The sequence below is a fragment of the Rutidosis leptorrhynchoides genome, chromosome 6, assembly GCF_046630445.1.
Source record: "Rutidosis leptorrhynchoides isolate AG116_Rl617_1_P2 chromosome 6, CSIRO_AGI_Rlap_v1, whole genome shotgun sequence".
NCBI lineage: Eukaryota > Viridiplantae > Streptophyta > Magnoliopsida > Asterales > Asteraceae > Rutidosis > Rutidosis leptorrhynchoides.
In genome coordinates this window covers 374948087-375092265 of record NC_092338.1, presented here as the reverse complement: position 1 = coordinate 375092265, position 144179 = coordinate 374948087, and positions in this window count along the sequence as shown.

Genomic DNA, 144179 nt, shown 5'->3' with positions numbered 1-144179 from the left:
TTATTTCTTAATTATTGTTTCTAGTTTGTTGTTAAAATGGGTGATGTTATAACTAACATTACTCAGATTAACAAATTGGATTTTGGTGATCCCTTGTATCTTCATGCAAGTGACACAGTAACAGGAACACCTTTAATTCCTATTAAACTCTAAGGGAAAGAAAATTATAACATATGGAGCAGAGCTATGCTTCTTGCTTTGGGTACTAAAAATAAACTAGGTTTTATAAATGGAACCTGTAAAAAAGATAATAGTAATGATGTTTTTGCTAATCAATGGGACAGGTGTAATTCTGTTGTATTGTCATGGTTGCTGGGATCTATTTCTGATGAATTATATTCTGGTCAAATTTTCTCAAATGATGCAACAACTGTTTGGAATGAATGAAAAGAAACTTATGATAAATTGGATGGTTATGTTATTTTTAATATTTTTCACAAAATTAATTCTACAAAACAAAATGGAAGTTCATTGTTAGATTATTATCATAACATGAATTGTTTATGGAAACAATATGATTTCTTTAACGACCCGTCAAAGTACACTTGACAACCATCGTCCCGTCAAAGTACACTTGACGACCATCGTTATCTTGGTCCCACAGCTTGATCATAACTCTAAATGAATTTAATAAATAACCTTGCATTCTTTATTTAAAAATGATTTCCTATAAAGGAAACCCACCAAAATATGTAAGTTTAGAAAAATCATACATAAATACTTAATCAAAAGTTGACCAAAACAAAGTCAACAAATACCCACAATTTAATGTATCAAAATAGAATGCAAGTTAATGTTTAACAAAAGCTGCCATCATAAATATGCAGACTCTCGAAGCACAGCGGAAGCAATCAATCATGAACCTGAGAATAAAACATGCGAGTAAATGTCAACAAAAATGTTGAGTGAATTATAGGTTTAATATCACAAACAATAATTTAATTTAAACCTTAAAAATTTATGTTTGAAAACATAAAGCCTTATTTTGGGCCACAAAAATTATATGCTCTAAAACATATACAACATTATTCCATTAACCCGTGAGCCACCTGGTAACCACTTAACTAATTCCACTCTTACCAAACACAATATACACTGAACAAGTGTATCTTCAAATAATTACGAAGTACTAATACATTCCGTCTTCAAAAATTGCTAGTGCGACTAGCACGAAATGGGGTTGTCAAACCCGATAGATCTATCCATAGGATTCGCATTCACCGGTAGAAACCAGTGATTACAGTTACCAGACTAGGAAATATTTTCGTTCAACTCACAATGAATAACTTAAACCAACTTCCACTTGTGTCCAATATAAAAAATAAAATGCATGTATTCTCTTCCCAAAAGATATAAAATAGAAAAATAGGACTATAACTCACATTAATGTAATCCAAGTAACAACACAGAAATCTGAACCGCAGATAATAAAGTGATCAAGAATGATCACAACGCCGACCTATAAATAAGCAGGTCGATATAAATAACTAACTTAGGTCAAGTCTTATTATGATAGCTATAGTACTTGTTGCAAGTAGGCATAAAACAACACTCAACATGCTTCAGTTTGATCAGAACAAGGTAAGGGCACGCACTTTCTATTTTTAGAAAGTTTCTATTTTTAACAGGTTTCCATTTTTGGAAAGTTCTATTTTAGGAAAGTTTCTATTTTAGAAAAGTTTCTATTTTAGGAAAGTTACTATTTTTAGAAAGTTACTATTTTTGGAAAGTTTCCATATTTAGAAAGTCAACAAAAGTCAACTGAAAGTCAAAGTCAACCGAAAGTCAACTTAAAAGTCAACCTTGGTCAAACATAGTCAACATTGAATTTTAAAGTATAAGTTATATTAATAATATAAGTTATAATGTTAATTAAAGTCAAATATGTATAATTATGTCATAACATAAGTTTAATTAAATTAAATTGAATTATTAAAGTTAACATAAGTTTAAATGATATAATTATTATAACATAAGTATTTAATTAATTAATTAAATATTGATCATAATATTGGTATTATTAATTAATAATAAATTTTAATCTTATCATAAGTATTATTAATTAATAATGAATTATTAATCATATCATAAGTTTCTAATTAAAATCATTAAATCATAAGTATTTAATAATTAAATTATAATTAAATAATAACTAAGCCTTATAATAATTAAATAATTAATTAATATTTATTATAAGTCTTATTATAATTATCTCATAACATATGTTTAATACTTACCATAAGTATTTCTTATTAACAATAAAAGTATTATTAATCATAAGTTTAATTAAAAGTTTCATTAATCAAAATGTAATTAATAAATGATAAAATAAATATGTATATCATAAGTCTTAAATTAATTAATTACTTTTTATATCCTAAGTAATTTAATAATAATAATGAAAATCATTATTTATATCATAAGTTCCATTTTATAACCATAAATTTTAATTAAAAGTTTATCGGGTCATAACTTGAGCCCCGAGTATCGGTATTCGGCCAGTCTTATATATATCTCTGCCTAACCAAACCACCTGACACATTAGTGCACTCAAGAACACCCCAAGAACAGCCACCAAGTCATGACCATCAGCCATATATCAAATTGGAGCTTTAATCCGTTCAAAAACAAGTTTTAGTCATAACGGGTGATCCGTGGCTCAGATTTCGATGACCCGAACATGAATGTTCATCCAATAATCAATCCTAACATACTAGTACACCCTAGAGACTCCAAAAATGGTCACAAAGTCAGACCAAACCTGAAAAAATTCGTTTTTATTTCAAGAAAACACCATTTTAATCATATCTTAAGCTCCGGGAATCGAAATAACATGAATCCGGAGTTTAAAATTAATGTCTTGATCAGAGGAACACATCTAAACACTTTAATTTAACATTTACATCATTTAAGTTTGCAGAAATGATCAAACAAGCTGCTGTCCCAAATCAATCAAACCGAAAACATGAATTAACGAGTGATTTTACGCATACAATCAGCAATACAACAACATACAAGCATCATACCATCATAATAACATATAAATACAGAAAAATAAAAGACAAATCAAAAAGTTAGGGTTAGGGTTTATACCCTAATCGATAATCCAAGAGTATGAACGCGTAGAGATCGTTGTGTAGAATCCGATTATGTAAACAATTGGATGATCCAAGCAAGTTTTGATGATAAAATGGTGATGATGGTGGTGGTAGTAGGTGACGGCCCAAGGAAAGGGAAGAGGGAGAAGAGAGAAAATATTAGGATTAGGTTTTGGTGAAATGGGAATGAAAATGCAAAAATGAAAAGCAAAGGAGCCTAATACCCCCTCCCCTTGGGGTGTTCGGTCAAAATTGGTGAGGGGTGGGACCCGTAGTGGGCCACTTTGATGTTTTGATAATTTGCTTCTAGCCCGAACGCCCGATCGAAACCCGAAATGCCAAAACGCTATTACGCAATTAAATAATCGGAGAGATAACAAATACGCGACGAATAAAATATATAAACACTATATATAAACATATGACATAAAAATATCATATTTAAAATAATTTGGATTTAAAAATCCCAAAAGTTTGACCGTTGGTTTGGAAACCGAAAAGATTCGCCGGATAGAAATCTACGACACGTAGAAACATACAATTTAAAATATGAATACAAATATTCATTTAACACATAATAAATAATATTATTACTAAAATAATAATATAGGTCATAGAAATGACGTGGCACGAATAACAATTAATGGACGTTAAATAATAAACGGTAAAAGATAACGGAAAAAGTAGGGTCGTGACAGTACCTTCCCGTTACAAAAATTTCGTCCCGAAATTTAAGCAGGTGCAGGGGTTGACTCAGCATCTGAGAACAAATGCGGGTACTTCTGCCTCATCTAATCTTCACGCTCCCAAGTGAACTCTGGACCGCGTCTGGCATTCCATCTAACTCGGGCGACAGGAATTCTACTCTGCTTGAGCGTCTTAACCTCTCGATCCATAATCTCAACAGGTTCCCCAACAAAATGGAGTTGTTTATCAACATGAAGCTCCTCAAGAGGAATGGTTTCATCGGCCTCGGCCAAACACTTCTTCAAATTCGACACATGAAAAATGTCATGAACATCGCTGAGTTCTTGTGGCAATTTCAAACGATAAGCCACGGGTCTAACTCTTTCTGTAATCTCAAAAGGTCCAACAAAACGAGGATTCAACTTCCCCTCTTACCAAAACGTACCACACCTTTCCAAGGTGATACCTTCAACATAACACGGTCACCGACCTAAAATTCTAAATCTTTTCTTCTCTTATCGGCATAACTCTTTTGCCGACTTCTGGCAGTTCTCAATCTTTCCTTAATCTGTACAATCTTCTCGGTAGTCTCATGAATAACTTCTGGGCCTGTGAGTTGAGCATCCCCAACCTCACTCCAACAGATAGGAGACCTACACTTTCTACCATACAAAGCTTCAAACGGTACGGCTTTAATACTTGCATGATAACTGTTATTATAAGAAAATTCAGCTAGCGGCAAGTATCTATCCCACCCATTACTAAAATCAATGACACACGCTCGTAACATGTCTTCTAACGTTTGAACGGTCCTTTCACTCTGACCATCCGTCTGCGGATGATAAGCGGTGCTCATATCCAACTTAGTTCCCAAAGATTCCTGTAAGGATTGCCAAACTTCGATATAAATCGACTGTCTCGGTCTGAAATAATAGATACAGGAACACCATGTCTTGAAACAATCTCCTTCAAATACAAACGAGTAAGCTTCTCCATCGAATCGGTTTCCTTAATTGGCAGGAATTTAGCTGACTTTGTGAGTCGGTCAACAATCAATCAAATGGTATCATAACCACCCACAGTTCTCGGTAACTTCGTAATAAAATCCATCGTAATACCTTCCCACTTCCACTCGGGAATCTCAGGTTGCACCAAAAGTCCAGACGGTTTCTGATGCTCAGCTTTAACCTTAGCACATGTCAAACACTTAGCCACATAAGTAGCCACATCAGTTTTTAAATTAGGCCAACAATACACCTCCTTAAGGTCATGATATGTGATGGCCCCGTAAAAACACTTAACGGCTCCGTCACTTGGTCCCACAGCTTGATCGAACTTAAATGAATTTAACAAACGACATTGCATTCTTTTATTTCAAAAGTTTTCCAAAAAGGAAAGCATACCAAAATATGTAGTTTAAAAGAACCCAACATATTAATTAACCAAAGTTGACACAAAACATTGCCAACAAACCCACAAATTTAAATTATCCAAAAACAGAATGCAAGATTAAGTTCATAATTGTTTCATAAAATCTGCCCAAATGCATGCAGACTCTTCTAAACACAGCGGAAGCATCACATAACTCAAGTACCTGTGAAAACATGCGAGTAAACTGTTAACACAAAGGTTGAGTGAATTATAGGTTTAAATAATTGAATAAACTTTAGACCACAAGATTTAAAAATGTTAGAAAACATTAAACATTACTCTATTATCAATGAGCCACCTGGTAACCACTTAACCCTTTATTTACCCTTGCCAAACACAATAAATGATATACACCGGATAGTGCATCTACAACAAAATATGAAGTACTAAATATTCCAATTATAAATTGCTAGCGCGACTAGCTCGAAATGGGGATGTCAAACCCGATAGATCTATCTGTAGGATTCACGTTCACCAGTAGAAAACAGTGATTACAGTTACCAGACTAGGAAATATTTTTGTCCAACTCACAATGAATAATTTATATTTAATTGTCACTTTTGTCTAAACATGAAACAAAATGCATGTAATCATATCCCAAAAATATACTTTGAAAAGTATGTAAAAATGGGACTATAACTCACCTTAATAGTAACGAAGTAACCAACACAAATAAGCGAACAATAAATGAGTACAGTGATCAGGAATGATCACAACGCCGACCTATAAATAAAGTAGGTCGATATAAATAACTAACTTAGGTCAAGTCTTAGTATGATAGCTATTGTACATGTTGCAAGTAGAGATAGAACAATACTCAGCATGCATCGGTTTGATCAGAACAGCGTACAGACACACACTTTCTATTTTTAGCAGGTTTCCATTTTTAGAAAGTTTCTATTTTTGGAAAGTTTATAAGTTAGGAAAGTTTCCTTAATTAGAAAGTCAACAAAAGTCAACTGAAAGTCAAAGTCAACCGAAACTCAAGTCAAAAGTCAACCTTGGTCAAACATAGTCAACATAAATTTTAAAAGTGTAAGTTATAATAATAATGTAAGTTATAATGTTTATTAAAGTTAAATATGTCTAATTATATCATAACATAAGTTTAATTAAATTAAAATGAATTATTAAAGTTAATATAAGTTTAAATGATATAATTAATATAACATAAGTATTTAATTAATTAATTAAATATTAGTCATAATATAAGTATTATTAATTAATAATAAATTTTAAATCATCTCATAAGTATTATTAATTAATAATGAATTATTAATCATATCATAAGTTTCTAATTATAATCATTAAATCATAAGTATTTAATAATTAAATTATAATTAAATAATAACTAAGCCTTATAATAATTAAATAATTAATTAATCCTTATTATAAGTCTTATAATAATAATCTTAAAATATAAGTTTAATACTTATCATAAGTATTTTCCATTAATAATAAAAGTATTATTAATCATAAGTTTAATTAAAATATTAATTAAATCATAAGTAATAATTAAATGATATAATATATATATATCATAAGTCTTAAATTATAATAATTACTTTTTATATCATAAGTAATTTAATAATAATGAAAATCATTATTTATATCATAAGTTTTAATAATTAACCATAAGTTTTAAATCAAAAGTTCTTCGGTTCATATCTTGAGCCCCGGGTGTCGGTTTTCGGCGAGCCTTATATATATCTTCGCCTAACCAACCCACCCGACAAATTAGCATACTAAAGAAAACCCCAAGAACAGCATGAAAGTCGTGACTTACAGCCCTTACTCAATTTGGATCTTTAATCCGCACAAAAACGTGTTTTAGTCATACCGGGTGATCCGTGGCTCGGATTTCGATGACCCGAACATGAATGTTCATCCCATCATCAATCCTAACACACTAGTACACTCTAAAGACTCTAAAAGTGGTCACAAAGTCGGACCAAAACTGGTTCAATACGTTTTTATATTTTAATTCCAATTAATCACCACTTTAATCGTAACTAGGGCTCCGGGAATCGAAACGACATGAATCCGGAGTCTAAAATTAATGTCTTAATGAGAGGAACTCATATAAACACTTTAATTTCACTTTTATAACAGTTATATTTACAGAAAATAACAAACAAACTGCTATCCCAAAATAATCAAACCAAAAACATGAATTAACGAGCAATTCTACGCATATAATCAACAATACAATAACATATAATCATAATACTACTAAAATAACATATAAAATCAGTAAAATAAATGAAAAATAGAAAAGCTAGGGTTAGGGTTTATACCCTAATCGATAATCAAAGAGTATGAACGTGTAGAGGAGAACGAGAGCAACGCGTTTATGCAAACAATAGAATGATCCAAGCTTTAATTTTTGATGAAGATGATGATGATGGTGTGATGGTTGGCGATGGCCAAAGGAGCAAGGAAGGGAGGAGAGAGCAAAAAAAAAAAAAAATAGAAACTAGGTTTTTAGGAAATCAAAAGTGGTATATATATGGAATGTAAATAAATATGAAAAAGGAAACAAAGGGGGATACCCCCTCCCCTTGGTTTCAGCCGAATGGGGTTGTGGGGTGGGTCCCATGGCCTAAATTTTTCTTATTGGTAAAATTCGTGTGGCCCGAACGCTCGAACGAAACCCGAAACGCGAAAACACGATTACGCGATTAATTATTCGGAAAGATATTAACTACGCGACGTAAAATATATATAAATACCATATACAAATATATTACATTAAAATATTATATTTAAAATAAATAGGACTTGAAAATCCCAAAAGCTCGACTGTTGGTCTGAAAACCGAAAAGATTCGCCGGTTAGAAATCCGCGATTCGTATAAACGTACAAATTGAAATATGAATACAAATATTCATTTAACACATAATAATTAATATATTATTATTAAAATAATAATATAGGTCATAGAAATGACGTGACACAAATAACAAATAACGGACGTTAAATAATTAACGGAAAAAGATAACGGAAAAAGTAGGGTCGTTACATGATACATCTTTCTTGAACCAGGATGAATAGAGTACCTAGACTTATGAGCCTCATCCAAAATAAGTTGTCGCAGATCACCAAATTTTGGAACCCAAAGGCATCTCGCAAAATACCAAGTACCATCGGTTCGTACCTCAAACTTCTTAGCCATGCCTCTGACTTTCTCGTTCACAAAATTCTCCTCCTTCAAGGCTTCTTGTTGTGCCTCAAGAATCTGCCTAGCGAGGTTTGTTCGAATTGTCATATTCAAGGCTCTAAATCTATGAGGTTCAGCCCTCTCTTTACGAATTAACGCATCAACCACAACATTGACCTTTCCCGGGTGATATAAAAGTTCGCAATCATAATCGTTCGACGTCTCAACCCATCTTCGTTGCCTCATATTCAACTGTTTTTGATCAAGAATATGTTGAAGACTTTTGTGATCAGTGTACACTGTAATTTTGACCCCATAAATATAATGTCTCCAAATCTTAAGCGCAAACACAACAGCTCCCAACTTTAAATCATGAGTTGTATAATTATGCTCATGGATCTTCAACTGACGTGATGCGTAAGCAATGACTTTCTTTCGCTGCATCAAAACACAGCCAAAGCCCTGACGCGAAGCATCACAATAAACAACAAAATCATCATTACCCTCAGGTAGTGATAATATCAGAGCGGTAGTCAACTTCTTCTTCAGAGTTTGAAAAGCAGTCTCTTGTTCATCCTTCCACTCATACTTCTTCCCCTTGTACGTTAAAGCTGTCAGAGGTTTCACTATACGAGAGAAATCTTGAATGAACCTTCTATAGTAACCTGCCAACCCTAGAAACTGACGAATCTGTGTAGGAGTCTTCAGAATTTCCCACTTCTCAATTGCCCCAATCTTGGCAGGATCAACTTGTATTCCCTGTTTACTAACAACATGTCCAAGGAATTGAACTTCTCTTAACAAGAAAGCACACTTAGAGAACTTAGCGTACAACTCTTCTTTCCTCAACAAATCAAGCACCAACTTCAAATGTTCTTCGTGTTCTTCATCACTCTTGGAATAAATAAGGATGTCGTCGATGAAAACAATAAGGAATTTGTCCAGATAGGGTCTACACACATGGTTCATGAGGTCCATGAACACAGCAGGTGCATTTGTCAATCCAAACAGCATAACAAGGAATTCATAGTGACCATAACGGGTGCGAAAAACGGTTTCGGAACATCAGTTTCTTTAACACGCAGTTGATGATAACCGGAACGAAGATCAATTTTAGAATAAACAGACGAACCTTGAAGCTGACCGAACAGTCCATCAATTCTAGGAAGAGGGTAACGGTTTTTAACTGTAAGCTTGTTCAATTCACGATAATCAATACACAAACGAAACGAACCATCTTTCTTCTTAACAAACAGAATAGAAGCTCCCTAACGAGACGAACTGGGACGAATGAAATATAGTTGCAAACAACAAAGAAAACATTATATAGAGTGGCCACATCAGTAATATAGATGTTTATGGAAATTCCTTCAAAGGGGATAACGAGGATCATGGACTTCAAGGTAAATTTTCATTACATTTTCGAAAGGAAGACGTACGAAAGGTGTGATATTTCAACGAGAATGAACTACCTTGCACAATGAGCGAGGCAGTATAAGATTCATTCTTATTCTTCAATATATGTGCGGATGAAAAGAAACGTGAATCGTGGACTATAAAGAATAGTCAGCTCCAAGTGAGATGAATCTCCAAAATGATTATGTGCATCTCAAAGTATTGAATCATAGGATTGATGTTTACGAGGGTGTTGCGGTTAGCCGTGAATATCGAGAGTAGAAATTCTCAAACGATCTAGTGTAATATACATCTGTGATACCAATTATAACAACAGTTGGGGTAGAAACCTACCCAGTGTCTTTCCTGAGAACAGGGTGGCCACTGAATGTACCTCAGAAAATTGATTTATCGGTCCGCGTTTCGGCCATGTCAACCATAAGAGGGAAATTTTATGAGCGCAAAGACTTTCTGACAAATTTTATAAAGCCGGCATCCAAAGTGGTGTAAGAGTTTCTATCAATGAACTTAATGGTAAGTTTCATCCTTAAACGGAGGATGAGAAGAACCGTGATCCAAACACTCTGTAGAGTAATGCGAAAATTTGATAAAATCAATCAAAGGAGTTTTGAAAAAGCTTTAAACATTTGATGTGACAACATAAATGGAAGGAAGTTCTTAGTAAATTTAGAAGTATGTACAACATGTACCATTTTATATAAAACAAATTGACTTAGTCAAACAGCTCAATAAATGAGTGGTTTAAAATAATTTTGAAGGTATGATTTAGTATATACTAGCCAAAATAGGTAAGGGTAAATTTATTCATTTGAATTCATACGTACATATATGATTTTATAAATTGTATACATGATAAAATATTTCATTACTTCTATTCGCCCATAAATCTCGTGAGAATCACCCAATTAAACAAATGTGTAAAACTCTCGATGATAAATAGAGTATCCGTATTTCAGAGGTTACAAGTTGAAGTAAGATCGTGGAAGATCGAGTAAAGGACTTAAATCGTAGCGCAACATTTGACCAACAAATGTTACGAGGTCATGAAAACCAATTAGTTAAATATTGTTTTGAATATTATCAGGACATAAGTCCTTGGGCCAAACTGTTCCCGAGCGAAGCTGTTGCTAACAAGCGAGTTACGAAGGATAGAGCATGAGATAGATAATATTGTTAAAACGAGCTTCTCGTATATCAACAAATAAGGTAATGAATATTTTCCCTACCCATGTAATATATCAGAATTTCCGAATGAGTAGTGTAAAAATTTTCTTTGAATCGCTTTCTATTCCTCATTTCACAATATTGGGACTTCTTTATGAATTAATGTAATATAATCACATTGGCATGACGCCATTATATTTCACTAATTCATAGTTCCATTCCAATAGAACTACATGAGGTCAGGACACGCGATCAACCTCGAACTTCCACAAAATTTCTCTAAAACAATTTCTTAAACAATGTGCTAAGGACAGCACAAGAGACCAAAAACATCAAAAGTAATGAATAAGAGTAACGATGACATAAAAATGTCTTTGAAGTATCAAGAATCCTTAAATGTCAAGAATGACATTTCCGGTTCGCAACCTAAAGCACAAAGGCACAACGGCACAAAGGCACGTAATATAACAAGAATGTTATATACCTAAACATAATAGCTGACATTGAAATGCCGAGCATTTAGAAGTTGATCAGTTCATAAATGCCGATCGTATTTAATATTAAGAGATGGATTTTACGCGTGCATTTGAAGTTTAAAAAGTCATTTTATAAGGTTTTCATAATGGGCAACAAGTCAAGACGAAATGCGAAAACGAGGGTTAAAACGAGAAAAAGACGCGAAAAATGGAACCCAGCCGCAATTTGCGGCTGGTGGGCGCAAGGAGGCGCCTGGCCTGGGTCACAAACTTTTCAGGTGGAATTCGGGCATAAGGAGGCGCCTCGAATTGGCACCCGGGCGTAATTTGCGCCCGGTGAGCATAATTTGCGGCTAGAGCTATTTTAGGATAGAATTTGAGGCCGAATTTGAGGGATTTCATGCTTGGGGAATACCCTACTTCATCCCTATATAAGGTAAACCCTAGGCTACAAATTCCACATCTTTTCTATCAGTTTTAAGAGCATCAAACACATAAAAACACACCATCAATCATCATCAAATAAAGATTCAAGCTAGGTTTTAAGGAGTGTTCATCACGCAACTTCAAGAAGCAACCATGAGCATCATCACCAACATGCTTGGCTAGTTTCTTTTACTTTATTCCTTCCATGAAGAATTGATACACGTGTTCTTTTCATTCAAGTTTATGTGGTTTGTAATGTTATAATACTTATGTCTTTTGAATTGTGATATTATGAACCAATTGTTTATTGATCAATGCAAGTATTATTGATTGTGATTATTGCAAGTTGAATTATAGTGATTTAACATTGTGTTCTTGATCTAACTTAGTGTTAATTAGATTAAGGATAAAGACATAGTGTCTAGGTTGCATGATTCAATCTCAAGATAGTTAGAATTGATAAGCCTAAGAAATCTTATCTATGAGATTTGATCAATACTTGATAAGCATAATACTTGTTTGAATGAATGCATGTTAGATTGGGATTATGAAGGGATAAAGGATTTTAATCAATTGATTACAACCTTTTTCATTTAGTTCATTGTTTATGCTCTTAAATATTCAAAGTTTACATTTGCTTAGTAATTGTTAATCTAGTCTTTACTTTAGTTAATTTTAGTTAATCATAAACAAACCAATCTTGAAATTGCTTGCTAGTTAACCATAACTTCCCGTGGAACGAATCCTGCTTACCCTATCTAAAGTAGAGTAATTAGGCTATTTTTGACCGGCCCTTCGACACGATCAAATTTTAGCGCTGCTGCCGGGGAGGTGTGCGCTTGATTGCAAGCTCTTATTTTATTTTCCTTCTTATTTTATTAGAAAAACCATAAAAATCATAAAACATAAAAAACCCAAAAATATTGTTTTCTTTTATTTTGTTTTGTCAGTTTTACGCTCGGTATTCTTGTTTTTGTTGAAGTGCAGGTTAGTGTATGCAAACTCGGAGTTCAGGAGATCAAAATCTTGAACCTTTAAATCCGAAAATCGAGAAATCTACAAAAGCTAATCGAAAAGCTACAAGGATTCTGAAAAACTCGATGGTGGCTTCAGCATCAACACAACCACCACCAGAGTCACATCCTATTATTCCACCAAACTCGCCTAAATCAGACTCCGACGTCGAGGAGGAAGTTTTTGTTCAACAAACCGAAATGGCTGACCGTGAAGGAGGAGTAGACACCTACTACCAACCCGGTGATTATGCGGATCATTCACCCATTGTTTTTCCTTCACCGGAACCGGGACCAGAGTCAACTCTCAACGCTCGACGCAACGGACTAAAAATTACAAGTTAACTATGTATATAAATATAATATAATATATAATTAATTATATAAATTATATATATATATATATATATATATATATATATATATATATATATATATATATATATATATATATATATATATATATATATATATATATATATATATATATATATATATATATATATATATATATATATTATATTTATATAATAAACTGTCGGTAAACAAAGAGCCAAAATGGAGTGAGCTGTAATTACAAACTCCGCGACTCGTGGAGTTTGAAGAAGGAATGGGCCGCGAGTCGCGGAGCCCCAAAAACTGAAACTCCCTATAAAGCCCAACGAATTCTGATCAATTTTTCATCCAATATCCATCAATCTCTCTATCTATATACGTAATATTTATAATTTATATTTTAATTTTAATTTTAATTTTAATCCTAATAATAAGGGTATGTTAGCAAATGTTGTAAGGGTATAAGTCGAAATTCTGTCCGTGTAACGCTACGCTATTTTTAATCATTGTAAGTTATGTTCAACCTTTTTAATTTAATGTCTCGTAGCTAAGTTATTATTATGATTATTTAATCCGAAGTAATCATGATGTTGGGCTAATTACTAAAATTGGGTAATTGGACTTTGTACCATAATTGGGGTTTGGACAAAAGAACGACACTTGTGGAAATTAGACTATGGGCTATTAATGGGCTTTATATTTGTTTAACTAAATGATAGTTTGTTAATGTTAATATAAAGATTTACAATTGGGCGTCCCTATAAATTACCATATACACTCGATCGGACACGATGGGCGGGGTATTTATATGTACAAATAATCGTTCATTTAACCGGACACGGGAATGGATTAATAGCCACTAGAATTATTAAACAGGGGTGAAATTATGTACAAGGACACTTGGCATAATTGATAACAAAGTATTAAAACCTTGGGTTACACTCAGTCGACATTCTGGTGTAATTATTAAACAAAGTAATAAAACCTTGTTAAAGTTTAAGTCCCCAATTAGTTGGAATATTTAACTTCGGGTATAAGGATAATTTGACGAGGACACTCGCACTTTATATTTATGACTGACGGACTGTTATGGACAAAAACCAGACGGACATATTAAATAATCCAGGACAAAGGACAATTAACCCATGGGCATAAAACTAAAATCAACACGTCAAACATCATGATTACGGAAGTTTAAATAAGCATAATTATTTTATTTCATATTTTATTTCCTTTATTTTATATTTAATTGCACTTCTAATTATCGCATTTTATTTATTGTTATTGTATTTAATTGCACTTTAATTTTCGTACTTTTTAATTATCGCAAGTTTATTTTATCGCACTTTTATTTATCGCAATTTCATTATCGTTATTTACTTTACGCTTTAATTTAAGTCTTGTATTTATTTATTATTTTACATTTGGTTTTAACTGCGACTAAAGTTTTAAAATCGACAAACCGGTCATTAAACGGTAAAAACCCCCTTTATAATAATAATATTACTTATATATATATTTGTATTTTTATAAAAGTAAACTAATATAGCGTTAAGCTTTGTTTAAAGATTTTCCCTGTGGAACGAACCGGACTTACTAAAAACTACACTACTGTACGATTAGGTACACTGCCTATAAGTGTTGTAGCAATGTTTAAGTATATCCATTCTATAAATAAATAAATATCTTGTGTAAAATTGTATCGTATTTAATAGTATTTCCTGCTAAAAATTTAAAAACTATTTTATATACACCTCGCATAATATCAAGTATTTTTGGCGCCGCTGTCGGGAATTCGCTTAAAAGCCGGAAGCACAACGCTAATATAAAAAAAAAGATTTTTATTTTTAGTTTACTTTTATAAAAATACGTTTTTGTAAAAAATACGTTTTTAATTATTCGAAAATATAAAAAGAAAACAAAAATATAAATATTTTTAAGAGTTTGTTAAATATTTAAGTTTTATAAAGTTTCTTTATTTTTATTTTATAAAAATATAAGTTTTATTTAAATATTTTGTGTTTATTTAGAACATAAAAAAAAACCGAATTTTTTTTTTAATATATATATAAATCTATTTTTAAGATATTTTTAAAATTATAAAGTAGTTCTATTTTTATTTTAGTTTTTAAATATAAGTTTTTATTATATAAATATTTTGATTTAAACAGAAAATATATAAAAAAAAAACGCGTCGAATTTTAAACTGTACCTGAGTTGAAAATTGGAACCCCGCGACTCGCGGAGTTTGCAGCCTCGAATACCGCGACTCGCGGAGCCTCCCTGACACACGTGACAGAACCCTAATTTCGCATTAATTACGGATTTTATTATTATTATTATTAATAAATCCTAATTACTTAATTATTATTATAATTAGTTTAAGTTTTTAAATTAAATTGTATTTTAAATTTTAATTAGTTTTATTATATATAAAATTAATAGTTTTATAAAATAAATAATATAAAAATAATATTTTTATAAAAATTGTACTTTTTACAACTTTTAGTATATTTTTATATTTTGTCCCTTTTTAATTGTTTTAGCGTAATATTTGTATTCTTTGCTAGTATTTAGTTTTAAACTTAGTTTTTGCCATAGTTATTTTTACTTCTAGATTTTTAGGCTTTGCCGTAAAATCTCTTAAGTGCTTTTTCTTTAGACTAAGATTTAGGTACTTTAGAATTTTGCGACGCCTTTTTAAGTTTTAGTTTCTTTTTAAGTTATTGCCATTTGGGATTTAGTTTTTCCTGTAAGCTTTAATATTTTTAGACAACTTTTACCTATGTATCAATTATCGTTCCAATTAATAATCTCAATTTGCGATTATAATTTTAAGTTAGTTGTGGTAATAAGGTTAGGTTAGTCGAGTGTTTTTAAGTTTTATAAGTCTTTTTATTTTTCTCTTATTTTTCGACGCCTTTTATTTTTCACCCCTTCTCTTTTTCGATCTTTTTTGACGCGCACTTTTTCTTTCTTATTTCTCGCTATTCTAGTTTTTAGGGCATAGATTTTTATTCTACTTCTTATCTAAATTTCTTAAAATTACGAAAATTTATTTTAAGTGGTTAAATTGATAGACATCAAAATTTTCTGGTTCGTAGTAATAGTTGGATTTGTACGTGGACCGGGTTATTGGAGCCAAACAGTCCTCAATTATATTGAGACCAAACGAATCCTGCCCCTCTGCTGCATCTTTCGGCTATTCGAAACGTGGGCAAAATCAGAAAAGTCTATTAATTGGATAACTTATATAACTTTTCTTTCCTTTTTAGAAAAAAAACTAATAGGATATTCAGTGAATGCACCGAGCAAGACGTTCACCACCTTTTGTACGTTCACCACCTGTAACTAGATCAAGACATTTAGCAAATATTACCGCCGTTGATTTTTCTTTAGAATCGTCATCCAGTCGACCAACTACTCCAGTTCAAATTTCCGATAATCCATTTTTTGAACCCGACCTCACAATTGAGAATCCGGAGAATATTCAGGGACGATTCGTAGAACCTGAACCATTAAATTTTCCTCCGGAACCACCAATCATTCAAACAGAGATTGTTGAGGAACGAACCATTAAATCAGAATCCTCTAGTGATTCCGATTCAACAAATTCAATTATGGAGAATCTGGAACCTTTAAGTATGGAAGACCGAATGAGAGCTAAACGCACTGGCCATGGTCACGCAATTACTCATCCAGACATTAATGCGCCAGATTATGAAATCAAAGGACAAATTCTACACATGGTGACTAATCAATGCCAATTTAGTGGTGCGCCGAAGGAAGATCCAAATGAACATCTTCGTACCTTTAATAGGATCTGCACACTATTTAAAATCCGAGAAGTGGAGGATGAACAGATATATCTCATGTTATTTCCCTGGACTTTAAAGGGAGAAGCCAAAGATTGGTTGGAATCATTAGTACTTCGAAATTTATATCATATCCGAAGGGTGTCCCGGAATGATGGGGATATTCTTATATATGCATCTTGTTATTGTCGGTTACCAGGTGTTCACCATATGAATGACTTTTATCTCTATGTATGGGATGTGTATTGAAATATGAAATCTTGTGGTCTATTATTATTATTTGATATATATAGGTTAAACCTATAACTCACCAACATTTTTGTTGACGTTTTAAGCATGTTTATTCTCAGGTGATTATTAAGAGCTTCCGCTGTCGCATACTTAAATAAGGACGAGATTTGGAGTCCATTTTTGTATGATATTGTGTAAAAACTGCATTCAAGAAACTTATTTTGTTGTAACATATTTGTATTGTAAACCATTATGTAATGGTCGTGTGTAAACAGGATATTTTAGATTATCATTATTTGATAATCTACGTAAATCTTTTTAAACCTTTATTGATGAAATAAAGGTTATGGTTTGTTTTAAAATGAATGCAGTCTTTGAAAAACGTCTCATATAGAGGTCAAAACCTCGCAACGAAATCAATTAATATGGAACGTTTTTAATCAATAAGAACGGGACATTTCAGTTGGTATCCGAGCGTTGGTCTTAGAGAACCAGAAAATTTGCATTAGTGTATCTTATCGAGTTTGTTAGGATGCATTAGTGATTCTGGACTTCGACCGTGTTTTCTTTAAAAATGATTGCTTAACATTTTTGTTGGAAACTATATATTTTTAACATATGAATATTATGTGATATATTAATCTCTTAACGTGTTTGATATTATGTGATAGATGTCTACCTCTAGAACAAGTCCCATTGACTCACCTAATAATAATGAAGAGTCAAATGTAAATTGGAATGATTCATGGACTGATTCACAAGTTCCCGAAGAGGAACCGGAAGAAGAGTCGGAACCGGAAGAAGAATCGGAACCGGACGAAGAATCGGAACCGAAAGAAGAATCGGAACCGGTGGGGGAAATAATAAAACGGTTAAGTAAAAGAGAATCCTCAACCAACCGACCAAGGTTAATTATGGTCAATGGTGTTTCCGCCAAGGAAGCAAAATATTGGGAGGATTACCAATTCTCCGATGAATCGGATTCCGACGAGAATTCCAATGATGTTATAGAAATTACCCCAACTGAATTTAAAAAGGCAAAAGAAAATAATAAGGGAAAGGGCATAAAAATAGAGAAATCTAATTCCAACCCCGATGAACGTTATATGTATCGTCAACCCCCGAAGTTCTTAAGTTGTAACAATGACCCGGGAACCTCTAAACCACCAGGTTTTTCTAAACCAATGTGGACAACGACGGCTCGTATTAGGGGAACATCATATATCCCTAGAAACTTGGCAAAACGAACCAAAACCGAAGAAGAAGAAACGAGCGAGTCGGAATAAGATAGTTGTATTCGTGTGGTGTAATATAGTGTTCTTATGCTTTATGATATATGTAAAAATTGCTTGTATTAATAAGTATTTTTTTATGAATCTAAATCTTGTCTATTTTACAGTTTAAAAACACAAAATGGATAGACAACCCAATATTTTAAGAGACCTACCCGGAGACATGATTGATGAAATCTTGTCTAGAGTCGGCCAGAATTCCTCGGCACAACTATTTAAGGCGAGATCAGTTTGTAAGACATTCGAAGAACGTTCCAAGAATGTCTTGGTTTATAAGAGACTTTCGTTTGAAAGATGGGGGATATCACATTGGGAAACCCATAAGTTACGATGTGTTTACTTTGACGCATATATTGCGGGGAACCCAAATGCTATTTTACGCAACGGGTTAAGAAATTATTTTGACTCAATATATCCGAATATTGGACTTCGTGATTTAGAAAAAGCGGCTAGCATGCAACATAAAGAAGCATGTTATGCTTACGGATTAGTAATGTTCGCTTCTCACCAAAGTGAGAACAAGAACATCGGGCTACAACTATTACACAAAACGTTTCCACAAGTGACGGAGTCGGTAATTGGGGTAAGAAATGAGGTTTTTAGATTATTACGGGACTGTTGGACATTACGTAACCCTCGTCCCTTTGACGACGTTACAACACGCTGTCTTATCAACGGCCATAACGGTTATGTTGCACAAGACCAAGGATGGGAAGTAGTCCTAGTAAAACCAGAATGCATGACTTGTTTCTGGACGTATGAATTACGTGTCTTTATTGCCTTTACTGAACGACTTGTGTACTAGCTAGAATTATCTTCACAACTATCTTGTATCAAAGTTATTGTGTGCTATATTTCATGCTTTATGTAAAATAAGCGGTATTGTAAGTTTGTAAAATATTGTATAAAAGTTTGAACGCGAAATATTATTATAATCAGTTTTTCATATAGAATTGTAGTAGTTGAATTGTATATTAGCTACTAAGTATGAACTTAACGGGTAGGTACTACCCGAATTTAAACTTATAAAACGCTAATATGAAGAAAAAGCTTTTATAAATGAGTTCATATTATGCTACGAAATACTATTAACTACTCTTAATATTCTGTATGATTAACTTGTTCCATTTGACTATTTTGAAGGAAATGGCACCGACTACTCGACACACCGTGAATATGAATGAAGAGGAATTCCGTACTTTTCTAGCTTCAAACATAGCCGCAGTACAGGCTGCGCTACATACCAACAATAACCTTGGATCTAGCAGTACAGGAAATCGTGTAGGATGCACCTACAAAGAATTCACTGCCTGCAAACCTTTGGAATTTGATGGAACCGAAGGACCGATCGGATTGAAACGGTGGACCGAGAAGGTCGAATCGGTGTTTGCCATAAGTAAGTGTACTGAAGAGGACAAAGTGAAGTACGCTACGCATACCTTCACAGGTTCTGCGTTAACATGGTGGAATACCTATCTAGAGCAAGTGGGACAAGACGATGCGTACGCACTACCGTGGTCAGCATTCAAGCACTTGATGAACGAGAAGTACCGTCCCAGAACCGAGGTCAATAAGCTCAAGACAGAACTTAGAGGGTTACGAACCCAAGGATTTGATATTACCACGTACGAAAGACGATTCACAGAATTGTGCCTATTGTGTCCGGGAGCATTCGAAGATGAGGAAGAGAAGATCGACGCATTTGTGAAAGGATTACCGGAAAGAATCCAAGAAGATATAAGTTCACACGAGCCCGCCTCTATACAACAGGCATGTAGAATGGCTCACAAACTAGTGAACCAGATTGAAGAAAGAATTAAAGAACAGACTGCTGAAGAGGCCAATGTGAAGCAAGTCAAAAGAAAGTGGGAGGAAAACGGTGATAAGAATCACCAATACAACAACAACAGCAATTACAACAATAATCGCAACAATTATCCCAACAATCGCAACATCAATCGCAACTACAACAAACGGCCCAACAATAACAACAACAACAACAGCAACAGCAACTACAACAATCATCCCAACAACAATAATAACCGCAACAACAACAACAATCAGAAGCAGCTATGCCAAAGGTGTGAAAAGTATCACTCGGGGTTCTGCACCAAATTTTGCAACAAGTGTAAAAGAAATGGTCATAGCGCGGCGAAGTGTGAGGTCTACGGACCAGGGGTTAATAGAACGAAAGGAACAAATGGTGTCGGAACGAGTAATGGCGGAGCAAGTAGTGTCGTAGCAAGTTATGCCAATGTAGTTTGTTATAAATGTGGAAAATCGGGCCATATTATTAGAAATTGCCCGAACCAGGAGAACACGAATGGACAAGGCCGTGGAAGAGTTTTCAATATTAATGCGGTAGAGGCACAGGAAGACCCGGAGCTTGTTACGGGTACGTTTCTTATTGACAATAAATCTGCTTACGTTTTATTTGATTCGGGTGCGGATAGAAGCTATATGAGTAGAGATTTTTGTGCTAAATTAAGTTGTCCATTGACGCCTTTGGATAGTAAATTTTTACTCGAATTAGCAAATGGTAAATTAATTTCAGCAGATAATATATGTCGGAATCGAGAAATTAAACTGGTTAACGAAACATTTAAGATTGATTTGATACCAGTAGAGTTAGGGAGTTTTGATGTGATAATCGGTATGGACTGGTTGAAGGAAGTGAAAGCGGAGATCGTTTGTTACAAAAATGCAATTCGCATTATACGAGAAAAAGGAAAACCCTTAATGGTGTACGGAGAAAAGGGCAACACGAAGCTACATCTTATTAGTAATTTGAAGGCACAAAAACTAATAAGAAAAGGTTGCTATGCTGTTCTAGCACACGTTGAGAAAGTACAAACTGAAGAAAAGAGCATCAATGATGTTCCCATTGCAAAAGAATTTCCCGATGTATTTCCGAAAGAATTATCGGGATTACCCCCACATCGATCCGTTGAATTTCAAATAGATCTTGTACCAGGAGCTGCACCAATAGCTCGTGCTCCTTACAGACTCGCACCCAGCGAGATGAAAGAACTGCAAAGCCAATTACAAGAACTTTTAAAGCGTGGTTTCATTCGACCAAGCACATCACCATGGGGAGCTCCTGTTTTGTTTGTCAAGAAGAAAGATGGTACATTCAGGTTGTGTATCGACTACCGAGAGTTGAACAAACTTACCATCAAGAACCGCTACCCACTACCGAGAATCGATGACTTATTTGATCAACTACAAGGCTCGTCTGTTTATTCAAAGATTGACTTACGTTCCGGGTATCATCAAATGCGGGTGAAAGAAGATGATATTCCAAAGACTGCTTTCAGAACACGTTACGGTCATTACGAGTTTATGGTCATGCTGTTTGGTTTAACTAATGCACCAGCTGTGTTCATGGACCTTATGAACCGAGTGTGTGGACCATACCTTGACAAGTTTGTCATTGTTTTCATTGATGACATACTTATTTACTCAAAGAATGACCAAGAACACGGTGAACATTTGAGAAAGGTGTTAGAAGTATTGAGGAAGGAAGAATTGTATGCTAAGTTTTCAAAGTGTGCATTTTAGTTGGAAGAAGTTCAATTCCTCGGTCACATAGTGAACAAAGAAGGTATTAAGGTGGATCCGGCAAAGATAGAAACTGTTGAAAAGTGGGAAACCCCAAAAATTCCGAAACACATACGCCAGTTTTTAGGACTAGCTGGTTACTACAGAAGGTTCATCCAAGACTTTTCCAGAATAGCAAAACCCTTGACTGCATTAACGCATAAAGGGAAGAAATTTGAATGGAATGATGAACAAGAGAAAGCGTTTCAGTTATTGAAGAAAAAGCTAACTACGGCACCTATATTGTCATTGCCTGAAGGGAATGATGATTTTGTGATTTATTGTGATGCATCAAAGCAAGGTCTCGGTTGTGTATTAATGCAACGAACGAAGGTGATTGCTTATGCGTCTAGACAATTGAAGATTCACGAACAAAATTATACGACGCATGATTTGGAATTAGGCGCGGTTGTTTTTGCATTAAAGACTTGGAGGCACTACTTATATGGGGTCAAAAGTATTATATATACCGACCACAAAAGTCTTCAACACATATTTAACCAGAAACAACTGAATATGAGGCAGCGTAGGTGGATTGAATTATTGAATGATTACGACTTTGAGATTCGTTACCACCCGGGGAAGGCAAATGTGGTAGCCGATGCCTTGAGCAGGAAGGACAGAGAACCCATTCGAGTAAAATCTATGAATATAATGATTCATAATAACCTTACTACTCAAATAAAGGAGGCGCAACAAGGAGTTTTAAAAGAGGGAAATTTAAAGGATGAAATACCCAAAGGATCGGAGAAGCATCTTAATATTCGGGAAGACGGAACCCGGTATAGGGCTGAAAGGATTTGGGTACAAAAATTTGGAGATATGAGAGAAATGGTACTTAGAGAAGCTCATAAAACCAGATACTCAATACATCCTGGAACGGGGAAGATGTACAAGGATCTCAGGAAATATTTTTGGTGGCCGGGTATGAAATCCGATGTTGCTAAATACGTAGGAGAATGTTTGACGTGTTCTAAGGTCAAAGCTGAGCATCAGAAACCATCAGGTCTACTTCAACAACCCAAAATCCCAGAATGGAAATGGGAAAACATTACCATGGATTTCATCACTAAATTGCCAAGGACTGCAAGTGGTTTTGATACTATTTGGGTAATAGTTGATCGTCTCACCAAATCAGCACACTTCCTGCCAATAAGAGAAGATGACAAGATGGAGAAGTTAGCACGACTGTATTTGAAGGAAGTCATATCCAGACATGGAATACCAATCTCTATTATCTCTGATAGGGATGGCAGATTTATTTCAAGATTCTGGCAGACATTACAGCAAGCATTAGGAACTCGTCTAGACATGAGTACTGCCTATCATCCACAAACTGATGGGCAGAGCGAAAGGACGATACAAACGCTTGAAGACATGCTACGAGCATGTGTTATTGATTTCGGAAACAGTTGGGATCGACATCTACCGTTAGCAGAATTTTCCTACAACAACAGCTACCATTCAAGCATTGAGATGGCGCCGTTTGAAGCACTTTATGGTAGAAAGTGCAGGTCTCCGATTTGTTGGAGTGAAGTGGGGGATAGACAGATTACGGGTCCGGAGATTATACAAGAAACTACCGAGAAGATCATCCAAATTCAACAACGGTTGAAAACCGCCCAAAGTCGACAAAAGAGCTACGCTGACATTAAAAGAAAAGATATAGAATTTGAAATTGGAGAGATGGTCATGCTTAAAGTTGCACCTTGGAAAGGCGTTGTTCGATTTGGTAAACGAGGGAAATTAAATCCAAGGTATATTGGACCATTCAAGATTATTGATCGTGTCGGATCAGTAGCTTACCGACTTGAGTTACCTCAACAACTCGCGGCTGTACATAACACTTTTCACGTCTCGAATTTGAAGAAATGTTTTGCTAAAGAAGATCTCACTATTCCGTTAGATGAAATCCAAATCAACGAAAAACTTCAATTCATCGAAGAACCCGTCGAAATAATGGATCGTGAGGTTAAAAGACTTAAGCAAAACAAGATACCAATTGTTAAGGTTCGATGGAATGCTCGTAGAGGACCCGAGTTCACCTGGGAGCGTGAAGATCAGATGAAGAAGAAATACCCGCATCTATTTCCAGAAGATTCGTCAACACCTTCAACAGCTTAAAATTTCGGGATGAAATTTATTTAACGGGTAGGTACTGTAGTGACCCGAACTTTTCCATGTTTATATATATTAATTGAGATTGATATTTACATGATTAAACGTTTCCAACATGTTAAGCAATCAAACTTATTAAGACTTGATTAATTGAAATATGTTTCATATAGACAATTGACCACCCAAGTTGACCGGTGATTCACGAACGTTAAAACTTGTAAAAACTATATGATGACATATATATGGATATATATATAGTTAACATGATACTATGATAAGTAAACATATCATTAAGTATATTAACAATGAACTACATATGTAAAAACAAGACTACTAACTTAATGATTTTTAAACGAGACATATATGTAACGATTATCGTTGTAAAGACATTTAATATATATATATCATATTAAGAGATATTCATACATGATAATATCATGATAATATAATAATTTAAAATCTCATTTGATATTATAAACATTGGGTTAACAACATTTAACAAGATCGTTAACCTAAAGGTTTCAAAACAACACTTACATGTAACGACTAACGATGACTTAACGACTCAGTTAAAATGTATAGACATGTAGTGTTTTAATATGTATTTATACACTTTTGAAAGACTTTAATACACTTATCAAAATACTTCTACTTAACAAAAATGCTTACAATTACATCCTCGTTCAGTTTCATCAACAATTCTACTCGTATGCACCCGTATTCGTACTCGTACAATACACAGCTTTTAGATGTATGTACTATTGGTATATACACTCCAATGATCAGCTCTTAGCAGCCCATGTGAGTCACCTAACACATGTGGGAACCATCATTTGGCAACTAGCATGAAATATCTCATAAAATTACAAAAATATGAGTAATCATTCATGACTTATTTACATGAAAACAAAATTACATATCCTTTATATCTAATCCATACACCAACGACCAAAAACACCTACAAACACTTTCATTCTTCAATTTTCTTCATCTAATTGATCTCTCTCAAGTTCTATCTTCAAGTTCTAAGTGTTCTTCATAAATTCCAAAAGTTCTAGTTTCATAAAATCAAGAATACTTTCAAGTTTGCTAGCTCACTTCCAATCTTGTAAGGTGATCATCCAACCTCAAGAAATCTTTGTTTCTTACAGTAGGTTATCATTCTAATACAAGGTAATAATCATATTCAAACTTTGGTTCAATTTCTATAACTATAACAATCTTATTTCAAGTGATGATCTTACTTGAACTTGTTTTCGTGTCATGATTCTGCTTCAAGAACTTCGAGCCATCCAAGGATCCATTGAAGCTAGATCCATTTTTCTCTTTTCCAGTAGGTTTATCCAAGGAACTTAAGGTAGTAATGATGTTCATAACATCATTCGATTCATACATATAAAGCTATCTTATTCGAAGGTTTAAACTTGTAATCACTAGAACATAGTTTAGTTAATTCTAAACTTGTTCGCAAACAAAAGTTAATCCTTCTAACTTGACTTTTAAAATCAACTAAACACATGTTATATATCTATATGATATGCTAACTTAATGATTTAAAACCTGGAAACACGAAAAACACCGTAAAACCGGATTTACGCCGTCGTAGTAACACCGCGGGCTGTTTTGGGTTAGTTAATTAAAAACTATGATAAACTTTGATTTAAAAGTTGTTATTCAGAGAAAATGATTTTTATTATGAACATGAAACTATATCCAAAAATTATGGTTAAACTCAAAGTGGAAGTATGTTTTCTAAAATGGTCATCTAGACGTCGTTCTTTCGACTGAAATGACTACCTTTACAAAAACGACTTGTAACTTATTTTTCCGACTATAAACCTATACTTTTCTGTTTAGATTCATAAAATAGAGTTCAATATGAAACCATAGCAATTTGATTCACTCAAAACGGATTTAAAATGAAGAAGTTATGGGTAAAACAAGATTGGATAATTTTTCTCATTTTAGCTACGTGAAAATTGGTAACAAATCTATTCCAACCATAACTTAATCAACTTGTATTGTATATTATGTAATCTTGAGATACCATAGACACGTATACAATGTTTCGACCTATCATGTCGACACATCTATATATATTTCGGAACAACCATAGACACTCTATATGTGAATGTTGGAGTTAGCTATACAGGGTTGAGGTTGATTCCAAAATATATATAGTTTGAGTTGTGATCAATACTGAGATACGTATACACTGGGTCGTGGATTGATTCAAGATAATAGTTATCGATTTATTTCTGTACATCTAACTGTGGACAACTAGTTGTAGGTTACTAACGAGGACAGCTGACTTAATAAACTTAAAACATCAAAATATATTAAAAGTGTTGTAAATATATTTTGAACATACTTTGATATATATGTATATATTGTTATAGGTTCGTGAATCAACCAGTGGCCAAGTCTTACTTCCCAACGAAGTAAAAATCTGTGAAAGTGAGTTATAGTCCCACTTTTAAAATCTAATATTTTTGGAATGAGAATACATGCAGGTTTTATAAATGATTTACAAAATAGACACAAGTACGTGAAACTACATTCTATGGTTGAATTATCAAAATCGAATATGCCCCTTTTTATTAAGTCTGGTAATCTAAGAATTAGGGAACAGACACCCTAATTGACGCGAATCCTAAAGATAGATCTATTGGGCCTAACAAACCCCATCCAAAGTACCGGATGCTTTAGTACTTCGAAATTTATATCATATCCGAAGGGTGTCCCTGAATGATGGGGATATTCTTATATATGCATCTTGTTATTGTCGGTTACCAGGTGTTCACCATATGAATGACTTTTATCTCTATGTATGGGATGTGTATTGAAATATGAAATCTTGTGGTCTATTATTATTATTTGATATATATAGGTTAAACCTATAACTCACCAACATTTTTGTTGACGTTTTAAGCATGTTTATTCTCAGGTGATTATTAAGAGCTTCCGCTGTCGCATACTTAAATAAGGACGAGATTTGGAGTCCATGTTTGTATGATATTGTGTAAAAACTGCATTCACGAAACTTATTTTGTTGTAACATATTTGTATTGTAAAGCATTATGTAATGGTCGTGTGTAAACAGGATATTTTAGATTATCATTATTTGATAATCTACGTAAATCTTTTTAAACCTTTATTGATGAAATAAAGGTTATGGTTTGTTTTAAAATGAATGCAGTCTTTGAAAAACGTCTCATATAGAGGTCAAAACCTCGCAACGAAATCAATTAATATGGAACGTTTTTAATCAATAAGAACGGGACATTTCACCCGAGGACCAAGAGAAAACCACATTCACGTGCCCTTATGGTACTTTTGCTTACAAACGCATGCCATTTGGACTTTGCAACGCCCCTGCAACCTTTCAAAGGTGTATGATGGCGATTTTTCATGACATGATAGAAGAATGCATGAAAGTTTTCATGGATGACTTTTCAGTCTTCGGTGATACATTTGAAACATGTCTAGCTAATCTTGAACGAATGCTTATTAGATGCGAACAATCAAATCTAGTACTTAATTGGGAGAAATGCCATTTCATGGTTAAAGAGGGCATCGTTCTTGGACATAAAATTTCAAAAGAAGGAATTGAAGTGGATAGAGCTAAAGTAGATGTAATTGCTAAACTTCCACATCCCACCAATGTTAGAGGAGTTAGGAGTTTTCTAGGGCATGCCGGTTTTTACCGACGTTTCATAAAAGATTTTTCTAAAATTGCCACTCCTATGAATAAACTCCTAGAAAAAGATGCTCCATTCATCTTTTCAGATGAGTGTATCAAATCTTTTAATATTCTTAAAGAGAAACTCACTAATGCGCCGATCATGATAGCACCAAATTGGAATCTACCATTTGAACTAATGTGCGATGCAAGTGATTTTGCAATGGGAGCCGTTTTAGGACAAAGGATTGAAAAACGATTTCAACCTATATATTATGCTAGTAAGACGTTACAAGGAGCACAAACGAACTATACAATTACTGAAAAAGAACTCCTTGCTATTGTCTTTGCTTTTGATAAATTTCGATCATATCTCGTTCTAGCAAAAACGGTGGTCTATACCGACCATTCTGCTCTTAGATACCTATTTTCAAAACAAGATGCTAAACCAAGATTAATCCGTTGGATCTTACTCTTACAAGAGTTTGATATTGAAATCCGAGATAAAAGAGGAGCAGAAAATCTCGCCACTGATCATCTTTCTCGTCTTTAAAATCCCGAATTAGAAGTTCTAAATGAATCGGCCATACAAGACAAATTTCCTGATGAATATCTATTGAAGACAGATTATAAAGAAATTCCATGGTTTGCAGACTATGCAAACTACTTAGTTTGTGGATTCCTTGAAAAAGGATTATCGTATCAAAAACGAAAGAAATTCTTCAGTGATATAAAACACTATTTTTGGGAAGATCCACATCTGTTTAAAAGTTGTCCCGATGGAATAATACGCCGATGTGTATTTGGAGATGAAGCTAGTAAAATTTTAAACCATTGTCACACAGGACCAACAGGAGGGCACTATGGGCCTCAACTAACAGCAAGAAAAGTTTACGATGCTGGCTTCTATTGGCCTACAATTTACAAAGACGCACACCTTCTTTGCAAATCCTGTGATGCTTGTCAAAGGGCCGGAAAAATAAGTCAACGTGATGAAATGCCACAAAATGTCATACAAGTATGTGAAGTATTTGACATTTGGGGTATTGACTTTATGGGTCCATTTCCAAAATCTCATAATAATCTCTATATTCTCGTAGCCATTGATTATGTATCTAAATGGGCGGAAGCACAAGCTCTCCCAACTAACGATGCACGAGTTGTAGTCAACTTTTTAAAACGTCTTTTTGCAAGGTTTGGAACACCGAAAGCTTTAATAAGTGATCGGGGTACTCATTTCTGTAATAATCAACTTGAGAAAGTTCTTAAAAGATATGGAGTAACTCATAAAATCTCCACCGCATATCATCCACAAACAAGTGGACAAGTTGAAAATATCAACCGAGCTTTAAAACGTATTCTAGAGAAAACCGTAGGATCAAATCCGAAGGAATGGTCCATTAAATTGGAGGATGCACTCTGGGCTTTTAGAACAGCCTACAAAACTCCAATTGGAACCACACCTTTTAGACTTGTTTATGGAAAAGCATGTCATCTTCTAGTAGAAATTGTACACAAAGCATTTTGGGCTTTGAAGACATGTAATCTTGATTTACATGAAGCCGGACGTCTACGATTAAGTCAACTAAACGAATTAGAAGAATTAAGACATGAAGCATACGAAAATTCGTTAATCTATAAAGAAAGAACGAAGAAATGGCATGATAAAAGAATCAGAAGTTCAAAAGAATTTAAAGAAGGAGACAGAGTTCTTCTTTTCAATTCACGATTCAAGCTATTTCCTGGAAAATTGAAATCAAGATGGTCTGGACCATTCATAGTCAAAAGAGTTTTCCCATACGGAACGATAGAATTAATAAATTCAAATGGGAATGAATTTAAAGTTAATGGTCACAGAGTTAAACATTACATACATGGTCCGATGGAAGAAGACAATGAAGTTAATCACAATTTCGATACCACAGCTAACTAAGTATAGGGGGTTTATGTATTTCTGTTAGAGTTAGATTGTCTGTTTTCGTGTAGTTCTCGAAAATGGAACCCGAACGGTCTTTCCCTAGCAGACCCTAAAGAACTAGTCTTCTCCCCCCATTCTGAATTTTTATTTTTTTAGGAAATGAAGACTGCCTGTGAACTAAACCATGGTCTAATGCTACACGCTTTGATCACTAAACGTAATAATGACACACTTCCGAGTGAAATAGTATCAGTAATCAGAGAAAGATTGGACGGAGTTAGAAAAGAATCCAGATGCGAAGATAATAAGTTACAATTTGGTAAAGGAAAATCAAAATCCGCAGCGAAAAGAAGAGCACGACACCTAGAAAGATGTCACAAATGCGGAAAATGGTCACATGGAGGTAAATGTTCAAATAATCAAACTTATTCAAACACCGAATTTGTTACTTTATGCAGAGACGGACCGTTCATATGTTTAGAAGAAAAAACACTGAATGCTCGAGGTTACGCCTATGTAGCCATGGAAAACCAATTAAACCGACTATCTTATGAATGGGATAGATCATATAACTAAGAAATCTATTTCACAGGTATGTTTGTACAGTTTTTGTTTTTTTATTTTTATTTTTAACCTTTTGATAATAAACGCTAATTTGTTCGCTATAAAGTATTAAATTGGTATTGAATAAAATTAGGTTTGGCGACCGAAATTATTGATATCATTCAAAAATTTATTACATCACTGCGAAATTTAACGTTTATTCTTAAGGTATAAATATCTTTAATCAATCAACCTAAAATATTTCAAAAATTCGTCATGAGTTAAATTAGGTCATGGAACCAAAATTACTTTACCGAAAAGAGGGGCGCATATTTTTGATAATATTTGATTGATTAAAGTGGGATAAAAAGCCAAAAAGATTTTTAATTTTATTTTTACCATGTTTTTAAAATTAATATATAAATCTTAAATTAATATTGTAAACTTTGTAAAATCAATATATTTAAAATTATAAATATTTGAAAAATTAATATAAGTTTGGTGTGAATTTATAATATGAATTTTTAAATTAAGTTTGGTGTGAATTTTTAATTTTTAAAATATGAATTTTTAATTTTATGCATTTCAAATTTTAAGTTTGGTGTGAATTTTTAATATTAATTTTGAATTTTATATTTAAATTTTGTGAATTTAAAAACAAAAATTTACTTTATCTCATTAAGTTAAAAATATGATATTTAAAATTTGTCGTAAGTTGAAGACTAGGTCTTTGAACAGAAATTGCTTTACCCAAGGGAGGGACGAGAACTTTTATTATCATTATTTTTAATCTTATTAAATTAAAGTATGCCAAAAACATTAAAAAACTCCAAAAATCTTAGCGTTTAAAACAATCGCTACAAAAAGACAAATTTTAAAATTTTGTCGAAGGACGGACTAGGACATCGATCCGAAACGACCTCGTCCTAAATAACAAGGGAAACAAAATTTTAAAATTAATTACTTAATTGTTTTAATTAGTATAAGATGTTAAAAAAAAAAAAATACGAGTTTGAAGGTTCAAACACCGCGACTCGCGGAGGGACCGAATTACAGAAAAAAAATAAAGGAGCTGGAACAGCTCAGTCCACACAACACCCACAAAACATACTGCGAAAAAACCCGAAAATATCACACAAAAATCGAATTTTTTCACCATTAATCATGAAATCTTTTACTAAAATCATGTTGAGAAGGATGCTATCAAGGAATTACTCAAGAAAAACGGTAAATTTCTACACTTAAACACCATTTAATCCGAAAATTAGTGTTCTTGAGCAATTTTATACCCAATTCGATTTTGATGCTTTTTAGTGTAATTATGCTTAAATTGCTTATGTATTATGCTTGTATAACCTAGATTGATGCTATTTAACATGATTAGAAGCCTTAAACTTTAAATTTTGAGTAATCTAGGGTTTGTGTTCTTGAGCAATTTGGGGCTTTTTGATATAAACAGGTTATGGCCGATTTTTGTCATGAATCGTTGCTAAATTAAGTAGTGTAACATGTTTAGGTAGTTAAATGATCCAAACTTTGAACCTAAACATGATTTTGAGAATTAAAGTGGACTTTTTCAAGTCTAAAATTCATGAACTTGATTTTTGGGAGATAATGCCATTTGAAACTTGTTTAATTGCTAGTAATGATTATTTTGACATGTTATTTGAGTTGAATGCTTATGAACTTGGCGAACATTTTCGTATATGCTTATTTGAAAAAGTGTAGATTTGATAAAAATATGAAAATGAGCTTAAGTTTGATATAAATTGATCATGTCATTGTAATTATTTTGATTGATGATTTTGCTGACACTAATGCATATTTGGATGCACAAAAATTGTGTTTGATGTGTTTTGCAGACTGAAAGGGGTGAATCTTCATCCCAAGCTCGCAATGCTCCTGCTGAGAATGCGGAACAACAGGAGGTGGATAACTACTACAAACAAGATATACCTCATCCAGTCATGACATTTTCTGATATGCACTTGGAAGATTTACACCCGAACCTGAGATTTGACAGACTTTGGATAGATTATCCAAAATACCAAAGGGAATTGCATACTCTTCATTCTAAAGTTGTTGAGGTACCTAGGGTCATAGAATGGGGACCATTAGAAGCTGTAGAATTGGCCGGGCCAATTAGGGAATTACTTGCACAGAGGTATGGTAATTCTACTTTTAACGACTGGGTATGTTTATTCACCATGCGTAGACCTGTATATAAAGTATGGTGTGAAGAATTATTGTGTAGTATAGAATTAAATGATCGGGTAGCTAGTTTAACCGATCGATCTTTTATTAGATTTTTGTTAGGAGGTTCGATGCGCCACATGTCTTTACTAGACATGGCTCAGGCTTTACGTATATATACGCCTGAGGAGTTAGCATCTGCCGATTGTAGAGGGTTGATACTAAATGGTAGAAAGATAGATGAAAATTTTGATACACATGGTGTATGGAGTCAAATGACAAGCCATCACCGATTCAAAGGAGGAAATTACTCTTATTTGGATATAGATAGAGCTGAATTAAGAGTAATTCATAGATTTTTAGCTAATTCAATTACACAAAGAGGTAAGAACAAGGAAAAGGTAAATGAACAGGATTTGTTTTACCATATGTGTATTCGAGACCCACACAGCGCTGTAAGTATACCTTATTGTGTGGGTTATTATTTATCAGCTATGGTTAGGGGGATGAGACCGCATAGCATAATAGGAGGTGGTATATTTATTACTTTGATTGCTGAATATCTCGGTGTGGATATAAGTCGGGGGGGATTATTAGTCGAAGAACCAGAACCCCGCGATACAATAGGTTTAAATGTATACCATGGTACGAAAGTTTTGAAGAGGTAAAATAACGCCGCAGTACAATACCATGGTAGACATCCACAGGTTGAGAGAAACCAACAGCAAGGTAATGTAGGAGGGGGAAATGAAATGCAAGAAATGCAAAGGTTTATAGCTTCACAGGAGTATGAAAATGCTAGACATAGAGCATTTGAAGATTGGCAAGTTCATCAAAACCAAATCATAGCTTATTGCCAACATATAGGTAGAAACTATATTCCTACTCCATCGCCCATATTCCCTCCCTGGTCTATAGAGATTCAACCACCGTATCCTACGTATAACCCAGCCGAAGCATTTTATAGCACCTATGGTTATGCATGGAACCCCTACTGGTATCAGTATCATCCCTAGTCTACTTAAATTTATTTATTTTGTAATTTGTAATGTTGATACGTTTAATACTTATTTAATATTGTAATAGTTTTTATAATTTTCTAACTTTTATTCTTAGATTTTAATAATTTTTGAATGTGGGGTAATATACCAAACTTCAAAAATATGTATATATGTGAAATGTCCCGTTCTTATTGATTAAAAACGTTCCATATTAATTAATTTCGTTGCGAGGTTTTGACCTCTATATGAGACGTTTTTCAAAGACTGCATTCATTTTTAAAACAAACCATAACCTTTATTTCATAGATAAAGGTTTTAAAAAGCTTTACGTAGATTATCAAATAATGATAATCTAAAATATCCTGTTTACACACGACCATTACATAATGGTTTACAATACAAATATGTTACAACAAAATAAGTTTCTTGAATGCAGTTTTTACACAATATCATACAAGCATGGACTCCAAATCTCGTCCTTATTTAAGTATGCGACAGCGGAAGCTCTTATTAATCACCTGAGAATAAACATGCTTAAAACGTCAACAAAAATGTTGGTGAGTTATAGGTTTAACCTATATATATCAAATCATAATAATAGACCACAAGATTTCATATTTCAATACACAACCCATACATAGAGATAAAAATCATTCATATGGTGAACACCTGGTAACCGACATTAACAAGATGCATATATAAGAATATCCCCATCATTCCAGGACACCCTTCGGATATGATATAAATTTCGAAGTACTAAAGCATCCGGTTCTTTGGATGGGGTTTGTTAGGCCCAATAGATCTATCTTTAGGATTCGCGTCAATTAGGGTGTCTGTTCCCTAATTCTTAGATTACCAGACTTAATAAAAAGGGATTCAATTTCGATAATTCAACCATAGAATGTAGTTTCACATACTTGTGTCTATTTTGTAAATCATTTATAAAACCTGCATGTATTCTCATCCCAAAAATATTAGATTTTAAAAGTGGGACTATAACTCACTTTCACAGATTTTTACTTCGTCGGGAAGTAAGACTTGGCCACTGGTTGATTCACGAACCTATAACAATATATACATATATATCAAAGTATGTTCAAAATATATTTACAACACTTTTAATATATTTTGATGTTTTAAGTTTATTAAGTCAGCTGTCCTCGTTAGTAACCTACAACTAGTTGTCCACAGTTAGATGTACAGAAATAAATCGATAAATATTATCTTGAATCAATCCACGACCCAGTGTATACGTATCTCAGTATTGATCACAACTCAAACTATATATATTTTGGAATCAACCTCAACCCTGTATAGTTAACTCCAACATTCACATATAGAGTGTCTATGGTTGTTCCGAAATATATATAGATGTGTCGACATGATAGGTCGAAACATTGTATACGTGTCTATGGTATCTCAAGATTACATAATATACAATACAAGTTGATTAAGTTATGGTTGGAATAGATTTGTTACCAATTTTCACGTAGCTAAAATGAGAAAAATTATCCAATCTTGTTTTACCCATAACTTCTTCATTTTAAATCCGTTTTGAGTGAATCAAATTGCTATGGTTTCATATTGAACTCTATTTTATGAATCTAAACAGAAAAGTATAGGTTTATAGTCGGAAAAATAAGTTACAAGTCGTTTTTGTAAAGGTAGTCATTTCAATCGAAAGAACGACGTCTAGATGACCATTTTAGAAAACATACTTCCACTTTGAGTTTAATCATAATTTTTGGATATAGTTTCATGTTCATAATAAAAATCATTTTCTCAGAATAACAACTTTTAAATCAAAGTTTATCATAGTTTTTAATTAACTAACCCAAAACAGCCCGCGGTGTTACTACGACGGCGTAAATCCGGTTTTACGGTGTTTTTCGTGTTTCCAGGTTTTAAATCATTAAGTTAGCATATCATATAGATATAGAACATGTGTTTAGTTGATTTTAAAAGTCAAGTTAGAAGGATTAACTTTTGTTTATGAACAAGTTTAGAATTAACTAAACTATGTTCTAGTGATTACAAGTTTAACCTTCGAATAAGATAGCTTTATATATATGAATCGAATGATTTTATGAACATCATTACTACCTTAAGTTCCTTGGATAAACCTACTGGAAAAGAGAAAAATGGATCTAGCTTCAACGGATCCTTGGATGGCTCGAAGTTCTTGAAGCAGAATCATGACACGAAAACAAGTTCAAGTAAGATCATCACTTGAAATAAGATTGTTATAGTTATAGAAATTGAACCAAAGTTTGAATATGATTATTACCTTGTATTAGAATGATAACCTACTGTAAGAAACAAAGATTTCTTGAGGTTGGATGATCACCTTACAAGATTGGAAGTGAGCTAGCAAACTTGAAAGTATTCTTGATTTTATGTAACTAGAACTTGTAGAATATATGAAGAACACTTAGAACTTGAAGATAGAACTTGAGAGAGATCAATTAGATGAATAAAATTGAAGAATTAAAGTGTTTGTAGGTGTTTTTGTTCGTTGGTGTATGGATTAGATATAAAGGATATGTAATTTTGTTTTCATGTAAATAAGTCATGAATGATTACTCATATTTTTGTAATTTTATGAGATATTTCATGCTAGTTGCCAAATGATGGTTCCCACATGTGTTAGGTGACTCACATGGGCTGCTAAGAGCTGATAATTGGAGTGTATACACCAATAGTACATACATCTAAAAGCTGTGTATTGTACGAGTATGAATACGGGTGCATACGAGTAGAATTGTTGATGAAACTGAACGAGGATGTAATTGTAAGCATTTTTGTTAAGTAGAAGTATTTTGATAAGTGTATTGAAGTCTTTCAAAAGTGTATAAATACATATTAAAACACTACATGTATATACATTTTAACTGAGTCGTTAAGTCATCGTTAGTCGTTACATGTAAATGTTGTTTTGAAACCTTTAGGTTAATGATCTTGTTGAATGTTGTTAACCCATTGTTTATTATAACAAATGAGATGTTAAATTGTTATATTATCATGATATTATGATATATAATATATCTCAGTATGATGTATATACAGTTAAATGTCGTTACAACGATAATCGTTACATATATGTCTCGTTTCGAAATCATTAAGTTAGTAGTCTTATTTTTACATATGTATTTCATTGTTAATACACTTAATAATATATTTACTTATCATTTAACATAATTAACCAAGTGTATCAATATCTTAATATGATTCATATGTACCTAGTAAGACGTTGTTATAACGATAATCGTTATATATATCGTTTTCGAGTTTCTTAAATTAATAGTCTCATTTTTATGTATATAACTCATTGTTAAAATACCTAATGAGATACATACTTATAATAAAAACATGTTAACTATATATATAACCATATATATGTCATCGTATAGTTTTTACAAGATTTAACGTTCGTGAATCACCGGTCAACTTGGGTGGTCAATTGTCTATATGAAACACATTTCAATTAATCAAGTCTTAACAAGTTTGATTGCTTAACATGTTGGAAACATTTAATCATGTAAATATCAATCTCAATTAATATATATAAACATGGAAAAGTTCGGGTCACTACAGTACCTACCCGTTAAATAAATTTCGTCCCGAAATTTTAAGCTGTTGAAGGTGTTGACGAATCTTCTGGAAATAGATGCGGGTATTTCTTCTTCATCTGATCTTCATGCTCCCAGGTGAACTCGGGTCCTCTACGAGCATTCCATCGAACCTTAACAATTGGTATCTTGTTTTGCTTAAGTCTTTTAACCTCACGATCCATTATTTCGACGGGTTCTTCGATGAATTGAAGTTTTTTGTTGATTTGGATTTCATCTAACGGAATAGTGAGATCTTCTTTAGCAAAACATTTCTTCAAATTCGAGACGTGGAAAGTGTTATGTACAGCCGCGAGTTGTTGAGGTAACTCAAGTCGGTAAGCTACTGGTCCGACACGATCAATAATCTTGAATGGTCCAATATACCTTGGATTTAATTTCCCTCGTTTACCAAATCGAACAACGCCTTTCCAAGGTGCAACTTTAAGCATGACCATCTCTCCAATTTCAAATTCTATATCTTTTCTTTTAATGTCAGCGTAGCTCTTTTGTCGACTTTGGGCGGTTTTCAACCGTTGTTGAATTTGGATGATCTTCTCAGTAGTTTCTTGTATAATCTCCGGACCCGTAATCTGTCTATCCCCCACTTCACTCCAACAAATCGGAGACCTGCACTTTCTACCATAAAGTGCTTCAAACGGCGCCATCTCAATGCTTGAATGGTAGCTGTTGTTGTAGGAAAATTCTGCTAACGGTAGATGTCGATCCCAACTGTTTCCGAAATCAATAACACATGCTCGTAGCATGTCTTCAAGCTTTTGTATCGTCCTTTCGCTCTGCCCATCAGTTTGTGGATGATAGGCAGTACTCATGTCTAGACGAGTTCCTAATGCTTGCTGTAATGTCTGCCAGAATCTTGAAATAAATCTGCCATCCCTATCAGAGATAATAGAGATTGGTATTCCATGTCTGGATACGACTTCCTTCAAATACAGTCGTGCTAACTTCTCCATCTTGTCATCTTCTCTTATTGGCAGGAAGTGTGCTGATTTGGTGAGACGATCAACTATTACCCAAATAGTATCAAAACCACTTGCAGTCCTTGGCAATTTAGTGATGAAATCCATGGTAATGTTTTCCCATTTCCATTCTGGGATTTCGGGTTGTTGAAGTAGACCTGATGGTTTCTGATGCTCAGCTTTGACCTTAGAACACATCAAACATTCTCCTACGTATTTAGCAACATCGGCTTTCATACCCGGCCACCAAAAATATTTCCTGAGATCCTTGTACATCTTCCCCGTTCCAGGATGTATTGAGTATCTGGTTTTATGAGCTTCTCTAAGTACCATTTCTCTCATATCTCCAAATTTTGGTACCCAAATCCTTTCAGCCCTATACCGGGTTCCGTCTTCCCGAATATTAAGATGCTTCTCCGATCCTTTGGGTATTTCATCCTTTAAATTTCCCTCTTTTAAAACTCCTTGTTGCGCCTCCTTTATTTGAGTAGTAAGGTTATTATGAATCATTATATTCATAGATTTTACTCGAATGGGTTCTCTGTCCTTCCTGCTCAAGGCATCGGCTACCACATTTGCCTTCCCCGGGTGGTAACGAATCTCAAAGTCGTAATCATTCAATAATTCAATCCACCTACGCTGCCTCATATTCAGTTGTTTCTGATTAAATATGTGTTGAAGACTTTTGTGGTCGGTATATATAATACTTTTGACCCCATATAAGTAGTGCCTCCAAGTCTTTAATGCAAAAACAACCGCGCCTAATTCCAAATCATGCGTCGTATAATTTTGTTCGTGAATCTTCAATTGTCTAGACGCATAAGCAATCACCTTCGTTCGTTGCATTAATACACAACCGAGACCTTGCTTTGATGCGTCACAATAAATCACAAAATCATCATTCCCTTCAGGCAATGACAATATAGGTGCCGTAGTTAGCTTTTTCTTCAATAACTGAAACGCTTTCTCTTGTTCATCATTCCATTCAAATTTCTTCCCTTTATGCGTTAATGCAGTCAAGGGTTTTGCTATTCTGGAAAAGTCTTGGATGAACCTTCTGTAGTAACCAGCTAGTCCTAAAAACTGGCGTATGTGTTTCGGAGTTTTCGGGGTTTCCCACTTTTTAACAGTTTCTATCTTTGCCGGATCCACCTTAATACCTTCTTTGTTCACTATGTGACCGAGGAATTGAACTTCTTCCAACCAAAATGCACACTTTGAAAACTTAGCGTACAATTCTTCCTTCCTCAATACTTCTAACACCTTTCTCAAATGTTCACCGTGTTCTTGGTCATTCTTTGAGTAAATAAGTATGTCATCAATGAAAACAATGACAAACTTGTCATGGTATGGTCCACACACTCGGTTCATAAGGTCCATGAACACAGCTGGTGCATTATTTAAACCAAACGGCATGACCATAAACTCGTAATGACCGTAACGTGTTCTGAAAGCAGTCTTTGGAATATCATCTTCTTTCACCCGCATTTGATGATACCCGGAACGTAAGTCAATCTTTGAATAAACAGACGAGCCTTGTAGTTGATCAAATAAGTCGTCGATTCTCGGTAGTGGGTAGCGGTTCTTGATGGTAAGTTTGTTCAACTCTCGGTAGTCGATACACAACCTGAATGTACCATCTTTCTTCTTGACAAACAAAACAGGAGCTCCCCACGGTGATGTGCTTGGTCGAATGAAACCACGCTCTAAAAGTTCTTGTAATTGGCTTTGCAGTTCTTTCATCTCGCTGGGTGCGAGTCTGTAAGGAGCACGAGCTATTGGTGCAGCTCCTGGTACAAGATCTATTTGAAATTCAACGGATCGATGTGGGGGTAATCCCGGTAATTCTTTCGGAAATACATCGGGAAATTCTTTTGCAATGGGAACATCATTGATGCTCTTTTCTTCAGTTTGTACTTTCTCGACGTGTGCTAGAACAGCATAGCAACCTTTTCTTATTAGTTTTTGTGCCTTCAAATTACTAATAAGATGTAGCTTCGTGTTGCCCTTTTCTCCGTACACCATTAAGGGTTTTCCTTTTTCTCGTATAATGCGAATTGCATTTTTGTAACAGACGATCTCTGCTTTCACTTCTTTCAACCAGTCCATACAGATTATCACATCAAAACTCCCTAACTCTACTGGTATCAAATCAATCTTAAATGTTTCGCTAACCAGTTTAATTTCTCGATTCCGACATATATTATCTGCTGAAATTAATTTACCATTTGCTAATTCGAGTAAAAATTTACTATCCAAAGGTGTCAATGGACAACTTAATTTAGCACAAAAATCTCTACTCATATAGCTTCTATCCGCACCCGAATCAAATAAAACGTAAGCAGATTTATTGTCAATAAGAAACGTACCCGTAACAAGCTCCGGGTCTTCCTGTGCCTCTGCCGCATTAATATTGAAAACTCTTCCGCGGCCTTGTCCATTCGTGTTCTCCTGATTCGGGCAATTTCTAATAATGTGGCCCAGTTTTCCACATTTATAACAAACTACATTGGCATAACTTGCTCCGACACTACTTGCTCCGCCATTACTTGTTCCGACACTATTTGTTCCTTTCGTTCTATTAACCCCTAGTCCGTAGACCTCACACTTCGCCGCGCTATCACCATTTCTTTTACACTTGTTGCAAAATTTGGTGCAGAACCCCGAGTGATACTTTTCACACCTTTGGCATAGCTACTTCTGATTGTTGTTGTTGTTGTTGCGGTTATTATTGTTGTTGGGATGATTGTTGTAGTTGCTGTTGTTGTTGTTGTTGTTATTGTTGTTGGGCCGTTTGTTGTAGTTGCGATTGATATTGCGATTGTTGGGATAATTGTTGCCATTATTGTTGTAATTGCTGTTGTTGTTGTATTGGTGATTCTTATCACCGTTTTTCTCTCACTTTCTTTTGACTTGCTTCACATTGGCCTCTTCAGCAGTCTGTTCTTTAATTCTTTCTTCAATCTGGTTCACTAGTTTGTGAGCCATTCTACATGCCTGTTGTATAGAGGCGGGCTCGTGTGAACTTATATCTTCTTGGATTCTTGTCGGTAATCCTTTCACAAATGCGTCGATCTTCTCTTCCTCATCTTCGAATGCTCCCGGACACAATAGGCACAATTTTGTGAATCGTCTTTCGTACGTGGTAATATCAAATCCTTGGGTTCGTAACCCTCTAAGTTCTGTCTTGAGCTTATTGACCTCGGTTCTGGGACGGTACTTCTCGTTCATCAAGTGCTTGAATGCTGACCACGGTAGTGCGTACGCATCGTCTTGTCCCACTTGCTCTAGATAGGTATTCCACCATGTTAACGCAGAACCTGTGAAGGTATGCGTAGCGTACTTCACTTTGTCCTCTTCAGTACACTTATGGCAAACACCGATTCGACCTTCTAGGTCCACCGTTTCAATCCGATCGGTCCTTCGGTTCCATCAAATTCCAAAGGTTTGCAGGCAGTGAATTCTTTGTAGGTGCATCCTACACGATTTCCTGTACTGCTAGATCCAAGGTTATTGTTGGTATGTAGCGCAGCCTGTACTGCGGCTATGTTTGAAGCTAGAAAAGTACGGAATTCCTCTTCATTCATATTCACGGTGTGTCGAGTAGTCGGTGCCATTTCCTTCAAAATAGTCAAATGGAACAAGTTAATCATACAGAATATTAAGAGTAGTTAATAGTATTTCGTAGCATAATATGAACTCATTTATAAAAGCTTTTTCTTCATATTAGCGTTTTATAAGTTTAAATTCGGGTAGTACCTACCCGTTAAGTTCATACTTAGTAGCTAATATACAATTCAACTACTACAATTCTATATGAAAAACTGATTATAATAATATTTCGCGTTCAAACTTTTATACAATATTTTACAAACTTACAATACCGCTTATTTTACATAAAGCATGAAATATAGCACATAATAACTTTGATACAAGATAGTTGTGAAGATAATTCTAGCTAGTACACAAGTCGTTCAGCAAAGGCAATAAAGACACGTAATTCATACGTCCAGAAACAAGTCATGCATTCTGGTTTTACTAGGACTACTTCCCATCCTTGGTCTTGTGGAACATAACCGTTATGGCCGTTGATAAGACAGCGTGTTGTAACGTCGTCAAAGGGACGAGGGTTACGTAATGTCCAACAGTCCCGTAATAATCTAAAAACCTCATTTCTTACCCCAATTACCGACTCCGTCACTTGTGGAAACGTTTTGTTTAATAGTTGTAGCCCGATGTTCTTGTTCTCACTTTGGTGAGAAGCGAACATTACTAATCCGTAAGCATAACATGCTTCTTTATGTTGCATGTTAGCCGCTTTTTCTAAATCACGAAGTCCAATATTCTGATATATTGAGTCAAAATAATTTCTTAACCCGTTGCGTAAAATAGCATTTGGGTTCCCCGCAATATATGCGTCAAAGTAAACACATCGTAACTTATGGGTTTCCCAATGTGATATCCCCCATCTTTCAAACGAAAGTCTCTTATAAACCAAGACATTCTTGGAACGTTCTTCGAATGTCTTACAAACTGATCTCTCCTTAAATAGTTGTGCCGAGGAATTCTGGCCGACTCTAGACAAGATTTCATCAATCATGTTCTCGGGTAGGTCTCTTAAAATATTGGGTTGTCTATCCATTTTGTGTTTTTAAACTGTAAAATAGACAAGAGTTAGATTCATAAAAAAAAATACTTATTAATACAAGCAATTTTTACATATATCATAAAGCATAAGAACACTATATTACATATATTACACCACACGAATACAACTATCTTATTCCGACTCGCTCGTTTCTTCTTCTTCGGTTTTGGTTCGTTTTGCCAAGTTTCTAGGGATATATGATGTTCCCCTAATACGAGCCGTCGTTGTCCACATTGGTTTAGAAAAACCTGGTGGTTTAGAGGTTCCCGGGTCATTGTTACAACTTAAGGACTTCGGGGGTTGACGATACATATAAAGTTCATCGGGGTTAGAATTAGATTTCTCTATTTTTATGCCCTTTCCCTTATTATTTTCTTTTGCCTTTTTAAATTCAGCTGGGGTAATTTCTATAACATCATTGGAATTCTCGTCGGAATCCGATTCATCGGAGAATTGGTAATCCTCCCAATATTTTGCTTCCTTGGCGGAAACACCATTGACCATAATTAACCTTGGTCGGTTGGTTGAGGATTCTCTTTTACTTAACCGTTTTATTATTTCCCCCACCGGTTCCGATTCTTCTTCCGGTTCCGATTCTTCTTCCGGTTCCGATTCTTCTTCCGGTTCCGACTCTTCTTCCGGTTCCTCTTCGGGAACTTGTGAATCAGTCCACGAATCATTCCAATTTACATTTGACTCTTCATTATTATTAGGTGAGTCAATGGGACTTGTTCTAGAGGTAGACATCTATCACATAATATCAAACACATTAAGAGATTAATATATCACATAATATTCATATGTTAAAAATATATAGTTTCCAACAAAAATGTTAAGCAATCATTTTTAAAGAAAACACGGTCGAAGTCCAGAATCACTAATGCATCCTAACAAACTCGATAAGACACACTAATGCAAATTTTCTGGTTCTCTAAGAACCTGGCTCTGATACCAACTGAAATGTCCCGTTCTTATTGATTAAAAACGTTCCATATTAATTGATTTCGTTGTGAGGTTTTGACCTCTATATGAGACGTTTTTCAAAGACTGCATTCATTTTTAAAACAAACCATAACCTTTATTTCATAGATAAAGGTTTTAAAAAGCTTTACGTAGATTATCAAATAATGATAATCTAAAATATCCTGTTTACACACGACCATTACATAATGGTTTACAATACAAATATGTTACAACAAAATAAGTTTCTTGAATGCAGTTTTTACACAATATCATACAAGCATGGACTCCAAATCTCGTCCTTATTTAAGTATGCGACAGCGGAAGCTCTTAATAATCACCTGAGAATAAACATGCTTAAAACGTCAACAAAAATGTTGGTGAGTTATAGGTTTAACCTATATATATCAAATCATAATAATAGACCACAAGATTTCATATTTCAATACACATCCCATACATAGAGATAAAAATCATTCATATGGTGAACACCTGGTAACCGACATTAACAAGATGCATATATAAGAATATCCCCATCATTCCGGGACACCCTTCGGATATGATATAAATTTCGAAGTACTAAAGCATCCGGTTCTTTGGATGGGGTTTGTTAGGCCCAATAGATCTATCTTTAGGATTCGCGTCAATTAGGGTGTCTGTTCCCTAATTCTTAGATTACCAGACTTAATAAAAAGGGGCATATTCGATTTCGATAATTCAACCATAGAATGTAGTTTCACATACTTGTGTCTATTTTGTAAATCATTTATAAAACCTGCATGTATTCTCATTCCAAAAATATTAGATTTTAAAAGTGGGACTATAACTCACTTTCACAGATTTTTACTTCGTCGGGAAGTAAGACTTGGCCACTGGTTGATTCACGAACCTATAACAATATATACATATATATCAAAGTATGTTCAAAATATATTTACAACACTTTTAATATATTTTGATGTTTTAAGTTTATTAAGTCAGCTGTCCTCGTTAGTAACCTACAACTAGTTGTCCACAGTTAGATGTACAGAAATAAATCGATAAATATTATCTTGAATCAATCCACGACCCAGTGTATACGTATCTCAGTATTGATCACAACTCAAACTATATATATTTTGGAATCAACCTCAACCCTGTATAGCTAACTCCAACATTCACATATAGAGTGTCTATGGTTGTTCCGAAATATATATAGATGTGTCGACATGATAGGTCGAAACATTGTATACGTGTCTATGGTATCTCAAGATTACATAATATACAATACAAGTTGATTAAGTTATGGTTGGAATAGATTTGTTACCAATTTTCACGTAGCTAAAATGAGAAAAATTATCCAATCTTGTTTTACCCATAACTTCTTCATTTTAAATCCGTTTTGAGTGAATCAAATTGCTATGGTTTCATATTGAACTCTATTTTATGAATATAAACAGAAAAGTATAGGTTTATAGTCGGAAAAATAAGTTACAAGTCGTTTTTGTAAAGGTAGTCATTTCAGTCGAAAGAACGACGTCTAAATGACCATTTTAGAAAACATACTTCCACTTTGAGTTTAATCATAATTTTTGGATATAGTTTCATGTTCATAATAAAAATCATTTTCTCAGAATAACAACTTTTAAATCAAAGTTTATCATAGTTTTTAATTAACTAACCCAAAACAGCCCGCGGTGTTACTACGACGGCGTAAATCCGGTTTTACGGTGTTTTTCGTGTTTCCAGATTTTAAATCATTAAGTTAGAATATCATATAGATATAGAACATGTGTTTAGTTGATTTTAAAAGTCAAGTTAGAAGGATTAACTTTTGTTTACGAACAAGTTTAGAATTAACTAAACTATGTTCTAGTGATTACAAGTTTAAACCTTCGAATAAGATAGCTTTATATATATGAATCGAATGATGTTATGAACATCATTACTACCTTAAGTTCCTTGGATAAACCTACTGGAAAAGAGAAAAATGGATCTAGCTTCAACGGATCCTTGGATGGCTCGAAGTTCTTGAAGCAGAATCATGACACGAAAACAAGTTCAAGTAAGATCATCACTTGAAATAAGATTGTTATAGTTATAGAAATTGAACCAAAGTTTGAATATGATTATTACCTTGTATTAGAATGATAACCTACTGTAAGAAACAAAGATTTCTTGAGGTTGGATGATCACCTTACAAGATTGGAAGTGAGCTAGCAAACTTGAAAGTATTCTTGATTTTATGTAACTAGAACTTGTAGAATATATGAAGAACACTTAGAACTTGAAGATAGAACTTGAGAGAGATCAATTAGATGAAGAAAATTGAAGAATTAAAGTGTTTGTAGGTGTTTTTGGTCGTTGGTGTATGGATTAGATATAAAGGATATGTAATTTTGTTTTCATGTAAATAAGTCATGAATGATTACTCATATTTTTGTAATTTTATGAGATATTTCATGCTAGTTGCCAAATGATGGTTCCCACATGTGTTAGGTGACTCACATGGGCTGCTAAGAGCTGATCATTGGAGTGTATACACCAATAGTACATACATCTAAAAGCTGTGTATTATACGAGTACGAATACGGGTGCATACGAGTAGAATTGTTGATGAAACTGAACGAGGATGTAATTGTAAGCATTTTTGTTAAGTAGAAGTATTTTGATAAGTGTATTGAAGTCTTTCAAAAGTGTATAAATACATATTAAAACACTACATGTATATACATTTTAACTGAGTCGTTAAGTCATCGTTAGTCGTTACATGTAAATGTTGTTTTGAAACCTTTAGGTTAATGATCTTGTTGAATGTTGTTAACCCATTGTTTATTATAACAAATGAGATGTTAAATTGTTATATTATCATGATATTATGATATATAATATATCTCAGTATGATGTATATACAGTTAAATGTCGTTACAACGATAATCGTTACATATATGTCTCGTTTCGAAATCATTAAGTTAGTAGTCTTATTTTTACATATGTATTTCATTGTTAATACACTTAATAATATATTTACTTATCATTTAACATAATTAACCAAGTGTATCAATATCTTAATATGATTCATATGTACCTAGTAAGACGTTGTTATAACGATAATCGTTATATATATCGTTTTCGAGTTTCTTAAATTAATAGTCTCATTTTTATGTATATAACTCATTGTTAAAATACCTAATGAGATACATACTTATAATAAAAACATGTTAACTATATATATAACCATATATATGTCATCGTATAGTTTTTACAAGTTTTAACGTTCGTGAATCACCGGTCAACTTGGGTGGTCAATTGTCTATATGAAACACATTTCAATTAATCAAGTCTTAACAAGTTTGATTGCTTAACATGTTGGAAACATTTAATCATGTAAATATCAATCTCAATTAATATATATAAACATGGAAAAGTTTGGGTCACTACAATATGTATGCAGTTTATCTTATGTACACAACAGGGTAAAACAACGCATTTTCAAAGACTGGTATTAAGTTCAGCAAAAGCAACTAATTTTGACGACAAGATGCAAAATATATGTGAAATAACAACAAGACGGAATGAACAAATGATGTGCACCATTTATCATTCAGCAAACAAACACAAAGATGTTTGGAAACTTGGTAAAATTTAATCATTTTCACACAAATCACCCTCAATAATTTAAATTGTTACTGATTTCTTGCAAATGAGGGCATTGCAAGATCTTAAGTGTGGGAAGGGGTTAAATTCTTTCGGATTTTAAAATTTTTACTTTATACACTTGGTTACCATTAGAAATACTAGTAAAGTAGTAGTTGTATTAGAATCTAGTGCTCTCTGATAATAAAGAACAGCCCTAGTCTTATATACTGACTACCCAATTCTAGTAAAATTTTTCAAAATTTTCAATTAAATGAACTCAAAATCATGTTTATACATATTTATGAATGATAAAACTAGGTTTTAACACCAAAATTATTGTTACCTCGGAAAGGACATAAATTGAGAAACAAATCAAAATGTTAAAATTCATTTAAAATGGAATAGAGGACAATAAAAAGGAAAATAAAAGCCAAGTGTGGGAAAATTTACCAAGATATTTTAAACATATGTCACATATTTCTGTAACAAATAACTGAAAATACTTTTGCTTTGGACTAAACTAAACTGTTTTACCCGATGAAAGAAAAGAAGAGCTGGATCTACACGATGAATCAATTCCATCATTAAAAGGAAGTAAAGTCTTCCGAAAAAGAAACGCGCTTCTTGATTTAGGTCAGGAAGTTGTCGTCCAGACCAACTGTAGGTTGACGAAAAACCTAGAAAAGTCATCACTAAAATCAGCAGGAAATCCACGGACCTCAGCATTAAACAGGGTCGCCAAGTGGTCAGATTTATCCTAACCATGAGAAGGATTTATCTCGTACAATGGGGGGCACCATGCAAATTAGCTGGATAAGACTAATGAATCAGATCCCCAGAAAGGATAATCTCCTTAAAAGATCAAAAATCAGCTTTTAAGCCTGATATTACTCAATCCTTGAGATTGACCTTAAAGATTGAGAATTACAAACTCATGGAATTCAATGATATCTAAACTCGAGCCTGAACGAGAAAATATTTTGATCAAAATTACAAACCGATTTGTTTTCTAAAAACTCATTTTCAATGCGTTCATTACCATTGAACGTAAAATCCTAGGAATTCACCTGGAATTCATTAGGTCACCTGAACTAAATCGGGTGTCAACTGTAAGAACGGTGGTTGCATAGTGGTCAAAGACAGGACCTTGTGCCAAACCTACAAATTATAAGGGTGAGCTTTACTATTGCTCCTACCAAGGATAGTAATTGCGTCTGACACGTTATAGACCATAATTAAAAGCATGTCAGGGGACATTGCCTTCACAGTTGCTTGTTCAACGCTTTCCTTTACAACCGGACGGTAGTTTACCGAAAGGTAATATACGGGACAAGTAAACTGGACGTGTTGCTTTCCAAATACAAGGTTAGCAAGTGGGTGACACAAAACCATAAGTTTTGAGCTAAAATTTTCAAATCTGAAACCCACCAAACCCACAAAAATATTTTGCAAACACCGGTGAAGGGTTATTCCGGAAAACTTATCTAGGGTAAAAACTAGATTTAATTTTCAAAAGATCAAATGTTTTCATAAAGACCCAATTTCCTTAATGGATCTAAATTTTTATAGTCATGTGGGACTGTAAACCATATCGTTACTACCATTGTTTATACCGCCGTATAGAAATCACTGATGTACAAAGTGTGAAGAATAAAGAAGTGATTCTAGTATTTCAAGACGATATTGCTTGAGGACAAACAACGCTCAAGTGTGGGAATATTTGATAATGCTAAAAACGAACATATATTTCATAGCATTATTCCTCAAGAAAGACAAGCTTTTAGTTGCAATTGTTCTATTTACAAGTGATATTCTTTTAAATAATAAAAGGTGAAGACAAAAGACAGATTCGACGAATTAAAGACGCAAACGACCAAAAAGCTCAAAAGTACAAAAGACAATCAAAGAGGTTCCAATTATTGATAAGAAACGTCTCGAAATTACAAGAGTACAAGATTCAAAATGCAAAGTACAAGATATTAAATTGGACGCAAGGATGTTCGAAAATCCGGAACCGGGACCAGAGTCAACTCTCAACGCTCGACGCAACGGACTAAAAATTACAAGTTAACTATGTATATAAATATAATATAATATATAATTAATTATATAAATTATATATATATTATATTTATATAATAAACCGTCGGTAAACAAAGAGCCAAAATGGAGTGAGCTGTAATTACAAACTCCGCGACTCGCGGAGTTTGAAGAAGGAATGGGCCGCGAGTCGCGGAGCCCCAAAAACTGAAACTCCCTATAAAGCCCAACGAATTCTGATCAATTTTTCATCCAATATCCATCAATCTCTCTATCTATATACGTAATATTTATAATTTATATTTTAATTTTAATTTTAATCCTAATAATAAGGGTATGTTAGCAAATGTTGTAAGGGTATAAGTCGAAATTATGTCCGTGTAACGCTACGCTATTTTTAATCATTGTAAGTTATGTTCAACCTTTTTAATTTAATGTCTCGTAGCTAAGTTATTATTATGCTTATTTAATCCGAAGTAATCATGATGTTGGGCTAATTACTAAAATTGGGTAATTGGACTTTGTACCATAATTGGGGTTTGGACAAAAGAACGACACTTGTGGAAATTAGACTATGGGCTATTAATGGGCTTTATATTTGTTTAACTAAATGATAGTTTGTTAATGTTAATATAAAGAATTACAATTGGGCGTCCCTATAAATTACCATATACACTCGATCGGACACGATGGGCGGGGTATTTATATGTACAAATAATCGTTCATTTAACCGGACACGGGAATGGATTAATAGCCACTAGAATTATTAAAACAGGGGTGAAATTATGTACAAGGACACTTGGCATAATTGATAACAAAGTATTAAAACCTTGGGTTACACTCAGTCGACATTCTGGTGTAATTATTAAACAAAGTAATAAAACCTTGTTACAGTTTAAGTCCCCAATTAGTTGGAATATTTAACTTCGGGTATAAGGATAATTTGACGAGGACACTCGCACTTTATATTTATGACTGATGGACTGTTATGGACAAAAACCAGACGAACATATTAAATAATCCAGGACAAAGGACAATTAACCCATGGGCATAAAACTAAAATCAACACGTCAAACATCATGATTACGGAAGTTTAAATAAGCATAATTATTTTATTTCATATTTTATTTCCTTTATTTTATATTTAATTGCACTTCTAATTATCGCATTTTATTTATTGTTATTGTATTTAATTGCACTTTAATTTTCGTACTTTTTAATTATCGCAAGTTTATTTTATCGCACTTTTATTTATCGCAATTTCATTATCGTTATTTACTTTACGCTTTAATTTAAGTCTTGTATTTATTTATTATTTTACATTTGGTTTTAACTGCGACTAAAGTTTTAAAATCGACAAACCGGTCATTAAATGGTAAAAACCCCCTTTATAATAATAATATTACTTATATATATATATATTTGTATTTTTATAAAAGTAAACTAATATAGCGTTAAGCTTTGTTTAAAGATTTTCCCTGTGGAACGAACCGGACTTACTAAAAACTACACTACTGTATGATTAGGTACACTGCCTATAAGTGTTGTAGCAAGGTTTAAGTATATCCATTCTATAAATAAATAAATATCTTGTGTAAAATTGTATCGTATTTAATAGTATTTCCTGCTAAAAATTTAAAAGCTATTTTATATACACCTCGCATAATATCAGTTAAATTATTTCCTTTTTTTTTCACATAAGTATTGTAATATTCTAACATGCGCACGAGGGCGTAACATGATTCAAGTGTGGGGGAGAAGGGAAGTTTTAAATTTTTTTGGGATACATTAATTGGTTTGAAGCTTAAAGTGAGTAAAACATTATGGTTATTAAAGTTGAACAAAAATTTTATCATAATTTTATAACAAACCAAGTGTGATTTTTGTGAAAAAGAGTTGAAGAATAAGTGAAGAGGCATGGTACTAAATGGGTATTAAGAAAAAGTTGATGTTAGCACCTAAATTAAACAAAAAGTTTCAAAGTGGTCAAGTTAAGAAGTAAAGTCTTCTTAGTCGAGTTATCAAGGTGTTTTCAAAAAGGAAGTAAAGTCTTCCAATTTATGTTTCATAAGCACTTTTAGTGCAGCTTTTTACCCATGAATTGACGAAATTGAAAAGTACAAAATGTCATTTCATGTTCATTCACATCTTCTTTCGATACCCGGAACAAATGCTAGTGCTGGAACTTGTTTTGTGTCGCTATCCAAAACCAGGATTAGCTGTGGATGACACTAGCCATACCCGCAGTTCGCTGCAAAACAGCAAGTTTAGGGGCTGGATAAATATTCCTAAACGAGAGCCATGCTTGGGGCTAAAACTACAACACGAGAGCTCGATGGAGCCAAATCCATAAAACAGCCAGTATAGGGGCTGGATAAATATTCCTACACGAGAGCCTTGTTGGGGCGTATAATACCGCTAAAATAGAGCTAGATGGGGCTAAATCCACACAAACTATTTCTCATTATAATTCACGTGGGACTTAAATTCCACGACCCTTCGTCGATTGTCCACCCTTCTCCGAGAGTCACCGGAGGAGTTGTTGAGGCATGAGATGAGTGCCGTGATCCTAAAACACCGGGAGAACCAAAAAGGGTGTCTTTAGACACTCTGGCACACCAACCTTTAAAACAAATATGGAATTGACGGTACATGGTTCTTTTATCTAGTTCATATGGCGTATGGCTCCCACTTGACTCATGGTTCATTTGAAGATTAAAAAGTTTGAGGTTTATTTACACTTTGCTATGAAGTATTCGTTCAAGACAAGATGTTGATATAATCATGATTCAATTTGGTAATTTAAAGTTGGTTAACTTCAAGTGGGAGTCATGTCGAAGGAATTTATGTTTCACATTGAGTTCAAGACTTTGCGGTTTTATTCATGCCTTTGAAGATTTATCATTTGCTAGAGATTTGAGTTGAAGATTTGAGTTTAAAATTGTTTGAGGACAAACAATGATAAGTGTGGGGGAGTTGATCGGTTCATAAATGCCGATCGTATTTGATATTAAGAGATGGATTTTACGCGTGCATTTGAAGTTTAAAAAGTCATTTTATAAGGTTTTCATAATGGGCAACAAGTCAAGACGAAACGCGAAAACGAGGGTTAAAACGAGAAAAAGACGCGAAAAATGGAACCCAGCCGCAATTTGCGACTGGTGGGCGCAAGGAGGCGCCTGGCCTGGGGTCACAAACTTTTTAGGTGGAATTCGGGCATAAGGAGGAGCCTGGAATTGGCGCCCGGGCGTAATTTGCGCCCGGTGAGCATAATTTGCGGCTGGAGCTATTTTTGGATAGAATTTGAGGCCGAATTTGAGGGATTTCATGCTTGGGGAATACCCTACTTCATCCCTATATAAGGTAAACCCTAGGCTATGAATTCCACATCTTTTCTATCAGTTTTAAGAGCATCAAATACACAAAAACACACCATCAATCATCATCAAATAAAGATTCAAGCTAGGTTTTAAGGAGTGTTCATCATGCAAATTCAAGAAGCAACCATGAGCATCATCACCAACATGCTTGGCTAGTTTCTTTTACTTTATTCCTTCCATGAACAATTGATACATGTGTTCTTTTCATTCAAGTTTATGTGGTTTGTAATGTTATAATACTTATGTCTTTTGAATTGTGATATTATGAACCAATTGTTTATTGATCAATGCAAGTATTATTGATTGTGATTATTGCAAGTTGAATTATAGTGATTTAACATTGTGTTCTTGATCTAACTTAGTGTTAATTAGATTAAGGATAAAGACATAGTGTCTAGGTTGCATGATTCAATCTCAAGATAGTTAGAATTGATAAGCCTAAGAAATCTTGTCTATGAGATTTGATCAATACTTGATAAGCATAATACTTGTTTGAATGAATGCATGTTAGATTGGGATTGTGAAGGGATAAAGGATTTTAATCAATTGATTACAACCTTTTTCATTTAGCTCATTGTTTATGCTCTTAAATATTTAAAGTTTACATTTGCTTAGTAATTGTTAATCTAGTCTTTACTTTAGTTAATTTTAGTTAATCATAAACAAACCAATCTTGAAATTGCTTGCTAGTTAACCATAACTTCCCGTGGAACGAATCCTGTTTACCATATCTAAAGTAGAGTAACTAGGCTATTTTTGACCGGCCCTTCGACACCAATCAGAAGTCAAGAATGACATCTCACGTAATATAACTCAAACGTTATATACATAACCATAATAGATGACATAGAAATGTTGAGAATTTCAGAAGTCAAGAATGACATCCCTCGGTTTCACTAACCGATGTGTTCTTATAAAGATAAACTCGCATGAGTCAGAGAATACGTTTAAATCGGAATGGGAGTTCCTCCCAGATTTAGAACATAACATAGATGTACGTATATGAAAACGATATACATACCAATACGATACAAATAATCACATATAATAATACATTATAGGCCAGGCTGTAGACTAGACTCACTAATGCACCCTATTGACTCGGGGTGACGACATCAATGCAGCCTAATTCCCTACAACCAACGCTCTGATACCAACTTTAACGACCCGTCAAAGTACACTTGACGACCATCGTTATCTTGGTCCCACAGCTTGATCATAACTCTAAATAAATTTAATAAATAACCTTGCATTCTTTATTTAAAAATGATTTCCTATAAAGGGAACCCACCAAAATATGTAAGTTTAGAAAAATCATACATAAATACTTAATCAAAATTTGACCAAAACAAAGTCAACAAACACCCACAATTTAATGTATCAAAATAGTATGCAAGTTAATGTTTAACAAAAGCTGCCATCATAAATATGCAGACTCTCTAAGCACAGTGGAAGCAATCAATCATGAACATGAGAATAAAACATGCGAGTAACTGTCAACAAAAATGTTGAGTGAATTATAGGTTTAATATTGCAAACAATATTTAATTTAAATCGTAAAATTTATGTTTGAAAACATAAAGCCTTATTTTGGACCACAAAAATTATATGCTCGAAAACATATAAAACATTATTCCATTAACCCGTGACCCACCTTGCAACAACTTAACCAATTCCACCCTTACCAAACACAATATACACTGAACAGGTGTATCTTCAAATAATTACGAAGTACTAATACATTCCGTCTTCAAAAATTGCTAGCTCGACTAGCACGAAATGGGGTTGTCAAACCCGATAGATCTATCCATAGGATTCGCGTTCACCAGTAGAAACCAGTGATTAAAGTTACCAGACTAGGGAATATTTTAGTTCAACTCACAATGAATAACTTAAACCAACTTCCACTTGTGTCCAATATAAAAAAATAAAATGCATGTATTCTCATCCCAAAAGATATAAAATAGAAAAATGGTACTATAACTCACCTTAACGTAATCGAAGTAACAACACAGAAATGTGAACCGCAAATGATAAAGTGATCAAGAATGATCACTACGCCGACCTATACATAAGCAGGTCGATATTAATAACTAACTTAGGTCAAGTCTTAGTATGATAGCTATAGTACTTGTTGCAAGTAGGCATAGAACAACACTCAACATGCTTCAGTTTGATCAGAACAGCGTAAGGGCACGTACTTTCTATTTTTAGAAAGTTTCTATTTTTAGCAGGTTTCCATTTTTGGAAAGTTTCTATTTTAGGAAAGTTTCTATTATAGGAAAGTTTATATTTTTAGAAAGTTACTATTTTTGGAAAGTTTCCATATTTAGAAAGTCAACAAAAGTCAACTAAAATTCAAAGTCAACTAAAAAGTCAACCTTAGTCAAACATAAGTATACGTTATATTAATAATATAAGTTATAATGTTAATTAAAGTCAAATATGTATAATTATGTCATAACATAAGTTTAATTAAATTAAATTGAATTATTAAAGTTAACATAAGTTTAAATGATATAATTATTATAACATAAGTATTTAATTAATTAATTAAATATTAATCATGATATAGGTATTATTAATTAATAATAAATTTTAATCTTATCATAAGTGTTATTAATTAATAATGAATTATTAACCATATCATAAGTTTCTAATTAAAATCATTAAATTATAAGTATTTAATAATTAAATTATAATTAAATAATAACTAAGCCTTATAATAATTAAATAATTAATTAATATTTATTATAAGTCTTATTATAATAATCTCATAACATATGTTTAATACTTACCATAAATATTTCTCATTAACAATAAAAGTATTATTAATCATAAATTTAATTAAAAGTTTCATTAATCAAAATGTAATTAATAAATGATATAATAAATATGTATATCATAAGTCTTAAATTAATTAATTACTTTTTATATCCTAAGTAATTTAATAATAATGAAAATCATTATTTATATCATAAATTCCATTTTATAACCATAAGTTTTAATTTAAAGTTCATCAGGTCATAACTTGAGTCCCGGGTAACGGTTTTCGGCGAGTCTTATATATATCTCCGCCTAACCAAACCACCCGACACATTAGTGTACTCAATAACACCCAAAGAACATCCACCAAGTCATGACCATCAGCCATATATCAACTTGGAGCTTTAATCCGTTCAAAAAACAAGTTTTAGTCATAACGGGTGATCCGTGGCTCGGATTTCGATGATCCGAACATGAATGTTCATCCAATCATCAATCCTAACACACTAGTACACCCTAGAGACTCCTAAAATGGTCACAAAGTCGGACAAAACCTGAAACAATTCGTTTTTATATTTTGATTTCAAGAAAACACCATTTTAATCATATCTTAAGCTCCGGGAATCGAAATAACATGAATCCGGAGTCTAAAATTAATGTCTTGATGAGAGGAACACATCTAAACACTTTAATTTAACATTTATGTCAGTTAAGTTTACAGAAATGATCAAACAAGCTGCTGTCCCAAATCAATCAAACCGAGAACATGAATTAACGAGTGATTCTACGCATACAATCAACAATACAACAACATACAAGCATCATAACATCATAATAACATATAAATACATAAAAATAAAAGAAAAATCAAAAATTTAGGGTTAGGGTTTATACCCTAATCGATAATCAAAGAGTATGAACGCGTAGAGCTCGTTGTGTAGAATCCGATTATGTAAACAATTGGATGATCCAAGCAAGTTTTGATGATCAAATGGTGATGATGGTGGTGGTAGTAGGGGACGGCCAAAGGAGAAGGAAGAGGGAGAAGAGAGAAAATATTAGGATTAGGTTTTGGAGAAATGGGAATGAAAATGCGAAAATGAAAAGCAAGGGAGCCTAACACCCCCTCCCCTTGGGGTGTTCGGCCAAAATTAGTGAGGGGTGGGCCCCTTAGTGGGCTACTTTGATGTTTTGATAATTTGCTTCTAGCCCGAACGCCCGATCGAAACCCGAAACGCCAAAACACTATTACACGATTAAATAATCGGAGAGATAACAAATACGCGATGAATAAAATATATAAACACTATATATAAACATATGACATAAAAATATCATATTTAAAATAATTTGGATTTAAAATCCCAAAAATTTGACCGTTGGTTTGAAAACCGAAAAGATTCGCCGGATAGAAATCCACGACACGTAGAAACGTACAATTTAAAATATGAATACAAATATTCATATAACACATAATAAATAATATTATTACTAAAATAATAATATAGGTCATAGAAATGATGTGGCACGAATAACAATTAACGGACGTTAAATAATAAACGGTAAAAGATAACGGAAAAAGTAGGGTCGTGACAATTCCATGGTGGCTAAACTGCGATGACCCGAGAATTTCTGACCAAATTTAAACATAATCTTTATATGATTTCGACACGATAAGCAAATTCCATAATGTTGAGTCTAAAAATTTTGAACTGTTTATATATTCAATTGACCATCGACTGCTCTTGAAGATTCACGAACAGCTAATTGTAAATAGATATGTGTGTATATATACATATATATAAATAATAATTGAAAATATAATTGGAAATATTATATGTTGTTATTTTTAAAATTAATTATGTAAAATAAAATAAAAATATGATATTATGAGAATTATTATTTAAAACACATCTATATAAATAAAGTATATTAAATATATATATTTTGGGATTTCGAATATAGTTAGTAAACGACACTAACACTCAATTGTCATTTGTTCGATATTAAGCAAGTTAAATTTGAACTTATGTGATTTTAAAATAAACGGTGATCCTAAAATGAGTTCTATAAATTTTAGGCTTACTAAAAATGTATTTAGGATCTAGTTATTAAGTTTTAACACTTTTTATATTTCACCCATAAATGAGAGGGACAGTTGATGTAATTTTTATTTAATAAATTAATGATCGAATTTTATACCATAATGACCAAAATAAATAAATATAGCTAATTTAAAAATATGGGATTTTTTTGAACACTTCCATCATGTGTGGACAACTAGGAAAAGGGGTACGGGATTTAAGGAGATAGCTAGATGAATTCTTTTAATCACTACGTTACCATCTGTTTCTCTTTTATTCATTTTTTTTAGACTGTGAACGAAATGGGTTGAAATCCATATATTTTGGGTCGTGATTGTTATGTCATGGGCTGATGACTTTATTTTGTTGGGTCATATTGTTTTGGGTCGAGACCCAGCTTCTGTCATCGATTGGGTTATAAAAGTTGATGGTAATTAAGTGACTACAATGATACGTGAATGATGATGATGATGAATGGTGAAGAATAAGGTGCGGTATTACTAATAGATTAAGATAATACACTTATGATTTTATGTGATATTATATCGATGATGATGAATATGATAGACATGGAGGGGATTGCATATAGCTTGCTGTTTCCATTAACCGTTTAAGAAGTTATCAAATCAAATCCTAATTTAAGCTTAAGCGGGCTTAGGAAGGTTAATCAATTGGGCCGAGTTTTCTATAATATTAGTTGGGCCGAGTAATTGCTGTTGGGCCAAAAAAATTTAAAATACAAGTTATATAGGTTATCGTATGGGATCATATCAGACAAACCAAGACAGTTTAATGGTTTAGTGTACTTGGGTTTAACGTGAGGTCGCGGGTTCGAGCCCTGTCCAAGTCATCTTTTTAAGAAAAGCCCTTGAGGTAGTTATTATTATTATTATTATTATTATTATTATTATTATTATTATTATTATTATTATTATTATTATTATTATTATTATTATTATTATTATTATTATTATTATTATTATTATTATTGTTATTAACATCAATTACTATCAAGCATTATTAATAGGTATTATTAGTACTAAGAGTTATTATCACAATTATAATCTATATTGTAAAACTAATACAACTTTTTATTTTATTATCATTATTGTTAAAATTATCATCTTACTAAAACTATATTATTAATAAAATTATCATTTTTATTATTATTCTGAATTGACACTATTGATATCATTATTATTAACATTATAAAGAGATTACAACTTTTTAATTACTAGTATTAGTATTATATTGCCAAATAACAATTAGTACATAACACTATATTTAAAACATATAACATATAAGTTATTAAAATAACAAGAATATCACTAATAATATAAATTCGTTCAATTACAATCATATGAGTTAATGTATATAAATGATATAGGTTCGTGAATCTGAGGTCAACCCTACACTTGTTCAATATCGTCATATGTATTTTTACTACAAAATACAATAAGTGAGTTTCATTTGCTCCCTTTTTAAATGCTTTTGCAATATATATTTTTGGGACTGAGAATACATGCGTTATTTTTACAACTGCTTTATTAAATGCTTTTGAAATACATTTTGAACTGCGAATACATGAAATGATTTTATAAATGTTTGACGAGATAGAAACAAGCAAAACATTCCTCGAATGAATTATGTGGACGTGATAATTGCCACCATTGAATTTTGTGGACGTGATAATTGCCACAATTGATATGAATATTGTTCCCCTGATTATTATTGCTTGGTAATCTAAGAATTAGGGAACATCACTAATTTTGAGAATTAGTGCACGCCTAATTGACGCGAATCCTAAAGGTAACTACCGGGTTTAACACCCCCACCCAGAATGTTCACTAGACGGAAGGGCTAGTGGGCGTGGTGTTTAGTACTTCGAAGTTTATATGATTATTATACAGACGAGATGTTCTGTTTTGGGGATATTATTATGCGCATTATATGTTAAGGTCGGTTACCAAGCCAAGCAATGAAAATAAAGTGAATGTTATGTATCGAGAGAATGATTTTATACACAGGTTATGTGTATGTTATTTTTGTGCACGAAATATGTGTACGGTTACTATGATTTATGAAAAAATGGATTTCTCACACGAGAAATGTGTACTGTATTTAAAAGATATCGCATGTACATTACAGGTGGGTATATGATTCGGGCCCATTTGTACCATGCAGGATTTAAATCTTGTGGTCTATCAAAATGATGAATTTTATTGTTTTATGATAAACTTATGAACTCACCAACCTTTTGGTTGACACTTTAAAGCATGTTTATTCTCAGGTTTGAAAGAAGTCTTCCGCTGTGCGTTTGCTCATTTTAAAGATATTACATGGAGTCGTTCATGGCATATAGAGGTCCGTTCATCGCAATGGTACCAGATGTTATTGTATTCGTTCAGGAAGATTTTGGACGGGGTATGACATGTGGTATCAGAGCGTTGGTCTTAGCGAACCAGGTCTTGCATTAGTGTGTCTAACTGATAGTTATTTAGATGCATTAGTGAGTCTGGACTTTGACCGTTTCTGCATGTCAAAAGTTTGGCTTATCATTTAGTGTCAAAAATTATTTGCTTATCATCCTTAAAGTCTAGACACGTCTTACTGCCTCTATTGCATAGACAGTGTATAGAAAAATTCATATCTTAGTGTATCTGTTATTGTTACCTTTGCCTGACAGTTTCCGTAGATTCCTCCGTAACTTATGGGATTTTAGTATTATATATGCATATGTAAATTATGTATTGCAGGGTACTAATCTACATCCTATAATCTATTTCTTATCAAAAATCCTTCATCTGATCGTATGAGATGAATCCTCAACCAGTTCGAGTCCCTTAGATTATGATAGATATTCCAATAGTTATTCCGACAGCTATTCTGATATGGATTTCCACTCGAACTCCGAAAGCAGTGTAACAAGAATGGAGCAACCAATCAGCCATCCCCAATTCATCTGATGGGTTCGTAGTCGACTTAATCAATGGAGACACGAAGAAGGCGATCCTTTTCACCAACCAAATTTACCTCTTGACGATGAACCTAAAGCACTTACCGGTGAACCTGTCCGTAACACTATTTTCTCTCTCATCTCCAGGATATCTCGTCATGACTTTATACTATCTCGAATTTTAGATCTTATTCATCCGGTCATCCGAACCGACAATCATTCTGGTGTAATAGAAGATGTCAACGAGCTTCGCGCTCGAGTAGTGGCTTTGGAGAATATGGTGCAAAACTTACCAGCTTCAGCAACATTAACACCAGTACCATCAACAACAACATCTGCAGCACAAACCTCAATATCTTATTCTATACCTCGAGTATAATCATCGTTCTACATATCGTTCTATCTATTTTATCTTCGTTCAACATGGCGATTATGTAATCTCTATTGTTTTAGAGATTATATATTCATGTTCTAACGGTAAATAAAATGATTTTAATATCATATTAACTTATGAAATCCATGTTACATCTGAAGAAAATATATATGTATATATGTTTTCATAAAGGTTGTAATTAAAAATTCTCTTGTACAAACTATTAATGGTGAAAATATTTTAACGGGTAGGTAATACCCGAGGAATATTTAGATTTCACATTAATAAGTTACACTGTACGTTCTTTCAAATCCGATTCAACAGTCATTTACTATCCTATTTACAACCACCGATATACGTATCCGTTAAACGCAAAATAACCATTTTCATTCAATTTCATATTTGGATTTTTACCTATCAGAATCCAACAAGTGGCATAATGAAGAAAACATTGGACAAAATAAAATTTGTTAGAAACAAACAAATTAACTATGAGAAAAATTTTGTTAAGAATCCACGCTAACCAAATCCTAGCGAACTGTTCCTAGCTAACTGTTAATTCCTTATTGTACATTTAATTATCGCAATTTAATTATCGCAATTTTATTTATCGTCATTTAATTCCTGTTATTTATTTACGCATTTAAATATCGGGACACGTATATGAAATGTCCCGTTCTTATTGATTAAAAACGTTCCATATTAATTGATTTCGTTGAGAGGTTTTGACCTCTATATGAGACGTTTTTCAAAGACTGCATTCATTTTAAAACAAACCATAACCTTTATTTCATCAATAAAGGTTTAAAAAGCTTTACGTAGATTATCAAATAATGATAATCTAAAATATCCTGTTTACACGCGACCATTACATAATGGTTTACAATATAAATATGTTACAACGAAATAAGTTTCTTGAATGCGGTTTTTACACAATATCATACAAGCATGGACTCCAAATCTCGTCCTTATTTAAGTATGCGACAGTGGAAGCTCTTAATAATCACCTGAGAATAAACACGCTTAAAACGTCAACAAAAATGTTGGTGAGTTATAGGTTTAACCTATATATTATCAAATCACAATAATAGACCACAAAATTTCATATTTCAATACACATCCCATACATAGAGATAAAAATCATTCATATGGTGAACACCTGGTAACCGACATTAACAAGATGCATATTTAAGAATATCCCCATCATTCCGGGATACCCTTCGGATATGATATAAATTTCGAAGTACTAAAGCATCCGGTACTTTAGATGGGGTTTGTTAGGCCCAATAGATCTATCTTTAGGATTCGCGTCAATTAGGGTGTCTGTTCCCTAATTTTTAGATTACCAGACTTAATAAAAAGGGGCATATTCGATTTCGATAATTCAACCATAGAATGTAGTTTCACGTACTTGTGTCTATTTTATAAATTATTTATAAAACTTGCATGTATTCTCATTCCAAAAATATTAGATTTTAAAAGTGGGACTATAACTCACTTTCACAGATTTTTTTACTTCGTCGGGAAGTAAGACTTGGCCACTGGTCGATTCACGAACCTATAACAAATATGTACATATATATCAAAGTATGTTCAAAATATATTTACAACACTTTTAATACATTTTGATGTTTTAAGTTTATTAAGTCAGCTGTCCTCGTTAGTAACCTACAACTAGTTGTCCATAGTTAGATGTACAGAAATAAATCGATATATATTATCTTGAATCAATCCACGACCCAGTGTATACATATCTCAGTATTGATCACAACTCAAACTATATATATTTTGGAATCAACCTCAACCCTGTATAGCTAACTCCAACATTCACATATAGAGTGTCTATGGTTGTTCCGAAATATATATAGATGTGTCGACATGATAGGTCGAAACATTGTATACGTGTCTATGGTATCTCAAGATTACATGATAAACAATACAAGTTGATTAAGTTATGGTTGGAATATATTTGTTACCAATTTTCACGTAGCTAAAATGAGTAGTTTTTACCAATTTTGTTTTGCTCGCCATTTCTTCGTTTCTAATCCGTTTTGAGTGATTTAAGCAGCCACGGTTTCGTATTGAACTTGACTTTATGAAACTAAACAGAAAAGGTATAGGTTTATAGTTGTAAATACAAGTTACAAGTCGTTTTTGAAAGAGGTAGTCATTTCCGTTTTAAGAACGACATCTTGATGACTGTTTTGAAAAACATACTTTCACTTTGAGTTTAACCATGATTTTTGGATATGGTTTCATGTTCATAAGAAAAATCATTTTCCCAGAAGTATAGCTTTTAAATCAAAGTTTTTCATAGTTTTTAATTATCCAAACCAAAACAGCCCCCGGTTGTAACTACGACGGCGTAAATTCGGTTTTATGGTGTTTATCATGTTTTCGGGTTTTAAATCATTAAGTTAGCATATCATATAGATATAGATCATGTGTATAGTTGATTTTAAAAGTGTAGTTAGAAGGATTAAGTTTATTTGCGAACAAGTTTAGAATTAACTAAACTATGTTCTAGTGATTACTAGTTTACCACTTCGAATATGATAGCTTTTTATGTATGAATTGAATGATGTTATGAACATCATTACTACCTTAAGTTCCTTGGATAAACCTACTAGAAAATAAAAAAATGGATCTAGCTTCAACGGATCCTTGGATGGCTCGAAGTTCTTGAAGCAGAATCATGACACGAAAACAAGTTCAAGTAAGATCATCACTTGAAATAAGATTATTATAGTTATAGAAATTGAACCAAAGTTTGAATATGATTATTACCTTGTATTAGAATGATAACCTACTGTAAGAAACAAAGATTTCTTGAGGTTGGATGATCACCTTACAAGATTGGAAGTGAGCTAGCAAACTTGAAAGTATTCTTGATTTTATGTAACTAGAACTTGTAGAATTTATGAAGAACACTTAGAACTTGAAGTTAGAACTTGAGAGAGATCAATTAGATGAAGAAAATTGAAGAATGGAAGTGTTTGTAGGTGTTTTTGGTCGTTGGTGTATGGATTAGATATAAAGGATATGTAATTTTGTTTTCATGTAAATAAGTCATGAATGATTACTCATATTTTTATAATTTTATGAGATATTTCATGCTATTTGCCTAATGATGGTTCCCACATGTGTTAGGTGACTCACATGGGCTGCTAAGAGCTGATCATTGGAGTGTATATACCAATAGTACATACATCTAAAAGCTGTGCATTGTACGAGTACGAATACGGGTGCATACGAGTAGAATTGTTGATGAAACTGAACGAGGATGTAATTATAAGCATTTTTGTTAAGTAGAAGTATTTTGATAAGTGTATTGAAGTCTTTAAAAAGTGTATGAATACATATTAAAACACTACATGTATATACATTTTAACTGAGTCGTTAAGTCATCGTTAGTCGTTACATGTAAGTGTTGTTTTGAGACCTTTAGGTTAACGATATTGTTAAATGTTGTTAACCCAAAGTTTATAATATCAGATGAGATTTTAAATTATTATATTATCATGATATTATGATATATTAATATATCTTAATATGATATATACATTTAAATGTCGTTACAACGATAATCGTTACATATATGTCTCGTTTCGAAATCCTTAAGTTAGTAGTCTTGTTTTTACTTATGTAGTTCATTGTTAATACACTTAATGATATATTTAATTATCATATTATCATGTTATATATAATATAACAATGTATTAATATGCTTCATATATATTTAGTAAGACGTGGTTATAACGATAATTGTTATATGTATTGTTTCGAGTTTCATACGTCAATAGTCTCCTTTTTAAGTATATAACTTATTGTTACTATTTTTAATGAGATACTTGAGGATCATTATATCATGTTAAACATATATATTTATTCATTTATGTATCATCATGTCATATACAACTTATAGCGTTCGTGAATCATTGGTCAAACTGGGTAATCAGACGTTTACAAAATTTCCGTTTCAATTAACCAAGTCTTAACAAGTTTGATTGCTTAACATGTTGGAAACATTTAATCATATAAATATAGTTTTCATTAAATATATAATCATAGTAAGGTTCAGAAAAGTTCGGGTCACTACAGTACCTACCCGTTAAATAAATTTCGTCCCGAAATTTTAAGCGATTGGAGGTGTTGGCTCATCTTCTGGAAATAAGTGCGGGTACTTCTTCTTCATCTGATCTTCTCTTTCCCAGGTGAACTCGGGTCCTGTACGAGCATTCCATCGAACCTTATGAGCTTCTCTAAGTACCATTTCTCTCATATCTCCAAATTTTTGTACCCAAATCCTTTCAGCCCTATACCGGGTTCCATCTTCCCGAATATTAAGATGCTTCTCCGATCCTTTGGGTATTTCATCCTTTAAATTTCCCTATTTTAAAACTCCTTGTTGCGCCTCCTTTATTTGAGTAGTAAGGTTATTGTGAATCATTATATTCATAGATTTTACTCGAATGGGTTCTCTGTCCTTCCTGCTCAAGGCGTCGGCTACCACATTTGCCTTCCCCGGGTGGTAACGAATCTCAAAGTCGTAATCATTCAACAATTCAATCCACCTACGCTGCCTCATATTCAGTTGTTTCTGATTAAATATGTGTTGAAGACTTTTGTGGTCGGTATATATAATACTTTTGACCCCATATAAGTAGTGCCTCCAAGTCTTTAATGCAAAAACAATCGTGCCTAATTCCAAATCATGCGTCGTATAATTTTGTTCGTGAATCTTCAATTGTCTAGACGCATAAGCAATCACCTTCGTTCGTTGCATTAATACACAACCGAGACCTTGCTTTGATGCGTCACAATAAATCACAAAATCATCATTCCCTTCAGGCAATGACAATATAGGTGCCGTAGTTAGCTTTTTCTTCAATAACTGGAACGCTTCCTCTTGTTCATCCTTCCATTCAAATTTCTTCCCTTTATGCGTTAATGCAGTCCAGGGTTTTACTATTCTGGAAAAGTCTTGGATGAACCTTCTGTAGTAACCAGCTAGTCCTAAAAACTGGCGTATGTGTTTCGGAGTTTTCGGGGTTTCCCACTTTTTAACAGTTTCTATCTTTGCCGGATCCACCTTAATACCATCTTTGTTCACTATGTGACCGAGGAATTGAACTTTTTCCAACCAAAATGCACACTTTGAAAACTTAGCGTACAATTCTTCCTCGTACAATTTTTCCAACCAAAATGTTCACCGTGTTCTTCGTCATTCTTTGAGTAAATAAGTATGTCATCAATGAAAACAATGAAAAACTTGTCAAGGTATGGTCCACACACTCGGTTCATAAGGTCTATGAACACAGCTGGTGCATTAGTTAAACCAAACGGCATAACCATAAACTCGTAATGACCGTAACGTGTTCTGAAAGCAGTCTTTGGAATATCATCTTCTTTCACCCGCATTTGATGATACCCGGAACGTAAGTCAATCTTTGAATAAACAGACGAGCCTTGTAGTTGATCAAATAAGTCGTCAATTCTCGGCAGTGGATAACGGTTTTTGATGGTAAGTTTGTTCAACTCTCTGTAGTCAATACACAACCTAAATGTACCATCTTTCTTTTTGACAAACAAAATAGGAGCTCCCCACGGTGATGTGCTTGGTCGAATAAAACCACGCTCTAAAAGTTCTTGTAATTGGCTTTGCAGTTCTTTCATCTCGCTGGGCGCGAGTCTGTAAGGAGCACGAGCTATTGGTGCAGCTCCTGGTACAAGATCTATTTGAAATTCAACGGATCGATGTGGGGGTAATCCCGGTAATTCTTTCGGAAATACATCGGGAAATTCTTTTGCGACGGGAACATCATTGATGCTCTTTTTTTCAGTTTGTACTTTCTCGACGTGTGCTAGAATAGCATAGCAACCTTTTCTTATTAGTTTTTGTGCCTTCAAATTACTAATAAGATGTAGCTTCGTGTTGCCCTTTTCTCCGTACACCATTAAGGGTTTTCCTTTTTCTCGTATAATGCGAATTGCATTTTTGTAACAAACGATCTCTGCTTTCACTTCTTTCAACCAGTTCATACCGATTATCACATCAAAACTCCCTAACTCTACTGGTATCAAGTCAATCTTAAATGTTTCGCTACCCAGTTTAATTTCTCGATTCCGACATATATTATCTGCTGAAATTAATTTACCATTTGCTAATTCGAGTAAAAATTTACTATCCAAAGGCTTCAATAGACAACTTAATTTAGCACAAAAATCTCTACTCATATAGCTTCTATCCGCACTCGAATCAAATAAAACGTAAGCAGATTTATTGTCAATAAGAAACTTACCCGTAACAAGCTCTGGGTCTTCCTGTGCCTCTGCCACATTAATATTGAAAACTCTTCCACGGCCTTGTCCATTCGTGTTCTCCTGGTTCGGGCAATTTCTAATAATGCGGCCCGGTTTTCCACATTTATAACAAACTACATTGGCATAACTTGCTCCGACACTACTTACTCCGCCATTACTCGTTCCGACACCATTTGTTCCTTTCGTTCTGTTAACCCTTGGTCCGTAGACCTCACACTTCGCCGCGCTATGACCATTTCTTTTACACTTGTTGCAAAATTTGGTGCAGAACCCCGAGTGATACTTTTCACACTTTTGGCATAGCTGCTTCTGATTGTTGTTGTTGTTGCGGTTATTATTGTTGTTGGGATGATTGTTGTAGTTGCTGCTGTTGTTGTTGTTGTTGTTGTTGGGCCGTTTGTTGTAGTTGCGATTGATGTTGCGATTGTTGGGATAGTTGTTGCGATTATTGTTGTAATTGCTGTTGTTGTTATATTGTTGATTCTTATCACCGTTTTCCTCCCACTTTCTTTTGACTTGCTTTACATTGGCCTCTTCAGCAGTCTGTTCTTTAATTCTCTCTTCAATCTGGTTCACTAGTTTGTGAGCCATTCTACATGCCTGTTGTATGGAGGCGGGCTCGTGTGAACTTATGTCTTCTTGGATTCTTTCCGATAATCCTTTCACAAACGCGTCGATCTTCTCTTCCTCATCTTCGAACGCTCCCGGACACAATAGGCACAATTCTGTGAATCGTCTTTCGTACGTGGTAATATCAAATCCTTGGGTTCGTAACCCTCTAAGTTCGGTCTTGAGCTTATTGACCTCGGTTCTAGGACGGTACTTCTCATTCATCAAGTGCTTGAATGCTGACCACGGTAGTGCGTAAGCATCATCTTGTCCCACTTGCTCTAGATAGGTATTCCACCATGTTAACGCAGAACCTGTGAAGGTATGCGTAGCGTACTTGATAAGGCTAAAAAGGAACATATATTTCATAGCATTATCCCCCAAGAAAGACAAGATTTTAGTTGCAATTGTTCCATTTTCAAGTGATATTCGTTTATATTAAATAAGTGCCAAGACAAAAGGCAGATTCGACAAATTGAAGACAAAAAGGTCCAAAAAGCTCAAATGTACAAGATACAATTAAAAAGGTTCAAAATATTGATGAGGAACGTCTCAAAATGACAAGAGTACAAGTTACAAGACGCAAAGTACACGATATAAAATAATACGCGAAGACGTCCGAAAATCCGGAACCGGGACCTGAGCCAAGAAGAAACGCCCGACGCAACGGACCAAAAATATCTAGTCTACTATGCACAAGAATATAATATAATATATATATAATTATATATAATTATATATTATATATATTATTATTATTATATTACGTCGGCAAGAAGAAAACAAAGCAATTTGGCTGGATCCAGGGTGGCCATGCGACTCGCATGGCCAGAGGCACAAATCCATGCGAGTCGCATGGAGTGAAAATGTTGGTCAGGTCCTATATAAAGCCAGTTTTCTGCCGAGTTTTATACACATAATTTTAATCTCTCTCAATATATACGATATATATATATAATTTATATTTTAATTTTAATTTTAATTTTAATTCTAATAATAAGGGTATGTTAGCGAATGTTGTAAGGGTGTAAGTCGAAATTCTGTCCGTGTAACGCTACGCTATTTTTAATCATTGTAAGTTATGTTCAACCTTTTTATATTAATGTCTCGTAGCTAAGTTATTATTATGCTTATTTAAAACGAAGTAATCATGATGTTGGACTAATTACTAAAATTGGGTAATTGGGCTTTGTACCATAATTGGGGTTTGGACAAAAGAACGACACTTGTGGAAATTAGACTATGGGCTATTAATGGGCTTTATATTTGTTTAACTAAATGAAAGTTTGTTAATGTTAATATAAAGATTTACAATTGGGCGTCCCTATAAATTACCATATACACTCGATCGGACACGATGGGCGGGGTATTTATATGTACGAATAATCGTTCATTTAACCGGACACGGGAATGGATTAATAGCCACTAGAATAATTAAAACAGGGGTGAAATTACATTCAAGGGTAATTGGTGTAATTGTTAACAAAGTAGTAAAACCTTGGTTTACACGCAGTCGATAACCTGGTGTATTCATTAAACAAAGTATTAAAACCTTGTTACAATTCGAATCCCCAATTAGTTGGAATATTTATCTTCGGGTATAATAATAATTTGACAAGGACACTTGCAATTTATATTTATGACTGATGGACTGTTATGGACAAAAACCAGACGGACATATTAAATAATCCAGGACAAAGGACAATTAACCCATGGGCATAAAACTAAAATCAACACGTCAAACATCATGATTACGGAAGTTTAAATAAGCATAATTCTTTTATTTCATATTTAATTTCCTTTATTTTATATTTAATTGCACTTCTAATTATCGCACTTTTATTTATTGTTATTTAATCGCACTTTTAATTATCGTACTTTTTAATTATCGCAATTTTATTATTCGCAATTTCATTATCGTTATTTACTTTACGCTTTAATTTAAGTCTTGTATTTATTTTATATTTTACATTAGGTTTTAACTGCGACTAAAGTTTTAAAATCGACAAACCGGTCATTAAACGGTAAAAACCCCCCTTTATAATAATAATATTACTTATATATATATTTGTATTTTTATAAAAGTAAACTAATATAGCGTTGAGCTTTGTTTAAAGATTTCCCTGTGGAACGAACCGGACTTACTAAAAACTACACTACTGTACGATTAGGTACACTGCCTATAAGTGTTGTAGCAAGGTTTAAGTATATCCATTCTATAAATAAATAAATATCTTGTGTAAAATTGTATCGTATTTAATAGTATTTTCCTAGTAAAATATAAGCTATTTTATATACACCTCGCTTCACATCAAGTTATTTTTGGCGCCGCTGCCGGGGAAATTCGCCGAAGCGAAACGCCATATTTTTAATTTTTAAGTTATAATTAGTTTTGGTAAAATTTATATTTTTAAAAATTAAAAAATATATAAAAAAAAAAGAGCTTTTAAAATCGAAAAAAAAAAAAATATTTTAAGTATATTTTTAAGTTTTTCTTTTATTTTTACAAAATTATAAAGTATTTTAAGTTTATTTTTAAGTTTTTATTTTAATTATATATATATATTTTATTTAAATTTAAAACAGAAAAAAAAAAGAAAATAAAATATTAAATATTACGTGACCTGTCATTTGAACCAGTCCAATTGAACCAGTTCAGGGTATCCATGCGACTCGCATGACCCACCCTCTTAAATCATGCGACTCGCATGAGGGGTCTGACAAGGCCACATCCGAACCCTAAAAACGCATTTATTACGGATATTAATTTATTATTATTAATTAAACCCTAAAACTATTATTAGTATTATAATTAAGTTTTTAATTTATTTAGTTATTTTTACTTTTGTTTAGTTTTATTATTTATTTACTTAATACTATAATATAAAAAAAAAATATAAAAATAATATTTTTATAAAATCTAATATTTTTATAACTTTTTATAACTTTTATATTTTGTCCCTTTTTAATCGTTGTAGCGTAATATTTGTATTTTTTAGCTCATATTTAATTTTAAACTTAGTTTTTGCTATAGTTATTTTTACTCCTAGATTTTTAGGCTTTGCCGTAGAATTCCTTAAGTGCTTTTTCTTTAGACTAAGATTTAGGTGCTTTAGAATTTTGCGACGCCATTTTAAGTTTTAGTTTCTTTTTAAGTTATTTCCATTTGGGATTTAGTTTTTCCTTGTAAGCTTTAATATTTTTAGACACCTTTTACTATGTACCAATTATCATTCCAATTAGTAATTTCAATTTGCGATTATAATTTTAAGTTAGTTGTAGTAATAAGGTTAGGTTAGTTAAGTATTTTTAAGTTTTTATAAGTTTCTTTTATTTTTCCGTCACCTTTTATTTTTCAACCATTTTTCCTTTTTCGACCTTTTGCGACGAACTCTTTTTCTCTCTTATTTCTCGCCATTCTAGTTTTTAGGACTTAGAATTTTTTCTACTTCTTATCTAAATTTCTTAAAATTACGAAAATTTATTTTAAGTGGTTAAATTAATAGACATCAAAATTTTCTGGTTCGTAGTAATAGTTGGATTTGTACGTGGACCGGGTTATTGGAGCCAAACAGTCCTCAATTATATTGAGACCAAACGAATCCTGCCCCTCTGCTGCATCTTTTGGCTATTCGAAACGTGGGCAAAATCAGAAAAGTCTATTGATTGGATAACTTATTATAATTTTTCTTTCCTTTTTAAAACTAATAGGATATTCAGTGAATGCACCGGGCAAGACGTTCATCACCTTTTGTACGTTCACCACCTGTAACTCGATCAAGACATCGTTTAACAAATATAACCACCGTTGATTTTTCCTTAGAATCGTCATCCAGTCGACCAAGTACTTCAGTTCAAATTTCCGATAATCCATTTTTTGAACCCAACCTCACAATTGAGAATCCAGAGAATATTCAGGAACGGTTCGTAGATCCTGAACCATTAAACTTTCCTCCGGAACCACCAATCATTCAAACAGAGATTGTCGAGGAACGAACTATTAAATCAGAATCATCTAGTGATACCGATTCAACAAATTCAATTATGGAGAATCTGGAACCTTTAAGTATGGAAGACCGAATGAGAGCTAAACGCACTGGCCAAGGTCACGCAATTACTCATCCAGACATTAATGCGCCAGATTATGAAATCAAAGGACAAATTCTACACATGGTGACTAATCAATGCCAATTTAGTGGTGCGCCGAAGGAAGATCCAAATGAACATCTACGTACCTTTAATAGGATCTGCACACTATTTAAAATACGAGAAGTGGAGGATGAACAGATATATCTCATGTTATTTCCCTGGACTTTAAAGGGAGAAGCCAAAGATTGGTTGGAATCGTTACCTGAAGGGGCGATCGATACATGGGATGTTTTAATTGACAAATTTCTTAAACAATTCTTTCCTGAATCTAAAGCCGTAAGACTTCAAGCAGAAATTGTTACGTTCACACAAAAGCCAAATGAAACTCTATATGAGGCGTGGACAAGATATGGAAAGTTGTTAAGAGGATGTCCGCAACATGGTTTAGACACCTGTCAAATAGTACAAATATTCTACCAAGGATGCGACATCACTACAAGAAAAGACATAGATATAGCAGCTGGTGGTTCTATTATGAAGAAAACCGAAACTGATGCTTACAAAATTATTAATAATACTGCTTCCCACTCACATGAGTGGCACCAAGAAAAAGATATCATTAGATCATCTAAAGCAGCTAGAGCCGATTCTAGCCATGACTTAGATTCCATTTCGGCAAAGATAGATGCTTTCGAGAGACGAATGGAAAAGATGACTAAGGATATTCACTCAATACGAATCAGTTGTGAGCAGTGTGGAGGACCACATTTGACAAAAGATTGTCTCAGTATTGAATTAACAATGGAACAAAGAGAGAATATTTCATACATAAACCAAAGGCCTGGAAATAATTATCAGAATAATTATCAACCGCCAAGACCGATTTAAAATCAAAACCAGAATTATAACCGAAATATTCCATACAACAACCAACAAGGTCCTAGCAATCAACAAGTATCCAATAATACTTATAATCAGCAAAGACCTAATTTTCAAAACAAACCACCACAACAAACCGATGATAAAAAGCCGAATTTAGAAGATATGATGACGAAGCTAGTTGAAACTCAAACGCAGTTTTTCACATCTCAAAAACAAACAAATGAACAAAATGCTCAAGCATTTAGAAATCAACAAGCTTCTATTCAAAATCTGGAACAAGAAGTAAGTAACCTAGCAAGGTTAATAGGTGAAAGAAAACCGGGAAGTCTACCTAGCGATACAAACGCTAACCCCCGGAATGAAACAGCTAAAGCTATTACCACAAGAAGTGGTACAACACTTAAACCACCTGAAATACCTGTAACTTCTGATGAAACTATTCCTACTCCACAAGAACCACAACCTGATCAAGATAAGGAAAAAGAACCGGTAGTTGAGAAGGTTAATGAAGATAACACAGTTAAGGATAAACCTTATGTTAAACCATACCAACCACCACTTCCTTACCCGAGTAAAATGAAGAAAGAGAAACTTGAAGCCGAGCAATCCAAATTCTTGGATATGTTTAAACAGATAAATGTAAATCTTCCTTTCATTGATGTGATTTCAGGAATGCCTAGATATGCTAAATTCTTGAAAGATCTAATCTCAAATAGAAAGAAAATGGAAGAACTCTCGGCTGTTACTATGAATGCTAATTGTTCAGCAGTGCTGTTGAATAAGATACCAGAAAAACTATCTGATCCAGGAAGTTTCACAATTCCATGTTTTCTGGGTAGTCTTAGTTCAATAGAAGCATTGGCAGACTTAGGTGCTAGTATAAATCTAATGCCGTATTCACTATACGCTAAACTAGACCTTGGAGAATTAAAACCAACCAGAATAAGCATACAACTAGCCGATAGATCAATAAAATATCCTAGAGGGATAATGGAGAACATGCTAGTTAAAGTTGGTACTTTAGTATTTCCAGTAGATTTTGTTGTTTTAGACATGGAAGAAGATTCTCAAGTTCCTCTCATATTAGGAAGACCATTCTTAAACACGGCTAAAGCAATGATAGACGTGTTCGGTAAGAAACTGACCCTAAGTATAGAGGATGAGAGTGTTACCTTTTCAGTTGATAGAGCAATGCAACAACCACAATCTGCAGATGATACATGTTATTATATTCAAACTATAGATGCACATGCAGAATTATTAGAAGAATTTCCAGAATTACAAGGAACGGGAGAATGTTCTTTAGGAGAAGGTAATGAACCAATTGATGAAGCTGAAATGTTAGCTACACTTATAGCTAATGGATATGAACCAACAACAGAAGAAATTCAAATGCTAAAAGAAGAAGACAGATATCGATATAAATCATCGATAGAAGAACCTCCGAAATTAGAGTTAAAGCCACTTCCAAACCATTTGGAATACGCTTATTTACATGGTGAATCTGAATTACCTGTAATAATATCGTCTTCTCTTACTGAAAATGAGAAATCACAACTCATTTCTGTGTTGAAAGCTCATAAACCAGCCATTGCATGGAAGATTCATGATATTAAAGGAATAAGTCCTTCGTATTGCACACATAAAATCCTTATGGAAGAAGGTCATAAAACGTATGTGCAACGCCAACGAAGACTAAATCCTAATATGCAAGATGTAGTTAAGAAAGAGATTATTAAACTGCTAGATGCAGGTTTAATTTATCCAATCTCTGATAGTCCATGGGTAAGCCCAGTTCAATGCGTACCTAAGAAGGGTGGCATGACTGTCATTATAAATGAGAAAAATGAGCTTATTCCTACTAGGACTGTAACAGGATGGCGTGTATGTATTGATTATAGAAAATTAAATGACGCCACCAGAAAAGATCACTTTCCCTTACCTTTCATAGATCAAATGTTGGAAAGATTAGCCGGAAATAGTTACTATTGTTTTCTAGATGGATTTTTCGGATATTTTCAAATTCCAATAGCACCCGAAGATCAAGAGAAAACCACATTTACGTGCCCTTATGGTACTTTTGCTTACAAACGCATGCCATTTGGACTTTGTAACGCCCCTGCAACCTTTCAAAGGTGTATGATGGCGATTTTTCACGATATGATAGAAGAATGCATGGAAGTATTCATGGATGACTTTTCAGTCTTCGGTGATACATTTAAATCATGTCTAGTTAATCTGGAACGAATGCTAATTAGATGCGAAAAATCAAATCTAGTACTTAATTGGGAGAAATGCCATTTCATGGTTAAAGAAGGCATCGTTCTTGGACATAAAATTTCAAAAGAAGGAATTGAAGTGGATAGAGCTAAAGTAGATGTAATTGCTAAACTTCCACATCCCACAAATGTTAGAGGAGTTAGGAGTTTTCTAGGGCATGCCGGTTTTTACCGACGTTTCATAAAAGATTTTTCTAAAATTGCCACTCCTATGAATAAACTCCTAGAAAAGGATGCTCCATTCATCTTTTCAGATGAGTGTATCAAATCTTTTAATATTCTTAAAGAGAAACTCACTAATGCACCGATCATGATAACACCAAATTGGAATCTACCATTTGAGCTAATGTGCGATGCAAGTGATTTTGCAATGGGAGCCGTTTTAGGACAAAGGATTGAAAAACGATTTCAACCTATATATTATGCTAGTAAGACGTTACAAGGAGCACAAACGAACTATACAACTACTGAAAAAGAACTCCTTGCTATTGTCTTTGCATTTGACAAATTTCGATCATATCTCGTTCTAGCAAAAACGGTGGTCTATACCGACCATTCTGCTCTTAGATACCTATTTTCAAAACAAGATGCTAAACCAAGATTAATCCGTTGGATCTTACTCTTACAAGAGTTTGATATTGAAATCCGAGATAAAAGAGGAGCAGAAAATCTCGCCGCTGATCATCTTTCTCGTCTTGAAAATCCCGAATTAGAAGTTCTGAATGAATCGGCCATACAAGACAACTTTCCTGATGAATATCTATTGAAGATAGATTATAAAGAAATCCCATGGTTTGCAGACTATGCAAACTACTTAGTTTGTGGATTCCTTGAAAAAGGATTATCGTACCAAAGACGAAAGAAATTCTTCAGTGATATAAAACACTATTTCTGGGAAGATCCACATTTGTTTAAAAGTTGTCCTGATGGAATAATACGCCGATGTGTATTTGGAGATGAAGCCAGTAAAATATTAAACCATTGTCACACAGGACCAACAGGAGGGCATTATGGGCCTCAACTAACAGCAAGAAAAGTTTATGAAGCTGGATTCTATTGGCCTACAATTTACAAAGACGCACACCTTCTTTGCAAATCCTGTGATGCATGTCAAAGGACCGGAAAAATAAGTCAACGTGATGAAATGCCACAAAATGTCATCCAAGTATGTGAAGTATTTGACATTTGGGGTATTGACTTTATGGGTCCATTTCCAAAATCTCATAATAATCTATATATACTCGTAGCCATTGATTATGTATCTAAATGGGCGGAAGCACAAGCTCTCCCAACTAACGATGCACGAGTTGTAGTCAACTTTTTAAAACGTCTTTTTGCAAGGTTTGGAACACTGAAAGCTTTAATAAGTGATCGGGGTACTCATTTCTGTAATAATCAACTTGAGAAAGTTCTTAAAAGATATGGAGTAACTCATAAAATCTCCACCGCATATCATCCACAAACAAGTGGACAAGTTGAAAATACCAACCGAGCTTTAAAACGTATTCTAGAGAAAACCGTAGGATCAAATCCAAAGGAATGGTCCATTAAATTGGAGGATGCACTCTGGGCTTTTAGAACAGCCTACAAAACTCCAATTGGAACCACACCTTTTAGACTTGTTTATGGAAAAGCATGTCATCTTCCAGTAGAAATTGAACACAAAGCATTTTGGGCTTTGAAAACATGTAATCTTGATTTACATGAAGCCGGACGTCTACGATTAAGTCAACTAAATGAATTAGAAGAATTAAGACATGAAGCATACGAAAATTCGTTAATCTATAAAGAAAGAACGAAGAAATGGCATGATAAAAGAATCAGAAGTTCAAAAGAATTCAAAGAAGGAGACAGAGTTCTTCTTTTCAATTCACGATTCAAGCTATTTCCTGGAAAATTGAAATCAAGATGGTCTGGACCATTCATAGTCAAAAGAGTTTTCCCATACGGAACGATAGAATTAATAAATTCAAATGGGATTGAATTTAAAGTTAATGGTCACAGAGTTAAACATTACATACATGGTCCGATGGAAGTCGACAACGAAGTTAATCACAATTTCGACACCACAGCTAACTAAGTGTGGGGAGAATCAAGTCTTTAAAGGATAATATGTATTTCTGTTAGAGTTAGATTGTCTGTTTTCGTGTAGTTCTCGAAAATGGAACACGTATGGTCTTTCCCTAGCAGACCCTAAAGAACTAGTCTTCTCCCCCCATTCTGAATTTTTATTTTTTTTAGGTTTTTACGAAATGAAGACTGCCTGTGAACTAAACCATGGTCTAATGCTACACGCTTTGATCACTAAAAGAAATAATGACATACTACCGAGCGAATTAGTATCAGTAATCAGAGAAAGAATGGACGGAGTTAGAAAAGAATCCAGATGCGAAGATAATAAGTTACAATTTGGTAAAGGAAAATCAAAATCCGCAGCGAAAAGAAGAGCACGACACCTAGAACGATGTCACAAATGCGGAAAATGGTCACATGGAGGTAAATGTTCAAATAATCAAACCTATTCAAATACCGAATTTGTTACTTTATGCAGAGACGGACCGTTCATATGTTTAGAAGAAAAGACAATGAATGCTCGAGGTTACGCTTATGCAGCCATGGAAAACCAATTAAACCGACTATCTTATGAATATAATAGATCATATAACTAAGAAATCTATTTCACAGGTATGTCTGTACAAGTTTTTATTTTTATTTTTATTTTTAACCTTTTGATAATAAACGCTAATTTGTTCGCTAAAAAGTATTAAATTGGTATTGAATAAAATTAGGTTTGGCGACCGAAATTATTGATATCATTCAAAAATTTATTACATCACTGCGAAATTTAACGTTTATTCTTGAGGTATAAATATCTTTAATCAATCAACCCAAAATATTTCAAAAATTCGTCATGAGTTAAATTAGGTCTTGGAACCGAAATTACTTTACCGAAAAGAGGGGCGCATATTTTTGATAATATTTGATTGATTAAAGTGGGATAAAAAGACAAAAAGATTTTTAATTTTATTTTTACCATATTTTTAACATTAATATTTAAATCTTAAATTAATATTGTAAACTTTGTAAAAATAATATATTTAAAATTGTAAATATTTGAAAAAAAAATTAATATAAGTTTGGTGTGAATTTTTAATTTTTAAAATATAAAATTTTAATTTTATGCATTTCAAATTTTAAGTTTGGTGTGAATTTTTAATATTAATTTTGAATTTTATAATTTTGTGAATTTAAAAACAAAAATTTACTCTATCTCATTAAGTTAAAAATATGATTTTTAAAATTCGTCGTAAGTTGAAGACTAGGTCTTTGAACCGAAATTGCTTTACCCGAAGGAGGGACGAGAACTTTTATTATCATTATTTTTAATCTTATTGATTTAAAGTATGCCAAAAACATTAAAAAACCCAAAAATCTTAGCTTTTAAAACAATCGCTACAAAAAGACAAATTTTAAAATTTTGTCGAGGGACGGACTAGGGCATCGTCCCGAAACGACCTCGTCTTAAAAAGAAACAAAATTTTTAAAATTTTATTAAATTTTATGTTTTAAAAGTATAACCTTTTAAAAAAAAAAAAAAAATACCAGAATTACACCCCATGCGACTCGCATGGGGGTAAGAGCAAAACCATGCGACTCGCATGGATCAGAAAAACAGGACAGATACAAGTTTCAGTCGAGCTGCTCTTTTTCACAACACACATACACAAACACGAACTTACTTCAAAACCCTCTCAAAAATTCATCATTTTTCACCAAATTTCTTGCAAAACTTCACAATAATCATGCCTAGATTCAGTAGTCTCAACCCCTTCAGGAGAAAGGTAAAGATTTCACCCCTAATCTCTTTAAATTCGAATTTTTGTGTTCTTGAGCTAGAAATTTTATATTTTGATTTTGTTAAATTTAGGTGTAATTAGAGCTAAATTGTTGTTATATTATGCATGTATATCCTAGATAGAAGCTATTTAACATGAATTGAAGCTAAAAACTTCAAATTTTTTAAGAATCTAGGGTTTGTGTTCTTGAGCAATTTGGGGCTTTTTGATATAAACAGGTTATGGCCGATTTTTGTCATGAATTGTTACTAAATTAAGTAGTGTAACATGTTTAGGTAGTTAATTGATCCAAACTTTGAGCCTAAACATGTTTTTGAGAATTAAAGTGGACTTTTTAAGTCTAAAAATTCATGAACTTGGATAATTTGATATAAAGGCCATTTGAAACTTGTTTCATTGCTAGTAGTGATTATTTTGGCATGTTATTTAAGATAAATGCTTATGAACTTGATGTACATTTTTCGTATATGCTTATTTGACAAAGTGTAGACTTGACAAAAATATGAAAATGAGCACTAGTTTGATTTGAATGCCATGTAACAAGTGTTTAATTGCTATAATGATTATTGTTGACATGTTTAAGAGTTTAAATGTGATAAAACATTGTATACATTTTCGTATGTAAAAATGTAGAATTGTTATTGTTAAGAAAATGTGTATAAAATGTGTTATGAATTGAACATGTCATCATAATTGTTTCAAGTTATTATTTTGCTAACACTAATGCATATTTGGATGCACAATTTTTGTGTTTAATGTGTTTTACAGAGAGCCGATACTGGAGGTTCAGGAGCATCATCGTCCAGGCAACCAGAGCCCGAACCGGAAATGTTTCATGAACAAGAACAACATATGCAACAAGAAGAAGAAGAACAGGAGGAGCAACATATTCCATATTACGATCAAGATCAATTATTCATGAATCAGTTTCGTCAATTCGCTCCACATCAAAGGATTCTGAGCTTAGACATTAATGAAGATCAGTTACACCCAAATCTGAGATTTGATCGATGTTGGATAGAGTATCCAGATTATCAAAAGAACATGCACATTCTCTACTTTAAGGTTGTTGAAATGCCAAGGGCAATTGACTGGGTACCTTTGGAAACAGTTAACCTTGCCGAACCGATTCGGGAATTATTGGTGCAAAGGTATGGTAATTCTCAGTTTAACGATTGGATGCGCCTATTTTCCATTCGTAGAACCATATATAGGGAATGGTGTATAGAATTACTTAGTACTATTAAGTTAAACAGTGATGTTAGGAGGATAGATGATAGAAGCTTTATTAGATTTCTGTTAGGTGGACGCATGTACAGAATGTCCATGATAGATTTAGCTAGGGCCTTACAGATTTACACCCCTGCTGAACTTTTAAGCCCCGACTGTAATAGCCTGATTGCCCAAGGAGAAAGGGTAGATAGGGAATTTGATATTAACGCCATCTGGAGGCGTATGTCCCACTTTAATGAATTTCACGCCAGTGGAAATCATACATACTTAGATATAGACAGAGCTGAACTCCGGGTGATTCATAGATTCTTAGCAAACACAATTACACAAAGGGGAAGAAATAAGGAGAAATTGACCGTAAACGATTTGTTCTACCTCAATTGTATTAGAGACCCGAGGAGTTTCGTTAACATTCCCTATTGTGTTGGTTATTATCTCGCTAATGTAGTTTCGGGGATGAAATCGGGGAGTATTATAGGTGGTGGTATTTTCATTACTCTCATTGGAGAGTATTTAGGTGTAGATAAGCACCAAGGGGGTCCAATGAACGAAATAGAGGACGGAGGTGAAACTATAAGTTCAAACCTTTATCACGGTGCAAGGGTATTATTGATGAGACGTGGTCGGGTATATCGATACGAGGGACCTCAGCGACAGGTAGAAAGAGGTTCGGATGATGAAATGGAAGAGGCGAACAACATTATAGGAGTTGTTCGGGAGACTGCTCTTGATTTAGGCGTTCGTATGGAGGATGAATACATGACGAACTATGATAGGCATATGCAGTACGAGGCATGGCAACGTCGGAATGACTACGAGCATTCCCGGCAACGAGAGCATGGCCGATGGGATTATCATCAGCGCCAAATTATAATCCAGTTGCAGCCTGGCGAGATGTATTATCCGACCCAACCCGCATACTATCCCGCACATCAGCCAGAAATGAGACCACCCTATGATTCATATGATTATGACGCAGCATACCAGTTCACCTATAATCAGCCATGGAACCCGGACGCGAACATGAATTGGGATCCCTATCCTAATTATCCTCCTAACCCACCTCCTGATCAGTAGAGATAAGTTGGTAATTTTTATTTTTATTTTAAACACTTAACATTTTATTACGTTTATGTAATGTTTGATATTCTTATTATTATTGTGTACTAATATTTTTCTTATAGTTTGAAAGTGGGATGCCAAAGTTCCATTTCAAATTGCATGTATGATTATATTTGTATTGTATGTATTCTCTTTTATGCACAAAACAGGGTAAAACAACGCATTTTCAAAGACTGGCATTAAGCTCAGCAAAAGCAACAAATTTTGACGACAAGATGAAAAATATATGTGAAATAGCAACAAGACGGAATGAACAAATGATGTGCACCATTTATCATTCAGCAAACAAACGCCAATATATTTGGAAACTTTGGTAAAAATTTAATCATTTTCACACAAATCACCCTCAATAATTTAAATTGTTACTGATTTCTTGCAAATGAGGGCATTGCAGGATCTTAAGTGTGGGAAGGGGTTAAATTCTTTCGGATTTTAAAATTTTTATATTAAACACTTGGTTACCATTAAAAATACTAGTAAAGCAGTAGTTGTATTAGAATCTAGTGCTCTCTGATAATAAAGAACAGCCCTAGTCTTATATACTGACTACCCAATTCTAGTAAAATTTTTCAAAATTTTCAATTAAATGAACTCAAAATCATGTTTATACATATTTATGAACGATAAAACTAGGTTTTAACACCGAAATTATTGTTACCTCGGAAAGGACATAAATTGAGAAACAAACTAAAATGTTAAAATTCATTTAAAATGGAATAGAGAACGATAAAAAGGAAAATAAAAGCCAAGTGTGGGAAAATTTACCAAGTTATTTTAAACATATGCCACATATATCTGTAACAAATAACTGAAAATACTTTTGCTTTGAACTAAACTAAACTGTTTTACCCGATGAAAGAAAAGAAGAGATGGATCTACACGATGAATCAATTCCATCATTAAAAGGAAGTAAAGTCTTCCGAAAAAGACACGCGCTTCTTGATTTAGGTCATGAAGTTGTCGTCCAGACCAGCTGTAGGTTGACGAAAAATCTAGAAAAGTCATCTCTAAAATCAGCAGGAAATCCACGGACCTCAGCATTAAACAGGGTCGCCAAGTGGTCAGATTTATCCTAACCATGAGAAGGATTTATCTCGTACAATGGGGAGGCACCATGCAAATTAGCTGGATAAGACTAATGAATCAGATTCCCAGAAAGGATAATCTCCTTAAAGATTAAAAATCAGCTTTTAAGACTGATATTACTCAATCCTAGAGATTGACCTTAAAGATTGAGAATTACAAACTCATGGAATTCAATGATATCTAAACTCAAGCTTGAACGAGAAAATATTTTGATCAAAAATACAAACCGATTTGTTTTCTGAAAACCCTATTTTCAATGCGTTCATTACCATTGAACGTAAAATCCTAGGAATTCACCTGGAATTCATTAGGTCACCTGAACTAAATCGGGTGTCAACCGTAAGAACGGTGGTTGCATAGCATGGTCAAAGACAGGACCTTGTGCCAGACCGAAAAATTATAAGGGTGAGCTTTTACTATTGCTCCTACCAAGGATAGTAATTGCGTCCGACACGTTATAGACCATAATCAAAAGCATGTCACGGGACATTGCCTTAACAGTTGCTTGTTCAACGCTTTCCTTTACAACCGGACGGTAGTTTACCGAAAGGTAATATACGGGACAAGTAAACTGGACGTGTTGCTTTCCAAATACAAGGTTAGCAAGTGGGTGACACAAAACCGCAAGTTTTGAGCTAAAATTTTCAAATCTGAAACCCACCAAACCCACAAAAATATTTTGCAAACACCGGTAAAGGGTTATTCCGGAAAACTTATCTAGGGTAAAAACTAGATTTCAAAAGATCAAATGTTTTCATAAAGATCCAATTTCCTTAATGGATCTAAATTTTTATAGTCATGTGGGACTGTAAACCATATCGTTACTACCATTGTTTATACCGCCATATCAAAATCACTGATGTACAAAGTGTGAAGAATAAAGAAGTGATTCTAGTATTTCAAGACTATATTGCTTGAGGACAAGCAACGCTCAAGTGTGGGGATATTGATAAGGCTAAAAAGGAACATATATTTCATAGCATTATCCCCCAAGAAAGACAAGATTTTAGTTGCAATTGTTCCATTTTCAAGTGATATTCGTTTATATTAAATAAGTGCCAAGACAAAAGGCAGATTCGACAAATTGAAGACAAAAAGGTCCAAAAAGCTCAAATGTACAAGATACAATTAAAAAGGTTCAAAATATTGATGAGGAACGTCTCAAAATGACAAGAGTACAAGTTACAAGACGCAAAGTACACGATATAAAATAATACGCGAAGACGTCCGAAAATCCGGAACCGGGACCTGAGCCAAGAAGAAACGCCCGACGCAACGGACCAAAAATATCTAGTCTACTATGCACAAGAATATAATATAATATATATATAATTATATATAATTATATATTATATATATTATTATTATTATATTACGTCGGCAAGAAGAAAACAAAGCAATTTGGCTGGATCCAGGGTGGCCATGCGACTCGCATGGCCAGAGGCACAAATCCATGCGAGTCGCATGGAGTGAAAATGTTGGTCAGGTCCTATATAAAGCCAGTTTTCTGCCGAGTTTTATACACATAATTTTAATCTCTCTCAATATATACGATATATATATATATATAATTTATATTTTAATTTTAATTTTAATTTTAATTCTAATAATAAGGGTATGTTAGCGAATGTTGTAAGGGTGTAAGTCGAAATTCTGTCCGTGTAACGCTACGCTATTTTTAATCATTGTAAGTTATGTTCAACCTTTTTATATTAATGTCTCGTAGCTAAGTTATTATTATGCTTATTTAAAACGAAGTAATCATGATGTTGGACTAATTACTAAAATTGGGTAATTGGGCTTTGTACCATAATTGGGGTTTGGACAAAAGAACGACACTTGTGGAAATTAGACTATGGGCTATTAATGGGCTTTATATTTGTTTAACTAAATGAAAGTTTGTTAATGTTAATATAAAGATTTACAATTGGGCGTCCCTATAAATTACCATATACACTCGATCGGACACGATGGGCGGGGTATTTATATGTACGAATAATCGTTCATTTAACCGGACACGGGAATGGATTAATAGCCACTAGAATAATTAAAACAGGGGTGAAATTACATTCAAGGGTAATTGGTGTAATTGTTAACAAAGTAGTAAAACCTTGGTTTACACGCAGTCGATAACCTGGTGTATTCATTAAACAAAGTATTAAAACCTTGTTACAATTCGAATCCCCAATTAGTTGGAATATTTATCTTCGGGTATAATAATAATTTGACAAGGACACTTGCAATTTATATTTATGACTGATGGACTGTTATGGACAAAAACCAGACGGACATATTAAATAATCCAGGACAAAGGACAATTAACCCATGGGCATAAAACTAAAATCAACACGTCAAACATCATGATTACGGAAGTTTAAATAAGCATAATTCTTTTATTTCATATTTAATTTTCTTTATTTTATATTTAATTGCACTTCTAATTATCGCACTTTTATTTATTGTTATTTAATCGCACTTTTAATTATCGTACTTTTTAATTATCGCAATTTTATTATTCGCAATTTCATTATCGTTATTTACTTTACGCTTTAATTTAAGTCTTGTATTTATTTTATATTTTACATTAGGTTTTAACTGCAACTAAAGTTTTAAAATCGACAAACCGGTCATTAAACGGTAAAAACCCCCCTTTATAATAATAATATTACTTATATATATATTTGTATTTTTATAAAAGTAAACTAATATAGCGTTGAGCTTTGTTTAAAGATTTCCCTGTGGAACGAACCGGACTTACTAAAAACTACACTACTGTACGATTAGGTACACTGCCTATAAGTGTTGTAGCAAGGTTTAAGTATATCCATTCTATAAATAAATAAATATCTTGTGTAAAATTGTATCGTATTTAATAGTATTTTCCTAGTAAAATATAAGCTATTTTATATACACCTCGCTTCACATCAGTACTTCACTTTGTCCTCTTCAGTATACTTACTTATGGCAAACACCGATTCGACCTTCTCGGTCCACCATTTCAATCCGATTGGTCCTTCGGTTCCATCAAATTCCAAAGGTTTGCAGGCAGTGAATTCTTTGTAGGTGCATCCTACACGATTTCCTGTACTGCTAGATCCAAGGTTATTGTTGGTATGTAGCGTAGCCTGTACTGCGGCTATGTTTGAAGCTAGAAAGGCACGAAATTCCTCTTCGCTCATATTCAAGGTTTGTCGAGTAGTCGGTGCCATTTCCTTCAAATAGTCAAATGAAACAAGTTAATCATACAGAATATTAAGAGTAGTCAATAGTATCTCGTAGCATAATATGAACTCATTTATAAAAGCTTTTTCTTCATATTAGCATTTTATAAGTTTAAATTCGGGTAGTACCTACCCGTTAAGTTCATACTTAGTAGCTAATATACAATTCAACTACTACAATTCTATATGAAAAACTGATTATAATAATATTTCGCGTTCAAACTTTTACACAATATTTTACAAACTTACAATACCGCTTATTTTACATATAGCATGAAATATAGCACACAATAAATTTGATACAAGATGGTTGTGAAGATAATTATAGCTAGTACACAAGTCATTCAGCAAAGGCAATAAAGACACGTAATTCATACGTCCAGAAACAAGTCATGCACTCTGGTTTTACTAGGACAACTTCCCATCCTTGGTCTTGTGGAACATAACCGTTATGGCCGTTGATAAGACAGCGTGTTGTAACATAGTCAAAGGGATGAGGGTTACGTAATATCTAACAGTCCCTTAACAATCTAAAAACCTCATTTCTTACCCCAATTACCGACTCCGTCACTTGTGGGAACGTTTTGTTTAATAGTTGTAGCCCGATGTTCTTGTTCTCACTTTGGTGAGAAGCGAACATTACTAAGCCGTAAGCATAACATGCTTCTTTATGTTGCATGTTAGCAGCTTTTTCTAAATCACGAAGTCCTATATTCGGATATATTGAGTCAAAATAATTTCTTAACTCGTTGCGTAAAATAGCATTTGGGTTCCCCGCAATATATGCGTCAAAGTAAACACATCGTAACTTATAGATTTCCCAATGTGATATCCCCCATCTTTCGAATGAAAGCCTTTTATAAACCAAGGAATTCTTGGAACGTTCTTCGAATGTCTTACAAACTGATCTCGCCTTAAATAGTTGCTCCGAGGAATTCTGACCGACTCTAGACAAGATTTCATCAATCATGTCTCCGGGTAGGTCTCTTAAAATATTGGGTTGTCTATCCATTTTGTGTTTTTATACTGTAAAATAGACAAGAGTTAGATTCATACAAAAAAAATACTTATTAATACAAGCAATTTTTACATATATCATAAAGCATAAGCACACTATATTACATATATTACACCACACGAATACAACTATCTTATTCCGACTCGCTCGTTTCTTCTTCTTCGGTTTTGGTTCGTTTTGACAAGTTTCTAGGGATATATGATGTTCCCCTAATACGAGCCGTCGTTTTCCACATTGGTTTAGAAAAACCTGGTGGTTTAGAGGTTCCCGGGTTATTGTCACAACTTAAGAAATACGGGTGTTGACGATACATATAAAGTTCATCGGGTTTGGAATCAAATTTCTCTATTTTTATGCCCTTTCCCTTATTGTTCTCTTTTGCCTTATTAAATTGTGTTGGGGTAATTTCTATAACATCATCGGATTCCTTGTCGGGATCCGATGCATCAGAGAATTGATAATCCTCCCAATACTTTGCTTCCTTGGCGGAAACACCATTGACCATAATTAACTTTGGTCGGTTGGTTGAGGATTTTCTTCTACTTAACCGTTTTATTATTTCCCCCACTGGTTCTATTTCTTCTTCCGGTTCTGATTCTTCTTCCGGTTCCGATTCTTCTTCCGGTTCCGACTCTTCTTCCGGTTCCTCTTCGGGAACTTGTGAATCAGTCCACGAATTATTCCAATTTACATTTGACTCTTCATTATTATTAGGTGAGTCAATGGGACTTGTTCTAGAGGTAGACATCTATCAAATAACATCAAACACGTTAAGAGATTAATATATCACATAATATTCACATGTTAAAAATATATAGTTTCCAACAAAATTTGTTAAGCAATCATTTTTCAAGTAAACACGGTCGAAGTCCAGACTCACTAATGCATCCTAACAAACTCGATAAGACACACTAATGCAAAATTCTGGTTCTCTAAGACCAACGCTCGGATACCAACTGAAATGTCCCGTTCTTATTGATTAAAAACGTTCCATATTAATTGATTTCGTTGCGAGGTTTTGACCTCTATATGAGACGTTTTTCAAAGACTGCATTCATTTTAAAACAAACCATAACCTTTATTTCATCAATAAAGGTTTAAAAAGCTTTACGTAGATTATCAAATAATGATAATCTAAAATATCCTGTTTACACGCGACCATTACATAATGGTTTACAATACAAATATGTTACAACGAAATAAGTTTCTTGAATGCAGTTTTTACACAATATCATACAAGCATGGACTCCAAATCTCGTCCTTATTTAAGTATGCGACAGCGGAAGCTCTTAATAATCACCTGAGAATAAACATGCTTAAAACGTCAACAAAAATGTTGGTGAGTTATAGGTTTAACCTATATATTATCAAATCATAATAATTGACCACAAGATTTCATATTTCAAAACACATCCCATACATAGAGATAAAAGTCATTCATATGGTGAACACCTGGTAACCGACATTAACAAGATGCATATTTAAGAATATCCCCATCATTCCGGGACACCCTTCGGATATGATATAAATTTCGAAGTACTAAAGCATCCGGTACTTTGGATGGGGTTTGTTAGGCCCAATAGATCTATCTTTAGGATTCGTGTCAATTAGGGTGTCTGTTCTCTAATTCTTAGATTACCAGACTTAATAAAAAGGGGCATATTCGATTTCGATAATTCAACCATAGAATGTAGTTTCACGTACTTGTGTCTATTTTGTAAATCATTTATAAAACCGGCATGTATTCTCATCCCAAAAATATCAGATTTTAAAAGTGGGACTATAACTCACTTTCACAGATTTTTTTACTTCGTCGGGAAGTAAGACTTGGTCGATTCACGAACCTATAACAATTATGTACTTATATATCAAAGTATGTTCAAAATATATTTACAACACTTTTAATACATTTTGATGTTTTAAGTTTATTAAGTCAGCTGTTCTCGTTAGTAACCTACAACTAGTTGTCCACAGTTAGATGTACCGAAATAAATCAATATATATTATCTTGAATCAATCCATGATCCAGTGTATACATATCTCATTATTGATCACAACTCAAACTATATATATTTTGGAATCAACCTCAACCCTGTATAGCTAACTCCAACATTCACATATAGATTGTCTATGGTTGTTCCGAAATATATATAGATGTGTCGACATGATAGGTCGAAACATTGTATACGTGTCTATGGTATCTAAAGATTTCATGATATAAAATACAAGTTGATTAAGTTATGGTTGGAATAGATTTGTTACCAATTTTCACGTAGCTAAAATGAGTATTTTTACCAATTTTGTTTTGCTCGCCATTTCTTCGTTTCTAATCCATTTTAAGTGATTTAAGTGGCCACGGTTTCGTATTGAACTTGAATTTATGAAACTAAACAGAAAAGGTATAGGTTTATAGTCGGAAATACAAGTTACAAGTCGTTTTTGAAAGAGGTAGTTTATTTCCGTCGAAAGAACGACATCTTGATGACTGTTTTGAAAAACATACTTTCACTTTGAGTTTAACCATGATTTTTGGATATGGTTTCATGTTCAAAAGAAAAATCATTTTCCCAGAAGTATAGCTTTTAAATCAAAGTTTTTCATAGTTTTTAATTATCCAAACCAAAACAGCCCCCGGTTGTAACTACGACGGCGTAAATCCGGTTTTATGGTGTTTATCGTGTTTCCGAGTTTTAAATCATTAAGTTAGCATATAATATAGATATAGATAATGTGTATAGTTGATTTTAAAAGTGTAGTTAGAAGTATTAACTTTATTTGCGAAAAAGTTTAGAATTAACTAAACTATGTTCTAGTGATTACTAGTTTACCACTTCGAATATGATAGCTTTTTTATGTATGAATTGAATGATGTTATGAACATCATTACTACCTTAAGTTCATTGGATAAACCTACTGAAAAAGAGAAAAATGAATCTAGCTTCAACGGATCCTTGGATGGCTCGAAGTTCTTGAAGCAGAATCATGACACGAAAACAAGTTCAAGTAAGATCATCACTTGAAATAAGATTGTTATAGTTATAGAAATTGAACCAAAGTTTGAATATGATTATTACCTTATATTAAAATGATAACCTACTGTAAGAAACAAAGATTTCTTGAGGTTGGATGATCACCTTACAAGATTGGAAGTGAGCTAGCAAACTTGAAAGTATTCTTGATTTTATGTAACTAGAACTTGTAGAATTTATGAAGAACACTTAGAACTTGAAGTTAGAACTTGAAGTTAGAACTTGAGAGAGATCAATTAGATGAAGAAAATTAAAGAATGAAAGTGTTTGTAGGTGTTTTTGGTCATTGGTGTATGGATTGGATATAAAGGATATGTAATTTTGTTTTCATGTAAATAAGTCATGAATGATTACTCATATTTTTGTAATTTTATGAGATATTTCATGCTAGTTGCCAAATGATGGTTCTCACATGTGTTAGGTGACTCACATGGGCTGCTAAGAGCTGATCATTGGAGTGTATATACCAATAGTACATACATCTAAAAGCTGTGTATTGTACGAGTACGAATACGGGTGCATACGAGTAGAATTGTTGATGAAACTGAATGAGGATGTAATTGTAAGCATTTTTGTTAAGTAGAAGTATTTTGATAAGTGTCTTGAAGTCTTTCAAAAGTGTATGAATACATATTAAAACACTACATGTATATACATTTTAACTGAGTCGTTAAGTCATCGTTAGTCGTTACATGTAAGTGTTGTTTTGAGACCTTTAGGTTAACGATCTTGTTAAATGTTGTTAACCCAAAGTTTATAATATCAGATGAGATTTTAAATTATTATATTATCATGATATTATGATATATTAATATATCTTAATATGATATATACATTTAAATGTCATTACAACGATAATTGTTACATATATGTCTCATTTCGAAATCCTTAAGTTAGTAGTCTTGTTTTTACTTATGTAGTTCATTGTTAATACACTTAATGATATATTTAATTATCATATTATCATGTTATATATAATATAACAATGTATTAATATGCTTCATATATATTTAGTAAGACGTGGTTATAACGATAATTGTTATATGTATCGTTTCGAGTTTCATACGTCAATAGTCTCTTTTTTAAGTATATAACTTATTGTTACTATTTTTAATGAGATACTTGATGATCATTATATCATGTTAAACATATATATTTATTTATTTATGTATCATCATGTCATATACAACTTATAGCGTTCATGAATCTTTGGTCAAACTGGGTAATCAGACGTTTACAAAATTTCCGTTTCAATTAACCAAGTCTTAACAAGTTTGATTGCTTAACATGTTGGAAACATTTAATCATGTAAATATAGTTTTCATTAAACATATAATCATAGAAAGGTTCGGAAAAATTTGGGTCACTACAGTATACAAGGTTTTGACATATCATATCGACGCATCTATATATATTATTTGTAATAACCATAGACACTCTATATGCAGTAATGCTAGAGTTACCTATACATGGTTGAGGTTGATTCTACAATAATATATATACTTTGAGTTTTGATCGAGTCTGAGACATGTACACGGGTCACGACACGTATTAATTAATTCGAATATTGTATATTAAACTATATATGAATTATTGGACTGTTAACTGTGGACTATCGACTGTGGACTAATAACATTGGACAATTAAGATGAATTAAAATATTGATTATAACTTATGAAACTAAATAATTCTTCAAGTTTGCCACTTGATTTCATCTTAAACCTCATTTGTTTCTTGACGATTACAATCCGCGTTCAAACCTTTCATGATTCTTGAAAACACTTCAATCGAGAGGATGAACCAACCGCACTTCATCTACGAAAGGAAAGATTTATGCATATAGTTATGCACCTAAAAAACTCTTGAAAACTAAGTAAACATTTAACACGTAGTTGTGCTAATTCCTTAATGTTATTATTACCCAAAATAACTTTGCAATCCCTTTTCAAGGTAGCCAATTTTGTCACAGCTTCAGCAAATCGATTTTGACTTTTCATTTGAAACAACCTTATTATAACCTTGATATATATGCGTGCTCTTTTATTGTTACCGGGGAACCTTTTATATTCCATCATATCACCATCAGCGTAATCATCTAAAAAAAACACAATTCTCCTGAAACCTCCTCGGATTGATAACCGATGATTCAGATATGGCTGCATTAAATGCAGAGGAAATAGTAAAATTGTAGATGGCCTAAATGGCCAAGAGTTTGATGATAAAGAATGGAGTGTTGGGAATGCTCGATAGAAAATTTGGTACTGAAAAACAGATTGAGCTAACCATGAAGGAGACCAAGGATAAATACAAGGACCAAACCTTATATTCAAGGAATCCCGGTAATTCTGGATCCGATGAAACCTTCAACGAATATCTTGCTCCGTACTCATGTTAAAATCTTGCGGAAAAATCTTTCTTCATCAACCATCGAACTTAGAAATTCCAAAATATCATCATAAATATCTACGATATTTCTGAGGATATTTTTATAAATATTCTTGTCCGAAATTATCTACCTCTTCGTATTTTCTGTATTCCATTATATTGAAAACTTCTGTAAAATCTAAGTATAAATTATGAATGAATTATGAAGAAGTGTTGGGAATTGAAGCATGAGTTAGTATAATATAATGACGCCCGGCCAACGTGATTATATTACAGTAAGTCATGCTGAGTTTCTAAAGGAACATGATAAAGGATCACAGATCATACCTTTATCATGAACCATGTTACCTAACTCTTTCATTCTACTTAACCTCTGAACATATCAAGAAAATATATTCTTGATAGTTCCATCCTCAGGGATTCTGGTAATTTGACAAATCAAATCGTGCTATCATGTTCCTTCCTGCTTAGAACATTATAATCATTCGAAACTCTATATCTACGAATTCTGGACCATTATTCGCTTGACTTAAAGTCGGGAAGATAAAACAAAAGCATGAAACTCCAAAATATAAGGGAGAATATAAATCCCGATAACAACACATAAATCACAAACCATGTATGTCAATATTTATCGCAACATAAAGACACGGGAGAATTAAAAACACTATAACCCCAAGGGCGAAGTAGAAGAAAACAGAATCCTCCGGTGGAAGTTGGAAAAGGAGAATGATTGTTGCAATAGTCAGGATAAGGACAAGGATTAGAACTGGACTAAGCATTTTCACGATCTATTGGAGGTATGAACTAAGAAAGAAAGTATAGGAATGGTGAAAAGAATGGAACGTAAAAAGTTTAATTTATAATGGGAATATCAGTCAGAGTAAATCGAGGCAGATCACCGTATTTAATTATAGAGATCTTTATTTCCATAAATCCCGAAGAATCAGATCTTTTAGATTTCAAAGATTTTTCTTTAAATCCCTTGAATTCCGGAATTCAACCTAGACAACGTCAAAAGTCAAAGACGAACCTATACTCACTTCATTTCGCTCTTTTGTGATAGTTTCATTCGTGCTCTTCGAATAAACGGATTGTTTTATTCATATTACTCAATGATAATAAAACTCTATTTACCAACTCATATTCATCATGAATATTTTTATTGTTAGCCATGACCATCCCAATCAAATTTCAGGACGAAATTTATTTAACGGGTAGGTACTGTGACGACCCGAGAATTTCTGACCAAATTTAAACTTAATCTTTATATGATTTCGGCACGATAAGCAAATTCCATAATGTTGAGTCTAAAAATTTTGAACTGTTTATATATTCAATTGACCATCGACTGCTCTTGACGATTCACGAACAACTAATTGTAAATAGATATGTGTGTATATATACATATATATAAATAATAATTGAAAATATAATTAGAAATATTATATGTTGTTATTTTTAAAATTAATTATGTAAAATAAAATAAAAATATGATATTATGAGAATTATTATTTAAAACACATCTATATAAATAAAGTATATTAAATATATATATTTTTAGATTTCGAATATAGTTAGTAAACGACACTAACACTCAATTGTTATTCGTTCGATATTAAGCAAGTTAAATTTGAACTTATGTGATTTTAAAATAAACGGTGATCCGAAAATGAGTTCTATAAATTTTAGGCTTACTAAAAATGTATTTAGGATCTAGTTATTAAGTTTTAACACTTTTTATATTTCACCCATAAATGAGAGGGACAGTTGATGTAATTTTTATTTAATAAATTAATGATCGAATTTTATACCATAATGACCAAAATAAATAAATATAGTTAATTTAAAAATATGGTATTTTTCTGAACACTTCCATCATATGTGGAAAAATAGGAAAAGGGGTACGGGATTTAAGGAGATAGCTAGACGAATTCTTTTAATCACTACGTTACCATCTGTTTCTCTTTTATTCGTTTTTTTAGACTGTGAACGAACTGGGTTGAAATCCATATATTTTGGGTCGTGATTGTTATGTCATGGGCTGATGACTTTATTTTGTTGGGTCATATTATTTTGGGTCGAGACCCAGCTTCTGTCATCGATTGAGTTATAAAAGTTGATGGTAATTAAGTGACTACAATGATGCGTGAATGATGATGATGAATGGTGAAGAATAAGGTGCGGTATTAGTAATAGATTAAGATAATACACTTATGATTTTATGTGATATTATATCGATGATGATGAATATGATGGACATAGAGGGGATTGCATATAGCTTGCTGTTTCCATTAACCGTTTAAGAAGTTATCAAGTCAAATCCTAATTTAAGCTTAAGCAGGCTTAGGAAGGTTAATCAATTGGGCCGAGTTTTCTATAATATTAGTTGGGCCGAGTAATTGCTGGTGGGCCAAAAAAATTTAAAATACAAGTTATATAGGTTATCGTATGGGATCATATCAGACAAACCAAGACAGTTTAATGGTTTAGTGTACTTGGGTTTAACGTGAGGTCGCGGGTTCGAGCCCTGTCCGAGTCATCTTTTTAAGAAAAGCTTCTTGAGGTAGTTATTATTATTATTATTATTATTATTATTATTATTATTATTATTATTATTATTATTATTATTATTATTATTATTATTATTATTATTATTATTATTATTATTATCATTGTTATTAACATCAATTACTATCAAGCATTATTAATAGGTATTATTAGTACTAAGAGTTATTATCACAATTATAATCTATATTGTAAAACTAATACAACTTTTTATTTTATTATCATTATTGTTAAAATTATCATCTTACTAAAACTATATTATTAATAAAATTATCATTTTTATTATTATTCTGAATTGACACTATTGATATCATTATTATTAACATTATAAAGAGATTACAACTTTTTAATTACTAGTATTAGTATTATATTGCCAAATAACAATTAGTACATAACACTATATTTAAAACATATAACATATAAGTTATTAAAATAACAAGAATATCACTAATGATATAAATTCGTTCAATTACAATCATATGAGTTAATGTGTATATATGATATAGGTTCGTGAATCCGAGGTCAACCCTACACTTGTTCAATATCGTCATATGTATTTTTACTACAAAATACAATAAGTGAGTTTCATTTGCTCCCTTTTTAAATGCTTTTGCAATATATATTTTTGGGACTGAGAATACATGCGTTACTTTTACAACTGCTTTATTAAATTCTTTTAAAATACATTTTGAACTGCGAATACATGAAATGCTTTTATAAATGTTTGACGAGATAGACACAAGAAAAACATTCCTCGAATGAATTATGTGGACGTGATAATTGCCACCATTGAATTATGTGGACGTGATAATTGCCACAATTGATATGAATATTTTTCCCCTGATTATTATTGCTTGGTAACCTAAGAATTAGGGAACATCACTAATTTTGAGAATTAGTGCACGCCTAATTGAAGCGAATCCTAAAGGTAGCTACCGGGTGAAATGTCCCGTTCTTATTGATTAAAAACGTTCCATATTAATTGATTTCGTTGCGTGGTTTTGACCTCTATATGAGACGTTTTTCAAGACTGCATTCATTTTAAAACAAACCATAACCTTTATTTCATAAATAAAGGTTTAAAAAGCTTTACGTAGATTATCAAATAATGATAATCTAAAATATCCTGTTTACACACGACCATTACATAATGGTTTACAATACAAATATGTTACATCGAAATCAGTTTCTTGAATGCATTTTTTACACAATATCATACAAACATGGACTCCAAATCTTGTCCTTATTTTAGTATGCAACAGCGGAAGCTCTTAGTATTCACCTGAGAATAAACGTGCTTTAAACGTCAACAAAAATGTTGGTGAGTTATAGGTTTAACCTATATATATCAAATCGTAACAATAGACCACAAGATTTCATATTTCAATACACATCCCATACATAGAGATAAAAATCATTCATATGGTGAACACCTGGTAACCGACACTAACAAGATGCATATATAAGAATATCCCCATCATTCCGGGACACTCTTAGGATATGATATAAATTTCGAAGTACTAAAACATCCGGTACTTTGGATGAGGTTTGTTAGGCCCAATAGATCTATCTTTAGGATTCGCGTCAATTAGGGTGTCTGTTCCCTAATTCTTAGATTACCAGACTTAATAAAAAGGGGCATATTCGATTTCGATAATTCAACTATAGAATGTAGTTTCACGTACTTATGTCTATTTTGTAAATCATTTATAAAACCTGCATGTATTCTCATCCCAAAAATATTAGATTTTAAAAGTGAGACTATAACTCACTTTCACAGATTTTTACTTCGTCGGGAAGTAAGACTTGGCCACTGGTTGATTCACGAACCTATAACAATATATACATATATATCAAAGTATGTTCAAAATATATTTACAACACTTTTAATATATTTTGATGTTTTAAGTTTATTAAGTCAGCTGTCCTCGTTAGTAACCTACAACTAGTTGTCCACAGTTAGATGTACATAAATAAATCGATAAATATTATCTTGAATCAATCCACGACCCAGTGTATACGTATCTCAGTATTGATCACAACTCAAACTATATATATTTTGGAATCAACCTCAACCCTGTATAGCTAACTCCAACATTCACATATAGAGTGTCTATGGTTGTTCCGAAATATATATAGATGTGTCGACATGATAGGTCGAAACATTGTATACGTGTCTATGGTATCTCAAGATTACATAATATACAATACAAGTTGATTAAGTTATGATTGGAATAGATTTGTTACCAATTTTCACGTAGCTAAAATGAGAAAAATTATCCAATCTTGTTTTACCCATAACTTCTTCATTTTAAATCCGTTTTGAGTGAATCAAATTGCTATGGTTTCATATTGAACTCTATTTTATGGATCTAAACAGAAAAAGTATAGGTTTATTGTCAGAAAAATAAGTTACAAGTAGTTTTTGTTAAGGTAGTCATTTCAGTCGAAAGAACGACGTCTAGATGACCATTTTAGAAAACATACTTCCACTTTGAGTTTAACCATAATTTTTGGATATAGTTTCATGTTCATAATAAAAATCATTTTCCCAGAATAACAACTTTTAAATCAAATTTTATCATAGTTTTTAATTAACTAACCCAAAACAACCCGCGGTGTTACTACGACGGCGTAAATCCGGTTTTACGGTGTTTTTCGTGTTTCCAGATTTTAAATTATTAAGTTAGCATATCATATAGATATAGAACATGTGTTTAGTTGATTTTAAAAGTCAAGTTAGAAGGATTAACTTTTATTTGCGAACAAGTTTAGAATTAACTAAACTATGTTCTAGTGATTACAAGTTTAAACCTTCGAATAAGATAGCTTTATATGTATGAATCGAATGATGTTATGAACATCATTACTACCTCAAGTTCCTTGGATAAACCTACTAGAAAATAGATCTAGCTTCAAAGGATCCTTGGATGGATTGAAAGTTCTTGAAGCAGAATCATGACACGAAAACAATTTCAAGTAAGATTTTCACTCGAAATAAGATTGTTATAGTTATAGAAATTGAATTAAAGTTTGAATATGATTATTACCTTGTATTAGAAAGATAACCTATTGTAAGTAACAAAGGTTTCTTGATCTTGGATGATTACTTAGAATGGATTTAGAAAACTTGGAAGTAAACTTGCAATCTTGGAAGTATTCTTGATTTTATGAAACTAGAACTTTTGGAATTTATGAAGAACACTTAGAACTTGAAGATAGAACTTGAGAGAGATCAATTAGATGAAGAAAATTGAAGAATGAAAGTGTTTGTAGGTGTTTTTGGTCGTTGGTGTATGGATTAGATATAAAGGATATGTAATTTTGTTTTCATGTAAATAAGTCATGAATGATTACTCATATTTTTGTAATTTTATGAGATATTTCATGCTAGTTGCCAAATGATGGTTCTCACATGTGTTAGGTGACTCACATGGGCTGCTAAGAGCTGATCATTGGAGTGTATATACCAATAGTACATGCATCTAAAAGCTGTGTATTGTACGAGTACGAATACGGGTGCATACGAGTAGAATTGTTGATGAAACTGAACGAGGATGTAATTGTAAGCATTTTTGTTAAGTAGAAGTATTTTGATAAGTGTCTTGATGTCTTTCAAAAGTGTTTGAATACATATTAAAACACTACATGTATATACATTTTAACTGAGTCGTTAAGTCATCGTTAGTCGTTACATGTAAATGTTGTTTTGAAACCTTTAGGTTAACGATCTTGTTGAATGTTGTTAAACCATTGTTTATTATAACAAATGAGATGTTAAATTGTTATATTATCATGATATTATGATATATAATATACCTTAGTATGATATATATACAGTTAAATGTCGTTACAACGATAATCGTTACATATATGTCTCGTTTCGAAATCATTAAGTTAGTAGTCTTATTTTTACATATGTATTTCATTGTTAATACACTTAATAATATATTTACTTATCATTTAACATAATTAACCAAGTGTATCAATATCTTAATATGATTCATATGTACCTAGTAAGACGTTGTTATAACGATAATCGTTATATATATCGTTTTCGAGTTTCTTAAATTAATAGTCTCATTTTTATGTATATAACTCATTGTTAAAATACCTAATGAGATACATACTTATAATAAAATCATGTTAACTATATATATAACCATATATATGTCATCGTATAGTTTTTACAAGTTTTTAACGTTCGTGAATCACCGGTCAACTTGGGTGGTCAATTGTCTATATGAAACCTATTTCAATTAATCAAGTCTTAACAAGTTTGATTGTTTAACATGTTGGAAACACTTAATCATGTAAATAACAATTTCATTTAATATATATATAAACATGGAAAAGTTCGGGTCACTACAGTACCTACCCGTTAAATAAATTTCGTCCCGAAATTTTAAGCAGTTGGAGGTGTTGACGTATCTTCTGGAAATAAATGCGGGTATTTCTTCTTCATCTGATCTTCACGCTCCCAGGTGAACTCGGGTCCTCTACGAGTATTCCATCGAACATTAACAATTGGTATCTTGTTTTGTTTAAGTCTCTTAACCTCACGATCCATTATTTCGACGGGTTCTTCAATGAATTGAAGTTTTTCATTGATTTGGATTTCGTCCAACGGAATAGTGAGATCTTCTTTAGCAAAACATTTCTTCAAATTTGATACGTGGAAAGTGTTATGTACAGCCGCGAGTTGTTGAGGTAGCTCCAATTGGTAAGCTACTGGTCCGACATGATCTATAATCTTGAATGGTCCAATGTACCTTGGATTTAGTTTCCCCCGTTTACCAAATCGAACAACGCCTATCCAAGGTGAAACCTTAAGCATGACCATTTCTCCAATTTCAAACTCTATATCTTTTCTTTTACTGTCCGCGTAGCTCTTTTGTCGACTCTGGGCGGTTTTCAATCTTTGTTGAATTTGGATGATTTTCTCGGTAGTTTCTTGTATTATCTCCGGACCCGTAATCTGTCTATCCCCCACTTCACTCCAACAAATCGGAGACCTGCACTTTCTACCATAAAGTGCTTCAAACGGCGCCATCTCAATGCTTGAATGGTAGCTGTTGTTGTAGGAAAATTCTGCTAACGGTAGATGTCGATCCCAACTGTTTTCGAAATCAATAACACAAGCTCGTAGCATGTCTTCAACCGTTTGTATCGTCCTTTCGCTCTGCCCATCAGTTTGTGGATGATAGGCAGTACTCATGTCTAGACGAGTTCCCAATGCTTGCTGTAATGTCTGCCAGAATCTTGAAATAAATCTGCCATCCCTATCAGAGATAATAGAGATTGGTATTCCATGTCTGGAGATGACTTCCTTCAAATACAGTCGCGCTAACTTCTCCATCTTGTCATCTTCTCTTATTGGCAGGAAGTGTGCTGACTTGGTGAGACGATCAACTATTACCCAAATAGTATCATAACCACTTGCAGTCCTTGTCAATTTAGTATTGAAATCCATTGTAATGTTTTCTCATTTCCATTCCGGAATTTCAGGTTGTTGTAGTAGACCTGATGGTTTCTGATGTTCAGCTTTGACCTTAGAACACGTCAAACATTCTCCTACATATTTAGCAATATCGGCTTTCATACCTGGCCACCAAAAATGTTTCTTAAGATCCTTGTACATCTTCCCCGTTCCAGGATGTATTGAGTATCTGGTTTTATGAGCTTCTCTAAGTACCATTTCTCTCATATCTCCAAATTTTGGTACCCAAATTCTTTCAGCCCTATACCGGGTTCCGTCTTCCCGAATATTAAGATGCTTCTCCGATCCTTTGGGTATTTCATCCTTTAAATTTCTCTCTTTTAAAACTCCTTGTTGCGCCTCCTTTATTTGAGTAGTAAGGTTAGTGTGAATCATTATATTCATAGATTTTACTCGAATGGGTTCTCTGTCCTTTCTGCTCAAGGCGTCGGCTACCACATTTGCCTTCCCCGGGTGGTAACGAATCTCAAAGTCGTAATCATTCAACAATTCAATCCACCTACGCTGCCTCATATTCAGTTGTTTCTGATTAAATATGTGTAGAAGACTTTTGTGGTCGGTATATATAATACTTTTGACCCCATATAAGTAGTGCCTCCAAGTCTTTAATGCAAAAACAACCGCGCCTAATTCCAAATCATGCGTTGTATAATTTTGCTTGTGAATCTTCAATTGTCTAGACGCATAAGCAATCACCTTCGTCCGTTGCATTAATACACAACCGAGACCTTGCTTTGATGCGTCACAATAAATCACAAAATCATCATTCCCTTCAGGCAATGACAATATAGGTGCCGTAGTTAGCTTTTTCTTCAATAATTGAAACGCCTTCTCTTGTTCATCATTTCATTCAAATTTCTTCCCTTTATGCGTTAATGCAGTCAAGGGTTTTGCTATTTTGGAGAAATCTTGGATGAATCTTCTATAGTAACCAGCCAATCCTAAAAATTGACGTATATGCTTCGGAGTTTTTGGGGTTTCCCACTTTTCAACAGTTTCGATCTTTGCCGGGTCCACCTGGATACCTTCTTTGTTCACGGTTTCGATCTTTGTTCAATAGTAAAGTTTTATCGTTTTGTAAAGGTCAAAAAAGACTCTCGGGCCTACTGCGGTCTCATTAGTTAAAAATGGTTAAGTTTTGCTAAAAACTAATAATTGATTTAGAAAGTAAACCTGACAAGCTCCAAAATGGTATATTATATGGTTGGGTTTGTCGAGTATAAACGGGTTTTAAATTAATGTCAAAATGGGAAACTTAGTATAAACGGGTTTGTATTTTGGTCCTGCTGTGCATGACAACAATTAGTAACAACAGCAGTCAACTTTTTGGCTATTTTGGTGATAAGAAATTTACAATATTGGGTATTCACAAGTGGTAATTTACTTTATCATGTGAAAAGTAAGATTGTAGTTGTGTGTTTTTACTTGAAATGTGCTTCTAAATGTCATTATTTAAGAATTGTTGCAGTTTATGATATCATCATTCACTACACAAGCCGCTGCTCAACATTCTTAGATAATGACTTTGGTGTGGCCCTATCAAAAGTTGGTACCAATGTTGAGCGTATTTCGGTGAACGACATTTTAGCGTCTGGATCCTGGTTAGTTCTTGGCTAACAGATTCTCTCAAAGGACAAGCTACTCTCAGATTTTAACTCACGTTGCTGAAACAGACCTGTCAGATTTGAGGAAAGGTGATGGTTTTAAGGATGTTGCTGATATTCAAGTTATGATTGATGCTGCAAATAAGGAACAATCGAAGAGTGGGCAACGCAAGCAGGTTGGTTCAGGATCTAGGGGTGATTCATGTAGATTTAGAGGGGGTATTCACAAACCCGATGTGTTTAGGATTTTTTTTGCAGAAGAAAGCCTTTAAGGCCCTTAAAAATTAAGTAGCCATATGCATTCACTAAAATATTATACTAGATGTGGTGTTAATTTTTGTTTTATTTTCGCATTAAGATAAGATATAAACATGACTAACTTTTTCATAATTTTGTTACGGGTTGCAATTATAATTTACACTCATGAGCATGATCCTCGGGTCTATACCAGTGAACCCATATTCAAAATTAGCATTTCTTTCATAAAAACGTTCATTCTTGAGATAATTATATAGACAAGTGTATTTTGGTTAGTGCAAATATTATTTATTGGTATTTAGTATATTTTTAATAATATATGAAAAGTATAAGTTGGTTAGTGTCAATAAACCAGAATTTTGACTGGTGCGATTTATGCTTATTTTGAATCTTGACGGTTGTTGCATTAAAGAAAGAATTCTGGTATAAATATTTATTTTCGATACTTATCTTTGTGACAATTTGATTAATTTGTTGTAATTTCCAGTATTTACATGTTCTATTTTCCGTGACTAATCATATATGATCACAATGTTTACATATATGACAAAATGGTCATGTACACTTATAAAACGAATTTAAACTAATACGAAACACATTATCAATTACTAAATTGAACTAAACTATTACGAACTGATATGAATAAACTTGACGTATATCATTCTATTTTAAACATCATGACAAAAGTTTTTAAGTACAATCCCAAATCGCGGGTTATAAACTAGTATGTATTTAAAGTAAAACATAAAGTTCTACAAAGAAAGGATACTGCACTGAAAATGCAAGAAATGACAAAGCTGCCACATTGACCTTTTTAGCTTGTTCATTATAAGAAAGTACTTATGTAGTTTCAGTTTCACCGCACTACTTAATCTTTCTTCACTGAACACTAGTGAATTCCTGTTTTTCCCTATCAAATACCAGTGATCCATTAGATTGCTTGCCATATTTTCTTACTTGTATTTGATCGAACATTGCTCATTGCCTATGAAATAATTCATCTTTGCTCCAGATTTAAAATTGAACCCATATTTCACGATGTAGAGACACATACCCAAACATCAATTGCCGATTTGTAGAAAACTTATGAATGGTTTTAAGTCTCAATGTCGTCGTCTCACACGAGACACCTTACCGATTCAAGATCAATGCCCCGTTTATCTAGTAAGAAGTATTAGAGTTATTAGAGATAACTTAGGGACCAAGTATCTTGATGACCTTGAAGAGCAAGTTTATGAGTAAATATTGTATAGATATAGTTACCATATATTATTGTATTTATCTTATTCTCCAAGTTATGTATGTATTATAAATATGAATGAAATCTATCCCATAATGTGTGGAGAATTATTTTCTAATATGGTATAATCATCTCAAAATTCCCACCACTCTTCTATCCTACTCTTCTAACTTTCTTATGTTCAATCTTTTATTTCCGATCCTCATGATCATCAAAAATCTATCTACTCGTTTTTCTTTTTTATTCTCATCAATATATTAAATCGGTTTACCGCAAAACTGAACTTATTCCTCTTCTAAATCTTCTTTTGTTTGACTTCTATTTACGAATTAATATTCTCCCTTGTTCATAGAAAAAAATAAAAAATTAAAAAAATTGCAATCCTTTTGATATTGCCACGTTGAAATCAAAAAGATCATGTGTTTCTATTTCATCATTTTCTTCTTCTTTATTTCTTAATTCTTTCTTGTTCTAAATCAAAGTTCTATATAATCACTTCTTTAATCTTTATTCTTCTAAAAAAAACATCATCGTTCATGTTCTTCTCATTCTCTATTTTCTCGATTCCTACTCAATCGTATTAGAAATATATTAAAAAAAATCTACATCTCCACCCGATCATTGAGCAATCATAGCCATGATCGTACACTTATTCTTTTTGGTCGAGCGGATTTTTTTCCAGAGATCGAGTGATTTATGTGCCACCATCTCTACAGTGAGTCCGAGTCAGGCCCCCATGTGTCCCGCCGCCGCTACATCGAGACCGAGTCAGGCTATCTCTCTGCCGCCGTCTCATTACACCGCTGACACATTTAACTTCTTTTTCACTCTTCTTTTTCTTGAATCTCAACTTTCTTCAATTTCTTTTCTAAAAAATAAAAAATTCTTCTATATTCTTTTTTTTTTTTTTGTCATGCTCGTTTTGTCCACCACAGTGTCGTTAGGATAACCTTGGAAGAAGCACCGTCTGAAGTGCTCGGTTAGCACACCACTCGTGAAGTTAGGACATCGTTTGAAGAAGCATTATCAAGAGCCTGTATTGTCCGTTGTTCAAATCTTTTTGCACCAAGCTCGAGTTACTTTCCCACCTCTTCACTTGAGGGGGGTATTAGAGGTATTAAATATAACTTAGGTACCAAGTATCTTGATGAACTTGGAGAGAAAGTTTATGAGTAAATATTGTATAGATATAGTTACCATATATTGTTGTATTTATCTTATTCTTCAAGTTATTTATGTATTATAAATATGAATGAAATCTATCCCACAATGTGTGGAGAATTATTTTCTAATAATAAGTTTTTTCTTCTTTGCTCTTCACACGAAAATTCCAATTTTTTAGGTACTAGGTTGTTTCTCATTGTCTTAGCCGTTGGATGTCTTATAGGAATAAGCAACTCACGAATCCGATTACAAAGTTTTTTGGTTGTGAAACACCCGCTCTAATCCATTGTCCAGACCCCCACTTGTCATCTTCCTTGTTTGTTGGAGAGTATGCATTCACTTCGCCATTGGCGGAGACAAGGGGGGACTGAGTGGTGCTCAGCCACCCTCAACAACCAAAATTTAACTATTATTATTCAGTAATTTTAGTTCTAGTTATATTAGTTTGGGATGATTTAATGTTCGAAAAATAGTCCGTAATTTTTTTTTTATAAAAAAATACTCCTTGATTGTTATGATTTTATTTCTTTTATTCAGTAACATACAATATTAATTGGTACTATCATTAAAAATATGTGACCACATTCTTTTTTAATAAGTGACGAATTATAAATAATTCAAGCTCCCTTACCTTGAGTTTCTGGCTTCGCCCACTTCGCCAATCAGAGAGTGAAGATCTCCCATTACATGCCCACATGGTTCTCTTTAATCCAATCCCAAGTTGATGCACTACCATCTTCCAGCCATTTAAATCGTCTGCTACTACCATTTCTGCTTTATTTGGCAAAAGGTTTAATCTGGCGGAGAAACCCTGACCCCGTGTGCCTTTGGCACCTATACCGCCCACCCAGTAAGGGCTAAGTATACCGTGTAAAGCACCTCCCCCCCAATAACCAACGAGAACTTGTAGGCTGAATATCGCCCCCGGAGGGATTCGAACCTGCACCCCATTTTTGGCAAAGGGCATATTCTCGTGGGCCCAGAGTTCATAGGTGACTGGTACCACTGAAGCACTGCTTCGTTGGTCCCATTTCTGCTTTATTGGATTCCAAACAATATAACATTTCATATCTTTGTTTTAAACACCCACTACCAAGCCATTCAATCACTTTTTTGAAAGAGTTAGAGAATTGTAGCCCTAGATTATCTTAGGTAACACCCAATGTTAGCAATAGAAAACCAGGTCCTCCCCTTGATTCATGCACAACAGTTTGATGCAGAACCAAACCCGAAATCTGTCCCACCCTCTTTACCATATATGCTTTTGACAACCATAACCCAAAAAGGATTGTTTCTCACCCGAAACTGCCACCACCACTTGAACAATAATCCACAGTTTTTCCTTGTAAAGACCCTACATTCAGCCCACATGTATCATAGGTAATAAGATGGAATAACAATTGACCCACGACATTTTTTATATTCACCCGAATCCCTAAAAGAAAACACGACGCAAACCTTTTAGATGCTTGATGACACACACCAGGGCACGAAAGAGCGAAAAGAATTACAATGTAAACTATATAGGGCTGACTTTATAAGGGTTAATCTCCCACCAAAAGACATCGAACACGCTTTCTAAACCACTAACTTTCTGTTAAATTTTTAATAATTGTTTGTCAAAGCTTGGGCCTAATTTTCTCCAATCGGAAGCCCAAGATAAGAAAAGGGGAATTCTACCACTTTATAACCAAACAATGGGGCCAATACATCAAGATCTACTTTAGAACATCCAATACCATTGAAAAATCTAACTACGTTACAGACATTGGGTCTTAACCACTCACCAACTCAAAGGCTGTCGTTCACATATTGCAAATGGGTAAGGGTGACTTGTTTATTGCAAAGTGGGGGGCCCATTTAACAAAACAGAAATCGAAGACGAAGAAAGGCAACACTCCATTCATTTCCTCCATTTGCCACCAAAGCCCATTCTATCCATAATATTTAGCAATTCCAATTGATGCTATCAAAAGCATTTTCGAAATCTACTTTGAGAAGAAAACTTTTCTTCCTATGTTAGCTATAAGGACACCATCGAGAATGAAGCGATCCCTCATGAAGCACTATGCTCATGACTAATGATTGAAGGGATGACAACACAGGTGTAACACCCCGTCAGAACACACTAACGGAATATTAACTTCTGGTCCCACAGTTAAAGGTCACGCCCTCTATATGAGACGTTTTCCGAAAAGTAATCGCATTTATTTCAAAAGCATTGTCATTAAAGTAAAATAATTCAAAAACATTTAATGTAATGACAATAGTAAATAATTCATAAACATTATTTAATAAGAACAAGTTCAAATGCGATTATTATAGTTCTTGACATAAATACCCATGCTGGACTCCAATCCAGTGTATGCACCACGTAGCACATAGTCATCAAAGCAATGCGGAAGCTAATACCTTTAAGAACCTGAGATAAAACATGAAAACGATCAACAAAATGTTGAGTGAAAACATACTTATTGTTAGCCATGACCATCCCAATCAAATTTCGGGACGAAATTTCTTTAACGGGTAGGTACTGTGACAACCCAAAAATTTCCGATCAAATTTAAACTTAATATTTAAATAATTTAATGTTTCCGACACGATAAGCAAAGTCTGTAATGTTGAAATCTCAAAAACTTTGAACTGTTTCATATATTCGATTGACCCTCGACGATTCACGAACAACTATTTGTAAATAGATACATATATATTTAAAAATATAAATATATATATTAATTCGAAATATAATTTGAAATATTACATTGTTTAGTTATTATAATTAATTTTGTAAAATAAAATAATAAAAGATATAATAAAATTTATTATTAAAATATATATATATATATATATATATATATATATATATATATATATATATATATATATATATATATATATATATATATATATATATTGTTTCCAATTTATTTAGTAAACGATAATAACACACGTCCATTATGTTGATTGATATTAAATAAGTTGTGAGCTTGTGAGAGTAATAAAATAAATAATAGACGAGTCTACTCGATCATGTTTCACACATTTTATGGCTAAAATAACTACATGAACTTAATTTTAAAAATTCGAGGTTTCTTTTCAAAATACTTTTATCCGCCACTGATTAACAACGGAGCACGATATAATACTCTGTAAAATGGTGTCGGTAGAATAAAACCAATCTATATGGCTGCTTAGGATTCCTTACACGTATAAATTATTAACTAATAGTATATTATTAAATTTGATTTTTTCTTTTCTTTTCTTTTCTTTCTTATATGACACCACTTACCTACTTTCTGTTTTTGATCAACTCATCACCAGTGCATATTGTTGGCCCACTTGTAGAATACGATATAAATAATTATATGCAGGGTCCTTTGATCACAAAACTTACTCACATGATCTTGTTACAATTACTACTTAATATTTCTATTTCAATCATTAATTCAATCCAAAACCCACATAATCATATCCATTACCTTCATTGATCATCCTTGTTTTACTACCACATGTGTACAACTTGTAATCCAAAACCGAACACCATACACAACCACCCTTGAACTCTCTAATCACCATAAGTTTCCACCACCCTCTTTGTTTTCGTGATCACCATAACCATCAACAAACGTCACCATCTCCTACTACTAGCATACTACTTACTGTTTCTGTTTCCTTCAAACCCATATCCACCCTCGACAACCATCAAGAGAATCAACTATACCCATTAACTATTATATGCTTCTGTATCTAATCAAGAACAACACAAACTCACCTTCATCAAAATATCACTATCATCAAACACCACCATTTGTACTTATATTTCTGGTTCGAAAACAACAACACCACTTCAAGCATCACATACGATTGCTACAGTAATGTTATCTTCACGTTTCTGTTGCCATCAATAAACGAATTGCAGTAACAGCTTTGTGTCCTGCAACTCGGTCACCTTGAATCACCAACACCACCATCGGCCTTCATCATCTCCACCAAGTCCAACACCAATCAACCACCTCAAAGCCCCACTTTGATCCCCGAGAACCACCACCAGGAACCTAGCACCACTTTTATTTCTCTCTCATATATTTCTCTCCCTCTCCTCTTTTATTTTTCAGTTAATCATATTACAATTTTCTGTTACCCTCCTTCATGCTCGATCACTGGTTGTTGCTATCAACGAACGAGTGCCACGTTGATACCATTCTTATTTGTTGACAATCGAAAACCAAAACCTTTGATGATGAACTATTAAACAAAACCCAGTTTCGGTTATCTGTTGTTATACGATGAATGATGAGGACAAATGATGATGATGAGCGATGATGATATGTATGATTATGAATTCGATAATGATTGATGATGATGCAGACGACCCCACCCCTACTAAATCCCTCGTTCAATTCCTTTCTGTTTCTTTTTATTTTATTTTTCTGTCGACAATTAAATCACTGCTATTCGATTTTAACCATGGATTGCTGATTAACGGGCTATATCAAAAAGAACAGCCCAAGAAACTTATGGTTGGGCTTATCTAATCGTTATAACCAGGCTTTGATTAAAAACTATTTTATTGGGCCGTGACCCAAATATTCTCTTCTGTTGGGCTTGAAACTGCTACATCCCATTACTTATTGCTGTTTTGCTGCACACCAATGCTGTACGCTACATCTGTTTCTATTGTTTCCGTTCTGGTCGACGTGCCTGAAGTATGATGATAACATAAGGAATGATGTATGATGATTACATGAAGATTGGTATAGGTGATGTTATGTTATGCATATGATTATGATAATGAAAACAAGATAACGAATGATGATGATTAAAAACGAGATAGATATGATAATGATACACGATATGAAAATGGTGATGAAGATGATAATAATCATGATGATGATGATGATTGGGTTTTAGAAGAAGAAAAGGAAAAAGATAAATAAAACGGGTTATATATAATTAAACTCTGATATAAATAAGAAAAGCTGAGACAAATGGATGATTATAGGTGTTTTCGGGTTAGCGGGAGGTCGTGAGTTCAAACCCGGACTTGAGCATTTTTTTAAAGGGCTACTTCTTTGAGGTATTATTATTATTATTATTATTATTATTATTATTATTATTATTATTATTATTATTATTACTACTACTATTATTATTATTATTATCATTATTATTATTATTATTATTATTATTATTATTATTATTATTATTATTATTATTTTTATTATTTAACTAACACAAAATATTAAAATTATGATTATTATTATTACTATCATTAGTATTAATAGGATTATCAAGATTATTATTTTATTATTATTATTATTATTATTATTATTATTATTATCATAATTATTAGTATTATTATTAATAGTATTATTATCATTATAGTTATTAATATAAATATTAGTATCATTATTATTATTAGTAAAATCAATATTTCTTTAGTTATTATTATTAGTATTTATTATTATTAAAATTAACATTTTTATTAAAAAGTATCATTTTTATTAAAGTTATCATTTTACCATTTATATTAAAAGTATCATTTTTAACCCTATTATCATTATTATTATTATTTTTATCATTACTAATATTATTTTAGTATCATTAAAATTTTAACAAACAAACGATATATATATATATATATATATATATATATATATATATATATATATATATATATATATATATATATATATATATATATATATATAATACATTATATTTTTATTTAGACAAAATCTATATATGAAACATATAGGTTATTAATATAAAAATGATATAACTAATAAATTTATATATATATATAAATTTGTTCGATTACAATTATGTGTGTTAATATATATATATATATATATATATATATATATATATATATATATATATATATATATATATATATATATATAATGATATAGGTTCGTGAATCTGAGGCAAACACTGCATTGTTCAGTATTGTCGTATGCATATTTTTACTAGAAAATATTGTATTGTGAGTTTCATTTGCTCCCTTTTTAAATGCTTTTGCAATATATATTTTTGGGACTGAGAATACATGCGCTATTTTTATAAATGTTTGATGAAATAGACACAAATACTCAAAACTACATTCTATGGTTGGATTATCGAAATTGAATATCACCCCTTTAGCTTGTAACCTAAGAATTAGGGAACAGTACCCCTAATTGACGTGAATCCTAAAGATAGATCTATAGGCCTAACAAACCCCATCCGAGGTATGGATGCTTTAGTACTTTGATTTTTATACAGGCGAGAGGATTCTGTTATACAGACGAGAGGATTATGTTTTGGGGATATTCTATATGCATCTTGTTATTGTCGGTTACCAGGTGTTCACCATGTGAATGATTTTACCTTTATGCAGACGAGAGGATTCTGCTATGGGAATTATATTTATAAAATGAAAATCTTGTGGTCTATTAAAATTATGGAAATGATTATTTATGATAAACGTATGAACTCACCAACCTTTTGGTTGACACTTTAAAGCATGTTTATTCTCAAGTATTAAGGAAATCTTTCGCTATGCATTTGCTCATTTTAAAGATATTACTTGGAGTCATTCATGACATAGTTCAAAAGACGTTGCATTCGAGTCATTTAGTTCATCAAGATTGATAATATGTCATTCATAGTTTGGATATATTATGAGATAATATGCATGCCTATCAACTTTCGTTGTAATGAAACTTTGTCTTTTAAAAATGAATGCAATGTTTGTAAAATGTATCATTTAGAGGTCAAATACTTCACAATGAAATCAACTATTGTAATTCGTTTATAATTGATATGAACGGGTTGTTAAAACCATGTAGCCAATTTGTACGGTTTTAACCAACTTTTCGGACTTTCTGATTTAGACATAATCCAGACCTTTGGTTTTGGCACGCATACAACACATAGCAAATAAGACTTTCAGAGCTAGACATGTAAACAAGATATGCTAAGCAATATATACAATACAAGATACCATAAGCACAAAGTCCAATTCAACTTCTACTTCATGCTAGACAATTATTTGTACAAAATAGACAGATTCGATCCCATTCAGGTAGTCATTTTCGGGTTCGAATATACAAACATCTAGAAAACAAATAGCATGTGAAGTCTAAATTAAATGTCAAGTACTAATCATGCATTTTACAGAATACAAAAGCTTGGGTAGCAAAAAGCATTTTAAATGGTCGTTTGGTCCATGAACAATTTACTAGTCAACACGTTGTAACACGAACATTCAAGTAATCATAAAACGACTTTTACAAATCCGTTTACTATGATATACTAGTCCATTTTATGTTTTTTTCAATTCTCTATCCATCTAATATCAGTTCATAAGCCAATTCATAACACACAAGTTGCACGTTTCGTATTATAGCATAATTACATACCGAAACTTCAAACGATCATAACTTAGGCTATACAAAATGAAATCATGCGATTCAAGTGAGCAAATTCAATAGTTTTTCGATATCTATTCATCTAAAAACTTTTCAAATACAGAAATAAACATACAAAACCAGTAGGATAGCAATACAATTCGTTTTAAAACCCTAACTCACAAATCGGACAAAATAACGACTAGTTACATACACAATCGCGACCAATTGAGCAATAGAACATGTAATTCACCATAATAACAATAAAAATAAATTATATAAATTCTAGGGTTAGTGATTATACTTTTCTAGCAAAATCAATGCACAAAACTAAACGTAGAACGAAGCAACGAACAACTTTTATGCACAAGACTTGTTCCAATTTTGAGTTTTGAGTGTGTATGTGGTGAGTGTAGGTCGATAGCCAAACAAGGGAGGGAGAGAGCAACTGGTTGACTAAATTAGGGTGAGAATGAGATGTCAGTGTTTTAATTTGCTAATTATATTAGTCTAGGCCCTAAATTAAAAGATCACTAGATCATTAAAAGCCCAAATCACAAAATTAAAGGGGGCTTGGTGTTGTTCGGCCGTGGGTAGCCCAAGGGGTGTTTCTGGGCTCGTTTTGCTAGCTAGTGTACATGTAGTGGTCCGTTTCGAGTGTTGTTAACCGTACCGTGTTACCGGAACGTTAACCGATCGTTAAAACGCAACCCACCGAGTTTAATTCATTAAACAAATAATAAATTAAGTAAGTTTTTATTAAAAGTAATAATTATTAAAAATAATTATTTTATCAAAAATCAGACATTTCGCAGTCTCGTTGCTGTTTTCAAAACCGTATCATTTTCTCAGTATTTCAAAACATGAAATAAGTTTTTCGGCTAATATAATCATATATTAATCATGTTAGTTCATCATGAACTCAAGTATGCATTTAATTCAATTAAATACACGAATCGAAAGTAAACACCGTTAAATACTTAACGGATAGTTAACAAAACTTAACAAAAAAAGCTAGGGTATTACAACAGATCCAATTCGATATGACTTTAGTTAGTTATTAATATGTAATAACTCCCGATTAAACTAATTGGGCGGTACTCACCCAAACCCACCGGGTCCTTTGACTTAGGAATCAAAGTGAGGAAAGAAGCGTTGCAACCCCTTGATATATTTTCACGAGCCCAAAGCTAACTGATAGCCGCCATAAGGTCATCTTAATTATTTCCCAATTTTTTTTTTAAAATTTAAGGTTGACACCGGTAAGAACCGGGGCTTTAGAGAAACCACAAGCATTAATTGCTTCATGAACTTCTTTCTTCGAAATGGCAGACTGGAGATATTGGCTTCTTCTTGTGAAATATCTTTCGAAAAATTGTTGCCAAGGGGTATCATGCAGGCGCTACCATAAAAATTTTTTTTTTTGCAAAAAATTGAAAATTTCATCTTTTTTATTTTTGGGTTTTACACTTTTTGGAATACTACAGTTCGTATTTTTGTATAAGATCATTAGTAGCAATAAGCAAACCTGAATTTTTGATTACCTCCAAGTTTCTTGTTTTAGATTTCACATGTACTCCATTGTACGCAACTCGAGATTGTTAAAAGTATATGATTGAATCAAACTTAACTTGCAAATATTTACAAGTTTCTTACTTGTGGTGTTTTCTAGCATATTTCTGGTTTATGGAAGTTGAGGGGCTAAAGTGTTTGAAGATAAAGAATGAAGGGTTGCAGTGTAAGTTGTAAAGATACTCAAGGTTGGATTGAGGCCTAAGGAATTGTTACTAGCCCATAGAAGATGTTCAAGATTGTTGAGGGACCATTCCTATTCCTGGTCAAAAGCATTAGGTTTATAATCCATAGAAGCTAGGGTTCGGCTATCATTCTATCATTCAGAAACACACAGTCGATCAAATTATTCTCTCAATTTTCATCTGCCATTCTTTGATTCATCATCTTGGTGTATCAATTTATTCTATGTTCTAAATCTTTAGATTCATACATTCAGATATTGTGAGTATTATTCAAATTGCGAGATAAGTTATGTAATATTGGTTCGTGTGTAAATCTTCACCAGTTTCTAAAATCAATCTTGGCGAAGTTTGTTTAAAGATCTTGAATCTGTTTATATTTTTATCATGGTATCAGAGCTTACGGTTGATATCTGATTAATTTTCTCACAAATTGTTCAGATAAAGAAACCCTAATTATTTGGGGTTTTCTACTGTTGGTTCTCCGATTCTTCAATCAACGGTAATTGTTGTTCTTGTGGCTTCAAGGACGGATTGTGGTGTTACATATTTCTTTAATCTGTGGTATTTTCTTCAAAATCCTAATTTTGAAGATTAGGGTTTTCTAGGCTCGTTGTATTTTCTGCTTCATTCTTCAACAAGTGTTGAAGTATTGTTTTCTCATTTCCGCTATGCACATCTAGTTACTTTTATCTCTTCTTTTCAAATATTAACTGTTCTAACTGTTTGTTTTTTTATAGAAGAGAGATAATCTGTGCATAACTCTTGATCTCAGTCCTATTGAGAGCGACGAATACCTGATCAAGCACAGTTGTCTTTAGGAGTTATATTTCTTATTTTGTTTTGTGTTTTGCTTGATCTGCTTGAAATCTGTTAATAATGGGTGATGAAACTGCTAATGCTATAACTTTGATTAATAAACTTGATTTTGGAGATCCTTTGTATCTTCATCCTTCTGATACTGTTACCGGTACACCAATTATTTTTATAAAATCAAAGGGAACAGAGAATTATAATATTTGAAGTATATCTATGTTATTGGCTTTAGGTACTCAAAATAAACTTGGATTTTAAATGGTACCTGTGTGAAAGATAATAATAATGAGGTCTTGTCTAAACAATGTGATAGATGCAATAATGTTGTTTTATCTTGGATTCTTGGCTCTATTTTCTATCAATTATACTCTGGGAAGATTTTTAGTACTGATGCACTTGATGTATGGAATGAATTAAAAGAAACCTATGACAAAATAGATGGTTCCATTAATTTTGCTCTACTTAGTAAAATCTATCCTCTTAAACAAAATGGTTCTTCTTTGCCTGATTATTTTCACACCTTGAATGGTCTATGGAAGCAGTTTGATTCTATGGTTGGTTGTCTTCCTTGTGTATGTGCCGCTGTTTGCAATTGTGATGCTTCTATTTCCCAAAAGGATAATAACAAACTTTTAAGATTAATGCAATTTTCTAATGGGTCTTGATGATAGTTATATGACTGTTAGAAGTAACATTCTCTTAAGAGGACCTTTACATGATATAAATTCTGCTTATACTATTATTTAGAATATTTTTCTTCTAAACCTCTGACCTCTGAATTTAAATCTCAGATTTCAAATAATAGTAATAACAATAACACTGGAAATTTTCAAAATAACAATAACAATAACTGCAGTTTCTCCACAGGTCCTAATCCAAATTTAAAATGTAGAAAGTGCGACGAAATTGGACACACAATTGACAGATATTTTAAAATTGTTTGATATCCTTCAAATTTTAAAACTCAGAACTTTCAAAATAATTTTAAAAAAGTGTCAAATAATTGTTCTACTTCAAATGAACCTTCACCTTCTACCAGTTCTACTATGTCTTTTTCAAATGAACAGATGATGAAGATTCTTAGTCTTATCAGTGAAACTCTAACTCCTGTTAGTTCAAATGTCAAATTGGAAGGTAATTTTTTCAACCGTAGTGTTAAATTCAACATGAATTTTAATAAGTTTTTTTTTAATTCAAATCTTTCCGATCACAAAACTATTTTAAAGGGCGGATAATTTACTCTGGGGCTAACCATCATATGACTATTTCTGATAATGGTTTAAGTAATATTGTGGATATTTCTGATTTAAAATTTACTGTAGGTCATCCTAATGGAACTCAAGATTTAATAAAATGTATAGGAAATTTGAAGTTAAATGATCACGTAACTTTGTTTGATGTGTTGGTTGTTCCAGAGTATTGTGTTAGTTTAATGCCTGTTCACTGTTAAAAAAAGATAATAAAATGAAAGTTAGCTTTGATGATTCTAAGTGCTATATTCAGGATTTGAAGGACTTGAAAATAAGAGGGACTGGTAGTGAAGATGGTGGTTTGTACTTATTTGATAGCGATAAAGTGAATCGGATTGGTTGTAATAATAATGTGAGTACTTATTATATATCTTACAAACTGTGGCATGCAAGGCTTAGTCATCCTTCTGATAAATTCTTGCATTTATTAAAAGATAAACTCTGTTTAAAAGGAAATTTTTTTAATAAACCTTGTGAAACTTGCCATAAGGCAAAGCAAAACATGGATTGTAACATCCCGTTTTTCCCCGTATATGATTTATAGGTGAATTGGGTATGTACGATAGGCGTATGAAGGGTTCGGGACATTTTCTAGTGTTAAGTCTTGTGTGAGGAGAAAATGAATCAGATCGTGCTTTGTGTCGCGGCGCGACAAAGGAGGCCGCGGCGCGGCAATGGACTGAAATTGAGATCAGAAGTAGGACAAAAAATGATCCCAGACCTAGTTATAGGTCGCGGCGCGACGATTAAGGCCGCGGCGCGGCATTCTGGGCAAACTGGTGCCGAATTTTTGTAATATTACATGAGAAGCAAGGGCATTTTGGTCTTTTCACGTTTGAGCCAGATTTGAGGCTTTAACCTCATCCACTCATTCATTTTCCTAATTTCATTTTCCTTTTCCTTTCATTTTCTCCCAAGAAACTCAAAAACCCATTTGATTTCAAAGAGATTTTTGGAAAGGAAGAAGCGGGATTTGATCTTTGGCGTAGTTGACAAGTTTGTTCTCCTCGTTCTTAGCTACATGGTGATACTAGTGGTAAGCTCTAACTCCGAATTTCATTTTTGTGTTCATCATTCAAATTTGGGCTTTTGATTGTATGATTCATAGGTGAAACCCATTTAGTTGTTAATTTGAGATTAACACCAATATTTGGGTTTATTGTTGTTAAAGGCGGGTTTTTGTTTGGTTAATGATTTAACCATGTTTAAGACTTGAGAATGGTGTATAATCACTAGTGTTGGTGATTATTGATGATTTGGAGACCTTTAGGGTTCTTGTGGTTGACTAATTTTGACTAGAGTCAAAGTTAGGGTTTGTTGATGATTATGACCCGAATGTCGATTCAATGAGGTTTGTAAACTTAAAATGGATTAAGTTGAAGTATAAAACCGAGTTAAATATGTTTTGGTGTCAAAACTTGTAATTGGTGAGATTTTGACCTTATGGGTCAAAATTAGGGTTTATGGGCGATTTTGAGAACGATAAGTGTTTAACACTTGTGTTCGGATTTAATTGGCATATTAGGACCATTATCACTTGTGTTAGTGATTATTGGTTAGCTTGGGTACAGTTTGTGCTTGGAAGTGCATTTGGGTCGAAATTGCACTAAGTGTCGAATTGGGTTGGTTTGTAAATCCAATCTAAGTGTGTTGTTGAATTTGTGATAATGGATTAGGTACTTTCCAATTGACGAGTTGCGGATTACTTGGAAGCTTTTCTTCAAGGTGACAAGGTGAGTGTTAATATCCTATGTGCATATGTATGTGTAGGATGGGTGCGGGTCGGGTGAAGTAATTCTCGACTATTAGAGCTCACTTCACATATAGGTGGATTTGATGGACTTTGGTATGAGTCCAATTGGCACGGTTGTACGTTTTGGTTGACCACCTTTGGCGAGGTACATGTTTGTGTGTACGTTATCACATGTGGTTGTGATTTGGATGTTATAACCCCAATGGCGAAGGGTTGATTTTTCGTGATGTGGATAACCCCGTCGTGGTGGATTTTATAATCCCGTGACCGTGGGTTTGAATTGGAGAAGTGGATCTCGTGTAGTTCGGATTCAGGATGACGCGTGTAGTTCGGTCATCTTATTGGAAATGAATCTCGTGTAGTTAGGATTCATGGTGACTCGTGTAGTTCGGTCATCTTATTGAGGTAGTAATCTCGTGTAGTTTCGGATTACTAAGGCTCGTGTAGTTCGGCCAACCTCGATGTTGTGAAGATAGTAATCTCGTGTGGGTTCGGATTATTAAGGCTCGTGTAGCTCGGCCAATCTTCATTGTGGCGTTTGGTATTCGGTAATGGGTTAAGGGGTTAACCTTATTCATTTTATATTGTTGTATATATTAATGTAATGTTGTGTTGTAGCTAACCCTCCGGGTGTAGCTTATTGGCGTTGTTCACATCGTCGTTGGTGAACTTATACTTTGTTGATATCTTTAGCTTGTTGCTTAGAGATCGTACGGTATGCTTAGTGTAGTTGCCTTATACATGGATACTTCGGTATGCGGTATTTGATATTTTATGTGGCGTGTCCATTTTATACATATATATATATATATATATATATATATATATATATATATATATATATATATATATATATATATATATATATATATATATATATATATATATATATGTAGTATATTATCATTCACTAAGCGTTAGCTTACCCTCTCGTTGTTGATATTTTTATAGGTTCTCATGCTTGGCGGCTCGGGTAAGCTTGGAGATTAGAGATCTTGGCTAGGTTGCTTAGAAGATCTTGCTTTTGTATTCGATTAGGATTTGGGTAGCGTAGTCCCAAATCACCATGCTCGGTTTTGGTGGGAAACTAAACTAGTCGGGTCGTGTATGTCCGTTTGGACAATTAACTAATGTATTAAATGTTTTAAAATTATTAAACCTTCTATTGTATTAAAGATGTTTATGGAAACACAATTGGGACCTAAAGTATTATTTAACGCGTATTAAAAGGAAAAATTTTTATGGGCCGGTTTTAATACGGGTTGGGTCATTACAAGTGGTATCAGAGCATGGTCTAAGGGATTTAGGTGACTTGAGATAGGTGCCTAGACTTAGACTTTTATGTGTGCTTAATTGTTGCGGGACTTGTAGGATTACGGGTCGGAATAGGTTATAGTTAGCGCCTTGTTTGTAGGTGGACTAACATTTATATTAATAATGCGGATATTATTAATATATTAATTGTTTTGTGATAATAATTCTCGCGTATGTGCATATCGCGTAGAATTTTGTTTGTGTTTGTTTATATCATCGAGCGAGGCGGTCGTTGTACTAACGAGTTGATACGGCGTGTGTGCGTAATAAGGACTTGCAAACCTTATTACGGGTGCAAATCGTGTCTAGCAAGTGATGTACGACGAGTGCTGAGCAAGATGGGGCGGTGTTATGCGTGTTGTTTTATACGTTCGTGGACTAATCGTTTTGCATTCTTTAGAATGACGATGCGAAACGAGATCGAGACGAATGACGAGGAGTTTAACTCTAGAGTTGCGGAGCAAATGAGTGCTTTTTGAGAAGAAATGGATAGGAAGTATTCCGAATTTCGGGGTAGTAGTGAAATGGAGCGTTGTCTTAAGAGCTTCATGAGGACTAAACCCCCGATGTATGATGGGAAACCGGATCCTTTGATAAGCACAACTTGGATCTCGGATGTTGAAGGGTGTTTTCGTACTATTGAATGCCCTCCTGAGAAGAGGACAAGACTCGCTACTAGTTTGTTGCGGGGTAGGGCGAAGGATTGGTTGGATGATAAGATTGATCTTGTTAGTGGTGAACCATTTATGGCGTTATCGTGGGACGAGTTTAAGAAGGAATTCTTCGAGGAGTTCCAGACTTCAGCCGATTTGTCAAAAATGCGTAATGAGTTGCAAAATTTGCAACAGGGTTCTATGGATTTGAATACTCTCAAGACGACCTTTATGGCGAAGGCTCATTTTTGCCCAGAGTATTTGGGGAATGATAATTTGTTGATGCAAGATTTCTATCGAACCTTGAATGATGACTTGAAGAATAAGATTAGCCGGGGTCACGCAAAATCGTTTGCAGAATTATTCGCCGTGGCTAGAGGTTTCGAGTCGTATACGCGATCAAAGATTGGTGAACCTTCAAGTGAGAGAAGAGTTGTTTCGCATGGTGCTCCAAGTAAGAGGACTAAGGGTCCGAGCGTGAGCACGGGTGGTACGCGGACGGGTATACCGGATTCTAGTGCATCTAGATGTTACAATTGTGGCATGAGGGGTCACAAGTCTGGGGAATGTTCGGTACCAAAGGGTGATGGTATGGTGTGTTTCAATGGCCAAGAAGAAGGATATCGTAAGTCGGAATGTCCCAAGTTAGCGGGAACGGGTACGGCAAGGAGACGTTAAGGTACGTTTCGTTTTAATAAATATGTCCTTTGATTATTTATTAAGTGCCGTTGAATTTGAGTTTGTAAAATGCCTTGTGTTGTGCATATTGTTGTTATGGGTGACGTTCCTAATGGAAGTACCCTATGGTGATGTTTTGATTAATGGGCGAAGGGCGTAAGACTTGGTGCAACCAAGCATTCCTTAGTATTTGGAAATGTTTCTACCAAGCCATGGAAATGGGTTTTGGTGTTCGGTTGTTAAGCGCGTGTTCGCTTTTGTGTGGAGGTCGATGAACCGTGAGGTTCGACAGGTGGGCTGAAAACCTTGAGATCGAGTGTTTTGAATCTCGATGTATGTTGGTAATGGAGTATATAAGACGCGACATTAGGTGCCTCTTTTATACCTACTAGCATGGTGTTCGACTCCAATTGTGTTGTGGTTACATTGTACTTAGGGTACCGGAGTGAAACCCTTAGGTACATGAGTGACAAGGTGGAAATTGAAAAACTAGAGCAATTGGATGATTGCAAGGGTGTGGTTTGTGTAATCGTGGTACACTTTTTGTTCGAAGTGTTTAAGGATTGATTGAAATCCTTCGTGTGCTCAAGGCTGGAGCAAGATATGGTGATGGGTCGTGTGAGCCCAATCGTTGGTAAAGTCTACCTTTGGTAGCATTGTACGGTTGTACGAGGTGCGGATATGGAACGTAGTTCTAAGTGGGGGAGTTACACTTCCGCACGAGGAAGTTTTAGTGTGAGATTTCGGATGATGCTTTTGGTAGATCCGGAAAATGTTGTCGAGACCTGGTTTTGGTCGATTTGTGGTAGATTGCAATTTTGGATAAATTGTACTTATGGTTTGGATTTGAATTATCACCGAGGTGGTAATGTGGTAAATCTCGTTGAGAGATAATGGACGTGTTTGGTGAGCAAGGTGAAATCCTTCGGTTAAGGGAGGTGTGTGTCGGATTCTCTTCTAGAGAATTATTGTTTTGTGCCTATGTTTGATATAGGTGGTTCTTGCTCAAGTGTGTGAATGGTTATTGGTATCCGTTAGGGTTCACTATAGTGTAGCAGAGCGCGATGTTACGCTACTCGTTGTTCGAGGCCAAAAGGGCGTTGATTGGTGAAGCATGACCTTCGGGGTCCGCTGACTTCATCATGGTTATTGATTGGTGGAGCATGACTTTCGAGTCCGCTGACTTCATCATGGGAGTATGCGATTGGTGGAGCATGACCTTCGGGGTCCGCTGACTTCATCATGAGCGAGGTGTTATATCGGTGAAGCATGACCGTTGAGGGGGTCCGCTGACTTCATCCGGTGTTGAAATTGGTGAAGCATGATCTTCGGGTCCACTGACTTCATCATGGTAGTGGATCGCGTGTGGTTTTGGATTCACGATGACGCGTGTGGTTTCGGTCATCTTATTGTGGAAGTGAATCTCTTGTAGTTCGGATTCACCAATGACTCGTGTGGATTCGATCATTGTATTGAGGAGTGAGTCTCGTGTAGTTCGGATTCACCAATGACTCGTGTAGTTCGGTCATTCCTTTGGGATAGTGACTCTCGTGTAGTTTGGATTCACTAAGGCGCGTGTAGTTCGGCCAATCCCGATTGTTGTTGTGGTGAAGGTAGTGAGTCGCGTGTAGTTCGGATTCACTAAGGAGCGTGTGTTTTCGGCCAGCCTTCGGGTTGTATGATCTGTCAGTTGTTTTATACACCGATGGTGGGGTCGTAAGGACCATGTTGTGGGAACTATCGGTTGTTTTATATGCTGATGGTGGGGTCGTGAGGACCATGTTGTATGATTAGTGAGGCGATAGCCGTGTTTCGCTCACATGATGTTACGGGTGTGACGATAGTTGATTTTGTACACCTTGAGATTTGCATTTCCATAGTCGTTTTGGGCGCTATCGGTTTTAGCCGTTGGATTATGATGTTACGGTAGTTGCGTATTGGTCGTATTGCGCACTACAAGGGATGTTTAGTGATTGGTGTTATCCGTAAGGATTCGTTTGGTTCGGTCTTCATCGTTTCAGGTTGTTGACCTTAGGTTGAGACTTGGTTGCTTTCAGCATTGTACTTGGTAATGGTACGCTAGAGGGTTGGAATCTCGGTTCGAGATTGGTTGAGAGTTTCCCAATGTGAGGGATTGAGCAAGTTTTAGTGCTCGAATTGTGGAATTGATAAATTGCGGGTGACGATTTAGTTGGTAAAGGCAATTCATTGGGAAGAATTGCTTAGGAAAGTCGGTTGGGACTTATGTTTGAGGACCGTGAAGTGTGGTCTGTTTGGTTAAGTGACGAGGATCACGAGGACGTGATCGAGTCTAAGTGGGGGAGAGTTGTAACACCCCGTTTTTCCCCGTATATGATTTATAGGTGAATTGGGTATGTACGATAGGCGTATGAAGGGTTCGGGACATTTTCTAGTGTTAAGTCTTGTGTGAGGAGAAAATGAATCAAATCGTGCTTTGTGTCGCGGCGCGACAAAGGAGGCCGCGGCGCTGCAATGGACTAAAATTGGGATCAGAAGTAGGACAAAAAATGATCCCAGACCTAGTTATAGGTCGCGGCGCGGCATTCTGGGCAAACAGGTGCCGGATTTTTGTAATAGTACATGAGAAGCAAGGGCATTTTGGTCTTTTCACGTTTGAGCCAGATTTGAGGCTTTAACCTCATCCACTCATTCATTTTCCTAATTTCATTTTCCTTTTCCTTTCATTTTCTCCCAAGAAACTCAAACACCCATTTGATTTCAAAGAGATTTTTGGAAAGGAAGAAGCGGGATTTGATCTTTAGCGTAGTTGACAAGTTTGTTCTCCTCGTTCTTAGCTACACGGTGATACTATTGGTAAGCTCTAACTCCGAATTTTATTTTCGTGTTCATCATTCAAATTTGGGGCTTTTGATTGTATGATTCATAGGTGAAACCCATTTAGTTGTTAATTGGAGATTAACACCAATATTCGGGTTTATTGTTGTTAAAGGCGGGTTTTGGGTTGGTTAATGATTTAACCATGTTTAAGACTTGAGAATGGTGTATAATCACTAGTGTTAGTGATTATTGATGATTTGGAGACCTTTAGGGTTCTTGTGGTTGACTAATTTTGACTAGAGTCAAAGTTTGGGTTTGTTGATGATTATGACCCGAATGTCGATTCAATGAGGTTTGTAAACTTAAAATGGATTAAGTTGAAGTATAAAACAGAGTTAAATATGTTTTGGTGTCAAAACTTGTAATTGGTGAGATTTTGACCTTATGGGTCAAAATTAGGGTTTATGGGCGATTTTGAGAACGATAAGTGTTTAACACTTGTGTTCGGGTTTAATTGGCATATTAGGACCATTATCACTTGTGTTAGTGATTATTGGTTAGCTTGGGCACGGTTTGTTCTTGGAAGTGCATTTGGGTCGAAATTGCACTAAGTGTCGAATTGGGTTGGTTTGTAAATCCAATCTAAGTGTGTTGTTGAATTTGTGATAATGGATTATGTACTTTCCAATTGACGAGTTGCGGATTACTTGGAAGCTTTTCTTCAAGGTGACAAGGTGAGTGTTAATATCCTATGTGCATATGTATGTGTAGGATGGGTGCGGGTCGGGTGAAGTAATTCTCGACTATTAGAGCTCACTTCACATATAGGTGGATTTGATGGACTTTGGTATGAGTCCAATTGGCACGGTTGTGCGTTTTGGTTGACCACCTTTGGCGAGGTACATGTTTGTGTGTACGTTATCACACGTGGTTGTGATTTGGATGTTATAACCCCAATGGCGAAGGGTTGATTTTTCGTGATGTGGATAACCCCGTCGTGGTGGATTTTATAATCCCGTGACCGTGGGTTTGAATTGGAGAAGTGGATCTCGTGTAGTTTGGATTCAGGATGACGCGTGTAGTTCGATCATCTTATTGGAAATGAATCTCGTGTAGTTCGAATTCATGGTGACTCGTGTAGTTCGGTCATCTTATTGAGGTAGTAATCTCGTGTAGTTTCGGATTACTAAGGCTCGTGTAGTTCGGCCAACCTCGATGTTGTGAAGATAGTAATCTCGTGTGGGTTCGGATTATTAAGGCTCGTGTAGCTCGGCCAATCTTCATTGTGGCATTTGGTATTCAGTAATGGGTTAAGGGGGTTAACCTTATTCGTTTTATATTGTTGTATATATTAATGTAATGTTGTGTTGTAGCTAACCCTCTGGGTGTAGCTTATTGGCATTGTTCACATCGTCGTTGGTGAACTTATACTTTGTTGATATCTTTAGCTTGTTGCTTAGAGATCGTACGGTATGCTTAGTGTAGTTGCCTTATACATGGATGCTTCGGTATGCGGTATTTGATATTTTGTGTGGCGTGTCCATTTTATACTTATATATGTATGTAGTATATTATCATTCACTAAGCGTTAGCTTACCCTCTCGTTGTTGATATTTTTATAGGTTCGCATGCTTGGCGGCTCGGGTAAGCTTGGGGATTAGAGATCTTGGCTAGGTTGCTTAGAAGATCTTGCTTTTGTATTCGATTAGGATTTGGGTAGCGTAGTCCCAAATCACCATGCTCGGTTTTGGTGGGAAACTAAACTAGTCGGGTCGTGTATGTCCGTTTGGATAATTAACTAATGTATTAAATGTTTTAAAATTATTAAACCTTCTATTGTATTAAAGATGTTTATGGAAACACAATTGGGCCCTAAAGTATTATTTAACGCGTATTAAAAGGAAAAATTTTTATGGGCCGATTTTAATACGGGTTGGGTCGTTACATGGATCCTTTTCCTTTGAGTAGTCATAAGACTACTGTTTTAGGTGAATTAGTGGGTCCTTTTAGAATTCAAAGTAAAGAATGTTTTAAATACTTTTTAACTGGCGTTGATGATTTTTCAAGGGCTGTTAGGATTTTTCTGTTAAAAAATAAGGAAGAAGTGTTTGAAAACATTTCTATATTTGTATACTCTTTCTATTCAGTTGATGGATATGCAGTTGTTAAAGACCGAATTCAGATGATATCGTATTAATTTATATATTAACTTATTAGTATTATTGTATATATGTACGACATTTTATTTTTGAGCAGCATTTTCGAGGAGTTCACCATGAGTTTGGGCATGTGCATGAGCGGTTGGATGTGCAAAATAGGGAAATTGCGCGAACTAGGTATGAGTTAGTGGGATTAGAGGTCCGTCATGACTGGCAGGAGCATCAGTTCAGGATTCAAATCCAGTTATCATATGGGATACCAAACAATTACATCCCAACCTAGACGCCGCATGTTCCGTAATGGTCAGAGGAGAATCCACCGCCGATGCCATATGACCCGTTTGCAGCTTTTCGTGATGCTTATAATGGAGAATGGGACTCGAATCGGGGTCATTGGCCTTGACTGATGGTGGATTGTATTTGTGTATTTTAAGACTATTTCCGTTTCATTGGTTCTGTATCCGGATAAAATGGTATTTCTATTTATGTATCCGTACTTATGACTATCCAGAAATAAGGTGTTTTGGTTACCATGGTGGTGCCACCTTATTTTCCGTATGCTATTTAGTGTTATCTTTTCTTTTTCTTTTTATTTTTGGTTAGCTTTTGATCGATGTGATGTTTTTCCAAGACCGACATTAAGTTCAACAAAATACCTGTGATTGTTTGATGATGATTGGGAATGGACGATGTTCTTATGCTGGCATTCAATTCAGTACCATCTGTCATTGGCATTCTGTGATTTGTGGTTATAGCCCGACAAGTTTTAATTTCTTTTTCACCTTACCCTTTCAAATTTAATCTATTTTTGAATTCAAGTACATTACTTGATCTCAACTGTGGGGTGGGGATGTAAATTCTTTTGGGTTGGTATTATAGGTGTTTGAAATTGGAGTCTTGGTTTACATATGGCTTTATGTTTTGGAATTTAAAATGAGTGGAACATCACCATTCAGGCCATTTTCGGGGAAATTTAAAATTTTTATGGTCTAATTTGTGATTTCTATGAAAGCCAATTTGTTTTACATGTTCATTCTTTTTGGACATGAAATCCTACGAGTCTGGGGAACTCATTTGTAGGTCACCTGTACCATGTCTAGTGTAAACCATGAGAGAGTAGTGATTGTATAGCTTGGTCGGAAACTGAACCTCGCGCCAGATCAAAAACATTAGGGTGATCTTCATTGTTCATAACCAGGACAATGTTTGCGCCCGACCACTTAATGTACCTTAAAAGTTGAGAGGAAGTAAAGTCTTCGTAAGTTGTTCCATTTAAAACCTGGAAATAAAGTCTTTCAAGTTTCGTTCTACTTGGTATAACATCTTCCTAAACTATACCATTTCATACTAACATCTTAGTCAAGTGTAAAAGTACTGTGGGAAGAGAAAGTCTTGAACTTTCAAAAATTGACGAGTGCTACCCCATCATCAACTCTACTACCGGGAAAGTTTGTCTAAGACGGTAGTGCGTTGTCCGCGCGGTTATTCAATACAAGAATGACCTTGAGTGCAAATGACCTTGTAAAGTAATATACCGGAAAACTTGTTGGTGTAAAAACTAGATTGTTTATCATTTTCAAATGATAAAATATTTTCATAAGGTCCTGTGTTCCCTAGGGCTAAATTTTTTGGAAACTCGCCTATCTCATTATAAGTCACGTGGGACTTAAACTCCACGACCCTCCTTCGAGTGTCCACCCTGATCTAGAGTCACCAAAGTAGTCATTGGGGCATGAGATGAGTGCCACCATCCTAAAACACAGGGAGAACCAAAGGGATATCCATGGATATCCCGACACACCCACTTTTCAAAGAAGATGTAATTGACGATACCACTTCTAGTTTTACAAGTAGAGTGTAGTATCTAATGTGTACCAAGTTCTATTGTCATGTGTTCATCTTGGTTTTGTGCTTCCACTTGATTCCCGGGTAATTTGAAGATTACATCATTAGGTTCGAGATTTCTTTTACCTCTTTATTATGGTATACTTTGTTCGAGATGATATTTTGCTGCCACAATCATTATATTTTTTGAGGTTTGGGAAGTTAGAGTTTGGGAATTGCAAGTGGGAACCATGTTGGTGATTATTTGTAAGCAGATTCATGTGATTGAGGTTTTTGGGTATTAGTACATTTGATTCTACATATGCTTCTACAGATTTATCTTTTGGTAGAAGATTATTATTGAGTCATGTTGCTTAAGGACAAGCAAGACTCTAGTGTAGGGTTATTTGATATTGCGTCATTCATATATGCTTATCATCGCAATATCGAGGTTGTTTGTCCAAGATTTATGATTTTATTGAGAGTTTTAGTGTGGGGTTAGATGACGTTTAGTAAAATGGTTTCAGAAGGATTATTTAAGAGTTTTAGGCTGTTTTCTAAGTGTTTTAAAGTCTATATGCTGTAAAGATTAATTGTTGTGGTTTGCGATGGTTTACGAGCTTGAAAGTCAAAACTTCAGCAGTCTAGAATGGGATTTTTGACACTCGCGATCACGAGAATTTTTATATAGGATGGTTCGCGATCGCGACATATACATCGAGGGTGAATTCCATCCGCGAGTCAAGGATTAGCGAACGTATGTTACCAGATTTGGGAGACTCGCGATCGCGAGAACATGCAAAGAGGATTCTCGCGATCGCGAGAATGGGCCTGTCGGGTTAGTTTTAATTAAAACCTAATTTTTAATAGCGAAGTTATCATTTTGTTACTTTGGCCATTTTTGGAGAGCAAAGGTGCGAAAATTGGTGATTTTTAGGGAATTCCAAGATCATCAAAACACTCTATTCATTTTGGAAACAAGCTTCGATCCGATCAACGTTCAAGATTCTTCATCTAATTAGGTTGATTCTTTTGTTAACAACAATGAATTCTTCTTTGATTTTATGTTTAATTTTGTTTGAAGTCATGATTGTTGGCAAAACCATCCATGTTTGTCTAGATTAATAAACCTATGTGTTGGATGTAATTTTTATCAATTGTTTTACTTTCGCATGATGATTTGAAGTTTGAGTAAAAGAACCATCCTTATTGAAACTTGTCTATTCGATTCAATTGATTGTGTATTTGTTTGATAGGATGAGAGTTCATCAATTTAATACATATATTTTTGATTGGTTTGTCTTAACTAGTTAATTGCTTAATCGGAGACGATAGTAAATTGAATTCAACAGACTAGACGATATAGGGGTGAACCATATACAACAAGAGTTGGTGTGATTGTTGATTACTATGAGAGTAGAGTCACAATTAGAGTCTTCATCTCCGTTGAGATATTTAGTCACACTTAGGAGGTCTTAACAAATGGGGAATTCCGTGCTGTGTAATCCTGATTGAAGTGTCTGCATTGAAAAATTCAAGGTGGACGGATTAGATAATTCACATATGTTAGTTGACAATTGGGTCTTAATTCAAACGCATCCAGCACTAGGTGTAAAAGGTCTAGACGAACATTTGTTTTTAATTGATATTCACTACTATCTTATTTGTTTAATTCGGTTTTCTATAAACCAAAAAGCTAAAATATTGTTTTTACTTTAATCTATCTCTTTATTCGGCTAATCGTTAAATAGCCAAAACCAACAATTTCGTACTATCTCTATTCCTAGGTTATATGCAGTTTAATTATATTTAGTTTACAATCTTGCTTTACATGCTAAAACTGTCCTTGGAACGAACTTTGGATTTACCATAATCTGTGCTACTACACGATTGGGTACACTGTCCGTGAGTGTGTTTTAATCATTTTAACTGGGCACTATTCCATTAATAAATTATATACCTGATTTTACACATCACGGACATTTGCTCACTCTCATGAGAGAGTGACCAATCTTGTCATATCGAATGCGTCACTTGCATTATCATCACCTTAACACCTACCCCTACCTAACCGATTGTTAAGTTTGTTACCGCCCCACTGGGCATCCATATACACCAACTACGATAGAGAGGAGAGGTTTACCCGTCTCGTAAGCTCATCATGTACATGCAATCCATCTTCACTCCAGGGTTGCGCACAACAACGACATTAGAGTTCATTCACCCTTCCTCACATCATTTGAAGCATTCGCCACAACGCTCTCAAACTTCGACTTTCCTAATCGTTGAATCGTTATCACCCGTTCTCCGCCACTGCCATCTACCATTACGCCAAGGGTCTCTCACTAGTTCCCTAAGCACAACATGACTTCATTGTCATCGGAGGCGAACATTACACTACAATAAAAGGGAACCTGTCGCAATGTCATGCCAACTCCCACCACCATCTACTAAGATTTAGAAACTCGGTCTTTGGGTTTCACATACCCGATGTCACCCATTACGACACTTTGTGAACCGAGTCATAACTACCTTACAAACCTTACGGTTTATATCTTAACACTCTTTCTAGTGAACCCGCGCTCCTCACGAAACTACCAAGGCCAAATAATGTAGCCTGGCCAAACCCTTCACAGAACACTGCGGAATTGCTTGGAAACACCACGTCTTATACTTCTCCGCACATCGATACAACCAATAGTACATGAAAATTCCGTTAGGAACATTACCCTATAACCTCACAACACACTAACACCACCATCATCATACGGGTTTCACTCCCGCGAGTTTAACGACCCGAAGACTCTCGTTCACCAAATCCAAAGACGGCTTACAATTAGAGTCACGACAAGGTTCTATGACTACACACTCTACCAAACCTTAACACCTATCACTATCACGAGACTTGTTAATACCATCATGGAATCCAAGTCTCTGCCACACACCCGAGTCAGTTATCCTAGTTACGGTAGATAACTACACCAATGACAACTTCAATAGTGCACCCACTACTTAGGGTGACTACGCACACACTAAACTCGTGAGTATACCTACCCACCTTAGCTAACCATATCCACTGTAACACTCTTCGATCCGCAATGCACTCGATGTGACAACAAGCACATCACTGGAGACAACTATATCCTAGGAACCAATACATGACTCCTATTTCACCCCCGAATCTACCCTAACCATGTCACGTTCCTCCGTTCGGTACTCGACATGTCAAGCTTGGTGTCAAAATACACAGTTGTAATAATGGTGATCATGCATTATTACAATTGCGTACCTTACCATCTCTACACGACCATGTAAAGTACTTTTCCCGGACTAGTGCGACATTCACATAAAACAAAACACGCGACAACTCTTAGTACACCCAAATAATTAGAGTCCCTGCAATGAACTTGGTCATTCAAAAACTTCAAGTATTTGAATCCCACCACTAGATTCATCCCTAAGACACCACACACACTATATGGTATAATAAGATACACTTATATGTATACCACAACAATAAGTCAATCTACCACCTAGGTGGCTATCGGCCTACTTACCTTGGGAACTATATATCTAAGGCTCTACACCAAGTACAAGCGAAAGCCTCACATAATCACAAGTCCTAGTTAGCTTACCTACACTAAGGCACTAACCGTTCCAAGTCTAATCTGTTTTCCAACAAGTCTCTGATACAATACAAACTAGTCTAAGTCTAGGCACCTATCTCAAAGTCACATGGATCCCTTAGACCATGCTCGAATACCACTTGAAACGACCCAAACCCATTATCCAAAAACCGACACATTTTTTTTACACAGGTGTGGCGCACCTCAACACTGGTGCAGCGTAATTGAAGCCAATTGTGGCGCACCCTAACACTGAATTTTGGAAAATCGAAGTCAGTAGCAAACCCTTTGTTATACTGCGGCGCACCCATATCAGGTGCGACGCAGCACAAAGCTGAAATTCCAGTTCAACTCCAAAAACCACTTTTTGACCTAAAACATTTGTCCAAATTGACACCTGGGGCTGTTTCCAAACCAAACCTTTTCAAGACATGTTTGCATACATTTTAATACATCTAAACCACAAAATTCATGTTTAACAAACACTTAGTTTATTATTGACCCATTACATTACAAATTAATGTAATTTTTGAAATGTCCCGTTCATATTGATTATAAACGTTCCATATTAATTGATTTCGTTGCGAGGTTTTGACCTCTATATGAGACATTTTTCAAAGACTGCATTCATTTTTAAAACAACCATAACCTTTATTTTATCAATAAAGGTTTTAAAAGCATTACGTAGATTATCAAATAATGATAATCTAAAATATACTGTTTACACATGACCATTACATAATGGTTTACAATAGAAATATATTACATCGACATATGTTTCTTGAATGCAGTTTTTACACAATATCATACAAACATGAACTCCAAATCTTGTCCTTATTTTAGTATGCAACAGCGGAAGCTCTTAGTATTCACCTGAGAATAAACATGCTTTAAACGTCAACAAAAATGTTGGTGAGTTATAGGTTTAACCTATATATATCAAATCGTAACAATAGACCACAAGATTTCATATTTCAATACACATCCCATACATAGAGATAAAAATCATTCATATGGTGAACACCTGGTAACAGACATTAACAAGATGCATATATAAGAATATCCCCATCATTCCGAGACACGCTTCGAATATGATATAAATTTCGAAGTACTAAAGCATCTGGTACTTTGGATGGGGTTTGTTAGGCCCAATAGATCTATCTTTAGGATTCGCGTCAATTAGGGTGTCTGTTCCCTAATTCTTAGATTACCAGACTTAATAAAAAGGGGCATATTCGATTTCGATAATTCAACCATAGAATGTAGTTTCACGTACTTGTGTCTATTTTGTAAATCATTTATAAAACCTGCATGTATTCTCATCCCAAAAATATTAGATTTTAAAAGTGGGACTATAACTCACTTTCACAGATATTTCCTTCCTCGAAAATAAGTCTTGGCCACGGATCGATTCACGAACCTATACAAATATGTACATATATATCAAAGTATGATCAAAATATAATTACAACCATTTTTATTATGTTTTAAAGATTTGAGTGTATTAAGTCAGCTGTCCTCGTTAATAACCTACAACTAGTTGTCCACAGTTAGATGTACAGAAATAAATCGATATATATTATCTTGAATCAATCCACGACCCAGTGTATACAATTCTCAGGCTAGATCACAACTCAAAGTATATATATTTTTGGAATCAACCTCAACCCTGTATAGCTAACTCCAACATTACTGCATATAGAGTGTCTATAGTTGTTCCAAATAATATATATACATGGGTCGATATGATATGTCAAAACATTTGCATACGTGTCTATGGTATCCCAAGATTACATAATATATTAGAATACATGTATAATACAATATAAGTTAGCTAGGATATGATTTGTATAGATTTGTTAAACATTTACCGTAGCTAAAAAGATCAAAAATATCCAATCTTGCTTTACCCATAACTTCTTCATTTTAAATCCGTTTTGAGTGAATCAAATTGATATGATGTCATATTGAACTCTAATTTAAGAATCCAAATAGAAAAAGTATAGGTTTATAGTCAGAAATTTAAGTTACATGTGAATTACTAAAGAGGTAGTCATTTCTGTCGAAAGAACGACATCTTGATGACCATTTTGAAAAACATACTTTCACTTTGAGTTTAACCAAGATTTTTGGATATAGTTTCATGTTCATATGAAAAATCATTTTCCCAGAAGAACAACTTTTAAATCAAAGTTTATCATAGTTTTTAATTATCCAAACCAAAACAGCCCCCGATTTCACTACGACGGCGTATATCCGATTTTATGGTGTTCATCGTGTTTCCAAGTTTTAAATCATTAATTTAGCATATCATATAGATATAGAACATGTGTTTAGTTGATTTTAAAAGTCAAGTTAGAAGGATTAACTTTTGTTTGCGAACAAGTTTAGAATTAACTAAACTATGTTCTAGTGATTACAAGTTTAAAACTTCGAATAAGATAGCTTTATATGTATGAATCGAATGATGTTATGAACATCATTACTACCTCAAGTTTTCTGGATAAAACTACTGGAAATGAGAAAAATGGATCTATCTTCAAAGGATCCTTGGATGGCTTGAAAGTTTTTGAAGCAGAATCATGACACGAAAACAGTTCAAGTAAGATTTTCACTCGAAATAAGATTGTTATAGTTGTAGAAATTGAATCAAAGTTTGAATATGAATATTACCTTGAATTAGAAAGATAAACTACTATAAATAACAAAGGTTCCTTGATCTTAGATGATTACTTGGAATGGATTAGAAAGCTTGGAAATAGACTTGCAAACTTGGAAGTATTCTTGATTTTTATGAAACTATACTTATGGAATTTATGAAGAACACTTAGAACTTGAAGATGGAACTTGAGAGAGATCAATTAGATGAAGAAAATTGAAGAATGATAGTTTTTGTAGGTGTTTTTGGTCGTTGGTATATGGATTAGATATAAAGGATATGTAATTTTGTTTTCATGTAAATATGTCATGAATGACTAATAATATTTTTGTAATTTTATGAGATATTTCATGCTAGTTGCCAAATGATGGTTCCCACATGTGTTAGGTGACACACATGGGCTGCTAAGAGCTGATCATTGGAGTGTATATACCAATAGTACATACATCTAAAAGCTGTGTATTGTATGAGTACGAATACGGGTGCATACGAGTAGAATTGTTGATGAAACTGAACGAGGATGTAATTGTAAGCATTTTTGTTAAGTAGAAGTACTTTGATATGTGTCTTGAAGTCTTTCAAAAGTGTAAGAATACATATCAAAACACAACATGTATATACATTCTAATGGAGTCGTTAAGTCTTCGTTAGTCGTTACATGTAAGTGTTGTTTTGAAACCTTTAAGTTAACGATCTCAATTAATGTTTTTAACCCAATATTTATTATATAAAATGAGATGTTAAATTATTATGCTATCATGATATTATGATGTATGAATATCTCTTAATATGATATATACATTAAAATATCGTTACAACGATAATCGTTACCTATAAGTCTCGTTTCGTAATTCTTGAGTTAGTAGTCTTGTTTTTACATATGTAGTTCATTGTTAACACACTTAATGATATATTTAAATATCATTTTATCATGTTAAATATAGTGTATCAATATCTTAATATGATACATATGTATTTTGTAGACGTTATCATAACGATAATCATTATATATATCATTTCGAGTTTCTTAACTTAGTAATCTCATTTCTTATGTATATCACACATTGTTAATATACTTAGTGAGATACTTACTCATCATAATCTAATGTCAACCATATATATATGTCTATATATACCACAACATGTAGTTTTTACAAATTTGTAACGTTCGTGAATCGCCGGTCAACTTGGGTGATCAATTGTCTATATGAAACTTATTTCATTTAATCAAGTCTTAACAAGTTTGATTGCTTAACACATTGGAAACATTTAGTCATGTAAATATCAATCTCAATTAATATATATAAACATGGAAAAGTTCGGGTCACTACAGTACCTACCCGTTAAATAAATTTCGTCCCGAAATTTTAAGCTGTTGAAGGTGTTGACGAATCTTCTGGAAATAGATGCGGGTATTTCTTCTTCATCTAATCTTCACGCTCCCAGGTGAACTCGGGTTGTCTACGAGCATTCCATCGAACCTTAAAAATTGGTATCTTGTTTTGCTTAAGTCTCTTAACCTCACGATCCATTATTTCGACGGGTTCTTCAATGAATTGAAGTTTTTCATTGATTTGGATTTTGTCCAACGGAATAGTGAGATCTTCTTTAGCAAAAAATTTCTTCAAATTCGAGACGTGGAAAGTGTTATGTACAGCCGCGAGTTGTTGAGGTAGCTCCAGTTGGTAAGCTATTGGTCCGACACGATCTATAATCTTGAATGGTCCAATGTACCTTGGATTTAGTTTCCCCCATTTACCAAATCGAACAACGCCTTTCCAAGGTGAAACCTTAAGCATGACCATTTCTCCAATTTCAAATTCTATATCTTTTCTTTTACTGTTTGCGTAGCTCTTTTGTCGACTCTGGGCGGTTTTCAATCGTTGTTGAATTTGGATGATTTTCTCGGTAGTTTCTTGTATTATCTCCGAACCCGTAATCTGTCTATCCCCCACTTCATTCCAACAAATCGGAGACCTGCACTTTCTACCATAAAGTGCCTCAAACGGCGCCATCTCAATACTAGAATGATAACTGTTGTTGTAGGAAAATTCTGCTAACGCTAGGTGTCGATCCCAACTGTTTCTGAAATTAATAACACATGCTCGTAGCATGTCTTCAAGCGTTTGTATCGTCCTTTCGTTCTGCCCATCAGTTTGTGGATGATAGGCAGTACTCATGTCTAGACGAGTCCCCAATGCTTGTTGCAACGTCTGCCAGAACCTTGAAACAAATCTACCATCCCTATCAGAGATAATAGAGACGGGTATTCCATGTCTGGAGACAACCTCCTTCAAATACAATCGCGATAACTTCTCCATTTTGTCATCTTCTCTCATTAGCAGGAAGTGTGCTGACTTGGTGAGATGATCAACTATTACCCCCATAGTATCATAACCACTTGCAGTCCTTGGCAATTTAGTAATGAAATCCATGGTAATGTTTTCCTATTTCCATTCCGGGATTTTAGGTTGTTGTAGTAGACCTGATGGTTTCTGATGTTCAGCTTTGACCTTAGAACACGTCAAACATTCTCCTACATATTTAGCAATATCGGCTTTCATACCCGGCCACCAAAAGTGTTTCTTGAGATCTTTATACATCTTCCCCGCTCCGGGATGTATTGAATATCTGGTTTTATATGCTTCCTTAAGTACCATTTCTCTCACATATCCAAACCTTGGTACCCAAATTCTATCAGCCCTATATCGGGTTCTGTCTTCCCGAATATTAAGATGTTTCTCTGATCCTTTGGGTATCTCATTCTTCAACTTTCCTTCTTTTACAACCCCCTGTTGTTCCTCCTTTATTTGAGTAGTAAGGTTAGTACGAATAATTATATTCATAGCTTTTACCCGTATAGGTTCTCTGTCCTTTCTACTCAAAGCGTCAGCTACCACATTCGCCTTCCCCGGGTGGTATCGAATCTCAAAATCATAATCATTCAATAGTTCAATCCACCTGCATTGTCTCATATTCAGTTGCTTCTGATTAAATATATGTTGGAGACTTTTGTGGTCGGTATATATAATACTTTTGACCCCATATAAATAATGCCTCCAAGTCTTTAATGCAAAAACAACAGCAACCAATTCCAAATCGTGAGTCATATAATTTTGCTCGTGAATCTTCAATTGTCTAGACGCATAAGCAATCACCTTCGTTCATTGCATTAATACACAACCGAGACCTTGCTTTGATGCATCACAATAAATCACAAAATCATCATTCCCTTTAGGCAATGACAATATAGGTGCCGTAGTTAGCTTTTTCTTCAATAACTGAAACGCCTTCTCTTGTTTATCCTTCCATTCAAATTTCTTCCCTTTATGCGTTAATGCAGTCAAGGGTTTTTCTATTTTGGAGAAATCTTGGATGAATCTTCTGTAGTAACCAGCAAATCCTAAAAATTGACGTATATGCTTCGGAGTTTTTGGGATTTCCCACTTTTCAATGATATCGATCTTTGCCGGGTCCACCTGGATACCTTCTTTGTTCACTATGTGACCGAGGAATTGAACTTCTTCCAACCAAAATGCACACTTTGAAAACTTAGCGTACAGTTTTTCTTTCCTCAATACTTCTAGCACTTTTCTCAAATGTTCTTCGTGATCTTGATCATTCTTTGAGTAAATAAGTATGTCATCGATGAAAACAATGACAAACTTGTCAAGATATGGCCCACACACTCGGTTCATAAGGTCCATGAACACAGCTGGTGCGTTAGTCAATCCAAACGGCATAACCATAAACTCGTAATGACCATAACGCGTCCTAAAAGCAGTTTTTGGAATATCATCCTCCTTTACTCGCATTTGATGATATCCAGAACGTAAATCGATTTTCGAATAAACTGACGAGCCTTGTAGTTGATCAAATAAGTCGTCAATTCTTGGCAGTAGATAACGGTTTTTGATGGTAAGTTTATTCAACTCTCTGTAGTCAATACACAACCTAAATGTACCATCCTTCTTCTTGACAAACAAAATAGGAGCTCCCCATGGTGATGTGCTTGGTCGAATGAAACCACGTTCTAATAGTTCTTGCAGTTGGCTTTGCAGTTCTTTCATCTCACTGGGTGCGAGTCTGTAAGGAGTACGAGCTATTGGTGCAGCTCCTGGTACAAGATCTATTTGAAATTCAACAGATCGATGTGGAGGTAGTCCCGGTAATTCTTTTAGAAATACATCGGGAAATTCTTTTACGACGGGAACATCATTGATGCTCTTTTCTTCAGTTTGTACTTTCTCGACGTGTGCTAGAACAGCATAGCAACCTTTTCTTATTAGTTTTTGTGCCTTCAAATTACTAATAAGATGTAGCTTCGTGTTGCCCTTTTCTGCGTACACCATTAAGGGTTCTCCTTCTTCTCGTACAATGCGAATTGCATTTTTGTAACATACGATCTCTGCTTTCATCTCCTTCAGCCAGTCCATGCCAACTATTATATCAAAACTCCCTAATTCTACTGGTATCAAATCAATCTTAAATATTTCGCTACCCAGTTTAATTTCTCGATTCCGGCATATATAATCTGCTGAAATTAATTTACCGTTTGCTAATTCGAGTAAAAATTTACTATCCAACGGTGTCAATGGACAACTTAATGTAGCACAAAAATCTCTACTCATATAGCTTCTATCCGCACCCGAATCAAATAAAACGTAATTAGATTTATTGTCAATAAGAAACGTACCCGTAACAAGTTCCGGGTCTTCCTGTGCCTCTGCCGCATTAATATTGAAAACTCTTCCGCGGCCTTGTCCATTCGTGTTCTCCTGGTTCGGGCAATTTCTAATAATGTGGCCCAGTTTTCCACATTTATAACAAACTACATTGGCATAACTTGCTCCGACACTACTTGCTCCGCCATTACTCGTTCCGACACCATTTGTTCCTTTCGTTCTGTTAACTCCTGGTCCGTAGACCTCACACTTCGCCGCGCTATGACCATTTCTTTTACACTTGTTTCAAAATTTGGTGCAGAACCCCGAGTGATACTTTTCACACCTTTGGCATAGCTGCTTCTGATTGTTGTTGTTGTTATTGCGGTTGTTATTGTTGTTGGGATGATTGTTGTTGTTGTGCCATTTGTTATAGTTGCGATTAATGTTTCGATTGTTGAGATAGTTGTTGTTGTATTGGTGACTCTTATCACCGTTTTCCTCCCAATTTCTTTTGACTAGCTTCACGTTGGCTTCTTCAGCCGCCTGTTCTTTAATTCTTCCCTCAATCTGGTTCACTAGTTTGTGAGCCATTCTACATGCCTTTTGTATGGAGGCAGGCTCGTGTGAACTTATATCTTCTTGGATTCTCTCTGGTAACCCTTTCACAAACGCGTTGATCTTCTCTTCCTCATCTTCGAACGCTCTCGGACACAATAGGCACAATTCTGTGAATCGTCTTTCGTACGAAGTAATATCGAATCCCTGTGTTCGTAACCCTCTAAGTTCTGACTTGAGCTTATTGACATCGGTTCTGGGATGGTACTTCTCGTTCATCAAGTGCTTGAATGCTGACCACGGTAGCGTGTAAGCAGCATCTTGTCCCACTTGCTCTAGATAGGTATTCCACCATGTTAATGCAATACCTGTGAAGGTATGCATAGCGTACTTCACTTTATCTCCTTCAGCACACTTACTTATGGCAAACACCGATTCAACTTTCTCGGTCCACCGTTTCAATCCGATTGGTCCTTCGGTCCCATCAAATTCTGAAGGTTTGCAGGCAGTGAATTCCTTGTAGGAGCATCCTACATGATTTCTTGCACCGTTAGCTGTATTGCTAGATTCAGAGTTATTGTTGGTATGTAGCGCGGCCTGTACTGCGCCTATGTTTGAAGCAAGAAAGACACGAAATTCCTCTTCGCTCATATTCAAGGTGTGTCGAGTAGTCGGTGCCATTTCCTTCAAAATAGTTAAATGAAACAAGTTAATCATACAGAATATTAAGAGTAGTCAATAGTATCTCGTAGTATAATATGAACTCATTTATAAAAGCTTTTTCTTCATATTAGCGTTTTATAAGTTTAAATTCGGGTACTACCTACCCGTTAAGTTCATACTTAGTAGCTAATATACAATTCAACTACTACAATTCCATATGAAAAACTGATTATAATAATATATCACATACAAATATTCTTCAAACTTACAACTTCGCTATATTACATATAATATGAAATATAGTACACTATGATACAGGACAGTTTTGAAGATAAATCTAGTTAATACGCAAGTTGTTCAGCAAAGGAAATAAATACACATAATTCATAAGTCCAGAAACAAGGCATGCATTCTGGTTTTACTAAGACGACTTCCCATCCTTGGTCTTGTAGAAAATAACCGTTATGACCATTGGCTAGGCAGCATGTTTTAATGTCATCAAAAGGACGAGGATTTCGTAATGTCCAACAGCCCCGTAATAATCTAAAAACCTTGTTTCTCACCCCAACTACTGAATCCGTCACTTGTGGGAAAGTTTTATTTAAAAGTTGCAATCCGATGTTCTTTTTCTCATTTTGGTAAGAAGCGAACATCACTAACCCGTAAGCATAACATGCTTCTTTATGTTGCATGTTAGAAGCTCTTTCTAACTCACAAAATCCTATGTTGGGATATGTTGAGTCAAAATAGGTTCTTAACCCGTAGCATAAAATTGCATTTGGGTTCCCCGCATTTAACGCTTTAAAGAAAACACGGCGTAACTTAAAGTCTCCCCAATGTGATATACCCCACCTATCAAAGGAAAGCCTTTTATAAACTAAGGCATTTCTGGAAAGTCTTTCAAATGTTTGACAAGTTAATTTCGCCATAACTAAATGTGCTGATGAATTCTGACCGACTCTAGACAAGATTTCCTCAATCATATCCTCTAGTAGGTCTTCTAAAATATTCGGTTGTCTACCCTTAACGTCCATTTTGTTTTTATACTGTAAAATAGACAAGGATTAAATTCGTAATAACAAACAATACAAGCAATTTTTACATAGAACATAAAAGTACAAGCACACTACAATACATTTATTACACAACATGCTCACACCCCTCTAATCTGAATCACTGGTTTCTTCTTCTTCTTCAGACTTGGTTCTTTTTCCTAATTTTCAAGGGATATATGATGTTCCTCTAATACGAGCCGTCATTTTCCACATTGGTTTAGAAAAATCTGGTGGTTTATAGGTTCCCGGGTTATTGTCACGATATTGAAAATACGGGTGTTGACGGTACATATAAAGTTCATCGGGGTCGGAATAAGATTTCTCTATTTTGATGCCTTTTCCCTTATTATTTTCTTTTGCCTCATTAAATTGGGTCGGGGTAATTTCTATAACATCATCGGAATCCTCATCAGGATCCGATTCATCGGAAAATTGGTAATTTTCCCAATATTTTGCTACTTTAGCGGAAACACCACTGACCATTATTAACTTTGGTCCATTGGTTGAGGATATTCTTTTATTTAACCGGTTTTCTGTGGTTCCTACTATTCCCCCTCCGGAACCTCTTCTTCTTCCGGTTCCTCTTCTTCTGGTTCCTCTTCTTCCGGTTCCTCTTCTTCTGGTTCTTCGGGAACTTGTGAATCTTGCCAATATATATTCAACTCTTCGTTATTATTAGGTGAGTCAATGGGATTTGTGCTAGAGGTAGACATCTAACACACAATATCAAACATGTTAAGAGATTAATATAACACATAATATTTACATGTTAATAATATATAGTTTTCAACAAAAATGTTAAGCAATCATTTTTAAAGAAAACACGGTCGAAGTCCAGACTCACTAATGCATCCTAACAAACTCAATAAGACACAATAATGCAAATTTTCTGGTTCTCTAAGACCAACGCTCGGATACCAACTGAAATGTCCCGTTAATATTGATTATAAACGTTCCATATTAATTGATTTCGTTGCGAGGTTTTGACCTCTATATGAGACGTTTTTCAAAGACTGCATTCATTTTTAAAACAACCATAACCTTTATTTTATCAATAAAGGTTTTAAAAGCATTACGTAGATTATCAAATAATGATAATCTAAAATATACTGTTTACACATGACCATTACATAATGGTTTACAATAGAAATATATTACATCAACATATATTTCTTGAATGCAGTTTTTACACAATATCATACAAACATGGACTCTAAATCTTGTCCTTATTTTAGTATGCAATAGCGGAAGATCTTAGTATTCACCTGAGAATAAACATGCTTTAAACGTCAACAAAAATGTTGGTGAGTTATTGGTTTAACCTATATATATCAAATCGTAACAATAGACCACAATATTTCATATTTCAATACACATCCCATACATAGAGATAAAAATCATTTATATGGTGAACACCTGGTAACCGACATTAACAAGATGCATATATAAGAATATCCCCATCATTCCGGGACACCCTTCGGATATGATATAAATTTTGAAGTACTAAAGCATCCGGTACTTTGGATGGGGTTTGTTAGGCCCAATAGATCTATCTTTAGGATTCACGTCAATTAGGGTGCCTGTTCCCTAATTCTTAGATTACCAGACTTAATAAAAAGGGGCATATTCGATTTCGATAATTCAACCATAGAATGTAGTTTCACGTAATTGTGTCTATTTTGTAAATCATTTATAAAACCTGCATGTATTCTCATCCCAAAAATATTAGATTTTAAAAGTGGGACTATAACTCACTTTCACAGATATTTCCTTCCTCGAAAATAAGACTTGGCCACGGATCGATTCACGAACCTATACAAATATGTACATATATATCAAAGTATGATCAAAATATAATTACAACCATTTTTATTATGTTTTAAAGATTTGAGTGTATTAAGTCACCTGTCCTCGTTAATAACCTACAACTAGTTGTACACAGTTAGATGTACAGAAATAAATCGATATATATTATCTTGAATCAATCCACGACCCAGTGTATACACGTCTCAGCCTAGATCACAACTCAAAGTATATATATTTTTGGAATCAACCTCAACCCTGTATAGCTAACTCCAACATTACTGCATATAGAGTGTCTATGGTTGTTCCAAATAATATATATACATGGGTCGATATGATATGTCAAAACATTTGCATACGTGTCTATGATATCCCAAGATTACATAATATATTAGAATACATGTATAATACAATATAAGTTAGCTAGGATATGATTTGTATAGATTTTTTAAACATTTCCTGTAGCTAAAAAGATCAAAAATATCTAATCTTGTTTTACCCATAACTTCTTCATTTTAAATCCGTTTTGAGTGAATCAAATTGCTATGGTTTCAAATTGAACTCTAATTTAAGAATCCAAACAGAAAAATTATAGGTTTATAGTCAGAAATTTAAGTTATATGTCAATTACTAAAGAGGTAGTCATTTCTATCGAAAGAACGACATCTTGATGACCATTTTGAAAAACATAATTTCACTTTGAGTTTAACCAAGATTTTTGGATATAGTTTCTTGTTCATATGAAAAATCATTTTCCTAGAAGAACAACTTTTAAATCAAAGTTTATCATAGTTTTTAATTATCCAAACCAAAACAGCCCCCGGTTTCACTACGACGGCGTATATCCGATTTTATGGTGTTCATCGTGTTTCCAGGTTTTAAATCATTAAGTTATCATATCATATAGATATAGAACATGTGTTTAGTTGATTTTAAAAGTCAAGTTAGAAGGATTAACTTTTATTTGCGAACAAGTTTAGAATTAACTAAACTATGTTCTAGTGATTACAAGTTTAAAACTTCGAATAAGATAGCTTTATATGTATGAATCGAATGATGTTATGAACATCATTACTACCTTAAGTTTTCTGGATAAAACTACTGGAAATGATAAAATGAATCTAGCTTCAAAGGATCCTTAGATGGCTTGAAAGTTCTTGAAGCAGAATCATGACACGAAAACAGTTCAAGTAAGATTTTCACTCGAAATAAGATTGTTATAGTTGTAGAAATTGAATCAAAGTTTGAATATGAATATTACCTTGAATTAGAAATATAACCTACTGTAAATAACAAAGGTTCCTTGATCTTAGATGATTACTTAGAATGGATTAGAAAGCTTGGAAGTAGACTTGCAAACTTGGAAGTATTCTTGATTTTTATGAAACTATACTTATGGAATTTATGAAGAACACTTAGAACATGAAGATGGAACTTGAGAGAGATCAATTAGATGAAGAAAATTGAAGAATGAAAGTATTTGTAGGTGTTTTTGGTCGTTGGTATATGGATTATATATAAAGGATATGTAATTTTGTTTTCATGTAAATAAGTCATGAATGATTACTAATATTTTTGTAATTTTATGAGATATTTCATGCTAGTTTCCAAATGATGGTTCCCACATATGTTAGGTGACTCACATGGGCTGCTAAGAGCTGATCATTGGAGTGTATATACCAATAGTACATACATCTAAAAGCTGTGTATTGTACGAGTACGAATACGGGTGCATACGAGTAGAATTGTTGATGAAACTGAACGAGGATGTAATTGTAATCATTTTTGTTAAGTAGAAGTACTTTGATATGTGTCTTGAAGTCTTTCAAAAGTGTAATAATACATATAAAAACACAACATGTATATACATTCTAATGGAGTCGTTAAGTCTTCGTTAGTCGTTACATGTAAGTGTTGTTTTGAAACCTTTAAGTTAACGATCTCAATTAATGTTGTTAACCCAATGTTTATTATATAAAATGAGATGTTAAATTATTATGTTATCATGATATTATGATGTATGAATATCTCTTAATATGATATATACATTAAAATATCGTTATAACGATAATCGTTACATATAAGTCTCGTTTCGTAATTCTTGAGTTAGTAGTCTTGTTTTTTGTGATGACCCGGAAATTTCTGACCAAATTTAAACTTAATCTTTGTATGATTAACATTTCCGACACGATAAGCAAAGTCTGTAAAACTGAATCTCAAAATTTTTGAACTACTTTTATATATTTAAATACCCTTCGGTTGTTTTCGACGATTCG